This window comes from Siniperca chuatsi, linkage group LG21 (assembly GCF_020085105.1).
Source record: "Siniperca chuatsi isolate FFG_IHB_CAS linkage group LG21, ASM2008510v1, whole genome shotgun sequence".
Taxonomy (NCBI): domain Eukaryota; kingdom Metazoa; phylum Chordata; class Actinopteri; order Centrarchiformes; family Sinipercidae; genus Siniperca; species Siniperca chuatsi.
This window is the reverse complement of record NC_058062.1, coordinates 9,006,881-9,140,109: the sequence shown is the minus strand read 5'-3', so window position 1 is coordinate 9,140,109 and position 133,229 is coordinate 9,006,881. Positions and strand designations below refer to the sequence as shown.

Sequence of the window (133,229 nt, the reverse complement as noted above, 5' to 3'; positions counted from 1 at the left end):
TGACTAAAATCAGAAATACTTTATTAAACACACCCAGAGAATATAACTGCACCTCATCTAGAGAATATAATATGTTCGTGTTACAGCATCAGATGGATACATTTATTTCATTATTTGTGGCATTCTACTGAGGCATCCTATAAAATCTACTTGTAGTTGATTTCTCATCTGTATGTTTATTCTTTTACATTCACATAGACTAAAGTGATTAAAACTCATGGATTTTATCTCCTAACTTTACTTATAAAGTCACCATATCCTTGACCGAGTACAACAAAGCTGCATTAATACCAATATATTACAAAGAACTAATATTAATGTAGCATTATCACAACACATAATGAAAAATAATCTTTGTGAAGCAATAAGATTTCCTCAATTGTACTGCTTTTTCAAACTTCTCAAATCAATAAATATGGAGGAAAAATATTCCGACAAATATGTGACTACAGGGGACAAAGTCAATCAGAATCAGAAATACTTTATTGATCCCCAAGGGGAAACTCTTTTGTTACAGCTGCTCACTGTCATGTCAATGCACACAGGAATAGAAGTACTAAGCAAATCAAAATATAATACACTATAATACAGGTAAGATAAATTAAGTACAAAGTGGATATAAGTATAAAAGCTAAAATAAGTGGAAGTACAAAAGTGGATTTAGAGGTTGATAGGTTGATAAGTATGTACAGTATAATAATACAATGTAATAATATATGAATAAGTAATAGTGCAATAATGAGTACAGTCAAGTGTAGCTTATTAAGATGATTATGAGACAGTGGATATCAGCTAATAATAACAAAAAAAATATATGATTGAATATAAAATTACAGTTATTTTTACAATAATCAGAACCAGAATCAGAAATACTTTATTGATCCCCGAGGGGAAACTCTTTTGCTACAGCAGCTCACTGTCACTGTCAGTGCACACAGGAACAGAAGTACTAAGCAAAAAATATAATACACTATAATACAGGTCAGAAAATAAATTAAGTACCATGAGGGTATAAGTATAAAATAAAATAAGTGTGAAGTACAAAGTGGGTTTACCGGTTGATGATAATAATATGGTATACGGTAATAGTGCATGAAAAGTTAAGTGTAGCTTATTAAGATTATAATGAGATGAAGGATATTGCACAGCAGTAATACAGGTATGAATAAATATCAATATCAATAAATAGGGAATTTAAAAGAGTGTATTGCACAGGAGTAACAATAACAGTAGATATCCACTAATCTTCTAAAATGAATAAGTATATTGTGGACACAGGTAACCAGATTCAGCTATCAAAAGTTCATGTGGTTTCAGGTTGGAACATTAGAACAATAGCACAAGATAACAGTTGTTTGAAAATGGGTTGATGAGGGTCCACTAAATTGAAAGGCATAATAAGAAAACATTGTGTTGAGAGAGGGATGTGTACACAGCTACTGTATAAAGAATAGAATAGGGAAATGTTTTAAAAAGAAGGTACAAAAACCTTGCCATGAAAAAACACGTACCACTTTTACCAGTGATTAACTCAGCGCTGTAAAGCAGGCGCAGGCTATGCTGCTAAACATAGCTGATTGTATAGCCAGAACAAGCTGCTGGATGAGGGGGAAAAAAAGATCTTTTCCATTTCTGCGTGGGTCTGAGGTACAACGGTGTCCCCACAATCTGGACATCATGTAAGAAAACAAAATGTTACAACTACCGGCAACTCGTTCACACTTGCCCTCTAACATTCCCTGATTTCAACAACCATAACTTTCCCAAAAATCTAATTAACCCTCAAGTGGCTGTTACTCAGAGCAGTTGCACACAACATGAGCCCTCCCCTCTCTCCTCCTAGTTGGACCCAGCTAGCAGTGAACTTGGTTAGGGGTCGACCACAGACAGAAATAACCTCTTGTTTGCTCACTGGCATGCTGCAACTCGTGGTGTTGTTCTGAGAGCCACACAGGGATTCATTGAGTTTCGAGATTCACTACGATACTAGACAAAACACAGGAACTGTTTATACCTGGCATTAACATACGTCTTCACACCTGACATTAGAATGTGTCTCCACATGTCTCGAGTGACCACTTGTGATCGGTTCTCACTTCCCAGCTCTATATGCAAATAAACACATCATTCCCATTTGTAAAGACCAAATGCATTGTTGTTTTTAACCTGAATTTGATTAATTTACTGTTTATCAGACCACAAATGAGAAAAGAATTAGGTTGGAAAAACAACAGATGCCACCACAGCTGAGTGTTTCAAGGGGCTTGGTCTCACTGATTACAAAAAATACATCTTCATAACTTTATTCACTGATTTTGGTGAAACTGGATCATATTTTATGGAGAAAAGATTTTCTGGTTTTCCCTCTGATGCCCTCCGGCTTCTCTGCCTCAACTCTCTGATTTACGGAGTTTCCTGATAGACAGATAGCTTTACTTGTTGCTAAAGTAGGCTATCTGCTGCTAAGTGTAGCTGCCTTCAGCTAGTTAGCCGTGCAGCTAGCGGTCCTATTAGCTTTAAAGCTTAAAAAAGCTTTATTAGCTCAGTCTGGGCAGAGTCAGCAAGCATTAATAGGACTGCTAGCTAACTGAGCTAACTAGCTAAGCGCGGGTAGAGTTAGAAGCAGTTTACCATTTACCAGAAGCAGCGATTACCAGTCTATGGCGGTAATTCTTTCCTTTAGCAACAAATAAAGTTGTTGCTAAAGGAAACTACCGTAAATCGCACTTTAATATGACACAGTTGGTGCGCGAATGAATACGTGCTTCTGCTTGAGTGGCGGTCCTTCAGTGTGGCCCAGGACACATTCGCATACACACTGATAAAAGAATGTGGTAATATGCGGTCCAGAACACCTCTGAATGTGGTCTGAGCGACTGGATCTCAATACATCCTCAATGCGTCTTTGGTGCATTCACACCTGTACTTAGAGCTGGCCACTTGTGATCGGATCACCCAGGACGCATGTTAATATGTTAATGTCAGGTGTAAACGGCCATCAACGCACACTCTCTCTGAATTATGTTTTATACTGCACAAACTAAGTTGTCTATGTTGTTGTTATTTGCTGAGTGCAGAGGGAAAAAAGATGGTCAAGATTAGTATATCTATTCTAGTAAATCTTTTTTTCATTTTTTATGAGACAAAAAAATCATTTTTAAAAAGCAGTTCTTAATAGTTATTTTAAGTAGTGTAAGTATATTTTGCATTACAGTGGCAGAACTGCTTAGTGGACTGCTAAGCTATATTATACTTCATGTAATGCAATCACAGGCCTGCAGCCCTGCTGACTCAAGGGGAAAGCTTCTTACTTTATGTCAGCTATAGTCTTCACATTGCATTAGATGTATGTGCTTTTAATACAAATGACATTAGCAGAAACCTGGTTTTAGGCATAGCCATAGGCTGATGTGATGATGTCATCAGAAAAGTTTTGGAGTTCCAGAAGTGTGAAAAGTCATTAATGCAAATTACTGTTAATGCACCAAACTTACACAGAAGCGAGGTGCCAACATTTGGCACCGCATAACTTTTCCATGCCTAAGTGGAAAGTGAAAACCATCTTCCCTTATTCAGTTGGGATATTAGGACTCAATTTTCTTGTGCAACAAAAAAAATGGAGACATGGGTACATTTTTATTTCAGAAGCTATAATCTAGTATGTAGATGCCTTCTACTGTTTCCTAAATCTTAATTTTGAACATTTTCTTCCCAGACTCTCCAACAACATACTCTCCATCAACACAACACAGTGGTATGCATACCATTTTTGTGTCCCCAGAAAAAGATCAGGAATAGCATTTGCTCATTGGAATAACAGGTAACAATAACACTGTAACCATGGCCTCAGCCTCAGGAGAGATGCACAGTCAGAACAGTGGGCTGCGAGAACACAGTCCAGACCACAAGGGAAGCATTAACTGCTCTATAAATGCCAGTAATATATAGTGTGCAGTGTTTTTAAATGGGCACTGTATAATGCAGTATATACACTAAAGGCAGCACAAGATAAAATAGTTCGCATTGATCATCACACAAATGTACTTCGTCCCAGCAGAAATGTGGCACAAAAACGTGAAATAATGTCCAATAGCATATCAGATTCAATAATACATTACACTGCGTTTTAATGCCAAACTGGAAACTAAAAGCTTATCTAAGACCTCTCCCTTTTTCTGTCTGTCAGATATGCTTCCTCTATTCATCTACTGTCATCACCCTGCAACTGATTTAATTCCTGACTCAGCTCTGGGAAACAGTGAAGTTACCCTGATTACAGACATTTCCTTCCTCCACCATTCACAGAAATGCCTGGAATGGCTGCAGTATTTACTCAGGCCTGAAGCGTTAAACTTCAGATCCCACACCCACATGGCATATGGATCATGGGCTACAAAGGCCAAGGGTTCCTGGGAGAGTAGTTCTTCTTAACCCAGATAGAAAAAAATGCTATTCTTTAGCAAGAGACATTATGCAATTGGATAATCTGATCAAGTTGGTATTTCAAAAGCCTGAATCCATGGGTGCTGCTGTGGGACTCCTGACAAGATCCAAGACTGGATTTACTGTACAGAACTGTACAGCAGCATAGTACCTCTCTGAGCTTCCCCCTCTGGCTTTTGGCCCCCTGAAACTCTCCAAATTTCCCCTAATGACAACTATGTTTAGATCCTGAATGGTTTTCATGCCGATTTCTTGTGGTTTCCAACTTGTAAAGCAAGCTGCAAGTTATAACACCATTCCACCACTTTTGATGTTGAACTAACCCCTCACCCTAGATTATAACATCAACAAAATATAATTAGTCAGTAATATGCTCCTTAAATTTAGACTGCACTTAACAGGTAAAATAAAACAAATGGCAGGACATATTTTTCATGTTTGTACATTTTGAATGGTCAGAAACAATCAAGCAAATTCACTTGCTGCAGGAATATGGAACAGGTTGTATTGCTGGACATAATAAGATAAAAAAGCTTTTCCACATTCCTTGTGAGAGTCTCACCAGAGGGGGGCACTAATAGCTCATGTTTGTTATTTGTGAAGCAATCTAACATGACCTGTAACATTTCCTGTAAGTGACTAATGCATTTTGTCCACCCTCTTCTGGTGAGTGGTTCCTATAGGCTGGGCAGAACTTACAACCATTATCTGAGAACATATTTATTATAAAGATGAATTTACTCTAAACACAGTAGAGAAATTTTACTTTTTAACTAAAACTCCTTGAGCCCTGGCCCCCACTTTTGGCACAGCTTTTCTACTCCATCACATTCACAACAAATATTCCAGCCTCTATTGTACCTTGCTGAGAAAACCATAACTTAGATAAAAGCATGTTGCAAAATGCAAAACAATGGTTGACTTTTTTTCTGTAATCTTAGTTTTATGGTGAAGAAATTAAGATACAATAGGATTATCATATTCCAGATTTATTTTCAGCCTTGCAAATAAAGTTAAAGCTATCCCTTAAATCTTATTTTATTGAATTTATGTGAAGTGAACAAAACAATCTATGATGCCACAATAACAACTCTAGAGATGTAGGCAGGTTCGAATATTGGTGCCAAGTGAGGACTCTACAGATAATCTACTGTTGTCTGGCAAAGTTAACTATTTTAGTGTTTGGAATACACTGGGCGGCACAGTGGTACAGTGGTTAACACTGTCGCAAGAGGGTTCGAACCTACCACCCAGCTGGGGCCTTTCTGTGTGGAGTGTGGAGTTTGCATGTTACCGGGTGTTCCGGTTTCAAAAGACTAAGATTAGGTTGAATGGTGACTCTTATGGTGACTTGAATGGTTGTCTGTCAGCCCTGTGATAAGCAGATGTATAAGCGGGTATAGCTAATGGATGGATGATGGATTACACTGCCATCTAGTGTAATAAAAGAGGACCATTATAGGTGCCTTCATTCATTTTCCAGTATAATGTAAACCCATAGGTACTGTATATTTCTATTCCAAACAGTGACTGGCAAAGGAATTAGGAGGTAGCCATCATCTGTACCCTGTTTTAACTCAAGATACATTATCGTCCTTCTCAGAGACACATAATGACAGAGGCTCCAGCAAACGGTAACATTGTTTATGCAGAGTTTTGTGAGGACTGAAACCAAAAGCAGCTGCAGCCTATTAGCTCCTCTACCCATCAGAGAAACTATAACCACAAGCGCCAGCAAGTGGCCAAACACATTTTTCATTTTTCTATTTAAATTAGCATGATAAGCAATCATGTATTATCACCTGCTGTGTGGAGGAAAATATCAGATAAACTCTGAGATGGAGGCATCAGTTACCAGCTGTGGTGTTCCTGTCTACTTAGCAACTTGGCCAAATTGCACTCCAAACTTCTGCCCAAGTATCATCCAATGTTCAAACTGGCATGTCTAGCCAAGATGTGCACACCAAATAATTAGTTTGATCTAGTAGTAGTGGACCTAGAAGATTTTTTTTACATCTAGGAAACAACCAATTAAGATTCAGGCAATGGACTAGGGGTAAACAACACCAAATAATTATGCGTTTCTTTATGTATAAGAGTGCCACCATAAACAAACACCTTGCTGTTTCACAGATAATTTCTCTAAAGAATATTCACAGATGAAATCAGCAGACTGAGAGGCTGAGTATATACCTGGAGGATTGATAGTGTGAAAATGAAACTGATCTTCCTCAAGTAAACCTCAAGTAATTACTCACAAAAACAAACTGTATACCTCTAAACTAAAAGCTGCTTTGCATAGACAAATGAGCATATACAGATTAAAATAATGATAAAACATTTATTCCTCCTTATCCTTTCAAAATAGGATACTAGCTTGAATTTAATCATAGACACAGGAGGGCAGTGATGTCTTTATGAGATGCAGCTTTTCAGTGGGCTCCCTTGAATCTGGGAGGTTAAAATTATATCTGAAGTGTTGCTTCAGTACCACACACACAGTGATAATTCTAAAATCGTTTCAGTCCATATGCCCTCCATCAGCTCTGTCGAAATATAGAGCTAAGTATGAAGCTACAAGAGTGTGATAATATTACTCAGTGATTCTCTCTCTTAGAGGCAAATCATTGGAGTGAATCCATCCTGATTCTGCAGGATGTTATCTGTTCTGAAATGTCCAACTATATTAAAATACGGTTGCTGAGGTACCCATGATCAGGATAACTGCATTTAAATTTCCATTCTCATTTATATCACTCACTTCAATATATTATCTTTATGAAGTGGAAGGGGAAGGATAAAAAGTACTTACTGTATTTAAGTCAGTGTAACTCCTATTTTTTAGAGGGGATTTTCTAAACTGGGGGATGGACGTTGGTTCCTCTCAGCACACCATGCTACTTCACTACATCAAACACAAAGCCAAAGCTCATGAATCTGTGCTACACAAATCAGTTGTTTCTACGTCCTCTCGAGTAGCGACCTAAAGCAATCTAAGCTTTACATTATCAAATTAAGTGGCCACTAGGTGTACCATGACCTGAAGGCCCAACAGAGTTTAAAAATGAAAGTGAGGGTATATTAGGTCTTTGTTCAAGGATGAACTGTGCAAATTTTCAGCTGAGTTACTGCTATCTAAATTCATCATGTTGCTGTGATGCAACCTGCAGGCAACATGTCTTCATATTTGCAATAATGCTTAGAGTTGATACGTCTTGGTCATTACCATTTTGTTGCACAACTTTGTTGGCGGTTAGGTAGCAACCACCGCACACTCTTTCTATTCTTCAGTGGAATGACTCTTTAATAGAGATTTTATCTATGGAACTCTCTGTTGCTAGGATGAACCGGGCAGGCCAGGTTATGCTTGAGGCTAGGAAGGAGGCACTCAGTGCAGCTAGAACCATGATATAAATTTTTATTTTTTATTTGTTTTCTTATTTTTATTTGATATCCTGCCAGTATAGTGAAAGAGAAAGATCCATGGGGAAGGGGTAGGTCAGGATTAAAGCAGCAGTACTGGGATCTAGCAGTGAAATTGCAGTTTCAACCATTTGAATACTGCTTGCCTCACCCTCCCCTTCCAAGCGTGTAGGAGAAACTATGGTGGCCGCAAAACTCTCTAAAAATGCAAGTGACAGTGTTTGGGTTTGACCGTTCTGGGCTACTGTAGAAACATGGTGGTTCAACATGGCGGCCTCCATGAAAGAGGACCAGCTCCCTCTGTATATATAAGTATACCTATGTATATTCTAAGGTACACAATTCTTATTTTCAGGTGATTTCACACTAATGAAAACATACTTATGAATATTATATTCCATTTCTGCCAATAGATCCTCCTGAATGTTACACGCTGGTCCTTTAAGGAGCGAATACCTTTAAGGTGTATGCTTTCTGTTGCTTTTTCTGTATCTTTTACTGTCTTAGTGATAATAGTATGACTGTATGTTATGTTATTGATAGTGGTTACTTGTTGATGTACACCTGCAATACTTGTAGATAATAGAAGAACTGAAAAAATAGGTCACAAAAAATTTGTTGCACAAGACTTATGACATTTAGGTTAAAGAGGCCACTTCTACAATAATTTGGCAACCAAGTGGAAAGTGATAAAGCAAAATTAAAAACACAAATGACTTTTCAGACTGCTGAAAATATTGAATGGAATTTGTAAAATTGGTGGAAAAAATGTTTGAAATGTTGAAACAATTTGAAAAATCTGGAAATGGGCATGGTATTTTATAATTGGACACATGGTGACACACTCGGGTCTAGATCCACATAAAAGACTAAACTTGTTCCTTGGTCAGTGGCCATAACTTTCATGAAATTTCATTGAAATCCGTCAAGTTGTTTTTGAGACGTTGTGCTAACAAAGAAGCAAATAAACAGAACTGAAAACATTAAGTCATTGGCAGAGGGATTCTGGAGTTCTGAGAAGAAACACGTACAATGCTCATTTGAAATCAACTATTCACTTGCAGCAAATTGGCAAGAACAAACTTTAACATCAAACTGTTACTTGTAAACCTTTCAACTAATTGCAGCCTCATTTCTCCTGCTGCTTTGTTCAAAGATATACCCTCGCCCTTTTCTCTTAACAGCCAAATTATCTTATAAACCCAAGTGCTCCATTTCCTTTGTCTTGTTCATCAACAAATTTGTGAAAAAATGTCACTACATTCTAAAGAAATGCAGAAAAACACAAGAACATGTTGAATTTTCAGCCTTTTTTCAAGCACCTACAGTAAATAAAAGTGATTTTATGACAAAAAGTATGACTGCAGTGCGACTGACGTTGCAATATTCCTTTCTATTGCTAAACCCATTTACTATTACATCTCAGTTAGAACAGGAGGCATATTGTGTATTTAGTTTTAAAAGTCACCAACCAACAGGCAGATATTGGTCATGTGGTTTTCTAAAAGCAATGAACTCTTAACTGAATGAGTAACGATTACATTCATTTCATTTTCAAACAGTATGTTGCTTTGGCTGCAACTAAGTCCTCAGAGTCTGCAGCAGTGATTAAGGCCTATACAAATAAACCAGCCTTCACTTGACTCTCACTGAATGTAAATGTCAGAACAATTTGAGAGGTGGGACACTGTCATTTGGCAAAAACTTCACTGGAGCCACAGAGGTTTCTGAGCGCTATCATCTGGAGAAGCATGACATTTGTTTTAAATAGATAAGAGTTGAAGGGTTGATAAGAAATCCCCCTGGGTAAAATAACTAAAAAGCTTATTGGCCTTTTACTTTTTTCCATCTATATCATTTAGTTTATAGTTGTTCATTAGAGTTTCCACAATAACATAACTTTGACACAAAAGAGCACACTCACATTGTAATCAACCAGCTATTTGTTTAAGGGGTATTTGGCAGATTGCATTTGCTTTTGCACACTGGTAACGTATACTTAATTTAATTCAGTTGACTAAGCAGTACAATCAGTCTCAATACTGCTTTCCGAGGAGCCCTGGGTACAAACAATTGCTAAATAGTTAGCTTTTCTGTCGATTAACTAATCGATTAATTGACTAATTGTTTAAGCTCTAATGAAAAACATATCAAGTAACAGTATGCTGCACAGTTTTGTCCATTAAATGGACTGCACTAACCCTAACCACAGATTTGAGTTTGCTTTTGAAAGCTTGCTAAATATTCTGCAAATTCTGAAATGAAGTTTCAGTTTGTTTCCTTTTAGACTTGTCTAGCTGTTTCCAAATGATTGCACTGAATACTAAAAGCAGCGTTTTTGGAATTTGGCATTATTTTGAAAGCAGCAATATCAATACATCGTAGAAAAGGTTTCAGTCGTAGCCTAGATGCCCACACAAAAACAGAGCAATGTAGTTTACTCAATTCAATGCAGTGAGGAAAACTGCAAAGAACTGTACATAGGTGAGACTAAACAGCCACTACACAAAAGACTTTATCAGCACAGACGACACACTAACTCAGGATTGCAGAGCGCCGTGCATTTGCATCTAAAAGCTACAAACCACACATTTGAAGACAGTGAGGTGAAGATTCTAAGTAGAGAGAAGAGTTAGTTAGAAAGGGGTGTCAAGGAAGCCATTTTTGTGAAAAAAGATAACCCCTCTTTGAACAGAAATGGTGGTCTGAGATTCAATCTGCCCAAAGTTTACCACCGTATATTAGCACCTTGGTCACGCCAATCATATGCTAATCAGGTACTTAACAGTGATGAGGGAGGTGCAGCCAGAAAACAATAGGCCTGATTACTGATTACTGGGGCATCATGGAAACAATTAGGTCAGTTTCAGGTGAAACTAGCTAGAGTAATCAACAGATACTCAGGTAGACTCCTTCCTGAGGACAGGGCTTATGTAACACAGAGTAGCTTAAATTTGTGAGTTCCCAGTCCATTTTTTCACAATTGAGAATGACTTCCGGATGGGAGCCGAAACGTCTTGATTCTGAAAACAGTGTCCAGATGACTACGACTGAAACCTTTTCTACGATAGAACACTCCTGGACCAATGAGGGACTTCACCGTCTCACTATCAATACAGTTTAGTCCACAATGGTGTCAAGTCAACCATTTTCAGAAGTTTATATATGGATTTTATCAAAAAATAGACGTCTTTTACTAAAGACGTCTATCACTTTAGGTCACTTATAGAATAGATTAAAAAAGGATTGTGAATTTGTAATTTATGTGTTTATATTTCAATGACTGAGGAGTCATGTCCTCCCCGTGTTACCGTGGGTTCTCTCCGGGTTCTCCGGCTTCCTCCCACCGTCCAAAGACATGCATGTGTAGGTTAATTGATAACTCTAAATTGCCCGTATTGAATGAATGTGAGAGTGAATGGTTGTCTGTCCTTGTCTGTGTCTGTGTTAGCCCTGCGACGAGTTGGCCACTGTCCAGGGTGTACCCTGCCTAAGGCCCAAAGTCACTGGGATAGGCTCCAGTCACCCGCGACCCCTAACGGGACCAAGCGGTAGAAAATGGATGGATGGATGGATGGATGACTGAGGAGTCAGTGGAATCAGTGTTGCTTGAGTGTAATGGCAAATAAACATGTGAGGCTGTCAGAAAACAAGTTCCATAAAAACAAAATTTATAGCTGTGATGCCTACAGTCAGTTTAAATTCAACTCCACCAAACGACTTAAGCAATAAGGCTGTGAAAATATTGGGCAGAAGGAACAGCATGGATGGAGAGATATACGACTTAGGGAAAGTAAATTTGCAGAGAGAAAGAAAACAGCAGCAATAAATGTCCATCTTAGCTGCGGTGAAATACAGCTTTGACAGAAGCATGTGCAAATAAAAGGACAATTTGTTGTAAATGTAAAAGTCTTCTGACCCTGACATGAATTGGGCAGCTTGATTATGTTGTCAAAATAGCGTCACAAACTGTGCTTTGACACACCATCACCAGCTCATTAAAACAAGCTAATGTAACTCAACATAACATAGTACATTCATGATTTATGAAAGACAAATCTGCAAAATTAGTGACAATTTTTATCTGATGATTGTGCTCAAACTGTTACTGAATATGCAAACAAAGGAAACCGATTAATACACAGAGCTAAAAACACTACTGAGTAGTCAGAGTATTTAAGTGCATTGTAAATTCAGTTAAAACACATATCTGCCCATTGTGTGTGAATGTGACTAAATGTTTTCACATACAGTACTGTTTGCAGATGAAGATGGGCTGGGCAGACCTGAGACTTTCCCTCAAAGGTCAAATTTAGCCCCAATTTGATTTGAGTAACCCAGCCAAGTGTCTGCTCTGTGTGTATGTCCTGCCAAATTCTCCCAGAGTGCATGTTAGGGAGATCAGCTTTGCTCCAGTAAAATGTGTGGGCTGAAAATAGGCCTGATCGAAGAATAGCGTTTCATATTACATTGCATAGGAGACCAATGCTGCTAAAGCTCTTACTGATGTCCCCTTCACTTTTCTAGACTGAGGTTTCCACTTCTCCCGAACAGCACACAGTAGACTCTTACAGGACACCAGTCAAGGTCACATTATCACCACAGTAAACGAGTATAAGCCAAGTACAGTGAAATGTGCAAATATTAAATGTTCTGTTAAAGGGAACCTCAATTTATAGATTATTTAAATGTTGTTAGTGTTACTGTTGTTGTTTTTCTCCTGGCCTTAAATAGTAATTAAATTTAATGCTTTAATACTTAAATAATTTTAACATTTTGCTGATAAGATTTAGTTCTTAAAGCCTTTCATTTTTGGACTATAAATGTTCATATAAAAGTTATATATGAGTTTACTCAGCTCAAAATTGAGTCATAAACATGTTGGTCCCTTGAGCAACACAGCGCCTGTTTTTTGTGGCAACATTGTTTTCTATTCGTATTAAAATGTTTGACTTTGCCTAATAATAATCAAAGAAGCCACAAACACTGTAAACATAGTAATAGGCATTTTGTGGGCTGGCTTACCTGGAAGTGGACTGGATGGACATTCAAACATTATTGCTACAGTTGAGTCACAATTCTCTGGGATATGTGCCAAGGCTGGCAGCATCCAATTCTGGATATCTCTGCTGTGGCAGGTCCACAGTTTTTTCCCTCCAAGCAGTTAATGTTCCCAGCACCAAAAGCATTACGTCCCCTCCAGTAGACCCACATATCTCAGTCTCTCAAACATAATGCATCGCCTGCAGCAAGAATGTTTTTGAAAGGCAAGGTGAATCGTCAATGACATCTGAAAATAACCACCTGCAGCTATGATTCTTGAAACGGAAGAAAAATTCTCTACAGTAAAGCTATGAGTGTACGTCTTTTTGTTCAACTGAACTTTCAAATAAGTGGCATTGGGGCCTCCTGGGTCAGTGGTGTGTAATGTGTAACTTTTATGTCATGGGTTTGAAGCCAGTCATCCTCCGCTTCCCTGTAATGTCCTGTCTAATACAATAGCAAAATACCAAAAATAGTCTTCACAACAAGTAGATGTCCAATCCTTAAAAAAACAGATGCTCATACTTTGACTGTACATTTCAAAGTATTATAGTTTGACAATACAATATGATTATTTACTTTATGGTGAAGAGTTAGATGAGAAGATTAATACCACTCTCATATCTGTACATTAAGTATGATACTACAGCAGCAGCAGTCGGTTAGCTTAGCTTAGCATAAAAACTGGAAACAGGGGAAATTGCTAGCCTGGCTCTCTCAAAATCTGTAAACAAGCACCTCTAAAGTTCACTACTTAAGACGTCATATCTTGGTTATTTAATCTGTGCAAAAACCTGTCTGAAAACAACAATTTGCTGTTTTACAGGTGTTTATGTGCCACACTATTTCTTGGCCATGACCAGTAACTTCCTGGAGTCTCTGCTGGTTGGCAACTACAAGAGCCAAGAAATACACACGCACATAACCCCCCGTAAAATGGCGAATCGTAGTTTGGTTTTTGTACCGATCAAACAAACAAGATATAATGTGTTAATTAGTGAGCTGTAGAGGTGTTGGTAGGCCAATTTTGTTATTTTTGGACAGAGCCAGGCTAGCTGTTACCCCCTTGTTTCTAGTCTTTATGCTAAGCTAAGATAACCGGATGCTGGCTATAGCCTCATATGTATCAAACAGATTTGAGAGTGGTATCAATCTTTTTTATTTAACTCCCAACCAGAAAACAAATAAGCGTATTTCCAAAATGTTAAACTTTTAATTTAAGACATCATGGTATTACATATCATATAACTTGTATTGTATCTTATCTATTTATCACAAAGTATGATGATGTAATTCAGGCGAGCATGAGAAAAACAACGAGGGGTGAAATCTCCACTGCTAGACAGAGTGAAGCAGCCAGACAAGCATTTACTCCCAGTGGTCAGGAGGCTTATTATCCCCTGTGAAGCTCACATAGTTAGAGGATAAGTGAACTCTCATCCCCCTATAATAAGCCTGGCATTCTACTGGAGACATGAAGCTGTCCAACTTGGAGCGAGGCAGCCACCCTATTGCTCCGCAGCTGACTGAGGGAAATGAACGGAACCTCTGATGGCGTCCTGAATGGGTTGTTAGTTATCTACTGCCAAGCATCACTGCTTCCACTGTTCTCTGTGGAGCAGGATGACCTGACTTTCAACAGACATGCACTTTTCTTTTAGGGTTTTCTCTGACTTAGTCAAATGCTGGGTAGCTGTTCAATCTTGCAGTTTGTAAGAAGAAAAGGAGGAAACTAATAGAATTATCTCTGTTACATGCCTCCTAAATTCTTCTTTTTGTTTATAATCCATCTTACTCCCAAGGTATTCATAATTTGTACAGTGCCAGCCCTTTAAAAGGATCTTTAGACCAGAACAGGTCAGATTTCCCACAATCATAGCATCAGGCTTATTATATTTTTGTACAATATATTAATATTTTCATTCCTCGTTTTCTACAGGGAGGGAAATAGAAATACAGTGACTTACAGACAAGACAACAAATAAATTCATTTAATTACAGAAAGAATGAAGAGAAGAGACATGTTTCTAAAATAGCCATTTTTACAAAAATAACAAAAATGTCCAAAAGTTTCTCCTCACATTCTTTTTAACAACAGCTTTAAACTCAGAAAGAGTTTGAAGTCTTTCCGGTGGCTATTTCCAGCTACAGAAGAGTCAGATATTATGAAGTCTTTCTTACTCGTTGTTGTCAGAATAATAAGCAGACATTCCCCACAGGTATGTCAGTGACCGAACACTTCAGCAAAGTTAAAATTGTTTCTGGATTGAATACTTTTTCTTGTTAGAAAGAGCAGCCTCTCTGTGGGACTGTGACCACTGAGAGTGACCAAGAGATTTTGGTTTGTGTGACAATTAAATTTCAAAAGAGCTGAAGAGAAAAATATGCAAACCAATTACAGCATCTAAAACATCATGAGAGGTTGAACACTAATCTGCTTATGACAACATGCGTTAAATGCATCAAAATGAAGTTCTGTGCTACTCCTGTGATATGAGTACGTTTTCAAAAGTTCCTCTTTCTCATGACAAGAATGTGTATCATCTAAACACAAAAGGTCATTTCATCTCAAACCCTCTCAGCTGGGTGCTTAACTAATCAGATTTCGTTCAGCTTCTTTCTGCTTTGAGAAGACTTTTCTAAAAGACACTCAATTTACACACTCAGTTTGTCTCGACCACAGAAAGCTATCAGTGATAAATCTGAAAAATGCTTTGGACCATTGCAAGCTGCCAGTCCATCTAGTGATTGGTTTGGACTACACAAAAACCAAATTATGCATTTTTCTCAGCCACATAGTTTGAACTCAATTTCCGGAAGACACATTGGAAACACAAAAAGAAAAAAGCGATTTGGGAAATAGGCCACTTTGACAGCAGTGACTTCATTGAAGACCACAAATTTGCTGCTTTGACAAATGCACCATTAACAGCTTGAACAAAATTTAAATTTATTAACAACACATCTCAAGGCAATGATAATCTTCAAAAAGCCAGTTTCCCATTGAGTATTGACCTTGAATCTCATACTACTGTCTCACTTCAGCATCTGTTTCATCTGTAGGAAATCTCAGAGTAATATCCTGCAGCTGTAATATCAGGTCATGAAATACTTTGCAGGGTACAGTGTGCTATCAGGTCTCTCTCACTCATGGTCATCCTGGCTATTTTATCTGTTACCATGACAACATTTCTCTGCACTCCTCTGCCTCTGGAAAATGAACTAGAAGACAAAGGGAAAAATGTCAGAGGCTGAGAAGCAGTGATTGAACACAGACGAACAGTCACCACTGACTGTCCTACATTGACTACAAATGACTTAAAGGCTCAGCTTGATGTGTTTGAGATGTAGCATATCTCACCAGTTTTAGTCTCAGTGTTCTCAGCTATCTATAGTCATGGAAAAGTGTGTCGCTCCATCTTACAGGCCAAACCTTCACTGCCATCCTACATTAATAAACATTCACACATGGTGTGAAACTCACGTCTGGTTTTAAAAGGTGATTTGGAGGTACCACAAGCCCTTGATATCTCATACAGTGTCGCAATGTCAGCTGAACTTTGTGGCGCAGCCCTCATAGTTTAGACAGAAAACTTGGGTGTCATTTTTTCCACTATTCCTTAGTACCTACTGTAACTAGGACAAAAGTAAAATAAACACACGTACACTGGCCATTCACAATGGCTCACTCTGACTCCAAAAGCACAAAGGGAGGGCTTATAGCTTCTTGATCAATAGTCAGAACCTGCTGGGTTGTGGAGGAAGATGGAGAAGTTGAATATGAAGGCCTGGGCCTGTATTTATCAAGTCTCTCAGAGTCTTTCTATGAATTACACTGAAAGTTAAACTAGGATTAAAAACACAATTCAATTCAGACACACAATGTGCATACATATCTTATGAGTTGTCAAAAGCACTTGATAATATTCCCCACAAAACACTGAAGAAGCTTTTCAGATTAACAGCTAAATATCTAACAGTTTAGTCCAGTGATTTTTCTCCAGACATGATAGCCCCTCGAGCTTTAGTGGCTTCCTTTTGGCTTTGGTGCACTGGGGATACATAAGTCATTGTGTGTTTTATAGCAGTAAATTAACGCTGAAGCCTGTATCTGTTTTAATCAAATTACAGTTTATTTTGTTCAGTTCAGTATGGAGCACCACACTGTTAAGATTGAAATAGTTTGACATTTCTCTTGCTTCGAGTTAGATGAGAAGACTGATTCTATTCTCTGTATGGTAAATATGAAGCTACTGCCAGTGGTCGGTTACCTTAGCTTAGCACAAAGAATAGAAACAAGGAAACAGCTAGCCTGGCTATACCCATACGTAACAAAAGCCACTTCTAAAGCTCACTAATTAACACGTTATATCTTGTTTGTTTAATCTGTACAACACATTGGCATTATGCAACGCAGTTTGGAGTCTCTGCTGGCAACCCCACTTTGATGACTTCAGTGATTGACTGTGCCCAGCCAAGAAATAGTTCACCACATAACTCCCTGTAAAACCGCGAACTGTCGTTTTTACACTTTTTTCAGATGGTGGGTGGATTTTGTTACTTCAGTCAAATTAGCTGTTTCCCGGTGTTTACTTTAAAGCAAATGTGATCAATTTGATAAAATCTACCCTGCTAGTTTCAATCAGTCCTATGCAAGATGATTGTACCCTTTTCTCTGGCTCGAAAATAAAGTGTTCTGCCTCTTTATTCATAATAGTATCTATCTCCCACTAAGACTGCACATGTTGTCATATTAGAACAATGAGCAGTTCACAGAGTATCAAGAGAATCTGGAGATGAAAAGAAACCACAGAGTTGAGAAAGTCAAATCAGAAGGTCATGTACATTTGTTTGTGTGTCTCACTTTGAAGCGGAGAGCTTCAAGCTACGCTGGCATGAATAACTCATACAGCTGTGAACAGAGGCCATAACACTGGGGTCACATGACAGAAGACTGTCTGCATGACACTTCTGCTTTATACTGATTTCACAACCTTTTTCAAAGAAACTCTGTTGAAACATTTTACTGTTGTGACTTAAATCTTGCAAAACATCAAATATGGGTCACTTTCACCAGAAAATTACTGAAATGTTGAATTTGTTACAGATTTAAGAAATGGCAATATTTCATCTGATGATCAAAATAATGCCAAATGAAGGCAAAGTAGCTTATATAACTCAACAGCACTTTGTCATGAAGTATCCTCCTAAAAACCTTTCCAAACACTGAGATAATAGAGCATGATGCAGTAATAAACACTTTTCAGAATGGGAAAGGGCAGCATGAAGTGTACATAGTAGTCACGCACATTCAAATGCCGTTTAAGACAGGTGCTGGACCAATAGAAGACAGCATTGAAAACATGAAAAAGGGTCCGCACACTGTAGTGCCCTTAAAGGGACAGTTCACCCAAAAATCAAAAATACAGGTAGTGCTATTTATCCATCTAGATTGTTTTGGTGTGAGTTGCCGAGTTTTGGAGATATCGGCCGTAGGAACTATCGGTAGAAAGAAAATTGTTCCTACATGAAACTGCTCATACCATCAGTGGATCATCTTGAGTAACCGGGTCATGATTTCTGGAAAGAGACATTGCTGTCGAGTTGTTCAAATGTATTTTTGGCGCTTTGAGCACCACATGCCGAGTGCCATATAGTCCCATTATATTCAAAAAATATAGACATCTCTACGGCCGATATCTCCAAAACTTGGCAACTCACATCAAAACAATCTAGATGGATAAATAGCACTACAGGTAAGAGGAAAATATGTATTTTTTATTTTGGGGTGAACTGTCCCCTTCAATTTATTGGCACTTCCACTAGTGACATTTCAAGCTAATGCTCTTCTTCAGACTTGAAGGTCAGCATGCTAACAGCAATACTTCCCCAGAGAAACATTAGCTGCTATTAGATAAAACCGTCATATTTTTGTTCATTTTACTTGAATTAAAGGATTACTGTAGGTGGTTATCTATAGATTTATAATATAGTTTAATACTTATTGTGTTGTACACAGAATACATTAAGAAGTTGTAAATTCAAAAGCTGTAATGCGGATTTACTTGTCCAGTAAAAATGTTGTATTAATCTTACTCTGGAAAGCACACTTTTATCTAATATCTGATTCCCTTCAACCTGTTCAAAACACTGATGTTAAAATGACAAGCTATTGCTTAAAAAGAATAGATAAATATAGAGCCCTAATGAGCAGGATTAGACTAGACTGGACTTAAAAAAAGAACACAAGCAGACGCAGAACAGATGTAAAAGGAGCAATTCAAGTAGATCAAAACCTTTGTCACAGAAAAGTTAAAGTGAATAAGCAGGTTTTTCCACTTTTAACATAACTGAAGCAATATCAAAAGCACTTTAGTATATTGTCACATTGCTGTTGACACTGGGTATAAATGCTAATGTGATTTACCGCACATTTCATTTACAGTTTTGATTCTACCATATTCGAATTGACCTGATCCTTGACTCCATATTAAGCTGAAAGTATAATCAAGGAGCTTGGGACTACCTGCTTAAAGAATACAATAGAAAGAAAATGCCTTGCCTTTAGCCATCTTAGAAGATGTATATGTCTAGCCTTTTAGAAAATTGTAAATGTACATAAATATATTATATGTACAATAATATTTGGGAGTTCTTATTTTAATACTTTTGGTAAAAAGTCCATAAAATATTTATGTTTTTAAATTTTTTCAAGGTTAAAAGAAAAGTTCTAATTCTAAGACAGTGATGTCACAGTATACATACAGGTGTTTTTCTTTTCCTGGCAGACCCCCCTCCAACACACTGGAACAGCAGACTAGCCTTTATGTTTTGTCTCAGACCGGAGCCGATCCACGTGACAGCTGCATTACTCAAATGTAACAGAAGTGGATTACATTAAAATTCCCCACTGTGTGAGCATTTAATCAGGCTCTCTCCCTGTCTGAGCAGAATTACAACACTCTCGTCAGCCCACCTGCTCCCACCCAAAGCATGGGATAGAATGACTTGCGCCACTACATTTTTGGCAGAGATGTACCTGCAAGGGTCATGCAGTTGTCATGTGACAGCCCTCTAGCACAAACTGTTGAATTTATTACTGTAGTCTCAGAGTAGTCCTGCAGAAATGTGTCACCTGTTCCTGTTTCAAAAACATAACCCCAGCAGATACAGCCCTTTCATTACAGTGCTGGTCAGATTTTTTTTTTGGTGCACCATGTAATTTTGTACTGATTCATTATTTACTCAGATATAATGAAAAATTTGAAATGTCAAACCCGGTGCCTCATGAAAAAAAACAACAACCCAGTAATATCATAATACTGTAGATACAAAATAATTGTATTATTCATACAGAGTCAGAACAAACTAATCCACACCAAAGCTTCGGAAACTACTAGAAACATTCAAAATAAAACCAATTAAGACTCTACCAGCATTGCTAATATTAGATTTTATTCATATAGTACATTTCTAGATTTCATTTACTGTATGGGGTGGAGTCGAAAACAAGGAAAACGACAATTGGGACTACTGTAAACTACTGTAAAGAACAAACATTGTGTTAACTTCACTGTATGATGCATAATAACATACAAATAGTGACTCATCAACAGTGTCTCAGAGGGTGTCAATAACACTGACCAGCCCCACAGCGAGATTACCAACTGGTGGAGGGTATAAACAGCAACAAAACTACAATGTGTTTGTTTCACTTGGCAGTCATTCGCTATTTTACACTTTTCAATCGAACATTTAAATGAAATGCCACCGTTTGGAGTTTATCTGGTCTTAATAAAGCTGTAGTGTTTTCACTTTAAAGGAACTCTAAAGTTTCATCCTTGCGGACTGTGCAAACTATTTATAGGGAACTTTAAAGATGCACAAAGACGAGACAAGCAAAAACTCCCATGACAGCCAATTGTAAATAAAAGTAGCCTCCCATGGCTAAGACGATTCAACATCAAAGAAAAAAGAGTGAGATTTTCTCAAGTGGCAGATGGTGAGCCTCCTTTCACTAATCATAATTTTAGATAAAAAGGTTTCTCTAAAAATAAATTGCCAACTAGTTTTGCAGATCCGTGCTTGTCAAGGCCCCTTCATCATCTGTTACTGTTTGTAAACGATCAGTAATTAATAGCTGAGGGTGTATGTTGACACATGGTCTGTTGCATGAAATGAACATTGGAATAAAGTACTCTGCATATGATTACAGTAAATTTGAGAAGATAATTGTAAGGTTAATTAAACTCTAATTCAGATCATAATTGTTTATATACAAAACTCTTACTAGCAGTAATAGTATTCAGGCTGTATTTTAATTTCAAAAATGAAGGAAACAAACAAGATTCAAAGCTGTGACTAGTTGCACCAGTTGGTGTAGTATGTGTCATTTATACAAACCAGGCTGATAACCAAGCTGAGAGGACATTTAAATTAAGCTTGACCAACACAGGTTTTTGAACACCATGCAGTGGCTATAATAAATTGCCATACTGTGTGTCCACACAGCATGATTATATAATCCTGTATTTTGTTTGTTCTGGATATTTGATTTGAAAAATTGCAAAGATCAATTCTCTATACAGAACTGTATCCCTGTTGGAGTGGATAAAACGAGTTTTCTTAGATATCACTTGTTATAACTGTGTGGGAGAGATGATAATAACAGAGGCCAGAAGGGTTACAGCTCTAATTAAAACTGTTATACTTTAACATATTCTCACTGTGTTGACTTCTACGAAGTGAAAACCTGTTAAGTTTATCTGTTCCTCATTTTTGCTGGAAACAGAATTTGTTTGATATGATGCTGTTACAATATATTCCTTCCTAATTTCTCACACATTGTTTTTTTGAGATACCTTTGCCACTGATCAAAGTGTTGGTCAATGAGACATTTTAATTGCGGTTGGTGCAACATGAAAGGTCAGCGGGTGACAAAAATCATCAGAAAAGATGTTCATCTTGCACCCATGAATACCTATACCAACGTGGCAGAGTTTTTGAGATATTTTTAAGAACAGTTCAATGCCTTGTTACCCATTTGTGCACAAAGTGAAATTCACAGCTGAAATCTATGTGTGTAACTCAATCAGTAACACTTTAGCATATAAATTACAGAGATATTCACACCAGTTGAGTTTTACTTATAAATGTATAACTTATAAAATGTATTACTTATAAAAGTGTATAATCACCTTAAAATAAGAATCGTTGTGTTTTCATTACCTTAGAATAAGCCGTTTATATCTACAGAGGGAGCGGGTCCCCTTCCACGGAGGCCGCCATGTTGCACCGCCATATTTCTATAGTAACCCTGAACAGACAAACCAAACACTGGCTCTAGATTGGGCCTTTTGCGTTTTCCGCGGCCACTATAGTTTCTCCTACAGGCTTGGAAGGGGAGGGTGAGGTGAGCAGTATTCAAATGGTTGCAAACTGCAATTTCACCACTAGATGCCACTAAGTCCTACACACTGCTCCTTCAAAAATCAGCATTTTCTTTGTTTCTTTACAAATCATAATGAGAAAATAAAGTCATGTTTATTGTTTCTATTGTTTGTGCCTGTATTAAAGCCCTGCCCATCTGGGAGTGACTGCTGGTTCCAATCCTGTGGTTTGAATGTTGGTGATGGGGTCATTTGTATCACGGATTGTACCTTTACAGACAATTTTAAGACTTAACACAATAATCAATGGCTCTAAGGGTTGCAATTAGTAATGTAATGTATCTATTGCACACAGCTCTCTCTGTCCTCCTGATTCACTCACTCATCGGGGTCTCTTCTACTTTGCTCTCTCTCTCTCTCTCTCTCTCTCTCTCTCTCTCTCTCTCTGTATATGTGTGACGGGCTCTGTAGAGGGAAGAAGCCTCAGAGGTGTCTGACACCCTCCAGCACAGCCAGGTGCACCACTTCAGTGATGCGTCCCCTTACCAACTACTTACTACAGTAGTCTGCCCTTTGGAAAGAGCCTGAACTGCCTTTGCACAATATCCTTTTTCCCAAGGAAAGAAAAGTACAGGGGCGCACTGTGCTTTTTCGCATGGAAGTTTGAATCAACCTAATTTAATTTACGCATGGCTGTGTCTCGTCTCTTCGGAAGATGCGTCCGGGCTTATGAGAGCTTGTCAGGGCGTCAAGAGCGGGGCAAAAAGTAAGCAACGATGCGGGGCATTGAGCTGCTGCTCGGTTACTTTCTGGTGAAAGTTATGGTGTGCGACGCGGAGGGCGAGCCGGGTAAGACCGTCGACGAATTCATAGTGACCGGGTTTAACGACTCAAAGGAAGGGGAGAGCGGAGTCACGGAGAGCCCGCACATGGAGGACAAGTGCCGCGGCTACTACGACGTGATGGGCCAGTGGGATCCGCCGTTCGTGTGCAGGACGGGCAGCTACCTGTACTGCTGCGGCACCTGTGGCTTCAGGTTCTGCTGCGCGTTTAAAAGCTCCCGGCTGGACCAGACCACCTGTAAGAACTACGACACCCCGCCGTGGATGATGACAGGAAGACCCCCGCCGAAAGTGGACGTTGCGCTGGACAACGCGAAGGATAAAACCAACCTTATTGTGTATGTCATATGCGGGGTCGTGGCCATAATGGCACTGATAGGAATTTTCACCAAGCTCGGTTTGGAAAAGACTCACCGTCCGCACCGAGAAAATATGTCAAGGTAGGTTACAATTTTACCAATTTTCGTTTTTATTCATTGACAATTATTTTAGAGTTATGAGTTACGCTGATTTGATTGGTCAAAACATCCAAAAGCTAATCTGTTATGTGTGTCTGTATGTTAGTTGCACTCAAAGTACATTTTAAAAGTTCAGTTTAACATTCCTCCAGTTAGAAACTAGTTTGATGACACTCAGCCTATTCATTCTCAGGTGCATAACCTATCTGCACAACAGTAAGTCACATGCACATTTTTGTTAGTGTTAGACCATAGTGTGATGTTTGATGTTCATCGCATTGTCCTACGACTTTCATCTGAAACGGACTTTAATTGTCAGACTATTGCCAGTGATGTTGTGACATGTGTTACACATTTCTGTCTGCACAAGTTAAAACAGATTTTTTTTGTCCAAATACAAGTCAGAAAGTGAAGATGGTTAACAGAAAAATTGGTTAAATTTTAGTTTGGCTTGGCAAGAAATATGTCTATTTATTTTCAGCATGTTTTAATTGAAACACACAGGGTCAGCTTTAATGTTGCACCGTTTTGGTAAAAACATATTTTTTCCTTCACATCAAATTCTGTAATGCATCCGTCAGTATCTGCAAGATGTACAAGTACAATTTGTTAAAAAGGCCCTTAGTGCTTTTCTATCTTTCTCAAACACACTTAACATATACAAACCAAGAGGCTTATTACTCTCTTGCAGCCTACTCAGGAGACTGATTTTGGGCTGAACAATGTCTGTACTGAGGAGACACTGTTGTCATTGTCATTCTGTGAAAGAGTATTAGCCTGTAGCAGTCCAGGCTAGTTTCCATCCTTTAAAACAAATAGGCTAAAGACACAGATGTATGAGAAAAATGTGTCATTAAAAGGTCTATATTAAGAATAAAGGTTCTATTGATTTAGGTAAATAATGGCAATGATATGCTTTGTAGACTAATTCAGCTAAGACATTTCTTCACATGTTGAAGTAAACTGCACCATAATGAGAGAACTTGCACACTGTAATTTTGATGAGGTGGATTCTGAAGGAACGTAGAGTTTTTAATATAAACGATGTTACTCGAATCTGACCTGACACCTGTGACAAAAGTTAATTACAAGATATCTGGCTGGTGCTTACTTTATGTCACAAAGCTACAGAATATAATACTCTATGTAGTCTAAAAATGAAAACAAAACTGTGGACAGTTCAATCACTGCTTGACAACAGTGAACATTTTTTACCTGCAGATAGCTTTCCATATATTTTGGAAGGTGACATAAGATAATTTAACTATATATCTCACCCTAGTGCCATGTTGTACCAAGACACAGTTAAGTGTCAGCACTTAAAGTGTGAGAATGTAATTTCAGAAAAACATGATTTGCCACAGCTGTTTCTCTGTGACTTCAAATAAAAAACAGTTGAAAGTCTTGTTTTTGCTGACCTCCAGTGGTTAAAGTTCTCACCTTTCTGCAGTGCACTAGAAGTGTACTCAAGCGGTCGATACACTCTGACATCGCTTTTGCCATTTGCCATGGCCACCTCAGTCGTCCAACCACCATCTCTGTATATCTGGTTACAGTCTTACCAATATCCACTAGTTAGCAACCCCTCTGGTATGAAAAGCTTATCATGAATTATGTCCCTTGACATGTCTTACCAAAGAAAAGAACATGGTTTTAATATGAATTTGTGTTTGAGTGTATACGAATGCAGAGTAGTCTACAGGATCATCAGGTAGACTGAGTGTAGTCAGAGGTGTCAGACTTGAAACTTTAAAAGGGACATTCACGAGGAGTGCCACTCTGTATATACAGTATATACTGTTGTATAATACTGTATGTGGCTTTGGGGGGAGCTTTGTCAAGTCTGAGAAAATAACCCTGATAACATCATGGTGATGTCATTGGGGTTATGATGAATTGGGGATGAGGCTGTTGATACAGAAAGCCTGCGTTATGAACTTGAAATGTGGAGTATGAAAGATGTGGGCATTTTGGAAGCAAAGAGGGTCTGAAGAAAAATGCTATTGAGTTACGTTATGGGATCTAGTGTTTTTTGAGTTTGACTAAAAGTCAGAATATCTCAGCCTGTGCTGCTTCATTTTGACCAGCTATACTAAACCGCTGGAGTACCTTTTAAACCATGGACTGCCATACAAAGCATGAGACTTCAACGCCGGAGACCACAGCTTGTGTCCTGTCTCCTACCAACAGTCAAAGTTGTTTTCTGTTTACCATGAAGGTTATCTTTCTCCAACTATAACCAAGTAAATAACTTCTGTAAGCTTTGAGGAGGCAGATAAAAAAAATGCTCCTATCATTTGTTTTGGAACGGTCAAATAGGTTATTTCAGAAGGCACACACAATGCTTTACTTTGTCATTTTGGAGGACTTGTTAGCGAAAGCCAGATTGCACTGCTGGCCAGCACAGAATCTGTACTTGTTGTTATTTACTGCAAGATGTCTTCTCTGAGATTGTTATTCATCTTTCCAGAGCTCTTGCACATGTTATCCGCCATCCTGCCTCAGAACATACGGACGACATTGGACTTGGACAGCACTATGAGAACATACAAACCAGAGTCACAGTTAACAGTCTCCGTAAGTACTGTGACATCGCAGCACACAGCACCTAGCTACACACCTATATACACATTCACAGAGCAGTTTGTTGGCTGCCTTATATTTATTCATTAATGCCGCTGCCATCTGCTTTTGATGTTACCAACTGCTTTCACTGACCAGAATCGCACAACCAAGTTCAATAGATAAAAAACAAACAAATATAAACCTAAAATTGTGATCCTTGCACATTTGCCTACCTATCCTGAATTAGCTGTGCAACTGGAAGAGGTGGAAGGAAAAAAGGTGTATCCACAATCCTGTGGGCTGGTGAAGCAATTAGTCATGCCCTCAGCAATCACTTAACATACACACTAATTACCACAGACAACCTAGAGCTCTGTTTCTTACCCAATACTTATTGTATGCAATTACCTCACACATTATATCGCACTCTCATTCTCTCATTCATCAACACCAATGCCTAGACACATCCACACTCATAGAAAAGAGTTCTTATTAATGCTAACCTGCTTACTGCCTTGACAGCTCCAGTCCATAAAGGTCTCTCTGTCTCCCTACCTCTGGAAGCTGGATAATAATGGGAAATGGCATCTCATATTTAAAAAAAGGATTTAAGAGACACAATCAAGCAGCATTTTTATGATTGTATTCTTCATTTACAAATACATGCTCCAGCTGAATAACTGGTTTTAAAAAAATGCTAAATTCTTTGGCTCAACTGAGGATAAACTCTCCTGATACGGTTTAGGTCCAATGTCATGCAGTACATAGTGAAAGAACCTCACATCCTGTAGAGAAGAGGTTTTAAGTAAAGGAATCAGTCAATCAATAATTCAGCAAGCCAGGTTGTGACTTAGTGCTTCAGTTACAGTATAAAAAGAATTACAGAATGAAGCAAAACAAAGTGAATAAATGACAATAAGTGATGTACTGATGTTCCTTAATCTAGATGCTTCTCAAGATGTTTCATTTGAGGCAAATAAATATCAGTGATTATCATGTGTTACGGAATGCCAGAAGTTTACATGTTCTCATTACAACTGAAGAGTACAGCAGGTGATTTCACTGATTAGTTTGGAAGGTTTGGTAATTAGTGAAAACACCTGGTGTAATCTGTGGTTGGAAGAAAAACCTGCCTGTTCTTGGCACACATGGCTGCCTATCTCAAATTACCTCATCATACATAACCGGGATTTAGTTGTGCAAATATTTAAAACATTTTCAATGAGCAGACTATTTATGTAATTAATCAAAATTCATCAACTCGAATGCATAAGTTTATAACAAATCAGGAAAATAAACCCAAGAAAATTTACAGATGAGTAACAAATTCTGCTTCAACCCAAGCTGCTGAGTCAAACATTCTCCATGATGTTTAGAAACAAAAATAGAGGAAATTCTGACAGATTTTGCAAAAGTACAAGCAAAAATGTTCTAAAACCCTACATTGCCCTCAAACAATAATTCTTGGATATAGTAATGTGCATTACTTGGTTGCAGCAATGTTATGTAATCAAACAACTGAGTTAATGACAGGACACAGACACTGACATTTTCTCCATGTGCTGTTTAACTTAAACCTAAAGGTGGTCTTTTAACATGGCTGCCATAAGGCCAGTGTGCTTTATGTCACCTTGCAACTTTGTATTTGCCTTTTACTATCCCATCAAATTTACTATAAATATTACTGAAGTGAAAAATGCAATTTAACTTCCAAAACTAATGTAACAAAATTGAAAGGCGTTCTATATTAAGAGCTAGATGTCTTTTTTTATTTTAGCTGAGTTTTTTTGCTCCCTAAAATCAGCTGATGAGGTGTCAGCACCGACATGATAATAATTAATCATTCTAAAATCAGAGCGCTTTCTGCCCTACCTTGCCTCCTCACAGAATAATTATGAGTTCATTAAAAAACAGCCGACACAACGACAGGACTGATCTTCAGAGAGATACTGTATGTTTTCTTTAGTTATTATGTACAGTATTATACTCAGCTATTGTAGTTTAACATATAGTGCAGCATAATTCAATAAAACATACTCAGTACTTTGGTATGTCAACTAAAAAACAAAAATTCAATTCACAACAAAGGGGGGCGTGTTTGTACACAACCTTTTGAAAACAATATCTGTTCTAACATGCTGAGGTGAACACACTTACATTACACAAACTGCAGCTGAACGCATTAGGGAACTTAATGTGTCCTGATTTAAAATCCCATTTTCCTGCCAGTCCCTGGAGTAAATGAAAGAAAATTATCAATGTGAGATAACACGACATGAATGTACTGTAAAACAAGTGCAGTCACTACACCTATTTAAAGGTTTAAACGGTTATGTCACTTTTGTAAAAAAGTGAAAATTGAATTGCTTTGAAAATGTGTAGTTGTCTCACCCCCCCGACTCCTTCTTTAAGTCAGAATATAACTTTATACCTGACAATCATTATATATTTATATATTTAGCTTAAGTCTGTAATAATTTGGAAAAAATACGACAGGTGACAGAATGCTTCTTGTCCATAGTGTAAAGGTAATCGTTTAATTCTAATTATACTGTGTACACACCATACTAGTTTATGTACTTGCAAAGAGATTTCTAATTTACTAGTTTGAGCAAATTTACACAATTTACTTTGTCATTACACTTGCATTCACCTTATCCACAAAGTGTAGATTCTCGGGTGTATAACTGAGGTATCAAAATAAGAGAAGTCACAAGCCAGAAGATTACTTTTGTATGATGAATATCTCCCACTTGATGGGCTGCACTAGTGTCTGTGGAACACCTTAGACAAGGACTTTTGCAGTATAAATGTTAAAACGATTTATATTTTATTCAAACAAATGAATATTTGCTATTTAATTCATACTACACTAAAGAAAAGAATGATGTAGCTTTCCTTTTTTGCTTGGAGATGGAGATTTGCGGCACATTGTGCTGCCTGCTGTATCTTACAGGGATGTATGGGAGGGATTCTGTTTAACAGAGTTGGCAACAGCACAGGGATGATTATTGTTTTCTTCACAGCAATCCTTGCAAGGTTACAAGTGGTATTTTTTTGCCACATGGATCAGTCTTGTACTTCAGCTTCACCTCTCCAGCTGTGCTTTCTAGTGGCAGATGTGACTATACCCCAGCTATAATAGTCACTGTATATTACGGATAGTGGTGCAAAGCAGTGCTTGAAATGCTCCAGAGGGAGCCCCTTTTCCTCCTCTTTTGCCTGTCAAAGATAACAAAATTCTGTTAGACTGGTCTATGAGCTCTCATTCTCCTCAAGACAACAGTAATACAGATTTTGTTAGCTGTTTTTTTTTTTTGGCTACCAGTACTATCATGTTCATGTCCTGCTGGCCATGGGCGTACATGGGGCAATTGTGAAGTGTGGCCTCTTTTTACTCCAGGCAGTCAGCCAGAGAGAACAAAGTCTCCACTCACTGCCAACACTCCACTGCTGCATGACAGTCCATTTCCTCACTGGCAGATAGAAATGTATTTCAGCAGCATTACCTCTGACAGCAGCTGAGAAATTGCTACCAAATGTAGAGTCTATCTATGGTTCTATTTTCCAACTGCCATATACTGTACTTAAATCTTTAAGGAGATACTTACAAACTGACAACACAGAGAGCTTTAAAATATCTGGTTGGAGACACAAGTTGTTTTTGTTTTTATTTTAATAGTTTGTGAAATGAGAAATTGACTATGGACAGATTGTTAGCTTAAATTGTCACCATACTGACCACTGACATCACAGATACAGTGGGTCCATTAGTCAATGAAAGTATTTTTTTTAATAGTTGCCAGTAATTTGTCACCTCACTTTAGTGCCAGACCTGTGAGAAGAAAATTAAATATGTGTATGTCATTATTGTTCTGTGGTTAATTAAGAAAATCACTACCATCTAGAATGAATGTAAAAAATGTTAGGTGAAATTTCTCTACATTTTGAGTAGTGCATGTCCAGCCTTTACGCTAAAATTCAACTGATGCAAGGGAAGTCTCACCTATATTTTAATAGTGTTAAAAATAGCTTTTACACCATCCTGACTGTCATATCCTGAAGCTCCAGCTGTATCATGCATAAATAACAAAATTAAACAGTAATTTATATAGTGCTGTTCTACAGCAACTTAGGCTATTTCACAAACGTTCTGCACCGACTATAATTTGAGGTATTATTATTTGAATATTGTTAAATATTTCTCTTTTTAGGAGCTCAGGAATGGAAGTCAGGGTTGTATCAGTCAAGCTGATCTAATCTGAAATGCTTTGAAGGGAAGGCCCAAGTGATGGCTCAAGGACACAGTAGTGAGGAATTGTGATGTATTGTATTATTGTAAGACTTGCAATTCAAAAATGGTTCAGAATATCGTGAATTTTGTAGCTGTGATTCAAAATAACAGAGGTGCAACAGTTGTGTGATAAATGAAGAGGTGCACAATATCAGATTTTCTTATCTGTATCAGATTGTATCAGGCTACTGGGATTAATACAGCTGAATTTGTCTCTTTTAGATAATTAAGATACTGTGACTGATACTTGTTTACTTGATAATAAATATCTGCCAGGAAATGTGTCTGTCGTCTGTACAATTAGTTAAGAAGAACAAGATGCTTTCCAAACTTGTTATGTTACAATTAGTCAAGCTGGGAAACAGGGAATACCAGGGAACAGGACCCAAATGCAGGCTAGCACAGAACTGGTGCAGATCATTATTTATTAACAAAAAAGCTTATACTACAGAAAGCAGGCAACAATAGCTTACAACAGATAAGCAGTCTCAAACAGAAGAAACACATCCAAAGGTGGACAGGCAAAATCCAAAAATCTACAAACAGGTAAAGTACAATAAACCGAAGACTCCACAGGGACACCAAACCAGTGCACTTGACAGAGGTGGTACAACAATCTAACATTGAACAAGAGAAGGACACAGACTTAAATATACTCAGTGAGGGGCTACAACGAGACACAGGTGAAACTAATTGAAAACAATCAAAGCAATCAACGACAGGAAGCAAAACTACCAGACACATGACGGAAGGAGAGTATTTCAAAATAAAATAGGAAATCAACTAGACACAAACCCAAAACCATGACGTTAATTCTACAGAAAACAAACCATTAGTTTTCCTCAACATTTAAAAGTACTTTTAAGTGGCAGCTCTATTGTTCTCTATCAGATCTAATTACTTCAGGTTGTTGAGGTAATGCTTTTTGCCCCATTGTTTCCTTTCATGTAACATCATTTAAAACAGCATGAATTACTCAGACAGAGATGCACTTCCTCCTACAATGTACAACATACAATGAAATAAGAAACAATTACAATTACAATTAAAACAAGTTCAACTCTGTAATCTCAGATTTCAAAGAGCTAAATGACCTCTCAAAATTAAAAATACTCCTAGGAGAAGGAGATAGGGCACATCTTGCTGCCCAATATATCTCAACATGCCACAACCTGAGGGACAATGAATGACCTACACACACACACACACACACACACACACACACACACACACACACACACACACACACACACACACACACACTCATTAAAAAAAAAAATGTTGGAGTGTTTATGTAGTTTTCACTTACATGTATTTGTATTTTTGACTACAATTCAATATTTATTATTATTACTACTACTACTATATTACTTATCTGTATATATTCTAATAGCACATTTTTTCTGTTTATGTTTTTATTTCTCACGTGCTTTGGCAATGGTAACATCTGTTTTCCATGCCAATAAAGTCCAACTGAATTGAATTACTCTTTTAAACTAGCAATCAACTTAACAAAGAACTCTGTACTCTGATTGCTTTCTAATAATGGCATCATCCCAAAATAAAGCATTTTATGTATTTTGTTTTCACACAAACCAATATTACACACTTTGTAATATGTTTTATACATCTTGATTTTTTTAAGACATAGTTAAACATTAGCTTGTCCACAAATAGATTATCCTTACCTAATTAATAACTAGGTTAATGTATGCGTCTAACAAGATGTTTTATCAAACAATTTACACATAAGTTGAAGTATAACTTAGATAAACTAATATTATATATAGTGTTTGATGTTAAGAGTTTCGGGTGTCTGACAGAAATGGCAAGATATTGACTCAGAGAGAATAGAATATTTTCATCACTAACTTGAAAGTAGGCTGCCTGTCAATAAGCGCGCCCTTCTCCTTGTACCATTTATTTCGGGGCATACAGCTCCCAAAATACTCTCTTAAATCTTTTATGAGTTCCAGGGAGGTGTCTGTGTCTGGAGTGTTAACTTGCTTATTTCCCACAACAACCATGGAGTCTTTAACCTTACAAGTCTCCAGAAGTGGCCTACTTTCTTCCAACAGCTGACATAAAAGCAGTGACTCTGACAACAGTACAAGCACAAATGACACTCAGTTAACACAAAGCCAGATAAACTATAAAGAGAGAGCTAAACAAGTACACACATCAGCACCTCAGTTTAAATTGAGTTTGGCATCCTGAAAATAGCAAAGTTGCACCAGATGTTAACAAAAGCCCTGTCCTCATTTATTAACTGCAGTAAAATCTATTCCTATCTTAGACTATATATAGAGAAAATAGGAGATACTAGAGACATCCAGTATCAAAAATGTATGTTTTTGACAATAATGGGATAAAAATTAGCTTGGCCAAAGCATTCAGTGTACATCGATAATTATTTAAATTTATTATTTTATTAAATTTCGGTGCTTCTACCTTTAATGGTATACCTTGACCTTGACCTTGACTGGATTATCAGATAAGCACAATAGTCAGGTGAGACCACTCAACTAATGAGAATATAAAAATAGTTTTCCATGGTTCAATGAGCCTATCTGAAAGAAAACGGCATGGGACTAAATTTGATCTATATGTTTCATTGTGTGTATTGTTTTAACATACATATATACCCAGGATTTCCCAAAAAGCAGTATTATTCATATATTATCCTGGTTAAATACATTACAAGTGAAGTCAATTCAATGTATTCTATGTAAGCAGATAATCCAATTTGACTTTTATCTTAAAGAAGATCACACTGAATGAGAGCCTGTGTGCATGGCCCACTTATGATAAATTGTATGAAACTGAAACAGGTCAACAAGCCCAGAAAGGAACCTGACAAGGTAACACAGATAGATTTGATGCAGAGATTTCCTGTTACATTTTTTGTGAATTTGGTTATTTTTCTTACTTAAGCAGCCACAGGCTGTAGCATGGCATTTAAAAAACATTAATATTAGATGGTCAGCTACTATTCACACACATGACTGTGTTCAAAACTTCAGGAGCTAGTTTTTTTTAACACATTTAAAATGATTTAATGAGGGTTTATGAAGACAAATCCATCACTGAGTTTAATAAGTTTAATAAGGCTGTCAAAAAAACTGGATAGTACAGGAGCTTGTTATAAAGAAATCCTTATCATAAAGAGAACGTAGTGGCACCATCAATCTTTTGCTACCTTAAATGACCTCGAAATCTGATCTTACTCATTACATCACCCCCTTGTTGAGGTGTGGTGAAGTGAAATAATTGTCAAAGCTGTCCTCTGCATCATTTCATGAGACAGCATTGATAATTTGAGACTTTCCAAATTAATTAGCACAGTAATAAAGTTTCTTGCTGACCAGTGGGGAATAAGAGCCTAATTAACCTATTTTCTGTATTAATGATCTGTTTTTATCAGACACATTCTAGACCAAGGACTAGTGGACTCCCCACATTTTGAAGTTTGTAAATTTAACCATTAACAATGGCCGAGAAGAGTTCATTGTCATTTTTTTATCTTCATATCCAAGTTATTGGTGCTGGACTCACAGTGGATTAATACTGGCAACTCCTTTGAGTCAGGCTATCTTTAAAGGAAACCATCTGTGTCATGACGAATAATAGAATGAGTGTTGATTCCTCATGATATTTAAAATAAGTCACTGTGATTCTGTGACAGGTCAAGCTTAAAAGATGTAAGTAATTAATGAATGTATTGGTACTGGTCCATAAACATGTTAATATCTCTACTCAGATATATAGAACACACAGCACATGCATCAGTCTTCAAACTGGTGCCTGTGAATTGGTATGTTCCACTAATCTCCTCCAATCTAAACGAGGAGAAGACACTCTGAACATCTGTTTGTTCTGTTATGCCAGTAGGCAGGGGGCCAATCTATTTGCTGTGCACCCTTTAATTTACCAGATGTCTACTGTAGGATTAGTACAGTTTTACAAAAAGCAGTCTTGACTCTCCAGCTGGCTCCCCAGAAAAGCCTACTTAAGGGAAAGTGATACTACCAAGTTAGAGAAACAATTTTTCTATATTCACATCCATCCATCAAGCTGATTTATATCCTGGGAATTCGACATCATGCAACAGTCCCATAGAGGAAACCAAGCCAGTTTAAATGAAATAAATAAATAAAAATGTAAATAATTAAACATACAATAAGAACAATATAGTAAGAAAGAGATCATTTCTCAGTACTTGTCATTTCTATCTCATATTTATATACAGCGGGTAAAATAAGTATTGAACACGTCACCATTTTTCTCAGTAGATATATTTCTAAAGGTGCTATTGAAATGAAATTTTCACTAGATGTTGGTAACAACTCATGAAATTCACACATGCAAAGAAATCAAACCATAGATGTCCATAAATTAAGTTATGTGTTATAATGTTAAATGACACAGGGAAAAAGTATTGAACACATGAAGAAAGGGAGGTGCAAAAAGGCATGGAAAGCCAAGACAATCAGTAATTAGAAAGCAATCCTGCCCCTTGTCAGTGCAAATTAATATTGGTTCAGTCCCAACTGGTGGCCTATAAAAAGGTGTCTCATTACCAAGGTGTCACAGAAGAAACATCTCATGATGGGTAAAAGCAAAGAGCGCTGTCAAGACTTTCGCAACCTTATTGTTGCAAAACATACTGATGGCATTGGTTACAGAAGGATTTCAAAACTTCTGAATGTTCCAGGGAGCACTGTTGGGGCCATAATCCGGAAGTGGAAAGAACATCATTTCACGATAAACTGGCCATGACCAGGTGCTCCTCGCAAGATTTCTGACAGAGGAGTGAAAAGAATTATCAGAAGAGTTGTTCAAGAGCCAAGGACCACTTGTGGACAGCTTCAGAAGGACCTGGAATTAGCAGGTACAATTGTTTCAAAGAAAACGCTAAGTAATGCACTCAACCGCCATGGCCCTAATGCACACTCACCATGCAAGACTCCATTACTGAAGAAAAAGCATGTTGAAGCTCGTTTAAAGCTTGCTGCACAACATTTGGACAAGCCTGTGCCATACTGAGAGGATATAGTCTGGTCAGATGAGACCAAAATTGAACTCTTTGGATGCCATAATTCACACCATGTTTGGAGGAGAAATGGCACTGCACATCACGCCCAAAACACCACACCAACAGTGAAGTTTGGAGGTGGAAACATCATGGTGTGCGGCTGTTTTTCAGCATACAGTACTGGCAAACTTCATATAATTGAAGGAAGGATGAATGGAAAAATTTACAGAGACATTCTTGATAAAAATCTGCTGCCATCTACCAGGATGATGAAGATGAAACGAGGGTGGACATTTCAGCAAGACAATGATCCCAAACACACAGCCAAGGAAACTCTCAATTGGTTTCAGAGAAAGACAATAAAGCTGCAAGAATGGCCCAGCCAATCACCTGACTTGAATCCAATTGAAAATCTATGGAAAGAACTAAAGATCAGAGTTCATAGAAGAGGCCCACGGAACCGTCAAGATTTGAAGACTGTTTGTGTGGAAGAATGGGCCAAAATCACACTTCAGCAATGCATGCATACAGGAGGCGTCTTGAAGCAGTCATTACCAACAAAGGCTTTTGTACGAAGTATTAAATAAATTTCAGTAAGCGTGTTCAATACTTTTTCCCTGTGTTATTTAACATTATTATACATAACTTAATTTATAGACATCTATGGTTAGATTTTGCATGTGTTGATTACATGGGTTGTTACCAACATCTGGTGAAAATTTCATTTCAATAGCACTTTTAGAAATATATTTACTGAGAAAAATGGTGACATGTTCAATACCGATTTTACCCGCTGTATTTATTTTATCAGATCTTTTATTAGCTAATGCAAATGCACATTTGAACATATTGTCTCAGTCATTAAAGGGAATTGGTAGCTGCAAACAGAAAGTGTCTAAATTTCTGCGTTAATGACTTGTGTTTTCCCTCTTTTAGATAGCAACCAGATGAACAACATGGTTCAAGCATCAACTTTGATAACACAGCCTTACCCGGCTGTGGGACAGATCACCAGTCCCTATGAACAACAGAAGCCTGTCAAGGATCTCAACAAGTACGCCACGCTCAAGGCTGTGGGTAAGGAGTTGTTTGCAATAAGCCATAATGATGAAAAAGCAGTTGCCGTTTATCATTTGATCTGATTAGGTAGCACATTACATCATCTATAAATAAAACTAGCATAATTAATTAAGGTTTCCCTGCATCATTTAAGGAGGAGTGTCGAGGTTTAATCAAGTAAACCGGAAACAACAGAATCTGTAATCTGAGTAATCATGAGGACAGATTTATAAGGTTATGAGGCAGAAAATAAATCTGATATACTTCATGAAATGTTTTATGGGATCCCAGTCAAATTAAATGTTGTTAATTTTGTGTTAAACATTGTCTCAACAGACGAAAAACATTTTGTTAAAATGTTCTGCTAGCTGCAGATATTAGTGAGCTTCACTGCCATCTCTCTCTTTAGTTTAGCATTTAAATGACAAAAGTCAATGTGGCTTTGACAGTTTTTCAGTCTTTTATTTCTTTATTGCAAGAATCCTGTTTACACAATACATGTTGTTAGATATGTACTTCAAAACTGTCTATAAATAGGAAGCTAGTTGGTTTGAATCTTCATCAAATCTCTGGCTGTGTCAGTTCCATAATCATTTAATGCCAACAGAGAGGGGAACTGAAAGTTTATTTATAGAAGCAAGTTGTTCTTCTCATGTGCTAATTTTGGAAAGTCTGCAGCCAGTGCCTGGACAAACAGCATTTGAAATTAGAAATAATAGCAAATACAAAATAGTACTCAGCAAGATGGTGCCAAATTATTTTTCATAAATCTTGAAAAAGAAACATGTTTGTAGTCTCAAAGTATGTAAATAAAGATATTCCTGCAGTCATAAAATAAAACAAGATGGATACTGTAGTGCAAAATAAAAATGTTACCTCGTTTTATGTACATTAGGGAAATAATATCTGTTTTGTGAGTATAACAGGTGATGCTGACAGTGTATGTGTTACAGTGGAGTGGAGCACATATAGTCAGGCACACTTCATAACCAAATAAAACCATCACTGGTCCCTACTAGTGATTGGGTCATGCATACCCAATAATTTTACCACTAAATGTCAAACTTAAAACCAGAATTCCAAAATTTAGAGGTCCCTTTGTAATAATAAATCCTAAAGAATTTATTATGAGTGTTTACATTTTGACTTGTCCAATAAAGTGAAAAACATGAACATTCAGCCGTATTTGAATTGATATTCCGTTTTTCATATTGATTTCTGTTGCAAAAATAATCATTACAGAAGCATTTCAAAGAACAAATATTCTTAAATTTCCTTTATAAACTTTATATTTGCCTGTGCTCTTAACTCTAAAAAGAGAAAAAATATATCTGAGAAATATGCAGAATCAAAGTGTGGACTGAAGGTATTTGTGGATCTGTATTTGATGCTATATAGCACAGTCAAATGCAAGTCTTCTTATAGATTCTACCTGAATCAATTAGCTGTGTTTGACTGACCTGGCCATGGAAGGGATGACAGCTATCAGCATGCATGTGGTAGGTCCAATCACATAACACAGCTCTCTCTCTCTTTGTGATTCACACAAGCAGCTGAAGCTTCTCCACTGCTAATCCACTGAAGTGCCATCAAACAAACTGATCATTAGGGAATAAAAATAGAGCAAATCTTAGCTAATGACAATGGGGACAGGAGACAATCAGGAGCAATCAAAACACAAATGAGTTGGGGCTTGTTGATGAGATGCAACTATACTGTACATGGTGAGCCATGTGAGCCTCTGTGGTCCTAATATATAAGATGTTCATCTACCAGCACTGATGTGGGTTTTAGTGAAGTAGCTGCTGTAAAGGATATGCTGCTCATCACTACATCTCTTTCCTGTACCATGAAGTGTGATCTGGAGCACAGACACAGCCTGCTGTTGATGAAGAGACAACATTAAAGACTAGAGATGTTTCATTAAAAAAGTCGGAAATGTTCACAGAAAATCACAAAGGCTAATGCTGGAGCTTGGTGTGCTCAGGCTCAATTAGTGCTCAAGTGAAAACTGTTTTCATACATTGTCTGCACCTGATGGGAGACATAAAATTACATCACAGTGGTTGTTGTGAGCAAATTAGAGAAGATGATTACTGCAAGTGATCAAGTGAATGCCAAAAGACTGGTTTACTGATAAACATCTAAGCCTTACTGAGTTCACTGACCACTCACACAATATATCTGCAATCTTTTAATTGGCACAAATGTAATTTTACATAATGGCTGACAGGAAGGCATAATGTGAAAATATATATTCAAGCATGTTCCTTAGTTCCTGTAATAGGTTGTGTGAAGCTACCACAATTTAGTACACTATTAGCATTTTACACTACTGTGCACCAAGGGCGTAATTTCCACTGGGGATGGGGAGAACATGTCATGTCATCACATGTTAATTAGTGGTGCAGCCAGGGCTTTACAGACTTTTTTGCCCTGGTTTTTGCCTCTCAGGCTACATACAGGCTGCCCTAACGTGTTGGTGGAGGTTGTTAGGGCTGAATGCAGCCTGAAATTAATACCTGTGGACATTACCCAGGGCCGATTAAGTACTCCACTTCCTCTGTATGTTTTTGAGATAAGAAAATATATATTCTCCTAAAAAGATGTTTAAATAAAATATCAATCAAAGACAAAGCAGTAAAGGACAGAGTTCCTTGTTGAAAAGATGCAATTACAACATTATGTATTATTTCTGTCAAGGAAACTAAACATGATTTTAAGTAGGGTTACTGCATTAACAATACAGCAGAGGTTAACATAGAATTTCTATTTTTGTTATACTACCATTGATGGTGGCTAAATATTTTCAGTAGCAGACTTCAAATTTGACTATGTTTTGGTTTTAAAGTAATCAAGGGAATTATGGAAATATACACATTTATCTGGATGATAAAGCCAACATTGGCTTAAACCACAAATCGCAAATGTTTTTTGTGTGACTTCATGGACATTTACAGCATTTGTATAGGCTGATCAATGTAAGTTTAGCATACATTAAACTCCTATTTTACTGTGATGCCTGAAGATGTGAAGTTGGACTACTTGACTCTCTTCTCTCTCTATGTTTTTTTTTTTTGGATGCTTTAGTAATAAAATTTAACTTAAAGTCTATTTTTAGCGGCCTGTCTAGTTCTGCAGTCAGGACACAATGCAATGGCTAATGAAGGGAAAAATGACTAGGAACTATCATGTTATTTATCTGTATTTGTTAGCAGAGAAAGCTAATGACAGCTTCTACAGCAACCGGCGGCAAGTGATCGAGATGACAACCAAGGGCAGCCTTCCCATGGAAGCTGTAGATATGGAGCCAGAGCCGAGTAATCCTTATAGCCCACCCAGACAGCTGTCTGCAAAGCAGAATGGACACAAGTACAGAAGCCCCAAGAGCCACAGCTCCCAGTCGCTGTCCTACGGTTCCAACACTGCTGCCAGCCCAGGGGTGTTAAGATCCTGGGAAAGCAAAGACACGCTGGGACACCGACAGAGCTATGGCCCAAAGAAACTCTGCATTATAGAGAAGGAGCTGCACACCACTCGCTACATGCCTCCACAACCATACTTTGTCACCAACAGCAAGACAGAAGTGACCGTATGAGAGACTGCTTAAACACCAGGCTTAAAAGGAGTCTGCATTTAGTAGTAGCTGCTGACTGTGGGTGGTGTTGTAAGAAATCAGCATGGACTGTAGAATGTGCACTTGTGCATGTAATGGGCAGCATTTAAGACGCCACCTAAAGGTGAACTGTACTGTAACAGGAATCAGCCTCAGGAGGGCACAGTGATGAATATATTGTCATCGATATTCATATAATCCAACTGCTAAAACAAAACACAAAAGTTACTTAACTCATATATAACAGTGATGAGACATGTAACACATACAGTTCTGTTGTCAGTATTTAACCTTAATTATCTAATCAAGGTTGAGAAGCCTGTGGTTAATTGGGTATTGATAAAATATTTTACTGGACAATTTATAGATACTGTTTGAAAATGTTTGGCACTACACTGCTAGGTGTTGGATCAAGTGCAGTGTCCAGGGATGATAAATTGGAGAAACTAACCTAAATAATTTTAACCAGCCCAAATTCTAGCTATTTTGTTTATTTATTATTTATCTGAAATGAAAGATCTAGTACACAAGTTAATCAGGAAGAACACAGTTACAGTTTGAGGATAACTGACGTTTTTAGAGCTCACAGCACATTTTTAGACTTAAAATTGATTATCACCTACAAATAAATTAGACCCTAAGCTCTCAACAATCATCTAAATCTAAAACATTACTTACATTTGTATTGTCATTCAAAATAGCTATAAAGTCCAACTTAAAAACATGAGATTAGTTGATTTTAGTTGGTCATTTCAATGACCATGACTATCACTGACTTAAGTAAGAACTGTATTAATTTAAGAAATGAGACATAAATGTTGTAAGTTTTTCAGGTTTGTTTCCAAAATGCTGTACATCCATTTTGGAGAGATTCATAAGCTATGTTTATCATTCAGTATTTCTAAAATGAAGAGGAATCAGTCTGTGAAAGTATTACTGTTGACCTAAATGATCTGAAGTCCATTAAAAAGTCCATTTACATTTTGTGAATGTAGTGTCACTTTTCAAAGTGGTAGATGTCTCATTTTGAAGGAAACCTTCCAAATGCATTTAAACCAAATCACTGCCAACAGACATCCTACTGATACATATTTCTATGATTACTAGGAGATGTAGCTGCAGATTGTTGAACCAGTGTTGTATTGGTGTAATAGTGCCTCTCATCAGTACCAGCATGTGTGTGATTATCCTAGAATATACTGTAGTTGAAGCCCCAGTATTAGAATGGGTATTGGTTTTATTCTTAGTAATCCATTATGCCCCCAACAAAAGTCATTTTCAGTGTAAAGATGGTGGCTCAGAGTTTGCATCATAGTTAAAACTCTCAGCTTTTATTAAAAGTCTATATGATTTAATTCCGAATCTCAGATTTATTGAATGTATCTGGTCTGGAGAGTCTGAAAACAGTGGTACAGTAGCAGTTGACATTTCCAGTGTTGGAGGTTAAGAGTTAATTAAGTTCTGTCAAGATGAATGTAAAAATGTTTTGTAAAGGTTTTTTTTTTGTCTGTTACTACTCAAATAAATGGGTCAACTAAAGACATATAAACAGTTTTTGTTTGACCGACCCTCGCAACATACTACATGACAATATTTACCTGCTGTTGTGGTATTTTAGTTAACTATTAAAAAGATATGTTTGAATATTGGTTACCACTTCTTATCTCAGCTGAAGTACCATACCAAGAACTCATTGAAAAAGGACATTAGGATGCTGGAATTCATGCCACACTTGGCAAAATGTTTTTAATAAACAAGTTTTTTTTTTTGCAATTGTTCATTTGTTGATTAGCTGATTTTCCAGCCAAGCAATATAAAAAGATGCTCACACCTGCCTGCAAGTCTTACTCATGCAGTTGACTATTTTAAGCAGCTGAGGACAAGCCTGCACTCATATTGGATATACAAGTGGGAAGTGGGAACTGCTAGTATAAAAAGGTGTATTTACGTATTCTCAAGTCCAAATCGTAGATGTTAATATTCTTACAGACTTCCAACCAAACTGTATGCACAATTTTCCGAAATATGTACAGTATATCTAGTGCACCGAACTGTCCTTTCACATAATGAATCAACTGTTTGAGTATTTCACCGTTATATGAAATCTGTTATTCACACTTTTCAAACTCAACTATTAATTCAGCTGAGATTTTATATATTTACACAAACAATATTGTATAGTGACTACCATTGAATGTTCTTGTTTTGTCAGTGCAAACTGTTTTATTTTTTCCTCAAAGATACTGAAATCACTGTTATTAATAAGCTACAGTACACCATATTTACACATGAAGATCTACTGTAATTCTGCCAATTAAAATCACTGTTAGCTAATTTTTAGAATATGCATCTGATTACCTAATTGCTCTAATGGATGTTGTTATATGTCTTTATGTACAATACAAAGTATCTTTGGTTCAAGATGCCCTGATAAATATATTTACAACCTCTGTTTTTGACAGTTCACATCCTCCAGTTACCCTGGATAATTATTGAGCATTTAAATGTTTTCCATACATTGTTTGTGCAGTAAAATATAATCAACATTTTGCCAGTGTCCTTGAATCTAAAATGGCCATTTTGTTGTATCGAATTATATGAAATTACAGTTAAACCAGTGATTTAGTTTCATTGTGGTATTTTGAAATAGTTTCAGTGCAGTCTGGAGTCCAAGGTTCATGAAACATTTTGTAAATGTGGAAAACCTCTATGGCTTCCTTTTACATGATACAAGGTTTATGCAAGATAGTGCACACCAACGATGTCAACTTATTTTCAACTATTAGATATATATAGGAGTGTAGCCTACCTTGTACAAAGGAAATAGTCATTGGCAATGAGCAAATGTAGCACAATGTTAGTGGACTTTGTTTACCTGTCAGTTGGAATATTAAATAATGTCAGTAAAGCTACTACAGCTTTTAGAGTTTTGTAATTGGTTTGTTCAACTGACTTACCTCTTTCTTTTTGACTAAAAAGAAAACAAACATTTGGCTGATGTTAGGGTCTAGTGTGCCAGCAGCAACAAAAAGAAAGAAGATGCATATAATCACAAAAACAAAGAAACAAATTTCTACAGAGGTAAGTTGTCTGTAGCATTTTTGGTGCTTAATAAAACTCTTTTGTTGTTGTCTATTTTTTCCTTTTTTAATTCCGATTCTAGCAGGTTCTATTAGCTGACCCCCCAACACCACACCAGATTGTGTCATAACAACATGGACTTGAGTGCAGCCAAAGGACCTGTTCCGTATAATATACTACAGTTTATGGGACTTTCTGTTTAAGAGTCCTCCAGCTGTAAAAAGTCAAGTGTCATTATACTGTCTACATTAAAATTATTTTAATAACTCTGTTCTCCAGACCTCCTTAAAGCCCTGTCTTTATTTGTCCTTAATAGTTATAATAATATAACTTGACCTCGTTGATTTGCTGCATTTAATTCCTGTGAATCCATCGCTCAGGGGTAATTTATTAACATGAAACTAGGCTGAAAATGTAGTTGTTCTTCATGTTTGTGTTAAGCTGCACATTTAGAGAAGTAATCTTGGCCTTGATGTTCAGTGTTACTAACACTACTGATTTAGAAAAAAATGCTCAAATTGCAGGTCTAAGACAAATTTTCTTATGGTGCATTCAAAAGCTTTTGCAGGTTGTAGATGCATATTTTTGCAGGATGATTATTCTGTACACTGTCATTATGAAAATGATGTCTATTTGACTTTCATGTATCTATCTATATTTCATAGTGTTTAAATAATAAATAAGTGCTTCTGAGCTGAAATTACTTAGTCCAAAGCTCTGGATCAGTAAGCTACAACATTTCATACAACAACTCATGTTGTACAGCTTGTTCAAGTGTATTAACACTATAACAATAGCATGCTACAACCTCACATTCACACTCATTCAGTCCCAAAACTCGGAGCTATGCACATTGATGCTCTTTATTGTAGCCTTATTACAGACCACTGAGAGGCATTTCTTGAAGTCGCTGTCACTCTTGTGTGAAACGTTCAATGGATGTTCATATGTCAAGGCCTGGATAAATAAACGAGCTAAATCAATTCAGCTAAGTGTTAATGCCTCATGGAAAGTCAAACTACTCTGAGGTTTGTCTCTTGGATAAGTGAAGTGTATGATTAAATAAAAGTATAATATCAGTAGAAGAGCACATTAATGAAAGAGAACAAAGCAGAAAATGAAAGGAGGAGGATTTTATAGGTTTTTGCTTTCAGAAACAAAAGCTTTGCTCTATAGCCTTAGCCCCCTAACACACACACACACACACACACACACACACACACACACACACACACACAAAAATTTCACAACCAATTCAATTTTTCTTTTGTAGTTATATAGTCAATAACCATAAACTCCACACAGGAATGTACCACCTGCAAAAAAGCTCCAGAACTATGGAGGGCAGGCAGCTCTGTTGTTTACAACGATACAGCAATTGACTGAGGGCACATTTGGATCATTTTGCTTTTCACTCTACTTTTGCACTTGTTGGACAATTCAATCCATTTTGGACCTGTTACTGCAGATTACTCCTGTTTACAGTCGTGCTTTCTATCAGAACTTCAGTTTTAACAAGCCTCTGGGAGCACTGTCATTTTCTTGAAAACGCCAGGAGACATTCTTGTTAATTAGCTAATGATGTTTCCTACCACCACTGTGGTTCCCTCTGGAAATTAAATCAGCACAATAACCTAATTCAGTCAGACAGAGGAGCACAGCCATATCCTGGTGTGTGAAAAATATTGATCCTACAGCAATGACATAAAAAAGCCATGACATGAAATAATGTAGGATTGTACTCACAAACTAACAAACAGCCAATCCACAGGGGAAAAACAAATGCACTGGGGTAAAAAAGTGTGTCACAAGTTTTAGTTCAGAGAGTCCTTTGTGAGTGGACAACTTCATGGCTCATGTTAATTGCCACTACATGCATTTATCGTTTTCCTTACATAAAAGCTTCTACAGAGTGTTGGAATAGATTTCTGCTTTTCAAAAAGCAATTATTTACACTGACAAGAAGCGCAGCAGTGTAACTTTCCATGAGAAATTTGTCAATAGCCCGAGGATCCATGGGAAATCTCTTCTGTTCCACAATACAGTTGTACACTCTAAAATCAGAGCGAAATGACTGATGGACAGCAACAGACCTGCACACAAACAAGCAGAGAAAAAGGCGAGCAGAGATCAGTGCGAAAAGGATAGTTGGCTTTGTGTGGTTCCCCAGTGGCTTTTGCGCCCTCGCCCCAACATGGTTTATCTTCATCATGGTGTACAGATGAAAGATGGACGTTCTGCCTTATTTACTGAAGAACCACTATGTATACATCTGGCATTTTGAAAGGAGAGAAGACATCAATGGTCATAATTTCCACTGTACTGCAGTCAAGCTAGATGGTTAATAAGGGAGCAATTCCATTCACATAAATACATACCAGCAGGGACAGAATAGGCTGTCAATGCTCCAAATTAATCCATTCTCCAAGCCAGTGCAGAGTGAAATACAAAAGCAAGCGAAGCAGCTTGGAGAAAAATCTGAGAGTTTCTGAAAGGAGGCACGCAGAGATTAGGAATGTAGAGCTCCTCAGAGAAATGCCTCCACAGCAGACAAAGACAATGAGAAGTCTTTTCTCCTGCCTGAGGCAGGAAGAAAGGTCATGTTATTTTGGGATAGGGACTGTTTTTACCATCATGGTATCATCACTGCAAAACTCTCACTTTTATAGAGTTTGTAACAACTTGGGCTGAAATATTTTTTCCATATTAATACGATTTGCATTATTCAATTCCCCCACCAATCTTTGGTCATTATATTCCTTTAAATTGAAGTTTTGGTTTAACCTACACTTCACTCTATCCTGCTCCATGTGTGAGGAGATCACACTGATGCCTCTCTAACAGAGATCACATAAACAGAAAGAAATATCAGAGATCCACAGGGATTTCTCAGCTCCAAGTTAAAGGGTGGTTTGAAGAAAGTGATCCCAATGCTGCCTGGGAGGAAGGAATCCTTAACCGAGAGTGTCTCTATTTGTGTTTGTTTGTATCTGTGCATGTTTTTGTTAAAGAAAGACAAGACTCGCTTCAGTGTCGAGGTGCAAACATCATTTTCAAATTTAAATTTTTAGTCTAAAGAAATTATGTATCACTCTAAAACGCATTATGCACCTACCTCCAGCCCATCCCATCTCAAAAGCATTTCCTTGCTTTATTAAAGAAATTAATACATTTAATTTCTTTAAGTGAAGAAATATATACAAATTAATACATTGCTTTCTTTAAGCCTTTCACTTGTTCCCATTTGCCCTTCTGCATTAGCTCTCTTTATACTGTAAGAGCAGAATGTTTTTTCTCTTCTATCCTGTCTTTGTGCTGCAATTCAATCTAGATTGCTTGAAAAAAACACTCCTGTTGCACACAATGTAAAATGCAGAGGTCAACAGTCTCAGTAGTGCCCTTATGTGATCAAGTTTATTTATGTTAAAAAGGTCACATGTAGCACTATACAAGAGAAACTATTTTTACAACCATGCGTCTTCAAAATTTGGTCTCTTCAGATAAATGATATGGCCAGCCATTACATCAAGTATCTGTCATCAATAGCACAATCACAAGTCTTGAGTGACTTGTCAATTTGTATGAAGCTTGAATATATTTTCCAGTGCCACAAAACAATGTTGATTTTCTTTAGAGTAGAGTTTTGTTTTAAAAGATATCCTACAGTGTGTGAGAATTATTTTTGATGAAACAGGAGTAATGTCAGTCAGTCCCAAAAGCAAAATGCAAGCTTTCACTCGCTTTGGCTGTTTGAGATGGTAAGGTCACAGTCTTTCTCAGTAGTGACATTGCTTAAGTGTCTCAAATCCTTATTAAATAGCTCAGTGAGGAAGCGATTTTGCCAGGTGGGTCAATTAGTCTACAGTGACCATTTTATTTCCCAAATCTCTTCTCCAGTGTGGCTTTGGGTCCCACCATCAGACATCAGCATACGTGATTCACTTATCTATGAAACCTTCTGTACATCTTAGTGGCTACGTGCCAGAAATTGCACACACAGCAAGAAGAAATCTTGTAAATATGGAAAATGACAGTAAATGTATGTAAATGTGAAATGATTTCATAAAATGCTGCATGGGGAGCATCACTTAAGGATACTCAACAACTGTAGCTTGAAACTGACAAATAACTCAGATGAGTCAGATACTGGTGACAGACACTGTGAAGAGCAGAGCTCTTAGTTTGACCACAGTTAATCAATAAAATGTCATGAAAAGGGTGAGTGATGGGGAGCTGATGAAATGTAAAATCAGGTTTGGTTTAATAAAGCACAATGATTTTCAAATATGTGTTTGGGAATCTTTTGGGTCATGAGAAAATTAAAGTGGATCCCAAATTATTCTGGAAATCTCAGTGACTTCAAAAACGATAAGGACTACAGTGGCCTGTTTTATTGTTTAGTTAATATGGTTTATTTTTACTTGTGTCTTACTACTTCTTACTGCTCAGCACTTTTGGTTTTATCATCAGTACAAACAAGTACACTGAATGAGACAGATTCCTCAGTGGACTAAAAAATTGTCATATAATGTATTAATTTAATTCCCCCTTCATTCTCTTCTTTCTATTCAATGAATGATGACAGTCATTCAAGTCACAGACATGGCTTATAATTCTTCTGTCTCTTTGTCCTTTCAGACTGGCTGCACCTCTTTATCTAATTTCTTTCTTTCACATCCATTCCATAAGTTGCCTCTCACCTTTGCTTTGCCAGCCTCTCAAAAGCCCTCTGAAGACCAGGTTTAGTCACAAAGTCACATCAGACACTAATCAGTATAAAGACTTGGCCGGCGAGTTATTTTAAAATTAAATATTATATTTAGCCCACTGACTATATTAAAATGCACTTCCTATTATGAATGCTGGCTGTCACTATTACCATATGGACACACTGATCGCGTTTTTGCCAAAGAGGCTTTGCCAGTCACAAACACTAGACATGGCGGCAGTACCAAGAAAGTGAAAAACGGACAGTAATGGCAGGAGATTCCAGACAGAGTGGCAAAATTACTACTTTTTTACAGAGTTCAAGGCGAAGTGTGTTTGTTTAATTTGCCAAGAGTCAATCGGCGGGATGAGAAGGCATTTTGAAACAAAACATCCTCCAGTCCTACGCAGGAGGAGTGAGAAGAGAAGCTGGACTGCTCAGCAAAGCCAGTTTTTTTTTTCAGGTCAACCACACTCAGGAAAATGCTACAAGGGCTAGCTACGGGGTTGCTCAACTTGTAGCACAGCATGAAGAACTTCATAAAAGGAGCGTCTCACTAAAGTAGTCGTAATCTGCCCAGAAAAGCAGCAAGAATTTAACAATTTCAATCTGGCAAGAAACACGGTTGCCTGGCGAATCACAGACCTTAAGGATCAAAGCATGTGCAACTGACTTACAGTATTTTCTTTTTAATTGTGTGTGAGTGAGTTAAATTCAATGGTGACAAAATCTGTCATGGTTTGAGGGTTTATGTATGTTATTTCCTGTTTTATTTTGTAATATTCTCCTTCCCTCATGTGTCTTGTGGTTTTGCTTCCTGCTTCTGATTGTTTTCCCTGCCCTGATCAGTTTCACCCGTGTCTTGTTGTCTCGTCTACCTGAGTGTATTTAAGTCTGTGTGTTTCCTTTGTTCAGTGTCGGATCGTCGTCGTACCATGTGCCCTGTGTTTGAGCCCCAGTCCTGTGTACGCCTGCCCGTGTTCCTCGTGCCTACCAGTTTGTCCTTAGTTTAGTTTTGTGTGTCTTCTTGGTTTTTTTTTGATTGTGCCTCAGCCTGTTCTCTCTGTTCTGTTGCCTGCCTATTTTTTGGGACTTGTATTAGCTTTAATTATTAAAGCTTGTTTTGTTTCTTCAACTTGCCTGCCTGGAGTCTTACATTTGGGTCCCATTTGCACAACCTTAACAAAAATCATCTTCTTCTTTTCCTTTCGGCTGTTCGCTTTCAGGGGTCGCCACAGCGAATCATGTGCCTCCATCTAACCCTGTCCTCTGCATCCTCTTCACTCACACCAATTAACTTCATGTCCTCTCTCACTACATCCATAAATCTCCTCTTTGGTCTTCCTCTAGACCTCCTGCCTGGCAGCTCCAACCTCAGCATCCTTCTACCAATATATTCAGTCTCTCCTCTGAACATGTCCAAACCACCTCAATCTGGCCTCTCTGACTTTATCTCCGAAACATCTAACATGAGCTGTCCCTCTGATGTACTCATTCCTGATCCTGTCCGTCCTCGTCACTCCCAAAGAGAACCTCAACATCTTAAGCTCTGCTACCTCCAGCTCTGCCTCTTGTCTTTTCTTCAGTGCCACTGTCTGTAAGCTGTACAACATCGCTGGTCTCACCACCTTCTTGAACACCTTTCCTTTCATTCTTGCTGATACTCTTTTATCACACAACACACTTGACACTTTTCTCCACCCGTTCCAACCTGCTTGCACTCGCCTCTTCACCTCTTTTCCACAGTCTCCATTGCTCTGAACCATTGACCCTAAGTACTTAAAGTCCTGCACCTTTTTCACCTCTGCTCCCTGTAACCTCACCGTTCCACCTGGGTCCCTCTCATTGACACACATGTATTCTGTCTTACTGCGGCTAAGCTTCATTCCTCTGTTTTCCAGAGCAGACCTCAATCTCTCTAGATTTTCCTCCACCTGCTCCCTGCTCTCACTACAAATCACAATGTCATCCGCAAATATCATAGTCCATGGAGATTCCTGTCTAACCTCATCTGCCAGCCTGTCCATCACCAGAGCAAACAAGAAGGGGCTCAGAGCTGATCCTTGATGCAGACCCACCTCCACCTTAAACTCCTCTGTCACACCTACAGCACACCTCACCATGGTCTTACAGCTCTCATACATGTCCTGCACCACTCTAACATACTTCTCTGCCACTCCAGACTTCCTCATACAATACCACAGCTCCTCTCTCGGCACCCTGTCATACGCTTTCTCGAAATCTACGAAGACACAATGCAACTCCCTATGACCTTCTCTGTACTTCTCCATCAGCATCCTCAAAGCAAATACTGCATCTGTTGTACTCTTTCTAGGCATGAAACCATATTGCTGCTCACAAATGCTCACCTCTGCCCTTAGCCTAGCTTCCACTACTCTTTCCCACAACTTCATTGTATGGCTCATCAGCTTTATTCCTCTGTAGTTGCCACAGCTCTGCACATCTCCCTTGTTCTTAAAAATTGGCACCAGTACACTTCTCCTCCATTCCTCGGGCATCCTCTCGCTTTCCAAGATCTTTTTAAACAAACTAGTCAGAAACTCTACTGCCACCTCTCCTAGACACTTCCATACCTCCACAGGTATGTCATCAGGACCAACTCCATTTCCACTCTTCATCCTCTTCAACGTCCTCCTCACTTCACTTTTGCTAATCTTTGCTACTTCCTGCTCCACACCAGTCACTTCTTCTACTCTTCATTCCCTTTTATTTTCCTCATTCATCAACTCTTCAAAGTACTCCTTCCATCTTCCCATCACACTCCTGGCACCTGTCAATATATTTCCATCCTTATCTTTAATCAACCTAACCTGCTGCACATCCTTCCCATCTCTATCTCTTTGTCTGGCCAACCTGTACAAATCCACCTCTCCCTCTTTAGTGTCCAACCTAGCATACAAGTCCTCATATGCTCTTTGTTTGGCCTTTGCCACCTCTACCTTCACTTTACGCTGCATCTCCCTGTACTCCTGTCTACTCTCTTCAGTCCTCTCAGTGTCCCACTTCTTCTTAGCTAACCCCTTTTCCTGCACTTCCTCGTTCCACCATCAAGTCTCCATGTCGGCTTTCATCTTTCCAGATGACACACCGAGTACCCTCCTACCTGTCTCCCTGATCACATTAGCTGTAGTGGTCCAGTCATCTGGGAGCACTTCCTGACCACACAGAGTCTGTCTCAGCTCCTCCCTGAAAACTACACGACATTCTTCCTTTTTCAACTTCCACCACTTCGTCCTCTGCTCTGCCTTTGTCCTCTTCATCTTCCTCACCGCCAGAGTCATTTTACACACTACCATCCTGTGTTGTCTGGCTACACTCTCCCCTACCACTACTTTACAGTCACTGGTCTCTTTCAGATTACAACATCTACACAAGATGTAATCCACCTGAGTGCTTCTACCTCTGCTCTTATATGTCACCCTATGTTCATGCCTCTTCTGGAAGAAAGTGTTCACTACAGCCATTTCCATCCTCTTTGCAAAGTCTACCACCATCTGTCCTTCTGTGTTCCTGTCCTGAAGACCAAGCCTGCCCATCACATTCTCATCACCTCTGTTCCCTTCACCTACATGCCCATTGAAATCTGCACCAATCACCACTCTCTCACCTCTGGGGATGCTCTGCATCACTTCATCTAACTCACTCCAGAATTTCTCCTTCTCTTCTAACTCACATCCTACCTGTGGGGCATAACCACTCACAACATTGAACATCACCCCTTCAATTTCCAGCTTCAGACTTACCAACCTGTCTGATACTCTTTTCATCTCTAGAACATTCCTCACAAACTCCTCTTTCAGGATAACTCCTACTCCATTTCTCTTCCTATCTGACCCATGGCAGAACAACTTGAACCCTGCTCCTAAGCTTCTAGCCTTGCTACCTTTCCACCTGGTCTCCTGGACACACAGTATGTCCACCTTCCTTCTCTGCATCATGTCAATCAACTCTCTAGCCTTCCCTGTCATAGTCCCAACATTCAAAGTCCCTACTGTCAGTCCTACATTCTTAGCTTTCCTCTTCTCTCTCTGCCTACGAACACACCTTCCTCCTCTCCCTCTTCGTCTTTGACCAACAGTAGTCCAATTTCCACCGGTACCCTGGAGGTCAACAGCACCGGTGGCGGTTGTTGTTAACCGGGGCAACGACCGATCCGGTATGGGAGTCATTTTCACAATTCGCATTTTTTAATTTGGCATGTGTTTTACGTCGGATGCCCTTCCTGACACAACCCTCTGCATTTATCCAAACTTGGGACTGACACAAGAAGACACTGGCTTGTGCCCCCTTGCGGTTGCATTCTTAACAAAAATCATCTACTATTTACTAAAGATTCCAGCTTTCAGCACAAAGTGCTCATTAAGATGTATCTTAAACTAAAAGACTCATGGCCCAGAACTATATATATATTTTTTTCTCCCTGTGGCTCCTGGCATGATAAGTTTGGAAACCACTGATTTACAAATTTAGAAACACCTATAACACACCAAGGGAAAATGTATTCTAAAATACTGTACAACTTAATAATTTCCATGCTGGTAAATCTGCTCAGTAAATGCATACAGAAAAGGTCAGCATCATTAGCTTAATATTGTGTAATATATATTCTAGTTGAAAGAGGAACTGTAATTATTTTTACTGTTATAACATTTCTGGCCCACCATCATCACAAATGTTAAATCTTTCTACCCAAATGTTAAAATATGACAAAAGCATGTGACTGAAATATGTACAAGAGAAAACAATGTCCCCACAACATTAACTCACAGAAGTCAAGTATAGTAAACCATTCTCAGTCAAGAGGGCAACAAAACTGAAGATTATATCCTAAATAAAATCTGTCCAGAGGATTAACATCACAGTTACCAGTATTCAAACGGCAGAAATAGGACCCATGTTGTCAGCCAAAATGAGCTCTTTTGCAGTGAAACTACTGTTGCACAAGTTAATAATTCCTTTATCCATTGTCTATAGCCGATCTGATCTGAAGAAAAGTACATATGACAAAAAAAAGTGTGTTGTTGGTAAACTTATGAGGCCCTTCTAACAATGTGAACATCCTCCTTGAGCTTTCAGAAGCTTTTAAAACTTTTGCTCACTCGGAATCCTAAAACTCTTTGTTTGGGGAGCTGTAGTAGATATCGTGTCATATAGATCCATGGGGAAAAATCGGTTGTTTTGTTCAGCTGCTGAGGCTCAGTTATAAAAGTTTCAAATAATGCTGAAGGGAGGGCAATTTGTGTATACAATGGCCTGTGGTGTGGTTTGTGAAGTCTCTTCATGAACCATAAGATAAGTTCGTCACCAAACAAGGACTCTAGAACTCTATAACAAAGTGATGTGTGCTACAATCCCTGTCTAAGAAAAGAAACTATCAAAATATTCCCTCATCCCACAGGCACAGCGTTATTTTTTATTATTGACCTACACTTCTATCCGCATTTATTCACTCTACTACCCTAAATGTGGAGCAGGAGCTCTGGGTTACAGATTGATAACACACAACCATTTTCATCACCTTGCAATGACACAATTTTTACCTGCTTATCTATAATGAACTTGAAACAAATGGGTCAGTTTTGAGGAAGTGGGTAGGTTTTAATATGTAACATGAACTACAACAAGAACGAAATAATTTGCATAACTTGCATTTACCATTTACCTTAATGTGATTTACATGTTGCCCTAATTGGTTTTCACAGCAAAATCATTCGTCCAAAGACATGAAAGATGAATAATAACTTTCACTGAGCTACAGAGAAAAACAAGAGTTTCCTGAAAATGCTGCTCAAATGTATGACAATTTGACTGAAGGTGCTTTGTGGTGGCTGTTGCCCTCAATAGTCAGTGTCATTCTCTATCACAAAAACAGTTCACTGTTCAGTGTGGATGAAATGGATAGTTAGGCAGGAAACTGACAGAGTTAAATACTTTGCTGTATGTCCTGGATTCCTCAAATTCCTAATTTTTTGGGAATGTGTAATGTGTGGTGACTGCACTTCATTCTTCAGCCATTTTACTATTTGCATATAGACCTCATGATCAAAACTTTTGCAAGTGGAAATCCAAAGCTAGTCACCCCTGAGGTAACTTGAAGTATACAGAAGAAGCTGTCACCAGTACGACATGACAAATGCACATTGCAAGGAGAATGCGTTGGCAAACATGCCTATAGCCCAGCCTAGTTTAGCATTTGCTGCTTTTTTGGTGGATAATAAAACAAACATGAGCAGTGAAACAGAAACTAATCAACAGAAAACCATGAGGAATGGGAAAAATGTTATTATATAAAAATATTATATATAATTATATAATTTCTTTGTCATATCAATGTCTTTGCAATGGCTAGTATCGCAAAACTAGGCAATTTGATACAGATTTTCAAAACCATAGTTACTCCCAGCCCAGAGTAAACTATGAAAACAAAATTACAAGACCTAAAATCTCATCTAGTTGCAGAACAGTCCATGTTTGTAGCAGATGAATAAAAAGACTATTATGTATGGAGGTTTTTTTATCAAGGCTGCTTACTCACTGTTTGAGGATTGCAAGAAATAGACTCATGGCCCATTGTTGAGGATTCTCAGTTATGCAGAAAACGTGACACAGAAATGCAAGTAATATCAGAAAATCTTGAGGATCAACTGAAGGATATTGACAAGTGTGTGTTTCTTACTCCAGTGTGATGAGTCCACTGATATGGTAGACATGGTTTAGTTTTCAAACTTTTCATCACTTTTTCATTAGTTATATGTTTCCATCAGAATGGCATATGAGGACAATAGTACGAAAGAGACATAGCTAAAAATGTTCCATTGAAAAGCCACACAAGTGACAAAGATTTAAATCAAGGATTTCTTGAAGGGTGTCACAAAGAAGATTACATTCAATCCTGACAAGAAGTCTTGAAAGGCGGCTATTTCACTGACATTTGGAGAAGTGATGTGGACCACACCAACATGCTGATCCTCACTCATGTGCAGTAGCCGAGTAAATGTAGTTTTGGTGTTATTTAGGGAGCTATTTCCTGATATCAAACTCAAACTCTCAAGATTTCTAAACATACAGAACATACACAGCTAGAAGACAAGCAGTGGATCCTGGATTTAGTGTTCATTATAGACTAACTGATATGCAGAATTAACTGAGCGTATAACTAAAATAGACACAATCAGGTCAGTGGCTACTTTTCAAGTGCAACTCGAGCTGCACCTGCTGTCAACTAAGCTGCAACACCAGGATTTGTTCTACTTACAAACCATGCATTCAAAACGTCAGCATCATGGCAAAGAAACAGAGGAGCTTGACACCTCACATTACACAATACAAATCCATAATATGTCATCAGACTTTGACAGAAGCTTTACAGACTTTGCCTCAGCTGAGTTTGTTGCTATCTATATGTGTTTTCTGTTTGGCCCAGATATATGAAGATGTGGATGACACTGCCGTTAAAATTGGATCACTCTTTTACCTGGATACAACTGCACAGGAAAATTACATTCAGATGAAGTGCAAGGCATCTGAAAGGAAGGGTGAGTTCTATACACAGTACTATTAAAATAGCATCTCAACATAAGAATGTAGCCTTGTACTTGTCAACCCTTTTTTGGATCAATCTACATATGTGGGTCTGCATGGATAAAAAAAACAGATTCTAAAAGTAAAGGTGAAGTGCAGAATAAATAAACAACTAATTGTGTCTTTCAATTGAAATGTTTGCTTGTCATGGTATGGTCATGTGACATATAAATGAGTGAATAAATGAATGAGAGACTTAAAAGAGACTATGGATTTTCTGAGTTTCTCCTGGGACTGATCAGCTGCTTTTCTTTCTTCCTCTGAATGGGATCCAGGTCTCCTCCATGATTCAAAGCCTCGCAGCTAATTCGGACAGACTTTGGTGTGTGTTTGAGTGCATGAAGTGTCTTTCACCTGCAGTCTTCCAAACCTATATATATGCTACAAAATGGCTGAATCTTTGCCAATGAGAACTAGGCACATAAAAAGGTCAGCCTCTAAAGGATGCAACACTGCAAACATACACATTTCAGAATAAAAGTGCACAACAAAATGTTACCTAAATAAAAAGAAATACCACACAGTGACAAAATACAATCTTACAAATAAGGATAAAAACTGCTAATGTCCTTATTCAAGTCTCTTTCCCTTCTTGTAATGTTAGGAAACAGACAAAATTGATTGTATTGTTTAATTCTTAAAGCCATAATCCCCTGATGTAAATGTAAACAAATGTAAATACAAAGCATTATCATCACATACTCTGAGCCTTTTGAACCTCATGATGTTTAAAGGTTAGCATCATGTTTAAACACAATACTGAATATTAAATTTAAAATTGTAAACCATATACTGTTTTGTAACAGGATTTGGCAGCAGAGTGGCTCACACATCCAACTGGCAAAATCAAATGGCTTAATTGGGTAATCAGCTGCAATGATTTGCTCTGGTCACAATGATCACAATCAATTAAGAAACAGTGGCTGAGTTCTGGCACCTTCCAAATGTCAAGCCGATGGATTCTCTCTCTTTCTAGAAAGCAGCGAGTTGACTGTGAGCTCAGAGTGTTATTAATAGCCACTGCAGGGGTGTCAAGGGTCTTTGGCTGTCAAAGGGTTGAGGCAGCACCAGGGTTCAGAGCAGCACTGAACCACCATCTCCTCAATGGGTGAAAAGCCACCAAACAACCCTGTTTTAAAGTTGTCTTTATCAAACAAGACATGTTTCTCTTTGTTCAGTTTTAAATTACTGTGAAGGGATAACAGTCCAACTATCAGCCAGTGGATGGCAGTGTTGACTGAGCCTGTTGTTCAATATAAAAGTTGGTGTATGTGTGACAATAAAATATTCAAATCTAACCGGTTTAACTTACCTTACCTCACTTGGGGAAGCTGAATTTTTCTCAGTTTAAGTCTGTATAGAGAGAACGAAAACAATTTAGTTCAATTAAAGCTCTCCACTTAGTTAATAGCAGATAATAAGAAAAAAGCTCCATCCTTTACCCTTTCTTAGTGAGATGTGTGGGCCCTATTAAAGCAACAGAGCAGGGAAAAGAAAGTAATTCCTTTGGCTGTCTCCCATGGCTGTATGCACCACTATGCACGATGTTATGTGCAACAGATGAAACCAACAGGAGGGTCCAACATTATGCATATCTAGTGACCCACTACACCAGCACAGGAGGAGTAATCTGTTGCTTTATGATTTTGTCAATTATAGAGCTTCCTGAGGTTCAGTTTACTACATTCAGCTGCTGGTTTTTATTGGTTTATGAGGTTCACTTGGGATTATACTGTGGTGTTTGGCAGTCTTTGCAGTAGGTAATACCTCAGTAGTTTTAGTACTGGTTTATCTCTCAGTGTTTTTTGTCTGACAAGGTAACTGGAAAAGTCGTACGTTTTCAAAGTAAACTTAGAATCAGCTCTGACCGTAAATTGTGTACAAATACTTGGATGGCAGCCTAAACAAAAACTCAAACAAACAAACAAAAAAAAAGAGATAAGTCCTAATCATAGATCCTACCTTTAATAGGTCAACAGACAAATTTTAACCTCCACCTGTTTGTTTGTTAGCATATCTCAAAAACTTGTTGCAAATTTCAATCAAACTTTACCCAAGGGCTTAAGGAACACCTTGATAATTGACCCAATCTGTGGAGCATGACATATTTACAATGAAAAAAGTAAGTACACTTAATAAACTACACATAAAAACCCAGAAGAATACCAAACTTCCTTGATTTCTGAGTGTGAGGCTGACATAGAGATGTGACTTAAACAGACCTAACAAAGCAGCAACTGAATTAATCTGGGGACCCATTGTGTACAGTTTATGTTTTAATGGATCCTAAAAGTTTGAACTGGGCTTCCCTGAGTTCTGACATTTATTTGTAGAGCGAAGGAGATGTTATGACGAGTTTCAACACTGATTTGCATGCACCCATCCAATTTAGATTGACATCATGCCTTTCAGGCCTGTTCTCCACTGCTGAGGAAGCACAAAATGTATCCAGAATTATTTGAGAAAATTATCCTTCCAGAAACATGGCACAGCCCAGTCAAAAATTTACAGCCACAGCAGCAGGCTCTGCCACTCACTATGAAGACTCTTCTCGTCCACTCAGGAAGCCCTGACAAACCTGGAAACCTTTGTGTCTGATTGAGTGCCGGGGAATGAGCCAATTAGAGGTGTTTGTCAGGGTAGCAACAATCATGAAACAACTCGCTATGGCCGCAATTCAGTATGTCAATTTTTTGGCAAACTGCAGTGTTTTATTTTCCTGTTTGTAAAATGACTTGATAAGGTTAACAGTCAAACTCCTTTTCCATTGTTGATATATTGCAGCCTATATGCCTTGCCCAAAGACATCAATAAGTTCAGTGTTAACTGATAACACTGAACTCATTATATGATCTATGTTTAAAATGATCTGCTTATCAATTCTGGTCATACTCTATTTAGCATTAAACAAATAGTTTCATTTAGAAGGTTAAGAAAGCCTTTTACAGACAAAGGACATACCAAGCTGTTGGGCCTAGATGTGACAACAGACCAGCAGTGCTCTCTACTGGCAAGAGTAATAAAAAAAAATATTAATATATTAGACTCCTCAACTTATTCAGTATAGATCACAACTTTCTTCAGGATCAGTGAAATGGAGATTGGTTGGTTGGTAGGACATACACATATTAACCAAGGTTTTCAGTGAGGACACATTGGTCTTTTCACATGACACATTTCACATGCCATTAAAAATAAATATCCTATTTATTTCTTTTTGTTATGTGACATAAATATATTTTATCACACACAAAAAAACAGAAAGATACTTGAGAATCACTCTGTGTACTGTCCAAATTTGTGCCACATTTATTATTCAATATAAATCTGTTTAATTAAACATGATTTACACATTTAAAAATATTGATTTTAGATTTATACTTAAACAGCAATGGAATTCAGGCATACATCTCAATTAATCTGTGTGACTATTAGATAAAAATAACTATTATCACTCTAATATAAAATTAAAATAATTGGAAAGCTAATGCATTTACCAGTTTATCCATAACCTTAGGCAGCTGAAGGTAAGGCTGTGCTGTGCATCACGATGTACACTGCCTACCTTATAACATTTTGCCTACTTATTCACTGCAGAAGAGGAACATTAGAAACTTAAAGGATATATTCAAGTGATGTTTTTCTACATTGTTGTGAATCCAATGTTGGCAAGTCAATCAATAAAATTCATGTGCAAGCACACAGTGTTATCTGGATTTGGTTGTCCTTTAGAACATGACCATGGTTCATGGTTGTCGAAAAGAACCCAGATACAGAGAAAAAGAGTAAACAGAAAGTTAGTCATTACAATCATAGATGTGATTAGGAAATGGACCTCTGGAACTGACCTCATCCTGCACTGTCAAATAAGTGAATGAAACTGAAATGGCACTGGCATTACAGTTTATATGAAATTTCTTACATACAGCTGTTGTCATTGTGCTGACAAGTACAATACTTTATTTTATTCAAATATAACAAGGAAGTGTGGCAGTGGGGATAGTTAAATTGATATTTAATATGGAAGTATACACTTGCCCTCAATAGTCAGTGTCATTCTCTATCACAAGAACAGTTCACTGTTCAGTGTGGATGAAATGGATAGGGGGAAGAACTGACCTAGATGAAGTTAGGCAGGAAACTGACATAGAGTTAAATACTTTACTGTATGTCCTGGATTCCTCAAATTCCTAATTTTTTGGGAATGTGTAATGTGTGGTGAATGCACATCATTCTTCACCAAAGAAATTTGGTAATAACAACATACTGTTTAGGACACAATGCACAAAATGCAAAATTTTGCATATAGACCTCACGATCAAAACTTTTGCAAGTGGAAATCCAAAGCCAGTCACCCCTGAGGTAACTTGAAGTATACAGAAGAAGCTGTCACCAGTATGACATGACAAATGCACATTGCAAGGAGAATGTATTGACAAACATGCCTATAGCCCAGCCTAGTTTAGCATTTGCTGCTTTTTTGGTGGATCACTATCATTCCTATTATTATTATTTTATTAATATTACCACTACCTATACATTACTATTATTTTAAAATTCTATGTGGAATTTGCATTGTGCTTCCCTCTCCCCATCTGCCAAAGGTTTCTGACACTTAAAGAAAGTTTTTCCTTGCCACTGTCACCAAAGTACTTGCTCATGGTGGGATTTGTCGGGTCTCTGTAAATAATATTATAAAGAGTACGGTCTAGACCTGCTCTGTAGGAAAAGTGCAATGAGATAACTTCTGTTATGAATTGGTGCTATATAAATAAAACTGAATTGAATTGAAAGTTTTAGGTAAGAAGTGAAATACAATTTTGGCTCATATTACTCCTTGTCAAATGCTCCTTTCTTAAAAGGAAAAGTATAAGCAAAAAAGAAAAAATCATAAATTCAGCCATGGGACTAGTGCACTGGGTTTATCTTATCTCTTTACCACTGTAGGCTATATCTGTTAAAATCTACAGCAAATGCACTCAGTGACAGGACCCTGACTTTAGTAAACACCAAAGGCCACTTACACTGAATCCCTTATTACGTTGACAATAGCGTATGTGTGAGATATGTTAAGAGTAATTAAGGTGCATATAATTCTTTTTAATTTTAATTAAGTACAGTTAACACCTTACTGTGGCAATGGAAAGTATATTCTCATTTTACAGACTTTATAGCAGTATAATCATTAAGGACATCCGATTATTGCGTTGAAATTATCAAAGTTGATGTTGGTAGAAAACAAAATAGATAACTCTGAGAAAAAAAGTCAGGTCAGTAGATGAAAAAGTACTAGCAGCATTCAGCATGTCTAATGGACATGAATGGGTTAATTATACATATTCAGCACACCTGACTTAAAAAAAAAGGTTTTGGGGGCTTGGCAGACTTTCTAGTCAGCATACAAACAATTGCACAAAGTTCAGTCATTCATTCCGCAGCCTGCCCATCTTAAATCAAGACCTCTCAGATTTAAGGTAAGCAATAGAATTTAGGCCTTAAAGCATCAAAACATTTAAAATTCAAAATTTCTGAAAAGAACTGCACTTACACTAATAGGAAGGCATCACATTTTAACAGCATTCTGTGAATTTACTTGTATTTATAATTTGATATTAATATTCTATCCACAGCTGGTATGCAAACCATTGTGCTGTTGGTGTTGTGGGTACTGGGAACATCACTGGTGTTGCCAGACCCCGACACAGCTGGAGAGAAAGTTGCCGAAGAGCCTATTCCATGTTCTAAGGGATGCACCTGTCTGCCTGATGACTACAGCTTGGAGCTCAACATGTACTGCAGTGCTCGTAACTTCACACAAGTCCCATCTGACATGCCCACATCCACTCATTCTCTCTGGCTGGATGGCAACTTGTTCACCTCACTCCCAGCAGCATCTTTTAAGGATCTTACTAACCTGGACTTTTTGAATTTGCAGAGTGGCCAGCTGGTGACACTTGATTCTCAGGCTTTCAAGGGACTTAGGTTGCTAGCACACATTCACCTTGAGCGAAATCGCCTCCGGGTGTTACCAGGTACAATCTTCCAGAATACACCTAACCTTGCTTCACTTAGTCTGCATAACAACCAGCTCACTCGTATAGAGGAAAGACTGTTTGCAGGACTCTCACACATGTGGCTTCTCAACCTAGGCTGGAACTCAATTGCAGTTTTACCTGAGGCAGCTTTCCATGACCTGCAAGGTCTACGGGAACTTGTTCTTGCAGGAAACAGACTCGCTTACTTGCAGGCACAGCTTTTCCAAAATCTTGCTGAGCTTAAAGAGTTGGATCTGACTGGAAATTACCTGAAGGTCATCAAAGCAAATGTGTTTGTTAAACTCACTAAACTGCAAAAGCTTTACCTGGCCCAGAATCAAATTGTGACAGTGGCACCCAGAGCCTTTGTAGGCATGAAGTCGCTAAGATGGCTGGATCTCACAAACAACAGACTGACTTCTCTCCATGACGACACTTTCTTGGGCCTGCACAGTCTTCATGTACTGCGTCTTTCCAACAACTCTATCACTGGAATTAGGCCCAGGACTTTCCGTGATCTGCAGTACTTAGAAGAGCTACGACTCAGCTACAACAGGATCCGTGCCCTGGGGGAAAGGATCTTTGAAGGGCTTGGTCATCTGGAGGTCTTAGAGCTTGAGCACAACAAAGTGCAGGAGGCACAAGTGGGTAGTTTCACAGGGCTCTCTCATGTGGCTGTCATCAACCTGTCTGGAAGTAGCTTCCACAGTTTGCCAGACCAAGTGTTCAAAGGTCTGTCAAAGCTTCACAGCCTTCATCTGGACAGAGGTTGCCTAACAAGGATCACAACTCAAGCTTTCACTGGACTCTCTGGTCTACGAAGGCTTTTCTTGCAGCACAATAACATCTCTGTGGTGGAACGCCAGAGCTTTGTGGACCTGGTGGGCCTATTGGGACTGGACTTGAGTTTCAATAAGCTGGAGGTTCTCACAACCCATACATTCTCTGGCCTCAAAAATTTGGAGTACTTGCTGCTGTCCAACAATGAATGCCGCCAATTTTTGCAGAATGGCACAAAGCAGCTACTCCCAAGACTGCGCTATCTAGACCTGAGAGCGAATGCCTTGACAAACATGGTTCCTGATTTCCCAGAGAGTATGGAAAAACTTTTGCTGTCTGGGAACCGGTGGAAATGTAATTGCAGTGCCCTCCCCCTCAGAAACTACAGCTTGAGGAATCCATTGGTGATACCTCGGCAAGTGGAGACCCACGCAGAGGGTGAAGAGCCTGACACAACTATCACCATATACAACAACATTACATGCACCAGCCCACCACGTCTAGCTGGCCAGGACCTGCGGGATATTGATAGTGAACTCTTCCAAAGCTGCTAGACAAACACACACAGATGTGTTTGGGGAATTGGTTGATACGAAGAGAAAGTGTTACCCGTAATATTTTCAACAATGTAAATTCATTCAGTTTCTGATTTCAAAATTTTAACTGTAATATTAATGCATGATTCAAGATCTTGTTTCTGGATCTATACAATGTTTCAAAAGATATTTGAGGGATGCTATGATTTTTTTCCAGTGAAAAGGCCGAACCAATACTTCTTTTGCTTCAACTTTATGGAGTTATATGTTAATAGTCAATGTCTAATTATGGGAAAATGCAAGTACATTTGGTAAATTGTCCCCCATCTGCAGAAAAGGGAGAATCTGATGGATTTTCCTTCAATCCACTACTTTGAGATAATTAAGTTAATATTGACGTTCGGAGAGTTAGATGAACTATATAGACCTGAGTTTTATCACTTTGGGATAGGGTTACATGTTTGTAGGAGATATAAAATGGATGGCTTTAAATGTGATGCATTTAGACATATTTTTAAAATATTTAAATATATTTTGAAGTTGACTATTTTTCTATTAACCACCTGGACCTCCCTTCATGCCCTTGAACATAGAAAGTATCACATTTGTGATAGCATTTTCATTGCTGTCATCATGAGCATTTTGGGACAATAAAAAAAAGTGTTTTTTCAGAAACCATGGCATAGGCCTGTATTTTGAAATGGATACATAGGTGGATTTCTGGGAGCCCTGTAAACCTTATGCAAACCTTAGAGCAACAAAACTGCAAATGCATTTGATAAATTTTAAGTTTAAGCCATTAGGCTATAAGTCACAATTGAATTGATCATTTATGTGACTGGGCTGGTTAAAATATCTGTACAACTCATAAACTAAACTGTCTTCAAGTATGTTGCAGATGTGTGTTTGTTGTAGTAAAAATCCATGTTTGTCACTTTAAAAAATACACTGTTGGGAGAATGCCTTAAAAGCGAAATAAATGTTTTAAAACCTGTGTGCCTTTACTTACTTAAAAAAATGTTCCACATCCAGATACAGATAAAGCCACAATACCCACCTACACCACAGCACCACTGACTTGTACACAATTTTAGCTAACTCGGCAAGCTAGCTAGCCAAGTGCACTATTCCATTTAGCACTTGAGAATTCAAGTTGCATATCAACAAGCCAGAATACTAGCATGTTCATACAGTGATTTACTGATGTCTATGCACTCTATTTGTGCAGATAACTGATCTTAACCTACCTTGAACATGTTTCTTTCTCTCTCTCTCTCTCTCTCTCTCTCTCTCATATGAACAGTCACAGCAGATGGTCTGTAAGCTAATCACCTGTTCAGGTGTAAAACACTTTTTTGTGTGTTTTTTTATGCGGCTAGTTAGTTAGTTAGTTAGTTAGTTAGTTACGCTGTTTCTGACAGCACCTGAAGGCAACATTGTTAACGAAGCACACGTGCTACACAGAGAAGCTTTCCGTTGCCAATGGTAACTAGGATCCTCAAATAATGAATTGCGACACATAAACGGTAACGTTAACGGTAACATAAAAACTCCTTTATTTTACTTGAAAGCGCATATACCGACCGTCGACTTCGATTCATCAGTATGTTTTATTCTTCCTAAAATGTGCTAACGGCTGCTAACTGACAACATATAGCTACAAAACATATACATAACTTGATTTACAAATGCAAATAACACCAATGTTCCTCTTAACATTACAGTCCGAGAATGAAGAGATTATCACCATATATCAAAGACCAGCTGGTCTTTCCCTGAAGGTCCCTGAAGACTTTGACAGTTTTTCAATTGATGATGATGAACTAGAGGTTAGTTAATTATAGTCTCATGAGTGTTAATGGTAGTAATGTCATTAAAGATTGATATTTGTGTGTGATTTTGTGTGTTTTCTCAATCAGGAGCTGTTGAAACCTGTAACACAGACATGCTGGTCAAAAGAGACTTGCAGCCAGAGTGTGAAGTTGGACGATGATGAAATTGTAGAAGGCACCTCTGGAACTCAGTGGGGTACACAACACCCTGATGCTGATGTTGAGGTAGGTTATATTAATCTACAGCCACTGTTGTGGGGAGAGGAAAGCACACTAGTGTATCATGGCATACACTAAATATACACCCTTTTCTTTTCCTTCCTTGCCGTTCTTTTCCTTTCCTGTTTCACCATTAAAGGCAGGTGTTTGTGAGAGAGGTATTGTGGAGTTGAATGGAGCCCAGCTGGATGCCTCCGTAAAACTGAATGTGGACAACACAAAATCTGATGAGGTTTTTCCCATTCTCTCATTTGCGGTGAGTTTGAGAAAGTAAAAAAGAGGACAGGGTTCATCTTAACAAGTTATGGTTAATGCAGGTAAATATTCTCTAGGTGCTATACCTTCTTATCAAAAAATACTGTTTTTTCGCACAACATTCAGAGGCTTGACCAGTGGGATCTGGATGACGTCCTCCGAAATCTGAGAGAGGATGGGCTGTCTCTGCAACAATGTGTGTCAGTTGAACCTGCGAAAACACAAGCAGGTAATTAATTATAACACACACCCCTGTAGTGTAGCTATAGTGAGCGAGTAAGGGTTTGTAGATCATTAATTTACTATCTAGTGTTATAGTTTCAACCCAATTTTTGTTCATAGATGGTGATCAGGACAGTTCCCAGGGGAATATAATGGAGAGACTAGTTGCTTTCTGTAACAGCCAGTCATCTAAGTCTGTGTCAGAGCCTGTGAAAAGTCCAAACCGCCTCAGGTAAGTCATATCACTGCTAAGGTCTTGTGATCAAATTTGTAAGATAATAATAATAATCATCACCTTTTCCATGCAGACAGAATAATGTGTGGAACAAATCATCAGAAAGGATGGCAGCAGAGTTGCAGCTGAGCCACCAGGAATGTCCCACTGTATATATTGATCTCCGTTGCCCTGATCCTTCAATACAACCACCAAGAACATCCCCAAATCTTTCATCAGGGTCCAAGTCACTGGTCAAACACAACACTCACCAGGAAACACCGCCTGCAAAGAAACCCAATCTTAAAGTGCATACCGGATCATGGATGGGGGACAGGTAAATATATCCTGCATTAGAAACATTTGTCAAGCCTCAGTCCAGCACATTTTGTTTCAGTTCATATGGTAATTTCTCTGCTTCCAGGGAGGTGACTGGCAAGAGTATGTTGCTTCAGAAAATAAGGGAGATGAATAGAAGTGGGACTAAATATCCCAATAAATATACAGCAGAGGAACTGAAAGAGAAGCTACCCCAGCCTGTACAGTCTACATATAGCCATGAGTCACACCATCTGTGGAAAGATAAACAACCTTTACGTGTACATGTACAGTTTGAGTACAGAAACCCTAAAATGGAAAGCCCAACAACAGCTCAGCAAAGTTTGATCAAAGAACGAAAGCAGCAGAGGTATGTATTTTTTCTTTATTCATTCAGCACATCATGACAATAAATCAATATTTTAACCATGACAATGCTTTTGATAGTGACCAACAGAGACAACAAGTTAAGCAGACATTACAACATAAACAACACCAGCAAATTCTTAAGCAACTGGAAGTACATCGTCCAACAAAATCTGTCAATCAGAAGCAGCCAGCTGCTGAAAGAACTGATGTTCTTTATGATTTTGTAAGTGCCACAAAACTTACAATTTACAGTACTTAAAAAATGGCCTACACTTATTATGGCTTGTTTTTCAGGAAGCATCTCATCTACAGTCAATCACTACACTACCAGCAGATATTGAAAGTAAGGGGTGTATGCTGCTGATCGTCAACCTCTCCGGTCCTGGTATGGTTGGAGACAGAGCTCACGGGAGGAGAAAACATCTGTATACAGCTGAAACTAAATCACACATCTACAACACTTTAGTGGCTTGGTTTCTATCTTTGGTTAGTGAGCAATGGCTTCTCTCTCCTGATGTGTGACAGCGTTTGTTATTTGTAAAGCTGAGTTCATACTTCTCCATGTAAAGGTCACTTGTTTATGTGTATTAGGTTGGCCCAGACCCACATCATGATGAAGATGAGGTTCGTGCAATGGTCCCATTCTGGGTTGCAGGACTTCAGCAGCTGTGGACAGAGGATGGACTGGCTTTGCATGTTTTAGCTGTGGCTCGTCACAGTTATACACCAAGGGTGAATAGCGAAAAAAACAGAAAACACTATCTCTTTGGGCTTTACAATGTTTGATAATCTGAGCACTGATGCTGTTCTTTTTTTTGTTTGTTTTGTAGAAAAGGGATATAGACACCCATGCACCTTTCTACAACCATGTCTGCAGGTTCCTCTCTGAGACCTCACTCACTCTAATTTCCCGCTGGCTACCTTACCTGAAGAACTTGCTGGACCAACAAGCCTATGCCTCTCCCATTCATCTGCCCTCTTCAAGTTTAAATTGTTTCATCTCTGCTACCTCCAACAAAAAGGTGGTTTGCTTCAGAGAGTGTGATTTAATATATTTTCACTCAGATGATTTTGCATTCTGTTGACTGTGTTCTGTTCCCTCGGCTTTGTGTTTCAGGTTATAGATAGGACATTTAGTCTCAGTCCAGGGTTTTACTGGCAGACTGTGGAAACTCAGGAGTGTGTTTGTAAAGGCAGAGAGACCACACAAGAGCTGCACACAGAGGTGAGCATGTTGTCCTTCAAAGGTGTACTTTGTAGTAGTAGTTGTTCTTTTTTAACAGCTTTATTTTGATCCTACAAAGCACTGAATCAGAGGCATAACAGTAAAGGTGGAGTAACTGAATATATGTTAACTTTGCTCTATTTTTTGTTGAAGGTGTCAGTTGCTCTGGGGTGCAAAGCTTTCTTTGTACATCCCTTCATAACACACTACACCCTCCAGCTTGTTCTCGACTCAGGACTCGACATGTGTGGTCTGCGGCTCCTTTATCCACCTCAGGGCTTCCTGAGTGACAGTGCTGGTAGGACATAACGAAAGCTATCATAAAATACTCAGTAACTCTCCTTCCGGCTCATTGGTCTGGTGTGCGTCCTGGATCCAACTGTGGCCTAAGGCCTTTGTCAGTGTCTTCATTGAATAAATAATCTTTAAAAACTCTTCCTCTGATTCATAGGTGTTGTACCAGTTATCCAGAGAACTGATGAGACCTGCCAGCCTGTTCTTGCCCTAGCTGTCCGAGGCCCTCATGCCCACTCAGTGTTGAAAGATTTAACAAGTTCCTTGGATCCTCTGCTGCCCAGAAAGACAGCTCCAACATCTCTCAACCCTCTCCACTACAGAAGTCAAGAACCTCCACTCTTCTACTCCCCTCCACTGGCCAGTCAAGTCCACAGGGAGCTGTGCTTGTGGTTTTCAGGAAGACTTAGAGGAGGAAGTGCACAGAAATACAACCAGCCTCTGAATAGGTTTGTTGTCAAAATTTTAGCAGTGTGATATTTCTTACATTGGGAATACATTTTTTTTTATTATTTCTCAATTAATCATTAGACTTTTTTTTTTTTTTTTTTTTTTTTTTTTACCAAATGTGAGATGTTTTTGAAATAATAAAGGAGGAATTCCCCAATCAGGGTTAGGTATTTCATATTAACTGTGGATAAACTGAAATTGCTTTTATTTATGATTTTTTTTTTTTGGTGCAACTGTAAATCTAAATCAAAGTTAAACGACACTTTTCACGAAGCAAAATTTCACTAATATACCTACAAGTATGGTAGTATTGTAGATATATTAGCACCTTTATTATGGTGTAATAAAGCACCCTTTATTACAGTGACACTGTTTTTTATTCTAATAGTGTTAGTGTTAGTGTAATAGTGTCACCCTCACTTTTGTTTGTAGAGTTGTACCCTTGGATGACAGAGTGGGAGGCAGCCTATTCAATTTAAGCAGATCACCTTCCTTTCTGTGTGCTACAACAAAAGGTACTGTAACAAGGAGCCAAAACTGTCACCAGGGGGGAAACTGGCTTGTGTCCATATTTCATTTTCAACTTTCATCTTTACTGTCCTGAGGGAAATTTTGTTTGCAGCAAGGATCAAAGATCCACTTGAGTGGAGCTGCTAATCCTTCTCTCCCCCTGCATAGCTGACTTACTCCTCGTGGTGTCGCCTGGCGTGCCTCCGTGTTGCTATGGCCAAGTGCTGGCTGTCTGTGAACGCAGAGGCTTCAGTCTGAGGGGGCTGCAGAGACTGCAGCTTCAGAGCAATGGAGCTGCAGTCCTTGGACTCACCAATCAGCAGGTAGAACTACAAGATAGTCAGAGTTCAGACTTTCAGAAGAACAGTGTGTAGAAGGATAAGATTTTATTGAACATCATGACAAAAGTCAGTAATTGATTGTTTAATGATAACACATTTATATTGTATACTATTTGTTTTGTAGGGAATTTCACAATTTACTAGAGACACATGTAGAGGTGGAAAGGAGTATGGATTTTGGTTCTTAGACCTTGGAGTTGGTAATAAAATTAAGACATTTATATCATAATGGAACATTTAGCTGTAATTCAAACAAGAGAAGCACAGATTTCTCCTTGTACTTCTGTATTTTCCTTCACAGTTTTGAAGCCTGTGTATGTTTTCTCTAGGCACTTGTGTTCTGCAGTCCACATACTGTGACGCTGGATCAGGAGGAGCTGGAGCTGCCCTCTCACTGTCTGGTGTTGTTACTGAGGAAAGAAAATGCGATGCACCACAGTGTTAGTCTGCCAGCAGGTCTATATTCCATTTCAAATTATATAAAAATAATAATAATAACAATCTTTATATGATAAGTAAAAATGTGCACATAATAATGTGAAAAATCTACATTATCTACAATTTTTTTTGTCAATAAAATAACCTTGCATATTCCATATTGTTTCAGCCCTAATGACAGGGCTTAAGGCGCAAAAGCTTCTGGGTTGCATCCACACCAGACTTGTTCACACAGTAGAGCCAAGTTTCTGTTTCCACACTGTGCCTTACAGCAGTTACCTGTTCCATATCTTTGGTAAGCACTGTGTGTCGCACCGTGTCAGTAAAGATTCTAGTAGATGCTCCTCTGCTGCTGCCCTTTTATGTTTCTTATGTATATTTTCTTTTTAGTAAGATGTATGTGGCCAGTGCCAGATCCTTCCAGTGTGATCCTGTCCCATCAGAAGTGTTTATCCAACTCTGACATGGAGCAGGTGGTGATTTTGACCTTGTGTGGGAAGGACATGAGCCAAGGCCTGAGCCTCCTACACAGAGTGCTGACAGAAGGGCCAGAAGGTGGGTGAAGTTCAGCTGTATTTCTGAGAGAACAGCCTGTCCTGGGCTTTGGAACGGGAGGTGGCAGCAAACAAAATACGCTGTCAAATACACGCAGCAGCATACAAAGTACAATAAACAAATATGTGTGTATGTGACTGAATTATTTCATCAGCATTCCTCTACCCCTCTTATTTTTCAATAGTTGCAATGTTTTTTTAATTTATATTCAAGGTGATGTACAACATGGAGGATTCAAGCTGCTTGGCCTGAAGTGTCTGCCTGCGTTGACTCGACTTCAGGCTCAGGAACTGATTCCATACGAGGTGGGAGAGCAGCTGTGTCACGACAGCCTTGACAATCTGATGTCCTCTCCTGCCTTAGTGTGTTCTCTTAGACGGTTGAATGCTCTTGCTTCACTGAGGAAGCTCCTACCACACGATTACCCTGGTAGCCTCAGTGTCCTGGTGTCACCCACACCTGAAGTGGCTTTCAGACAAGCCTCCCTCTTCTTCTTTGAGCATGAGATGATTCCTGGTAAGTTTGTTGAGTGCTGTATAAAACATGCAATCAGATACCAAGACTAAAATCAAATCTCTTGAAGCATGCTCCAGTTTGAAGAATTTGAGCCTATCACAACATTTAAGGAGAAATAAGCAGACAGTCTTGTGTGTATAAGCTGGGAATAGCCTCATCACCCCACTTCTTTCCCCTACAGACCACAGTGTACACCCACCTCGGAAGTTTCTTTCTCAGAACAGCAGTACAAAAGGTTTGTGCAAAACAGGAAAACAAGCCCATCTTAAATTAGATTTACAACAACCATGCTGAGCTTGTTTGATATTGTTTCTGGCATTAGTTGATGTAGTTATATCTAAAAGTAGATTTCTAATAACTGCACATTATTTTTATATTGTAATTTGCCAGAGGAGCATTTTTTTTCTGATAAACTCTCTTTGACTCAACATGCAGATAGTTTTCTGGCTCATAGGCTCAGTAACAAGCTAACTTTCTGTTCAGATCCACAGATGCTACTCACTGTGTGCCTGCTCAAGCCAAGAATCTGGAATCATGCTCTGGCTAAAATAGTCCGCAAACTCCAGCTGAGGGGCCTCACGTTGGTGGGCCTGCGTGTAGTGACCCTAGACAAAAGCAATGCTAACTCACTACTGCCTGCAGAAAGTGTAACTGCAAATCATTGTCTGACTGAAAAAAATTAGCTTTCCTTTTATGCAAAACATAAACCTTGATAATTCATACAGTGTTAGTTGATGTTTGCAGGACCCCTCACACTTGGAGGCCCATGTGGAGTACTTGTGCTCTGGCTCCTCACTGGCTCTCTGCCTTGAGGGGGAGAATGCAGTGAGGAGGCTGCTGGATGTGTTGGGCCAAGAGGACTCATCCCTGCGGACGACCTGTTATGGCATGGCTCATTCATGCAATGGCATCTATGGTCAGTGCCCTGTACTGCACACTAGTACACATTGAAGAACAGGATTGCTATGTATGCTAAAGTACTAGTGTGCCATTTAAAGCACTTTGAATTGCCTATGTGTATGAAATGTGCTATACAAATAAACTTGCCTTGCCTTACTGTATGTTCAAAATGTTGGTAACCAATGTTATAGGATCTGGATCATATCAGAAAGCAATTCAGGATGTGAAGAGGCTTTTTCCACAAGGGGTCTGCTGTACTGAGACCAGCACAATGAGACAAGAGCAGGTACACGTGTCACACACAAGACTTAGTACTTGGGTTGTACTTCTGACCGATAAACATTCTGTGTTTGTGCTTGGTTTCTTGGTTCAGATATTCAGCATGTGCTTAGACCCTTTAACCTCCGTGGAGCGTGAACAGAGCTGCACACTGGCCCCTGTGGCCCAGGAAAGTCTGTCACCCTCGATGGCATCAGGCCCAAATGGAGGTTTGGACTACTTGTTGGGTTTTATTTTCATAAACAGACAATTATATGTATTGATAACTTTTGTTAAGTGCAATGCTGTAAATGATTTGATCATTTATTGTGACTTTGGCAGGGACTCCTCTGGAATGGATGTTGAAATATGACTCTGTTCCAGATGACCTTTGTAAGCCATGTAAAAAACAAATGTCCTGTTTTGCTTGTTTATTGGTACCAGGGTCCCTGATACACAGTGCTCTCTGGCAGACAACCTGTCTGCTGATACCCTTAAATGCTCCACCGCTCAGCCAAGTGCCATCCCAGCTGGACATGCTGGAGCAGCTGCTGAGGTCAGGCTGCCATCTGGTGGCAGGGAGGATGAGCATACTGGATAATGAGCAGTGGAAACATATCGCTGAGACACTTAAAGTGTCATCACGAAGAAATGAGAGGGTGAGAAGTTTGGCTTTGAAATAAGTTTCTTTAGTGCTTACTTACAGAGAGCAATCAGCAGATGATTTTCTTGGTCTCTTGTGTCCTTAAAAGATGGCTCATCTTTACACGGCACCCTGTGCCTTTCTCATCATGGCTCTGCAAGGGGAAACGATTGTGACCTGCTTTAACTTGATCCTGGAAAGGTATGGAAAAAGACAACTCAAAGCTTTTGTGCGGACATGCAGAATATTTACATATAAAAACCTTTTTCCATTTCCCTGTGCTTCTCATTGTTACACTAGCATTTACAAGGAGAGGTCAGACCTAGAAAAAGTAGGGGAAATGATTATCTACCCCGAGAGTGAGGAAGAGGTAAATCATGACTATATTTCAGCTTTTTCTTCAAGGCCTTTATTTATTCATAATAAACATTGTTTATTTTAGATGCTTTATGAAAACCAACCAGGTGTAATGCTGTTAAAATTTGTTGTACTGACATGAAATCTTGTTTTGTTGTTTAAATAGTCACATTTGAACTTATTTTTGTTGCGTTCTCTCCTCCAGGCCGAGCAGCTGATATGCTGCCTATTTGATGCCTTGTCTCCTGACAGCTGTCATACCATTGTGCCAATGGGTGCACGTGTACAAGCACAATAAGGTTAAGCTACATCAGTTGACACTTTCATGTCTGCTCTGAAAAATGTAATTTCTAATTCCAATTGTTCAGTAAAGACGTGTTTTAGATAATACTTTTCAAGTCAATGCAATGTAATAAATGGTTTTCCCCCTGAAAATAAATAAATAAATCACCTTTCCCTTCTGGTCTCCACTCGACTTTTGGAGGCACAAACATTATTTTAAGAACTTTATTCTGCATGTTTGAGACAAAGAGTATTCACACATTTCAGATGAAAAATTATTTTAATTCTCAAGATGATAAAAATAATTTTGTGAACTCTGTAAACCATTGCATAACTGTAGTGTAACAATTTAACAAGTGTTAACAAACTAGTAGTACACTACAGAAAATATGCGGTACACAATCCTCAATGTAGAAAAGAAAAATCTAGTATTCTAAGACTTATCTATAAATAATGTCTAAACCCACTGACATTAAGTAAATAAATCCATGAAATGCAGTTTCCTCAGATTTAACACATTAAATCACTGTATTACCCTGAGAAAAACACATTTCCTTTCCTTATATTTCCGCACTATGCTGACAAATAGAAACTTGAAAACTTGCATTTGTTTTAGTTCTAATAAATTTTATTGAATAGCAGTTCACAACTAGATGCTACATCATAATGAATTAACTGTGCTCCATAATATCCAGTGACCTATTCATTGAATATCTAATTTAGAACAATACATTCAATATTTCAGGGCTTCAATGTTAAAATAACATTTCTACTGAAATTTTTCTAAAGTATATGGAACAACTGGTTCCACATTCAGATTATTTACTTTTGACAACACTTGTACTAGTATTTTACTTAATTTGAACAGCTCCATACATCATACTCATATACATGTACAAGATTGCATAAATCTTCAGGATCCATTTTCATAATATTAAAAACAAAAAGACAACACAACAACTAACAATAATGTAAAATAGATTAAACTATTCCAATGCAGAACATAATGATACATCTATTACAGTTAATTTACAAGATACTTCCTATTTGGTGCTTTTCCTTACAGACAATTGAGTTTTTGGTGCCAAATGACTAATTGAGATCAAAATTGTGTATTCAATGGTTAAGTATTGCTGTTTGTTGTTTTTTTGTTTGTTAGTTGTTTTTTTTTTAAAAATGGTATGGCAAATACAGAAATAGACGATTATCAGTCAATTATAACCATTGCTTCCTCCTGTGGAACTAGTGAAGCAAATCTCATTAGATTATCCTTTTTCCTTTCAGCTCAAGTGGCCTGAATGCAGAAGATCATTTAGAAATCACATTGTGGTCCACAAAAATATTGTAAGGCACTGGAATTTTGATTCTAATTAAACATGTTATATTTTGTCATCTGACTCACACCAAACACTGTCTCAGAGATGTATTCTCTTGATACCAATTAACATTATGTAATTATTAAAAGGCACAGATGTACTTGAAAGTGTAATTGGTCCATTAGAGATAAATTTAACAAATATAAAGAAATGTAAGCTGTGCTTACCAAGTGAATATCTGTTTCATTTCTTTTAGAAAACTTGAATTGGGCCAAGTAGACCACTAGAGAGATTGAGGGCCAACAACAAATTGCCATAACAACTCAGTTTTAATTATGTCTGTATCTGCCATTAATGCTTGTGACAATCATCATCTGTCCCCTGTAATTTTACAAATAACAAAAATTAATTTGGACCACGGCTTTAAGAAATAGAAAACAAAGTCAGATAGAAAGAAAGCACCTTACAGTCACTGTAGGCCTATCATAACAGCATATAATGCATAACCATCAATTTCCAAAGTGATTGAGATTATGTAGTAAGCAAAATCAACAAAAAAAACCCTTCAAAACAGTAGTTGTAGTGAAGTTTATATGGCCACTTCAGAAGCACAAATGTCATTCACCTTGACATTCCTTCACTGTAGACAACAATTAAATGGACACCAAATCCTTGCTTAAGGTCAGCATGTGCTAGTCAGTATTGCACAAACCTGCCATAAACGTCAATGTATACCTAACACAAAATGAAATATACAAATACACATTTTGTAAGGATCTGACGCATGCATTTTTGATCATTTGTGTATCAACTCACTATAGCTAACTTTAGATAGAAAAAGATGCCATTAATTACGATTATTGAACATCTATTTAAGGTACTAGGTGAATCCTTTTTAAAATCAATTTAGGTTTCTTACTGAAATCAAACCAATGATGAAATGTTTTACAAAAGAAATAACAACAGTACAGGTCTTTGGTAAAACTGCAAAAAATGAGCTCAAGTCCATTAATGTTGTAAGCAAAAGCCATTAGCATAGTCCTGTTGTTTACTCACTACGAGGATATACAGTATGTCCTACTGAATCAAATATCAGATAAAAACCCATCCAAAAACAGAATTCCTGCCACTCACAATTCTGGACTTTGCCTCAGTTTCATCTGGATGGCCTTGGTGCTCTGACCTGCCATTTATAACTCTGGGCAAGACCCGCCCTGTTCACAACTATAGGCTGATTTGTCAGATACCTCAGCAATTATTTGAATTCTGTTCAAGGGTAAATCTTCCCTTTAGAATACATATTTAGACAGCTACTAGAACACCACTTTGGTTCATTTTTAGATTATCACACTAGACATTATTAATTTAGTTGGCTTCACAGGCTAAACAAAATAAACTAGAGGACCCTGTGAAATTAGCTGCACCGTACACTGCTATCCAGTGTAGGGGGGAAATTTTTTTTAAAAAAAGGGACAATCTACAGCAGTACAGGTGTGTGACATCATTCTAAGTGATTTACAAAAGTACTGAAACTTTGACTCAAATGCATTTACAAATGAATAATTCAATCAAATTAAGATTTAGTCAAGCAGAAAACAGATTATTTCATAGTTTCTGAAATCTGAGCTGTGGATGCATTCAAATATCGAAAAATGTATAACAAGAAACTACATTAATACCTTTTCCAGTAGCAGCGAAGCTTGCAGAAATTATTAAGCCTTTACTACACTAAAAATAAGTCAATACAAATATTCTGGCAGTGTGACACAGTGCGAACTTTTTTTTAAATTTTTTTGTAGCTGGTTAATATATCGCATAACATGCAATACCAGAACTTTAGGCTGCTTCTTATGCTGTAATATAATCATGAAAACGCTGAAATACCATAACCTTTCTTGATATTTTTTTCCTCTGAGTTGCTTAATTGTCATTTATGAGAATGTAAACAATGCATTTTCCCATATTTATAAGTAGCAAAAGGTGTACCTGGAGATACATGATTTTCTATTGAATTTAAAGCAAGAATAAAAACACAGTAGAAGGTCATTTCAATTAGAGGAACCTAAGCACAAATCCTACGCAAAATCCAACTTACAAGTTAACTACGGAATTCCTTCATTCACTGCAGAATTATTACAATAAAACAAATCAAAAGTTACTGAACTGTTTTAAAAGCATTTTTATATGTTGCTATACAAATTCATGTGTCCTGTTCTGTTTGCATACTCCCAAACGTTAATTGAAAAACCTAATTTCAAAGACTGAAGCTGCACCAAAAGAGCACCACGACCAAGGAATGAGTGGGTGGGTAGTTGAAGTCAGGACACAGGCACTGACAATGTTTGTTTTCAGTTATCTTCTGCATAAATACTTAATGGGATTGGGCCAAATACACCGCCATATATTTATATGTACACATATAGTCATACACATGTCAATGCAAGACAAGACACATTATGCAGAAACCAGTGCACAAGCTTCAACTACTTCTGTTTGCTCTGACAATTCAACACATAACCTTTTCAACTAAGGCAAGGCACTTTCGAGTTAGAGGCCGATATGTTCTAGACAAGGTCAAGAGGCTAGATTCCTACAAAAATCACCATCTCAGGCTTTTAGCAAATACAATACATGCTTTTCTAATGGCTAATCTATATAAATCTCTACAAAACAAAACTAACTGATTGAATAACAGCCTTAACATGTAGCATGTGCCTTACTGATATTACAACTGCTGGTTATGCCTAAAATGCATTTTAAATTTGCACTTATTTGATTGAAATTTTATAAATCTAACTATGAAAGTAGAAACTATTAGGAACTTTTCTACGAAACCTTAATAATATGTAGAACCATGCCATGAATTAACAATAGGAAACATGAAATATTCAAATTATGTTTCACAGTACACACAAAAGCTTCAGACATTAGCTTATATAGGAAAAAAAATTAAATAAAAAAAAAAGACAAAAAGACAAAAGAACACCTACAAAGCAGCTTAAAGCAAATTTCTATATACCCTTTAATAATAAAGTCCCAGGTCAACAAAGTGCTTTAGTAAGAAATCAAACTTCTTCAGAAAGTTGGTCAAAATAATGATGCTTGACTGGTTGCATTTATAAAAATAAAAATAAAAATTGTTAATGAAAATTTGGGTATTTAAGAAAATGTGGCTTTACTTAAAGAGGAACACTGCAAAATTTCAGCATTCGTGTTTTGTTGTTTCCTTGGTTGGTCTGATTTACAGATACAGGCGTGGTTCAGCACTAATACCTCATTGGATGTGAATAATTTTACACATCTGCATATTTAGTTTCTATTGTTGGACAATACTTTGGCCAAAGATTACTATTTTTTCATCAATTACTCCCTATAGTGTTGAATGCAACTGTGCATTCATTCCTCAGAGCATGGAGCTTCTAAACATTCAAGTGCTTTCTGGTACAATGAAGTTGATCAGCGACCCATTTCTCACATCCGTTTTGGAAGCTCCATGCTCTGTAAATGGCACACAAATGTTTTTTTTCTGGAATTTCAGACTAATTAGGCTAAAACAAAAATATGATTTCTGCATCAAGTATCAGTCACATTCAGGCTCTTGGATGTCTGGTTTCTTGAATTGTTCCCAGAAGCTCCCAAGTGAATTCTTTGATTTAGATTTAGTATTCCTCTTTGATTAAAGAAAAATCAGCTTTGAGTTTTGCCCATTTTATGTTTAACATCACTGGACTAGCTGAGTGTGAGTGAATTCAACATTACCTGGCAGTATATTTACATGGTGATTTCCTTGCATTTGAGATACCAACCTGGAATGCCTATGGGACTAGCTATTGTGGTGAAATATCATCAATGGCTTTGTCTATATGTCTGTGTTATTATGTGGGACTGCTTTGATCCACAATGAGGAAATGTTCATTTTCAAAATCCCCTACGGAGCTCAGTAGGCTACAGGTTAACTCTCCTTGATATTATTACAAAGGATACTTTGTTTATCAAACTTTTTCCACCCTCAGAATGAGTGAAAAATGACCTAAAGACTTAGAGTATTATCTATTTCAGTTAAGATATAATATTAAAGTTACAGTGAGTATGTTTTCTTTCTTCAAACACAAGAATCTGTGATGTAACAGATTTACTAAAACCTTTTCTTGCCTTTACACACATTTCCACAGTATTTTCTGAAAAGCTGGGGTTGAAATGCCTTCAAACTTTAAGTGCATTAAGTAAAGAAGAAGCAACCTCAGGAGATCAGAGATTTACCCACACTAATTCCAAAGTGCAGTGAAGTAAGAATCCATAAACAGCAAAACTTGAGAGCAGAAATACAAACTCACACTCATTAATGTCTGTGTATACAGCTTTTAACCATGTTTATTGGTCCGGTTTGTTTTTTTTGAATCTGTAATTTTGTATTTTATTGTAAGAGCAATATGTCAGGTTGGCAATGCATATTTGCATTTTAATTGGGGAAAGCATAGCTGCATTGTTTGTTTAGCCAAAATGTATTTATAACAAAGTGTAAACAAAATGTAGATACCTGCACACAAGATTTATGTCCTTTAGAGTGCCCGAATCATGATTGAAGACTTGAGAAAAGGCATCTCAAGGTAATTTAATATTCTAACTTGCATACAGAAAGCTATCTGGTTGCCAAGGTAATGTGCACATAAAATGAGCAAATATTATTATGACTGAATCCCATGTACACAATCTGATTCATAATACTATTTGTTTTGTCAGTCAAACATCATTTTATTCTAAATTAATTCAATCACTGTATGAAACAGACATTGCTATTTAGAAAATGTAATATCTATTAGTAGTTTTTCAAAGGGCTAATTCTTTAAATAGTACCTTGAGTAATTTTACATCACCACTTCAATATTTTTGTTCTACAGTAGGGGCATTCTGTTTTACTAGGTGCACAGTTCTCACATAGTACATAATGTTGGCAAGGCTGCAGAACAATGCAACGATCATGCTTTTGGCAAACTATACATTTCTTTGACTGAAGCTGATATATTACCTGTTGGAGAAGAAAAGAATGAATATCAGCTGCAACTTAGGAAAATACAGTTCATGCAGACTTTTCAAATAAGCATGCTTGATGACAAAACGTAGATCTGAATGATAGCCTGATAAACCGTCTTAAAACTATGCAGATGCTACAAATGAAATGCTGTGTGTGATCTAGTCTTTCTTACCCCATCTATAAGGTCTAGGTCATTACGCAGCTGACTCTGGATGGAATGAAGCTTTGACAAGGGGAGCTTGTCCAGCTCTCCATAGCTACGTAGAAGAGGTGTTCCAGGGGTGCGACAAAGCACATCAAAGTCCCCTTGGAGCTCTTTCAGCTTACGCTCTGTTTCCTCCCATTTCTGTTCTGCCAGCTGCCGCTCTGCCTCGGACGTTTTTGCGTGTTCCTTTGCTTCATGAGCGTCTTTCTGGCAAGCTTCACAGGCCTGGAACAAAGTTGAGTCTTGTGATTAAAAACAAAAACAAACTCGTTATCTATGAAAAGGCTCTAAGACATGTATTACAGTGACAGTTAATTTATAACACTGACTTGCTTGACCTGATGCCAGGCCTCCTCCCATTGTTTGATCTTCCTCTTGGCCTCGTCCAGCTCTCTAAAAAGGCGGGCTAGATCAGCAGTGCTGGTTGTGGAGGTTAGGCTGCTGAAAACTGGAGATGGACTCGGTGAAAAGCTGCCACTTACAAAGTCCCAAATGTTGCTAGGACCTCCATTCAAGCCTAGGTGAGTGATGTGTTAAAATCACAAGACCAAGCATAAAGTGAATAGTTGTTCCATTGGGAAAAATATTGTCCCTTACACAATCAAACTCATACTTCTTAATTAATCTTAATTTATGCATATGGAACGGGATTAAACATGTAAGTAAAGTTAAAGGAAGTGCTCAATACTGAAGTGCTCACTTGGAGCAAAATGTCTGACGCTATCAGCTTACCCAAAGAGTTCTGGGAAGAGGAGGTGGGTGTTCCCAGGAGGCCATGTTCATGCTTGGCTAACATGTTTGAAGGTTGATTTTGCTGTGATACCGTCCCAGACAGCAGGGACTGCGACAGAGACTGGGAGAGGGAGCTTAGTGGGGAGGTGGAGAGTGATGAGGAGGAATTAAAAGAGGACGATCGTGCCAGGGAGCCAGGAATGTTAACTGGAGCAGATCCACCTAGCACCCTTTGACCTGTGGGGACAAATTAAATACTGTTGTTGCTTTGAAAAAAAAATTAAACAAATTATGATGAGACCATTTGTGATCAACTGGTCAAACAACTGAAAGTACTTTAGCAAACTATGTGTCCTTACTTGCCAGTCCTACACTGTTGTCTTGCTCCTCGAACTCCTTATCAAGAGATGCAACATTAATGTCACTGAAGTTGAGGTCAAGAGCAGATCCTGACGGAAAACAAAACACATCTGGCTGACATTTGACAACAAAATAAAGAGTGGCAGTAGTCAGCTCGAATGGTTTACAGTTGACATTACATATACATACCTATGACAGACTCCACTGTGTTGCTTCCTGGATAGAAAGGAGTGGCTTTTGCATTCATTGTTGATAAAGTGGTGGGTGAAGAACTATCTGAGCCAATACTAGAGGCCAAGCTGGATGTTATACTGGAGGTAAAGCTTGATGCCAAAGGGTTCACCGCAGAGAATACAGTATTTTGTGTCTAAAAGGAAAGCACAGAAGGCGTTTGTTTAATTCCCAATGTCATTAATTACATTACATATTATGTAATATCATCAAGCTATTACCACAAAGTAACCCATTTGAACACAAACCTGTTTTTCTTGGTCCATCAATTTCTGATCCTGCCCCTTGTTCTTAATCTAAAAATGATCAAATAACACAGAAACGGCACATTTTAGTGACAAAACTCTAATTTATATCCAGACAGCTTACATCAATTAAAAAAGCTTTTTTTTTTTTTACACTGCAATTAGCCATAGGCTGACAAAAATAAAAGAGCCTATTTATACAAAGACTTTTTGTATTAAGCATTATTCACTTTCCCCAATGGAACTGTTACTTGGTAACATGCTCTGGAGCAGCGTTAAATACTGCTGATTTCCAGTAGTTCTTGTTATTGTCATAATTTATGTGGTAACTGTCTACTGAAGTACATCCGATCAGAATCCAAGGTGTGTAAACTGATCATGTAACTTGACTCTGCCTGCCACTCACATTAAGAATGATTCAAACATATTGCCTTTGATTACAGAATGTCCAGAATGATAGAGACAGGCACATTTTACTGAGCGGGCAGCATTCTTCTGTAATTACAACATTAGAAAGCAGTGAAATCAACCTGAAGAGAATTCTTAGTGTGGGGTTACAAATACTCCTGGCCGTGAACGCAGTGTGAAAATATTTTTTAGGCAGTCTGATTGTTTGTAGTCAAATCACCCAGGCATGAACTACTTGATACTTAATAGCTTCTTCATACTTCAAGAACTCTCATCAAGTGATAAGATACTAATGATTTTTTAAGAACCAAAGAACACCCAACACATGAAATTGTCTCAAAACTAAGACCTAAAAACAATGCAATTCATGGGGAAATGGCTCAAAGTGATGAAATGAAACTGACATGGCAAATAATGAGTGAGAAATAAATAAAAGTGATACAAAATGAATGACAGAGATACACTAAGTGTAAAGCCCTAAGTTGTCTATTAGTTGTGTTATATTCTTTCTAAAGCTGAAGAGAGCAGTCTGTGTACCTGATCCTCACGTTCAAAGCCCGGAGCTTTAGGATAGTTAGACGTCAGAGAGGAGACACTGGATGTGGTGGACTCTGAACATAAACTACTATTAGTTAAGGATTTGGGCCTGCTGATGGATCCCACTGGGGATAACAAACTGTCGCTTCCTGAGCTTGGAGTTAGAGTTGAGCTATTAGAACATGAAACCTGAGAAAGAGAAGTGCACATGATCTTAATAAAATGATAAAAATAAATAAATAAAACCATTATTCTGAATGGACTATGAAGGTGATGACTGAATTATCGTCATTCATTATCGCTTTTAAATGAGAAATTGACTGTTTCAAAACAATGTAGTAATGAAATGTAAAACAGTAAAAGAAAACAGTAATAATGACAAATCAATGTGTAAAAAACATTCCAACAGAAAAATGAGAGCAGAGTAAACAACATATCGATAAGTAAATGGCAGATTTGCATCAGCTGTATTGTGATTTATGTAGCTACAAAAGCAGGCATCCATAAAATTTTAAGAAATGTATCCACTCTTGAAATCCAATACCCTGGTCGAGTTGATTCTGATAAATTTCCTATTGAAGGACTGACATAGCAACAGAGAAAACATACACTTCCTACTTGTCCGTTGCTACTGGTTGCACTGGTGGTGGAGTTGCCTCCACTGTTCCACTCACTGACTGGACATTCTGAATACTGCTGAGAGCCCAGCTGGGACTGTGAACTTGACTGTATCACTGTTAGCAATGAGCTCATGGTTTCTTCTGTAGAGGGAATTCCTGAAAGGATTAAAATAAATATTAAATCATCATATAGTGTGTTTACAACCAGGTTGCCAACGTCCAATAACATTAACATTCCTTGTGGCTGTGTTTAAAACAACAGGAAGGTTAACGGTGTATATTTTAAAATTTGGGAAAACCAAGAAAATGTCCTCACAAGTGTGTATATAAAACCCTTAACTCAAAAAAGAACAAAAAATTTCATAGATTTGTAATTCTCTACCCGAGTACTGAGACAGTATTTACAAATTTTGACTTACTTTCTACATGTGCAAATGCACAAAACGGTCCTCTGGGACAGTATCCAGTTTGTCGCATATCATTGCATTTGGTAGATTTGTAGATCTTAGAAAAGGAAAAACAAATCATAAGCCAATGAGATACAAAGTTACAATGTCTGCCATTGGAAAAACTGATAAGCCACAGTGTTACATCAAAGAAACTACAATGTCATTAACAAAACAATAAAACCTCATAAATACATTATCTTGAACTTGCGGCAAGATTACACAGTCAAAACCAAATTTCTCACATTACATATAATATTTATTATGGTTGTTTTGGCAGCTAGTAGTTTTAAGGCTTGGGTAAAAGAGCCTACACTGTCATAACATTTTTTATAGGTACTCATTATTATTATCATCAGTATTATTAATTATTATTATTAATACTACTACTACTTATATTATTTTACTTTCTATAGACTTGGCATAAAATGCTTTTGAATGGTCAATTTGGGGATTTAATGAATGTCTGCTGTCATCTTCTGTATGCTGTCATGCTGCATGTATACAAGTCCAGCCCACAATAATACAGCTCATTTAACAAATACAAATAAATAATTATTTTTTCTTTTAAGTTACGACCTATCCTCCACCTGTTAATTTTCAGAAAAACTCAATTCACTCACCTCTGGGTGAAACTGCTGTTCAGTGCGAGAGTGACAATACTGGCAACTGTCTCCACTGTCACACTTTGAGGGCTCGCCCCATTCATCCCCATGTTTCACATTAGGGCAAGGAGTTGACCTGCATTCATAGTGTCAGAACCTTTAACCCATTACAATTACACAACTTAACACCATTTGTTGTTTTAACTTAAACTAAGTCATATCTTACCTATATTTGAACTTTCTAGGATTTCGTCTCCGATCTCTACTGTTGTGGTAGTGGGGGCAAGCATAGCCCTGTCTGCATAGTCTTGGGGGCTTAGTACACTGATCTGTTTTATAATTGGCTAAAACAAAGTTGGTATCTGCAAAAAAGGCACAAAGAACTAATGTCATTTTTCCTTATATTTTGCAGGACATTAAAAAGTGATTTGGCACTGCATGAGCCCATTATCATCAGAGTGGGGGTTACTCACCTTGCCACCGGGGGTCTTCTGACAGAGTTTTCTCAATCATAGCTTGGCTGGCTAATACACCAGGCTGCAGATCAGGAATACCTTCCCCAGATCCCAACTGTCCATTTTGAAGAGCCTCTTGTGCTTGGATCTCTCTGTGCACATAAAATTTATGTTAATTTCATCCCCAATTCCTCAAAAAAGTAAAAAAAAATATCTTGGTTGAACATCCTTAAACTTATTCTGTTGTTAAACTTGCTTGCTATCTAAAAAAACTGTTAAATATAGCATAACGCTGAATTACTAAATCACTGGCCTCTCTCACATAACCAATCACCATCCAATTTTATCTTTAAACTGCACATGTTTATCAAATGATATCTGCTGAATCTAAATGTCAAAATACTATACAGACAAATACAAAGACAAGTGACACATTATACTGGACATGAGAATCCGGAAGTCATTCTCAATTGAGAATGACTTCCGGATGGGAGCCGAAACGTCTTGATTCTGAAAACAGTGTCCAGATGACTACGACTGAAACCTTTTCTACGATAGAACACTCCTGGACGAATGAGGGACTACACCGTCTTATACTGGACTATCTGACATATAAAGTGTCTTAACATTAGCTATAGGCAGGTGTAACAGCAAAATACCAAGAAAACCAGGAAAGATAATGGAATAATTATGCAGAGGGTTTATCAGTTTAATTCCTGAATTTTCACTACAGTAAACATTTTACTCAGGAAGCTTTTTGTTTAAAGTCTTGTGGGAGCTATCCTCTCACTGACTCTTTCAGCAGCACAGAGCTCAATAAAACATGTTTATCTAGTTTCAGGTGTTTGTATTTTTTTTTTTTTATTAGAAATGAACTGAGGTGAGCCCTAAAAATATAGTTACAAATCAAACCATGTGTCTAGCGATCCATTAAACCCCTACAATACAGGTATTCTGTTTACATTATGCCTAAATTGGCTGATTTGTCCATTCCATTGCGTGGCGTATGAGTGAAAAATTTGGCAGGGAAAAGAGAGGCCACTATTTGCTTTATATGTCACCTGATATCATAGACTGGAGGTCGGAGATCATGTGGCCCATGAGCAAAAGCACAGTGGAGGCCATTCTTCACACAATGCCCTCGAGCATCTGTCTCATGGATACAAGTGCCAGTCTTGTAATAGCGTAGATGGTACTTGCGCTCTGTGTCACCAGTGGTCCGGTGTAAATAAGGACAGCTAAGGAAGCAAGGATACAACATTGAAATATTTTATCAGTTGATCTAAATAAAACATTTGAATAAAAATGATTTGGCATGACATTAAAATAATGCACAAAAAGTGCAGGCCAAACCTCAAATCTGTCCAAAATAAACACAACATATAGCACAAATATGTTTTAAATTGTATGTTCCTCCTTCAAATCCAAGATGTGATTGTAGAGTACAATTTTAAAACATCTGTGCAAGCAGCGTGTTTCATAGGACATGATTATGAAAAGCATGAAACAGGCAAGCACTGCACTGACATTTAAGACATGGTCCAAACAATTCATTAGAAAACCACAAGGATTATAAATTGCAATAAAATGAGGGAATGCAGGGCTGTAATGCCAGCAATGCCTCAAGATATATATGGCCAATAAGCCTCTTGAATAAACCAATTTTTCCTTTCTTGAGTAGCAACAGTTGCTATAGCAACACATAAGGTCATACAAAAATAGCTGCCATTGGCATGAGGTGGAATTGTAAGGATTGCAGTCATTTATTTTATATTAGTTCAATAATCTTATTTCTTTTTTTATTTCTATGTGGGACTCAATTAAATGCTGTGCCATTTTTAATTCCCAGTCAAATAGAGAGGCTGCAGTCTTTCTATACTACCTGCTGAAAATTAAAGGGGAAAGCCACTGCCACCCCTTTTGAGAATTCACATATCTAGTTTCTGTGCGAGCAGACAGTTTAGCAATTACTTGACTCCTCTAAAGCCACAAGCCTGTCACAAAATGTTTAGAAAGTGTTTTTTCCCATGTGATGACATAGGACAAATGATGCTATGTGCAAAACAAACAAAATTGGTATCTTATTGTAGGAACACTGTGGGGAACAGACACTTGAAAATATAAGGCTAGGGCCGAAAATATTTATGCATCAAATCACAAGTTGGCATTAGCTGAAATTAATAGTAGTAGCAGTGAATATAATGATGGAGGGCATCTAGAGACAACCTGTCAAGCAGCCTTATCTCAAAGACAAAGAGGTGCAGTCATGCCACATAAAGGGTGAGTTCAATCAGAAATGGTGGTTGGTTGGTTAGTTGGTAAATGCTGCTCACCAAGCAATTACCAATCAAATCCTATTTCTTGTGTAAATAAATAAATTGCAAAATAACAGAATTCTTATTTTTGCACTCCTCACTTGTGTTGACAATTTACAATTTTCCATCATCTCTTTAGAGCACTATTTTCAGTGCTGGGAAATGTTTGATTACAAAAGCACAAAATCCTTTCTTAGTGTATCAAATTGGCTTTTTATAACAAGACTGGCAGTGTATAACCTCAGTTCAGGTCCTGCTGTGCTGATATGCACATATGTCATTAATCAGAGAACTTGCTTATCCTACACTGTGTGCTACTGTAGCCACAGCAAACTGGTGAAATAAAAAAAAAGTTTTAATCTATAAGAATGACCCTCAAAATGCACAAACATAATAAAAACACAGGCTTTCAGTCCCCTGCAAATATCACTACAGAACAGTTAGCTACATAGCAGTTCCTCCTTGGTCTGTAAAATACATAACGCAATGAAAAAGTGCTACAGTTTGTTTTGGTCTCTGTAAAACTCACTATGTGAAGCAATGAAGTACTACTTAGAAGAAAGACACCAGAGGTATATCCACATAATGCCTCCCAATGAAGACCAGCCCAAAGCCATTTAAGGGAAGCCGAGGGATGACAGAAACACTTATCTACCACTGATGCAATGTCCTGATGAACTGCATTCAATATTTTTGTTGTATATTGATTTGATTCAAGTTCTGATTGGTTTCATTATTAAGCTGCAACAGTCCTCATCCCAAACATGTCAGCAAAACATCAGCCATTTGTCAGTAGCTGTATCATGACACTCTGACACAACAGGCACTTACTCATCTCCATCTGGGCAAATGCCTGTGGTCTCGTCGTATTTCGTGCAGTACACGTCGGGGCTGTAGTTAAAAGTTCCGTCTCTTCTTCTTATGGGTCGTCTTCGCCGCTGGTTGAGAAAATGCCAGTTAAAGCACGTAAAGGGTCTGTGCTGTGTACACTTGTGCTGGAGGAACAACGGGCACTGCTCTGTCCTGAACTCCTTCAAGTATCTGAAACAAGGGAAAACAAAAAATGTATCAGGAACCGGGTTTTTAAATGACTATTAACTAAGAAATAAGTTGAAGGCAAGGAATTAGTTCAGAGCCAGTGATGTGTCGTGTTATCTGCTAGTGGTGTAGTCTACAATATATTTTGGGTCACTAACGTCAGCTCGCTATTCAGAGAGCAAACTACGTACGTATTTCGACGTAACACTTGTTGAAAGTCCCTGAGCGTACGTCTATAAATGTGCGTAGCAAGAAGGAACTCAAAATAAGGCCGAGCTATTTACAAGCAGACTGGTTAGCGAGTTCCTGGCTAATCAATTAGCAGACCGAGTTGACGGTATAACATTCAAAGGATTATCTAAATCAATTAATCAACTGTGTAAAACAACTGTAAACGACTCCGTTAACGATTGGCTTGTCAATTAAGTGTTTTAAGATGTCCGTGTTTCCTACATTAGGGCTGATGTCGTTAGCGTGCAGTCGCTGTTTGCTATGTTACGTTAGGTAGTCACAAAGCCAGGAAAAGCACCATGTTTTTAACACATAGACAAGAGTTGAGGAATGCAAGAAATGCAAACGCGCATAGGTACACGTGCAAATAACACTTTTAGCAACGAGCGATTTAGTTGTTTCTTTGCAGCAGCTTTACTCACGTATAGTGGGTAGGTTTCTCGGTTTGAGGGGACGCATTGGCCGCCGTTTTCGAAACCGACGGCATTTTCAGTCAAAACAATGAATTGCGCATGCGCTCGGATCTGTTGCTCGCGTGCATGCACGTCCGCCTGCAAGCCAGCGCACTGCAAACGTTGATGCAGGGGGCGCTGCACAGACGAGACAGTGACATACTTCTGAGACTGTTTATGTTTTTTGGTTTCATATAGCCGATTTCCTTATCTCTACTCTATCTCTACACCCCCGTCAACGTACTGTTTTTTTATTGTTAGTGAATATACTGTACATTTAAAATAAAATTATGGAATATTTCCCCCACATTCACAACAATGAGTAAATTCCGCCTTTATTTCAAAGATCCTCGAAGCTATAGACTGTATCTTCTAGGCTAAATGTGAAATGTAAAAAGCCTCATGTTTTCTCACAGGCAGTCATGTTGCCTTCAGTCGCGCTTGTAACTCAAAATATTGTGATATCCTGTTGGCTACTCCTCTTGTTTGATTTGAAATAGACAAGGGTTAATTGCCTACATTTTTACAATTTACTACTGTTTGCCCCACACAATTTTGTTTTATTTGTTTTTATCTCAGTGGTCTACATCCTTTAGGCCAATACACTAGTGCTAACATGTTTTTAACTTTTTAAATAAAGTTCTATATTTATTTCACCTTATTTTATAATAGATGTGTTAATCATAACAGTCTTTGTAGAAACACATAAAGTAAGTGTGATCTATTTTAGGAAATTATAAAGCACCTATTCTGGTTTCTCTGCCGTTTAATATGATAAAATTTAAAGTATTTGGATGTAGTAGGAGTCATTGTGTTTTTTTTATGGTTCACCAGAGGACACATCATAGACACTACAATAAATTCACTTCGCAATTCTGTTCATTGCGATCTCTCCATTATCTACCTCAAATGTGAATTTTAAAATGTGTGTTTTAAGTTTTGGCACTAACAATCAAATTTTTGTTTTTGATTGCCTTAATATACAATATATTGGCAATAAGCAATTTGATGGGGTGTGCCTCAACATCACTGCAGCATGTCAAACTCCAATCCTGTTACTTTCCTTCTGTATTGGGAAGCTAATCTGTTCTATTTAGCTCCTTTTTCCTGTCAGGGATTTTAATTTACAAATGCAATTATACGTCTAATCCATTATTCAGCTGCTGAGGTCCACTGAGTGCACTGCCATGTAATTATGCATAAACCCTGGACTATCCAGTTGTAATTACTTTGATATGCCCCACCCCCACTCAGCTTACAGCTGGACAATGTCCAGTACCTTTCTTACATAAGAATATTTTTAAGGGTGCTTACCTTTCCGATTTTTAAGCAGCTAAAGTACAGTGCAGATTGATGAAAATTTCAGAATGAATGTTTTTGTAGACTTAGACAACCTCAACTCATCTGTGATGTCATCAAAAGTCAAAACCTGAGGCAATCAATAGAGGACTGGAAGCTAAATTTAAGGAATGTGCATTTAGGTACAATTTCATCAGGTACATATAATCCAATACAACAGCTCTGCAATGAACGAGTAAATGTGTGGCGTTTATGTGGTGTCACAAAGGTTTTGATTCAACTTGGGCTTGATGTACTTGACATAATGAAACACGTTTCTAATGTTTTGTCCATCTTCAATAACATGCATGGAGGGGACAAAATCTTAGAAACATCTTTCAACATATGCAAGCCAATACAACGCCAGCAGCTTTTAAAATGATCGGCGTTGGATCAACACCTCTCTGAACATAAACTGAACATTAAGACTTATTTATTGCAGGACATTTGTGCAATATCACAATATCACATGTTTTGCACCTAATAAAGTGGTCACTCTGTGTGTATGCACTTTGATGTCTCTGAGCAACAGCAGCAGGGATAAGGGGTACAATGAGGAAAATGTGCCCATATGCATGCAAAACTACTTTGTAATGATTTTGCCAACAACTTTTTCCATCCAATTTAGTGAGTAAAAAGCTCCAGGATTTGTCTCTAGATTACATTCTCATCATCATTTGGTTGCATGAACATGTTCATCTGCCCAATATTATGCATGAATAACCTAAAGGTATTGTATTATGTTCTTTAACCGGATTGATTTTTTGCTCACAAACTCATTGTTTAATCTAGCATCATCCAGAGGAAGTATTGAATGTAAACAAGGGGAAAAGGCACACTCTTTTTCCTTTCTGTGACGTCAGTCACCACAAACCTTTAACCTTACTCAGTAGTCTCAGCTGTACACACAGTCCACTGTCAACCTCTTCTCACAGCATCTCAAATGTGTGTGTTTGTATGTGTGTGGATGTGTGTATGCGTGATGTAAAGACGACCCTTTGCCTCTCCCACAGTGTTGAACTTGGCGGGTCTTGGCTCTGGTGTCTAGGTGTTGCTTGTTTATATCAATGGAGTTGACAGCTTTCATTGCATTATTACTTGCTTGTCTTCCTGTCTTTGTGCCCTCTATGGCTCTGATAGATGTGCTGTTTACATTCGATTCTAGCCTTCACACGTGTAAATCCACATGCAAAATACAAATATATAAGCTATACTTAAACCTGTCTTTGTCAAGGTCAACAGTTTTAAAAACAAAACTGTGAAAAGTAGAACATGCTGAATGCTTACTTGCATGGTAAGGATATGGGACGTAACATTGTGTAATGGAAACCTCATGCAAAAAGTATCATTTACCACAACAAGTTTAGCATTTTTGCAGACCTCTAATAAACAATCACTCAAACAATCCTCAGCGCTGCTTTCCCAGGCTGCTGGGACTGTTACAGCTGGAATAACAGTTTGTGGTTTGGACTCCTGTTTTTCCCAGTCAGACCATTATCTCTGGCTGCCTCATGCATAAACAGCTCAGGGCCCACCACAGGCTGGCAATACACGTTTTATATATTGATGTACACTCCTCAACCTAGGCGTGATATAATTTCCTGTACTCTTTTTGTTGTTGCTACATAATACATCCACCTCTTTATTCTTAATGCACAGAGCCTGTTGTACATGCAGTGTTTGTTTTTTTTTCAAAAATGTAAATAAGAAAAGGAATATTCTGTAAACCCTGTTATATTTCATATAAAACACTATTGAAAACAATATTGCAATATTACAGAGAAAGAATTTATAATGTTTGCTCTGACAGATCAACAAATGATTAGAGGCTGTAAATCTTTATGGCAGGTTTCATTAAAAATCTGCTATCGAGCCTCTGGTGGGATACAATTAAAAAAAAATAAACTGCACCTATGTATCCTGGTAATCTGCATTTCATTAACCTGTGATCAATGTGTTAATGAGCATCTTTGTTCTGTCAAAAGCATTTTATCAAATTGAAAATGATGATATACTTGAAGAGAATCCACATGTCCAGTGATGCCCAGTGATGGGATCACAATCAGTATCAAAACATGTCTGATGTCATGTGTTTGATTTTAGTATTTGTATTAACTGAATAAAAAAACAAGCTACAAATGTGTTGATGAAGTATGTTTTACATAGAAAATTGTTTGACACTGGCCCATTACTTATGTCTAGGGTTGGCCATTGCTGTTTATCAGTGTAATATATGTTAAAGAGGGGTAAGAACAAAAGATTGAAGCAGCTTCATGTTGTCAATTGAATGTCATTGAATGATATGTTTACGCAGGCTCATCCCCTCCTGGCAAAACAACACCTGCCTCTTTGCTCCACCATCATGCTAACAGCAACTGACAAGTGGGGTAATAACTCAGCCATCTTTGAAATGAGCACTCACTGATTCCTACATTAACCACAGTACACATGAGCTCAGACATCAGATTTTGGAGATTAATCCCACAAAAATCTTATATGGTGTTAATTTACCTCATAGCGTAACTGTGACCAAAACGTTCACTATAACAAGTAAGAAATAAAGGGCATAGCTACGTAACCCTTTATTTATTCCATGTAATACTTGAAGACATGTACAAAACTAGCTAGATTTATTTTAAATGTTATTTGGTCTTTTTGAAATCTAAGACACAAAATTCTTGTTGTTACAATTTTTCAACAACTTCTTTTATATTCCTGGAAAAGTGGGACATTTTCTTTATTTCGAAAAATAAAACAAAATTTGAGAAGATTTGTTTGCATTGTCAGATAAATGTTTAGCTATACATGAGGCCATTTTCTTTCAACAGAAGAAAAAAGTTAGTTGAAATGCAAAAAGCAAGGGGTACAGTAATATCTTAGATGGGGACAGTGAAAAGCAAGTTACTAGCCTACTACTTGTTGTGTATTCAATTTTGTTCCCTTTATGTGATGTCCTGGAATGTTTATGTTGCATTACTACTTGACAGATGACAGTAGTCATTTTTTCATGGGTTGCCATGGTGGTATTGATGTGGATGGTGGGTATGAGGTAATTTCTTGATAAATACATTTCTTTTTACAGAACACAGATGAAAGTACATGTGGGTTTCAACTGAAATGACTGAATTACTGAATTTTCTTGCAGTTGAAACGGATAGCCTAATTAGATTTGATGTGACGCAGTATTTCCTCTGTGCATGCTGCTTTAGCTTTGACGCAGCCGTCGCTATCCTACAGGTTATCCCACATACCCAGAAAATGCTCTGAAAGATTTGTATTATAGATCACACAATGTAAAATGTTTCATTATTGTCTCTTACACAAAAGCTGGTCTCTTCTGACAGTTGTCTATCTATTAGTTATCTTTGCCCACTGGTTGTACTTCAAGGGTAGATGCTGACATTTTGCTGACATCACTAGCATTGCATTTACTGTTGCCTGCCTTGTCATCCAGCTACCTTTTTGAAAAAATAACAGACCAAATACACTTCCACATCCAATGTGCAGATAAACAGAAAAGTACTGTACGTGCATTATCTACTTAAAGAGATGCATACATCAAGTCATTTTCATCCTTCTTTGAGTGTACATTCTTGGTGCTTTTGTGTTTTGTTCAGAAAGTGAGCAGGTTAACTTAGACACTGGTACAACCAGTAGGGATGGGTATCGTTAGGATTTTATCAACACCACTACTCTTATTCAAACTCCTTATCGGTTCCGTTCTTTATCGATACTCTTATCGTTTTTTTTCATTACTAAAGAATAAAAAATAATTAATTCAGAACTGGATTAGAATTGAATATTTTAAATATAATTAAACGTTCTTTCTAGAGCAGCAACAGTAATATTTACAACAGCAAAGTCACTAAATAAACACAATAATATCTCACTGGAAACAAATCTAAAACGGCTTGTTACTCGTGAAGGTTTTATTGCACGTACTTACAGTCACGAGTGTAGTTGTCGTCAACTCAAGTAATCTTCGTGTTATCTTCACTTCACCTGGTTCACTTCACTGTCTCCACCGCGGCCTCTCTGCTCTGCTGTTCGCTGACTTCGTTGTGTGTGTGTATGTATGTGGACATACACACACACACACACAGAGCAGGTGAGAGGCTGCAGCGTGATAATAAATTACACCAAAACGTTAAAAAGTACTGATAAAAGAACCGGTAATGTTGGAGCTTATGATACTACAGTCTTTAATAATTTGGCCCCGGGGCCCCTTTAATACCGGGTCTCGGTACCCATCCCTAACTATGAGGCAAAGCTAAATAACAGATGAAGAAATCTGAGGTAATATTTCACACTGGGTGATATATCACTTTGATATGAAGAATTTTTAGCATATTTTGTGCACTCAGTTTCATAACAATTGTCCCTCTTCTTAACAGTCACACTTCTGACACTTCGTTCCTGACAGGGAGGTGTAAATCGAGGCCATGGTGGCAGAAGCGGATCACTACTGACCAGCTGGCCTTCTGCTTAATGAAGAGACGTAGCTTGTCCCTGAAGGTTTCTCCTAGAAAGCTGTAGATAATGGGGTTGAGGCAGCTGTTGGAGAAAGCTGCCAGGTTAACAATGTGGCCTGTGAGTGGGTAGTCATGCCACAGGGTGGTAGCAGTCCTCTGCGATGGGTCAGCTGTGCCCTGCAGCAGCTGGATGCTGATGAAAACATTCTCTGGCAGCCAGCAGATGAAGAACACCATAACCACCACCACGATCATACGCAGGGCCTTCTGCCGCCGTGGCCACAATCCACGGTGCTTCTGGGCCCTCATGAGGATTCGCCCAATCAGAGAGTAGCATAGACCAATGATGGAGAAGGGCACCAAAAAGCCAATGGTTACCTCCAGCCACTGAATCTCAAAGACGTTGGCAAAGCAGAAGTGCACCTCACCCCTATGCTGGGTCTGCACAATGGTGAAGGGGAGAAGGGTGGCCAGGATGGAGGCCATCCAGATGAGGCCACAGCTGAGCTTGGCGTGCTGCATAGTCCTCAGCGGGCTGCTGCTCATGGAGTTAGCCAAGGCAATGTATCGGTCAAAGCTCATCCATGTGAGAAAGAAGATGCTGCTGTACATGTTAACCTGCAGGAAAAGGGACATGAAGGTGCAGAGGACAGCGTAGTCATAATACTTCTCATTCAGATTGAAGACCTCGATGAGGGAATCTGCCACCAGGATGAGGTCAGCTACAGCCAGGTTAACAAAGTAAAGGTCGGGAATGGTCATCTTCTCTCTGTGGTTCAGGTTCACCACCAGGATTAAGATGTTACCAATAAATCCAATAGGAAAGAGGAGAATGGTGTACAGGCAGGACAAGAAGAGACCAATAATGTAAGATAGGTATTTGTCTGAGTTTTCAATCAAATACGTTGTGTTGTGCTCATATGAAATGTTCAGTTGTTCTGTACTGTTAACATATATCCAGACCAGAGAGGTTGTCTGCACTTCCATACTGACTGTGGTTGAACTGTCTGGAATCATGGGCCACATGTAAGTCACCTGTAGCTGCTACATCATTAGACCTTGTTAGTTCCCAGTTATGTCTCTTTAAAGGGTGAATCATCTATGCTGTGTTGGCATGCTGACAGAAGTCAGGTGAGTGGAACAAAATGGTTACGGTTTGTCTGACCCCATGTTAACATCAAGGTTCATCTACCAATAGATTCCACACACAAAACAGAAGCACCTCCATGTCTTAAAATCGTCTTTGGCCTTTGCAACCTGATGACTCACATCATCCAGACTGTCCAAACTGTGGTCCTGAGATTAGAGGGCAGACTTCTTTCTCCTCTTTTGTGTCATCTGATTTGAGTGCTGCTTTAGTCCATGTGCATCTTTATTCAGCGAGCCTTGGCCAGAGACGCTATTGCTGTGACACCTGAGCTGTGGAGAGAAGAAAAAAAATCAGAACATGAAAGAGAATTAGGTGCACAGCAGCAATCTTGCGTGCAGTTAAATGAGAATAACTAACAGTTATAGCATTTGTTTTACTACAAAATATTTCAAAATTTTAAGATCAAGTATGAAAATGACACAAGCCCACTTTCGTGAGAGACGATTAAAGGGGTCAAAGAGGCTGGCAGACAACTAAGTAAACACATTAACATTTAAGCTTCCGACTTAAACAGATGCATTGAAATTCTCCTTAGAAATCCTCAGCCAATCCGAGCCCATTCGAAACGGTTTGTCCTGACTTGATTTGTCATTAACATCTAACAGACCTCTGTGTGAACCTCTGTGACTTGATGGCTCCAGATGACACACATCACACTCAGTTTTTAATGCATATAACACAAAATCTATGTTTTATATTCACTGCTAGCTTTTACATGACTAACTAACCTCTTCCTTAGTTGATGATTTTCAGGCCCAAAATCTCAGACTCTCCCTGGTGATAGAAAGACTATATGCTGTTTGGCAAACATGACCTTTAGCAAACATTCACAGCCCTTTGGATTTTACTTCCACCAGAGGAAACCTTCTGCAATATTATTGCCTTCTTATTAACAGCATTAATTCAGCACATATACAGCATGAATTTTAAAAACTATGGCAGAAAGTTTATCTGTCATATACATACATATATATACATGAATTTATCCCATTTTGCTTTCATTTGCATTCATGCTGTATCTTCTTTTCCTTGTGGTGACCCCTGAAAGGGAACAGCCAAAAGGAAAAGAAGATAATTGAAAATTGAAAAAAGAATATCCAGAGAAAAGATCTTGTCACCAAAAATTGTTTACTGTATTTGATATCTGATGTTTATCCTGAACTTTTGAAAAAGTTCTTCTGTTCTGAGCATATTGTGATTGGCATATTTTCTACCAAAATCAGTGAGACCTGAGATTATGCAAGTGCTCACTAAGAAACTACAATCAGAACATAGTCTTGTCATAGTCATAATAAACAACTCATTATGAAACTCGATTCACGAGACACGAAGGCATACCCCATCCACAATGAAATTGAACAGACACCATATTAACTGTAAATTAATAAATACAAACAGTATAGTTAGTGTACCACCTATAATCTTATAGACAAATAAAGCACCATTCCATAAATAGTAGCAAAAATGTGGGAATCAAAAACAGCGCTTACTTTTTAAAATTAGGGATTTGATGCTCCTCCATGCTTGTCCAGTGCAGAAGTCAGAGAGCCAGAGATTTGTTAATCTCATGTCAGGGCTTCTCTTCTGCACCACCTGCTGTTTGGCCCAACCCTGTCTGGAGAGGAGAGGAGGGCGGGAGAGACAGAAAGGCAAGAGATGATCTGTCACACATGGTTTGTCACCATGCTTCATCCCTTTTCTCTGCCTCTTTTCTTTTTTGCTCAGTTTGTGATTCCAGGTGTCCGCTCAGCATCTAAAAAGATCCAGGAAGTGGACTGGTTGAGAGCTGATTTTAACACAAAAGAAAGTTTGGACAGCAAATAAGTACAGTGTGGAGTCTGCCTTGAACCAGGTTGTGTTGTTATGGAAACCACTTATATTTTGTGCGGTATTTGTTCACCTGGGTTGTCTAGCTCTTAGTGTTAGGGGCCATGTACAAACACTCTGCACATGACCTTTCTTAGCTTTTCCATCAGTATGTTTATAAAATTGTTTACCTACTGATTTGTATTGATTATTGATTCACGCACACAACAAAAGACATTGACCCTTGCTTATTTTATGTTCATTCTCAATACACAAAACAACAATTACATTAAGATAAGGCTTAAAAAAGCCTTGTGAACCTTCACTCTCAATAAAGGGGAAACAGAGCAGAGTCTTTGCTCCTGGGCAAGGAGAAACATTAATATAATTTGAACTAATCTGTGTCCAAGCTGTGACTATGGAGACCTATTTCATGTGGTGTTGGCTAGTGTAGTGTCTCTTTGATAGCGGGATGCATTAATTGCAGATGCCTGCAAAAACTGCAGACATACAATAACCATCTGCTACAACAGAGCTATATAGTGTATATTGTATATTGATATTGAACAGACTGTATCATATTAAAGCATAGTTGTAAAACTAAATAATCTTAGATAATGCTATTGATTTAATTGGCCCCTTCATAATCTATTGATATCGTAGGCCTACTATGATTAAGGCCAAGTACATTTATTCCCAAAAGATCTGTGTGTAGCTGCAAAATTAGCAGTGAGTAGGGGAAATCACTTTGGAATCCGAGTTTAAAATTGGATGAAATCCCTAAGAATAAGCCATCTAACGAGGCTTAAAGGATAGCAGAGGAGGAAAGGGTCTGTGTTCCATGACAACAAGAATTTTCAGTTTGCCTCCAAAAGACAGAATGTGACTCTGAGGTCTTCAGAAGGTGGGAAGGTCACTTCATCCATAATCAGCCAGAGGGAAAAGAGAAGTCAAGGCTATTCAGATCATTACCTGGAGGTATGGGGTTGCAGCTCCTTTGGCAGCGCTGTGCACCAGCTCTAGGGCTTTGAATGTGATACAAACTACAACAGAGAGCCAGTGGAGTGGGTGCATTTCGGGAGTTTAAAGACAGGGCAGGTCACAGCATTCTCAATGTCCACACCTCAAGCTTGGAAATGGTGTACAGAGGTCTTGGTATGGTGGGGTACAATTTAGGATTTACAGAAACAGCTTTTGAAAAGTTACGAAGTCAAATCCCTATATTGGCTGTAATACTGTGCTAAAATGTTCATGAGCAAGATGCTGCTGTTCAGAGGTTAAAAGAAAAAGACGAACTATACTGAGCTGGTGTGTGCATCACCTAAAAAAAACATTTTGTTGATGAATGGAGTGATGCCTGTTAGCTAGTAGCTTGCAGTAAGTCGGCCAATTGCTTTAAGACGTTTTCATGGAGGAAAAATCATGTTTTTATAGTCTCCTGCCCTGCAGTAGATAAACTGGGACTGGTTTGATCTTGGAGAAGTGAAGTACCTCTGACTTGAGTGCAGATGGCACACAGCCTCCTGTCTTGGAAAAGTTGATTTTGGTAGGGAATGCCGCAGCAGAGCAGCAGTGATGGTCTGAAGGAGTGGAGAGAGTCATTACGGCAGCTGGTAGCCCTTCTGGAACAAACAAGTTTGGGCAGAGACAGCAGAGAACAGTTTCTGTGGGTTAGAAGAAGATGATTTTAGTTGTGGTAGAAAGTCGATTCAACAGCTGAGATGAAGAAAGAAGAGAGCAGAAAGTCTGAGAGGTCATACAGCAAGCCAGATCTGTGCGATTTTCTCTGAGCTACCTGAAATTTCAGTTATTCAGTCTGCATGACTTCACACAGATAAGGGGAAAGTGGGGATGTAGAGGTCAGTCTAGTGGAAAGGTGCTAGAGACTGAGGAGGGAAGAGGAGAGGATGAAAGGAAGGAGAGTGTGCATATTTGCCTGAATAGTGATGACTTGAAAAGAGACCAAGTTAATAAAGTGAGTATTACTCAAACACATCACTCAAGCAGAGCAGGTAAAATGGGTTATATTTGTTCTAACTTTGGTGAAAATAGATCTTAGACATACATATTACAGTCAAACAAACTATATGTGATGCCACTGTTTGAAGCCCAGTAGAGAGCAGACTTGGTGCATGAGTCATAACCCTACCTAAATACACAAAAAAGGCTAAAAAGAATTGTGACATTGACTGATTCCAGGATTTCTCTAGAGCACTTCCAAATGACTGATTAAGTAAGGTAATGTGAGGTTAAGCAAACAGTGAACCTCATCTGGAAAATGTAATTCCAAGACCAACTTCCAGAAAAAGGATCTTGCATGTGCTAACAATGACTGAAATGATGTGTGATGGGAAAGGGTTATATAAACCACTTGGAGGAATACTGAGGTGTGTTTCAACAAAATGATTTATAGTAACTGGTTGTTCTGTTTTCTGTCAGTTACATGGCTGAAAAAAGCAAGCATGTCATCTTATATACCTTCTAGACTGGCCTCTGGTTTTGCCTCTTTGTGATCGCTGAGTCTGACTTTAAATATTGTGCTTCCTTTGTGAGAACTTTCCAACTGAATTAATTTGCTGAGGGTTGTGAAAGAGGATGCACTCCCTGTTTATGTCCACTGGGTGGCCCACTGGCATAAACAGTGAAAAATGTTTGGCAAGAAGAAAATATGAACATCACTGCACAATTTTTAGCTGAATAAGAGAAATGACTGGTTATGAGGATGGTTTATGAAGGGGATTTTCTACACCAAAATACATTAACAGGTGAAAGCATCATGTGGAATTTTGTATTCTAAAACTTTCACAGAGCCTGAAGGCTAAATGACAGAATTATACAGTAAATGACAAGGAGACATTTGTTTTGGTCTCGGTTTTTTATTATGATAACCATTAAATCATACCATAACTGTGAAAACATATTATTATGATAACTTTAATTTTCTTGTACATGTATGAATATGAGCCTCACCACGACAGAAAGAAAAACAATACTTCCCAACCAGTGACATCCAATGAACAAGACAACATTACCAGTGCTGTTAATGGGAAGTTGTGGGGTTTAACTGCTTCTGGTTGGGGGAGTGAATGTGGGAGGTCTAGAGCAGGGAGGGTAAACACCCTCATCTGCGTCCACTTACCAGTCTGATGTGCTTCTGGCTCCATCCAACATCTACCAGAGCCACAACCACAACCTCTGAATGGAACATCCACAGTCAAGCTCCTCTGCACTGCTTCCAGGGCCATGTTTAATATTTAGCTGATGCTGGGATTTCATTGTTAGTGTATTATTTTTTTTAATTCTCTGCTGCCATTTCTGAGGAGGAAAAGCAGGATTGGCAGGGAGGAAGGGTGGGTTGTTTTTAAAGCATCTGCCCTGGTCCACTTGTCTCCCCAGAGCTGAAGTGATATGATGGGTCAGAGATGAAGGCTCTTTCCTGAAATATCTCTGCTCTGTGCTTTAGGATTCATTTGGTGGGAGCTTTTAAAGATGTCAAGGAAAGCATTGTCCACATCTGAAAATAACTATAGCTGTGTTATTCTGTTCACCAATCACAGGAGTATGTTCTCGATACAGGACAACAATAAGTTAAAATGTTTTGTACCTGTTTTATTGCTCTTGATTAAATCCGACTTGGGAACAAAACTAGTTTGGCTTTACAGCATGTGGTCTTTTCTATTTGATCTCATTATGTCTTGTTTGCATTGAATCACTTCCCCTGTTCTCTTTGCAGTGTGCACTCTCAAAATTCCCTAACCTATTCCATTTGATTTTGTTTACATTAACTTTTTTGTTACATGACTATTATTTAGTCTCTAGGGGTCTGATACTTTTTCTCTCTTCCTGTTGGTTGGTTCAAGGCTTCAGGATTGTATTTCACTGCTGCCCTCTCCTTGCCACTCTGGATCACAGTGTGAGATAGATTTATAAAATACTAACTGTAACCTGTCTCGTCTTGTTCTCGTCTTTACATTCTGAAGCCCAATTTGACCCGCATTAAGAAAAACAACTGTGGTCTAGGGGTGTGTGTGAAATCTGGTTGACAGCCAGATAAAACATTTAAAGCCACAAGCCAAATGTTCTGGCTACATAGGTGGTCTGATGTGCAATGCTGTATGTTCAACTGAAGTTGAGCCTTATACTTTTGGTCTGGCTAAACCTCTAAAGGAGAAAAACAACATTAAAACTAATGTAGCACATTAAAAACTGTGCTTGGTCAGCGTTACACCAGTCCCAGACAGATGCTTGTATAGTTAAGAGCTTTTCCTGGTCTACTTTCACTCAGTGCAACCTGCGGAAAACAATGCAAAACCTGTACTTTTTCAAAATAAGACGGTGTAGTCCCTCATTCGTCCAGTCATCTGGACACTGTTTTCAGAATCAAGACGTTTCCCATCCCATCCCACAATTGAGAACGACTTCCGGATGGGAGCCGAAATGTGTCCAGATGACTACGACTGAAACCTTACACACAGTTGATTTAGACTGCTTTCAGCTTAATTTTTGTTAATTTTAAACAAATTATTGAAACCAGATATCCTCTTGTATATTGTTGAGTTAAAAAATAGCTGGACATTATGGAAAAAAAAAAATATTTAACTATTATAGGATGAGAAGATTGATACCACTCATATCTGTTTGTTAAATATAACAAAAGCTTAGCACAAAAACTGGAAATGGTGAAACAGCTAGCCTGGAGTCTCCGCTGGTTGCCTGGCAACTGGTCCCAGCCAAGAAACAGCCTGGCACATAGCTAACCCTCCCTTTTAAAATGGCAAATTGTCATTCTTACTATTTGGTTTTTGTACGGATTAAAAATATGAAATATAAAGTTTTACTTAGTGAGCTTTACAGGTGGGTAGGTGAATTTTTATATTGTTGGACAGAGCCAGGCAAGCTATTTCCCCATCACTACTTACCTTGTGCTAAGCTTAGCTAACGATCTGCTGACTGTAACGTTAGCTTCGAATTCCAAAGACTGTCCCTGTGAAACTTGTCATGTCTGGTTAACTTGCAAGAACAAAGAGGTTTGGCAGCCTTTCAACAACAGACTGCAGAGCAGATGTTTCACTATAATTTCACATTATTGTAAGTATTGTCAGACTTCATTGAGATAAGAAGGAGTGGTAACATCCATGTTAGTTTATTGTTTAATCAGTCTTTGACTCAGTTGACAATAGAGTAGATTACTTACTAGAATCTAAATATATCTTTCAGAAAATAACTGTAGTTTTGAAAGAGCATGGTATCTTCCTGTAAATCTCTCACATACAATATATACACATTATTTTGTATTATACATATACACTTGCATACACATTCACAAAAACATCACATCTGAAATTGGATTCATCTGAACATTTGAGGTTTTGCCGTTCAAATAGCTAAAATGCATCTGCATACACTCGACACACGAGAACTTTAAGGGTGTTTTTACACTTAGTCCGTTTCAGCAATTTAACTGCTCAGTGAATTTTACTCAAATGTCTTTGCACTGATGTGAGATTATGGCCAAATAATAAACCAACTCAGACCTGAGCAGTAATCTGAGTTGGGTGTGACTTTGATCAAGCTTTATTGGCACAGTTGTGTGCATCATGCAGTCAGTCCATTTGAGGTGATTGCTAATTATTACCTATGCCAAGGAGATTGTTTTAGGTCCCATCTCTTACTTAGCAAGATATTTCAAAAACAACTTAATGGATTTCATTGAAATTTGGTGAAAGTTTAGGGCATGAGCTGAGGAATACTAATTAGATTTTGGTGTTAAATGTGAGGCATTCTTTGTGTAATTGCAACCAAACTTTGATGCCACATGTGCATATCAACTCCAAGCAATCTTGCAAAACTTTGCCTACAGGTGGTGCTGCAGCAACATGCTAAAGTTAAATGGTCATGACTCTTATTTAGCTATTCTCCAAAAATCAGCACAATTGTCATTCATTTTGTGTAGTTGGATGCAGATTCAGATCTAGACTGAAATTAAAATCTTATCAAAATAACACATTTTTAGTTTTGTTGAGTGCCTTCTAGTTGGATGTCTCTTCATGAAATTAATGTAAAATTGACATCAATTCTATCCATATTAACTGCATAAAAATACCAATGGGAACATGTTGAACTGTCACATAATGATCAGAAAACTGGGAAATATTCAATTCTATTCACTATAATTCGAGTGTCATTGTAGGACCTATTAATTAAATAATAGTTGGAGTTTTGGTAAAAATTAATGTGGACACAACTGCAATCTCTGTATATAGTGCACCAATTCATGGCCGAAAATGTTGCTTAAATTTCCTCCATCAGACCATCACAAGCTTTGATTCGAACCACTTATCATTTGACCATGTACTACTGTTTACCTTCCAATCCTCAATGAACAGTAAACATTAGGACTTTGAGCTGAGTTCAAATAATGATTAACTGTGTCACGATACATACAAGCTTTTTTTATGGGGCAGCACATATTGTAGCACATAATGTAAACACACAGCCTCAGTTGAAAATAAACAGTACTTCTCACTAATTGATTGTAGATACACATAACGAGGGTGGGGCTATGCAGCAAAAATTAAAATGTTGCACACTGTTTCATAGCTCAATCAAACAATATGTCTAGTCATGAGATGTTTAAAAAATACAGTATGTGTGATATAATGTTATAATCTTAATAATAACTTCATATATGAATGAAAAGCATCAAATCTGTGTTAGTACATCTGGCAATCCTTTACGTTTTACAGTGAAAGCCAGGCACACTTGAGGAAATAGCCAAAAGATTTTGGCAGGTCATTATTAACGTAAAATTGTTTATTTGAAGGTGTAAATTAAAACTGTCTACAAAGATAAGTGACTATTGTTGTCTGTGAGTGTAATATAACAGTGTGCCCACCTTCCATTTCTCTTCAAGTGAATGCCCCACCCTGCTGGTGTATCTGTTCACAGGATGATTAATAAACTGGCCCTCTCATTCAGAAAGCAAATAAAAAACTAAATTAATGTAGTGATACAACAGACCTCATGCAAAAACAAGTTTCTATTTTTCATTTTTATAACTAGGGTTCATCACTATTAGTCTGTTCACTTTTCACTAAGTGGCAGGCAAGAAAGCAAAGCAGCTTTACCAATAATGTGCAGATTACCTTAATGCATCTGAGGAGCATTTCAGTTCAAACTCTGCGTCAAGCACACTGTTTGCAGTTGCTTGGCAGGAGATTCTTTTATAATTTGTGAAGGTTTTTGATAGTGCCTCTAGAGTGACCCAGTCAGGTCTTCATATTTCCACTGAATATCCTCCCAGCCACTCATGGGTGCTCATACAATTTAGGGAATATACATGCCACCTTCTTAGGGCCCTCTCTGTGACCCTGTGTTGACTTCACTGACCCTATTAGAGGCTCTCCACGCATAATTCCTGCAGAAGCAAAACATAGCTTAACAAATCACATACTGAGCTGAGGCTCTCTGATCAAGAGATGATTTTTAATGAGTTGATTTGAACTGCTTATGGTTAACAGGTGATGTGATTTCAGCAGAGATCACAAGAGGTATACCGGTTATGTCTGAACCCTGAATAAAAGCTCTATATAAGCATTTCATGTAGTTCTGTGTGACTTCAAAGTAGTGTTGATGTATATTAATTTATGATATTTGTTATGGAGCTTCACATATGCAAGAATAATCTCTTTATGCCTGCAATTGGATCAAAACCTCAGAACTCAATCTATAAAAGTGAAATCAGAACATCTCTTCATACCAGTGCCTACCTCTTGCTACAGGGCGGTACCGGTATCGAGAAAGAAAATAGCTTTTGAAATTAAGCTAAAATTTCTGTAAGAGACAACTGTCTCCACCTTTAAAATGTGAAGATTATTTACTGTGATAATGAGGAATCACTCTAAGTACTTTTAAGTAAAAGGAAAATTCAGCTCTGGAAAGGTAGAACTGTCTTCTCATTTAAGAGATCAAAGCCTCTAGTTTGAGGGCAGTAAACACTGATGTTCACTGGCAGCGCAAAATGTTGGTTTGCAGTGTTGATACACAATGAAGTTCATTAGCTGGGGTGGGTTGTTGATATACCAGCCACCATCCATCAATGCAGGGTTGTGGAGTGTTCTATTAAGAAACAAAATAACTTGGCTTCACTTGATAATTAAGTTAAGTTTATAGCTTATTGATTCTGTGTGTATGTTAAGGGAAAGCATCATGCATAATTTGTAAATTGTTCTTGCTGGGACTTAAATTGTATCTAGTAGCATATTGTGACTACAGTGAAAACAAACAAACAAACTTGCACACAGTCAGCCGAATATTCATAACGCACCCCTATCAGGGAGGCTGCACCCACTGCAATGGTGTAGTGCTTGGGAGTCCCTTTCTAACAGGATATTTTGTTAGCGTTTGGATAAAACTCAGAGAAAACACTGCACTGGGTAGTCATCAGCTGATTGCACCAATTTACCGCTCTCAAACTAGAAGCCCAAGTGTCTTAGTGGAGAGCGTCACTCGGTGACAAAAAATAACTGCACTTAGTGGTTTTTGCTTGGTTTGTCCTCTCAATGCAGAAGTGGACTGGTCAGATCAAGTTCTCGAAGGTGACAGGAAATTCCACAGTTAGCTACGTCGCTCTTAACACAGTCCAGAGCAGCGAGGGAACCCAATCAGATACTGGCTCTGTAGGAGGAAGATAAGTGCCGGCTAGGTCAAGAGGGGGCGTTGGTAATATCTCAGGGTTGGTAATCTCACGTCACCACTTGTTGCACTGTTGAGCGTTCATGAGGGCAGGACTGGTCTCCACAGTGCAGCCTCCTGAGCAGCCGCTGAAGCTTGTTGGAGAAGTTTTTATTCATCTGCCTGTACATGAGAGGCATCGCAAAGCTGCTAGAGAAAGCCAGCAGTTTAGACACACATCTCAAGAAATAATAGGTAGGTAAGTAATGCACGTTGCTAATATACCCTGGTGCACCGGCTATGGTGTGTACCAACAGGGTCATATAGTATGGGGTCCACAGTACAAACTGCACACAGACTGAGGCTAGCAGCAGTCTGTGGATAGAAGGGTCCAAGCGAGCGGAGTCCTGATCCAGAGGTGTAGACTCCTTCCTAATGCGCAAAATGAGCACAAAGGCATAAAAAACAGCCACAGCTGGAACCACGTAACCAATGAACATCATGATAGCGTCGGCTGCCTCCTTGTTCTGCATTTTGGAACATTCAACCATCTTAGTGGAGATGTGGTTGCACACATAGAAGAGCAGTGAAGAGAAGCTAGTGAGCACCGCGCCGCCCCAGATGAACCCACACACATGTTTGGTGTTATACACACTGGACATATATGTGCGAGGCAGTGCCCGCTCTATATAGTAGTCCAGACTGAGCAGTGTGGTGGAATACATGATGACCAGAGACGAGATGTTGAAGAGGATGAGCAGGGTGATGTAGATCTCATTGTTGTACTCCCATGCATGCCAGCGGGTGAAGGTGGAGCTCAGCAGCTCCACGGGCGCCACCAGGTTGAGCACAAGGCCCGCAATGGCCATGTTGACGAAATAAACATCCGGCATGGTCATGGACACCTTGTTGGAGAGGTTGACCACGACCAGCAGTGCATTGTAGCACAGCCCCAATGGGAAGCACACCAGGAGGTAGATGAGGGAGAAGACTGACAGGATGAGGCCATAGTCCTGGCAGAGCCGGAAGTCCACGCTGGTGTCCGTCTCATTGTAAACCATGCAGATCCACATTGCTGGGCTCTGACACGGTTCAAGTCTCTCAACAGGTCGACTGCAGATAGAGAGTTAGGGAGAAAGAAGTTAGTTACAGCACTGATAATAAATGTCATAGTTGCTATGTAATGTTCCCCTTAGAGACAATAGAGTTTAAGCTGTAAGTTGAAAATCCCAGATGACATTAGTCCCTTATTAACGTGTTGACATATTACTGAAGTAGTGATCATGCATAACACTAGAGGGAACAAATTCTGTCTGTTGTTGCTGGAATTAAGTGTAAGTATTAAGTTTTGAGGAAGTCACAAAATACAAAACATGGAGTTGTTGAGTTTTTCCTCCATAAGCAGAATTCAACCCTCTCTGTTATTGGTTTCTGTGCTAGCTAGAGGAGCAAGCAAGGCCTTGACACAAAAACACTTCAGCCACAGCACAGCTATTATGCCCTGGTTAACACTGTTAATTTCACTTCACTGCATTTGACTGGCTCAATACGAACATTTCACAATATGTTTCATTTTCTAGCTCAGCCTCAAAACCCACTATTTCTTCTCTTTGAAAGCCACGCTGGCCAGAGCCTGTGTTTGATGCCTCTGCAAGCTTTTTCTGCCTTGCTCTGCCGCTCTCTTTCTCTGTCACAGTCACATGCAGGGGCATTGCTGTCTGTGCAGTGCTGCCCTTGTGCTTTTCACATGGTCAAACAGCCAGATAAAGAACAACACTTTTCTAGCCTGACACTTTACAGGCTGCTTTGGTGTTACTACTGTGAGTAAAGCACATGCACCTTCTGTTCAGATTACTGCAAAGTTGACTGGGGGTTGGGCACGTGGTAATAGGTAGATTTATAGAGTGAAATGTGAAGCAGGCACTGGGGAAGGGTCAGCGAGGACTGAGCTGAGGGGTTGGAGTTCAGGGCAAGGTCAAAGAAAATGACCACGCACATGTAAGGAGCATTTGTGATCAAGTCTGATGGGGCTGCAATTTTTCAAAAAGCTTATGTAATGCAGCCTTGCATAATTAACTCATGTCATTTTAAATAAATTATTCAAACAACTTTGGTCAAGGAAAAAGGAGATCATAAGGCTATCACAGGATTGCAGTGATAAGTCACCCTAGTTCACTGTATTTTATTTCCTCAGTGATAATTTCACTGTTATGTTTCCACATGTTTGGCTTCACTCCCAAAACTGCTTTTAAAATGAATGATTTTCTGAAGAGAAAATACATTTTACAATAAATGACGTGCTAATCTGTGCAGAATTTTTTGGAAACCTCCCCCATGTAAATACTGTGGAACAAAGCGCAGGAAGGCAGTTTTGTTTTCAGGAAGATGAGTAACAATTCCAATAGAGGGGAAACATTCTTCTGTTCACTTACGTAACACCACTATAGAGGCTGTTTTGGCCTTAAGCCTCAGACACAGACGCATATACACACACAAAGGCTCAGTCCCTCCTCTCTACTAATCCAATTGGCTGTAATGAGACTATAGTGGAGGCTGGAGCTCAGAGCTGGACTGGAACAGGATCAGGAGGAAGAAACTTTAGAGTTACTCTTTACAAAAAACCTGTCTTCACCAAGACAGGAGCACTGGTCAGGCCTTGTAAACATGGCTCTCTAACACAAGCAGCTAGGTGACTCATTTACTAAAAACAGGCCTTGCAAAAAATTACATAATTAGCTATGGCCCTCTCCCATAGATTATGTGCTATTTTCTCAATGTATTGTAGATTGGAAGAAGTTTGTTCACCCTTCACTCCTTCAACAACCTGTGATCACTTAAGGAGAAAATGACTTTAAGAGAGGCTGGTGATAATTAAAGGGAGAGAGCACACTGCACACTGTGGCGGGCTGTCCCCATTCATCAGCACCTGCTGTATACAGACATTTTAGCCACCCTTTCATTACCACATTGGCTCACTCTGCGGCTTCCAATAGCTGCAGGATACCTAAAATTCTGCAAAAAAAAAAAAAAAAAAAAGAAGTCTTGGGTTTGTGGTGCACCGGTGTTTAACTGTTGACTTTGTTTCCAAAGACTTTGTTTCCTGTTTCCTACACCTCTGTAGACAGTATTAGACTAGTACTCGACACAAGACCTTGACAAAGCAATTTTGAAGTGGAGATAAAAACTAACCTGATAAACAGGAAACTGAAACCTTGGGATTTCCTACATTTACCTACTGGAAGTGACAGAAATTTGATATTACGTACATGTATTTTGTTTCATGCTGAACCACCAGGCCCTTCTTCTTAAAATCACACTCCCAGTATATCAGTCTTTTAAAAATAGGCCAAAGCAATCACAGCATAGTTGCCACACTTATATATATATATATATATATATATATATATATATATATATATATACTTATATATATATATATATATACTTATATATCTTGTGATGCATGAATAGAGAAGAAAATGACAGTTACTTACTACAATATTAGGGAGCAATTTGACTGTCACTCTGGGCAACTTCTACTTTGGTGTTGTGAAAGTCATTGCGCTTTCGCTCTGCACATTTTGCCAACTGCCCATGATTATGAAATGAGTTTTCTACTCAACTGAGGGACAAACAGGAAAGATGAAAGAAAATATTTACTCCTGACTTGGAGGTACTGCAATCTCATATCGTATGAGCTATGTCTGTTTCAATTCAGAATAATGAGGACCATTTCATTTCAAGTCCAATTCAGATTCCGCTTGTTGGGGTTGAGTGAAGGTCAGAGATATGCAAAACAACAGGCACTATATTCAGTAGCATGTGTACTACCTGAGGCATATGAATGGACTTTTCATATGGGCTTTTTTAAGTCCATATTTATGCAGTGATCAAAGTATGCAAATTAGTTATTAAAGTATGCAAATTGTATTGTCTGTCAGTTCAGGTGTATGGTAATTTGTCAGGTATAATAATTATTTGCTGGTCACAGCTTCTCAAATGCAAAGATCTGAGTTTTTGACATTTGTTCAGACTAAGTAAATTAAGGACTTTACTTTGACTACATAATTAGTCAGTTACTCAAGAAATAATCTATAATTAAGCAATAATAAAAATCATCAGTTAGGAGACATCAAATGGCAATATTTTTCTCTTGAGGATTTTGCAGAAAAAGCTTGCAGGAGCTGTTCGATTATAAATAAAAGGTTTTGGTCATGTCGTCAGATACCCTTAATTACAAGAAAGATCACTATTTCCAGTATTGTGTCTTTAATACAGCATGTAAACAAATCTATTGCTATAAGTATGTATATGTGAGAATAAAACCAGGAGAAAGATGGCTTCTTGCTAGCTGCTTCCCGTAAAGGTGACATACGTAAACTTACATGGCTAAGTAAGAACAGCTTTAGCACTTGTCAAAAGAGTACAACATGAGGACATATCTCTGTTGAGTTCTTCTTGCATGACTTTGACTGCAGTCGCAGACTTGGTTAAGCCCCCATCTGAACTTTTTGCCCCACTCCATGTCAAAAATGGTATAGTTAAATATTCCCAGAGGGGGAGGCCCTGCTTCAGCATGCTTCATCCCCACCAAACATGATCTCATAAGAGTGACGCCCACATGCTTGACGTCTCAGCGTTTTGAAGCCAGATCACACGGTCTGATGGGAGTAGTGTGACATACTGGGCCCACACCCCTCATATATCCTCAGTGGAATTTACAGGCTCTTCTCAGAAAGTACTGAGTGATGTCACATGATTCACTACTCTTGTCTGCAGCAGCGTGCAGTGGAGCAGCAACAGAAATACTACAGAAAGAAAATAAGATTACATGAATCACATTTACACATGCTGTGACTGTGTAGCAATGTCAGAGGTGAAGTATAACGCAATGACATTTGATGCACAGTATTTTCTAGCAATTAATAGTGCATAATTTAAAGTAACTGCCCACAGAACTACCAAACTATTTTCAGCATGAGAGGCTATTGAGATGTAAATAGTTAATTTAAAAGGTTCAGTGTGTAACATTTAAGAGGAGTTATTGGCAGAAATGGAATACAATATTCATAAGTATGTTTTCATTAGTGTATAATCACCTGAAAATAAGAATCGCTGTGTTTTCATTGCCTTAGCCATTTTTATCTACATAGGGAGCTGGTCCCCTTCCACGGACGTCGCCATGTTGCACCGCCATGTTTCTACAGTAGCCGAGAATGGACAAACCAAACACCGGCTCTAGATAGGGCTGTTTGCGTTTTAAGCGGCCACCATAGTTTCTCCTACACGCTTGGAAGGGGAGGTTGGGACGAGCGGTATTCAAATGGTTGCAAACTGCAATTTCACTGCTAGATGCCACTAAATCCTACATACTGTACCTAAATCTTTTCTGGTTCTAGTGCGTTTCTAAGATGACAATTATTCTTGGAAAGCAGCCCATTAACTGAGAGTATTATTGAGGGATCTGACTTCAGGTGCATACTAATGCTGCATAACATTTTGTAAATTAAAATTACTAAACTCTCAGAGGTGTTAAAAATACTTGCCATCGACTCAATTTCTGTGGAGGGGTTTTATATAATTCAGAACATTTTCCCAAAATCATTATCAGTCCCCAAAGAAGTGAGTCACAGTGCTGGAATTTTCTTGTGGGCAAGAAAACCTGTTTTTGAATGGATTCCTTACAAACTGAGGATTTTGACATATCAGTCAACAGTTATCTAACAGCTTACCATCCTCATTGTTAATCTACACATCTTGACTGATTAACCACAGAAAATTGTAAAAGGTACAAAATGTTGATGATTTAATTGACTTACTGCTGCACAATGTCAGATTTGCTTTGGAAAAACAGTATTTACTCATATCAAGTTCTAGTATAAGAGACTCTGGTCAAGCACAGGTCACTGTCAGTCTCGACAGCTTCCTCAGCGTCTTTTCAGCAAAAGGTTGAACTGTCACAGGAATCAACAAAGTCAGAGTTCAATCGTCAGCACAAAGCAGGATTACGGCCATTAAGCCATGGCCCACATGCCTATGTCCCCTTTGGTCACATAGATGACGTTGACGATAACAAGTGCAAAGCCTAAATCTCAAGAAGAATTTAATTTGGTGAGCGGTAAGACTTATCTGAGCAGTAGGCCTACTTTGTCAGAAAGTACCATTCACTCAGCCTTCTAGATGATGTGAAATATGGTCAGGTGGATGTGCTGGCCATAATTAGTCCTACATAATTAGTAACTAAGGGAAACGTCTGTTAATATCTGTTATTAAATAGTGTCTTTAAAAGCTGATCAAAACTTTTGATATCATTTATCAAAACAAAGATGTCAAGTGTGTTGTAACCACTGGATAAAAAAACCCCTACAAATTAGGAGAATATATTCATGTGCCTGTGTGGAGTATAAGAATCTAATACTGGTATTGTGCTTTAAGCAGTTTATGCTATTGCATTTTATGAATGACTTAACATCACAAGACTAAACATATAGCCTATATTAAAAGCAAAAAGTAAAAGTAAGTAAGTAGGCTAGTAATTTGTCATCCATGGCCTGGGATTTAAGGACATTTATTAGTAGATTGACTCATCCAGTAAGCAAGGATGCCTTCATCTTGCAGTCTACAATTCAATAAATATTGCATATGGTTAAATTAACAGACACTATCACATGCCATTAGCTCTAGGTGCCAATGGCAGATATGGGCTATTATTCATGCAAAGAGCAGTCTACCACAACTTTACAATTACACACTTTTTACCGTCAATGGAGGAGCTTTTAACTTAAACTGAAACTATTTTTTCCCCAGCACCCAGAAAGCTGATCCCGTGAGAAACGTCTTCAGGTGTTGTTTTCCAAATTTAAACGCGTCGTTAAAACTGAGGAGCTACTACAGCTGAACAAGGGTAAGAAAACAAACCAGCCTGTCGTGGTGTGTATTTAGCCTATTATTGCGGACATGGTGTCTCTCCATCACACTTGACTGCACAGATCAAAGATTGGACTGCTGTCACGGCTTAACCATTATTCTACCATTTCTGCGGTTATTGTTGGCACAACTACAGCTACTCACTCTCGCATCTAGCCATCTTCAATGGGGCAACTTCACTTTTCTACTACTGTAAGGTGAAACTTCAAGGCAAACCCATCACATTAGTAGGTCGAAATAATAGAAAACAGAGGAAAACTCACCAGAAACGTATGGATTTGACTCGGTGACAAACCTACGGAGGCATAGGGTTTGGATGTAGCATTTCCACTGACATTTCTCAGGCGTTTCATTTGACAAACAGACGTCCTAAAATACGCGCTTCGGCTCTCCCTACGCTCTTAATGCCTAAAAACAGCAAAAAGAACCGTTTTACTGCTAACCGTAGTGACTGACTTCATCTATCAACTTTTCAGACGAGTGTTGTTCTGAAAAGGGGCCGTCCGTTACAGACTTTACTACTGCTGGAGTGCTGCTGAGCTCTACAGTGTGTACACACGTGACCCTCCCCCACTGTCTCCTCGCTCCGGTCTCTGCTGTGCTGCTATTCGGTCGCGAGGCCCGACTCTACTCTGATTGGACCGAGGGCATGGAGGTGGGGCGCGAGGGAGTCCGAGGAGAACACGCACACGCACACACACACACACACACACACACAAACAGTGACAGTTCATCAATATGTAGCAATTTATTTGAACAATGTATCGTAAGTAAACAAAAAAATGCATTCCAAAGTTAGTCTCAAGCTAATATGAGGTTTCAGCATCTGTATTAGACAAATCAAGTGGATATCTTCCAAAGTTTCAGACTTTGTAGTATAAAATTCCCTAATGACTTACATTGAAAGTGTATTAGGAAGGGATCTCCCATTGCAAATCCTGTTGCCATGTTATACCATACCTGACTATTACTTAAAAAATTGTGAATCTTTTAACCCTAACCTAACCCTAACCTTCTCCCTTACCTAACCTAACCAGTTACCTCTGTGACACCTAACCATAAACAGGAATTCTGATTGAAAACAGCCCTGCATTAAAACAATGCAGTGCGTTATACATGTGGGGTCCTGTTGTTTTGGTTTCCGGTGAGATATGAAATATGATCCAGGAAGTTGAATAAAATCCATGAGTTTGAAGGTTTATCAGTCAGAAAGTTTACAATTGAAAGGAAAACAAAGTTCATGTCTCAGAATCAGAATCAGAAATACTTTATTGATCCCCGTAGGGAAACTCTTTGTCTCTCAAAATGAAAGAAAATGAACATCATGTTTGAAAGCCCAGAGGCAAAATAATGGTGGCTTTCTATTCTGATGAACATTTGAGGAAAATTAGGAAATGTTTGTAATGAAGCAGAATAGATTATCACTTTGTTAGAATAATGAAATGCCATTGTGTGGTTCTGTTGAATGGAGTCTTTAATGAAGCAACTGAAGTTTGCTAAGAAGATTAAGGATTATGATGTAAATTCTTCACAGTTTATAGCATATATCATAATCCTTACATGGAGAATAATGTTCTACAGCAGATGATTTTAAGTATTACATGTGCCTTGTTTAAACAGCAGCTAATTTCACCATGGCCTACTCTGGTAGTCCATATACAGATAATGAGCCAAGTTAGTTAGTAACTCAACTGTTTTTATTACAATGCCTAAAGGCTCTTGTGGTGGTAGTGTATGACCAAATACTAATTTATAATGTTTTTGGTTTCTTGCTTTGCTAGTTACACATTCTTCATATTGCATTTTGCAAAGCCTGAGACCATATTGTATTTTAATAACCCAAATAAACTGCAATGATTTCAAGGTCCCATAGCAATATATAATCTCTACAGTACAGTATTACCACAACTTTTAGGTGCTGATGAATCATACAGATATAGCAAGTAAATGTCATCTTGAGTTTTATTGCAATTGTCATTGGAAACCTATAAAACCTTATTTGATCATTGCTAGACTACATTGGCCCGAGATAACATGGCACATGCTCCATGGTAACATCAGGTCTTAATCAGTGCTTCACTGTGTAGAGATCCATCACTTAATTTCCTGCTCAGCACCTGAGGGGAAGGAAGGATACAGCAACAAAGCCCGAAAGTGAAACCCTGAAGGTCCACAGTATTAAAAGAACCTGGAAGCAGATATTTCATTAAACTCTTAAGAAATGTCTCTGTGCCCCATCAGCTCTCCTTGCAAGTAATGGATTAGTTCTAGGCCAGCAATAAAAATGAACAACAGTAATGAAAGATTTTTGGAATGCACAGTTTCAAAACAAAATGCCTTGCCATGGCTCAGTGAGCGCACTCAAGCTTTATAGAGAGTGCGTAGGAGTGCTGAACATAAGTCTCTTGTGTCACTTTGACAGAACTGAAGTAGAAATCTTAGAATGGAATAATTCAAGAGCAGCATATTTCACTGATCTTATATTTAAGAGTTTGCATAACCAGAGTCCTGTTCAGTCTAATAGATTCAGTTGTTGTGTAACCACAAAACTGTGAAGTTTGAGTATATAGTGTCAATTTGATAACTGACACATCAGGAAACTGTAATTCAAAACCAGTTTCCTGGTTGTTGATCATTGAATCTAATCGGCCAAGTAAGAGCGGAGAACGCTGTGCTCTAAATGGGAAATTAGAAAACACATTCACAGTGGAAACATATAATCCTTCCTTTCGCATGTGCTAGAGTGATCACTTATGCAAGAAGGAGTACTGCATCTCAGGACTGAGTCTTAAAGCACTACACTTTCTACAGCTGCATTTATGATGGAGCCAAATAAGAAGCTAGCATTTAAAGAATAGTATTTCCAGTATAGGAGCGAGGAGATATTCACTGTTTCACTGAAGTATGTTGATGATGGTGAGGCACTGCAGGATCTCCCTTACAATGTATACTGCATGGATGATATGACAACTGTGATTACAATAACACCTTTTACCAACTAATAAGCTGAGACAAAAGTGTGAGTCTGGTCAGCAAACAATAACAGGCTTAGAGAGTGTATTTTGGTCAGTGCACCTTGGTAAGTTTAAACTGTAGCACTGTAGCATTTACTAGGCTTTTACTGTGCAGAAAGACAAGAACAGAATGGCATCTGCAAGACAAAAGCCAGAATGCAGTAGAGGCAAGTCAGACAAAACAGCAACAATAGCACTGCAGTTTGACAACCAAATGGAAAATCACCACCCAGAAAATGAAATATCATTTCACGTTCCCATAACAGGAAGACCATTCTTGTTCCCGGCCAGCTAGCCTTGATTTCTGTCTTTTATATCTGCTTTTCAACTAATTGAGGCTCAGCAGTGGCGCAGCACTCACTTCTGATTCCTGCAAAAGCATCACCCTGGAGACAGAGATTAGAGTTGTTCCAGCAGTTATACTGTTGACTGTGTTTACTTATCAGATAAGACATTTCAAGTCCATCGCCATTCAGAATTTGCCATATTGATTGTAGAATACAAAGTGGTCATTCATACACGTATCATTTCTGCAAGCTTTTGTAAAGTGATTTCCACAACATTAGTCATATTAATACTACTGTATGTGCGTATGCACAGCTTAAAGTTTTCTTTAGCTTGTATGTTGTTGGTCAGGTATTTCTCTCAAAGAACTATAATAAAATTCACAATTTCATGCTTTTTTCCAATGATTCTGTCCATGCAGATAGCGCCTGTTCACATATTATATGTATCAAACTAGATGATAATATTACCATGAATCAGGATATGTATTCAGGTAACCCTTATAGCAGACAACCATGAGAGAGAAAAATCACTGCTAAATTAATGCTTTTAGTGCTTTGGTATATTTTGTGAATCCTCTGTTTATAGTATTTTATTTTTAATTTATTGGATATTTGTGTGCCATTTAAATAACACAAGTTCTTGATTGCATGTTTAAATAGGGAACAAATGTTGATTAATACTGGTTTGCGTGGCAGTGCCTGTGCCTGGGGAGAAAGTGAGTGTTAATGTTAGGGGCAGAGTGGACCGTGGGTCTGAGGACTAAATCACAGTTTATCCCCAATCAAGCTCTGAAATCTGTTCCTATTCTTGGAAGCCTCAGCACCACCGTAAGGCTCATGGTCTGCATTTATTCCCCCTAAAGACTTTAGGCATGACGACATATGGCTTGTTTACAAATGAAAGTCTACAGTTGGCCTCAGTCAGCCCCTGATGCATGTCAGCTGTTTGCACAGTCACTTTTGCACCAGATGGTCACAGACACGTAATGTGAGTCTAATGATAATGATTAATCCACAGTGTCTGTGGGCACATTGAAATATTTCCCCAGATTATGACTTTAAGTCATGTCTTTTCTCACAGAGAACTGCCACACTACTAGAGCTGTTACTGTACTGAAAGAGGATGTTTTCAGATGTTGGTCAAGTTATGACCAATCACAGCAGCAGACACACCTCTATACTTGTGTGGTTGACTTAAATTTTTTTTTTATGTGGAGAATTATACACACACAAATAGAGGCAAATAGTGCAACACTGCAGTACAGTGCATGCTGTGCACATGCCTTTAAGCCCAGAGGCCTGGGAGTGCACATTAAGCTCATTAAGTCTGTGGTGGAGATTATGGTGTGTTGCAGACAAGGCACCAGCGTCCAGTGGCTGGGACGTCTCCTCATTTTCAGAGGGCAGGGAGGAAGTGGCTAGATGAGGGTGGAAGAGCTCCTCCTAGTCACTATCAAGTCAACATTTCCAATTTACACAGATGACTAACTCAGGATCCTGCATGCTTCATTAATGTATAAAATCAGACAGCATGAAGACTTCTGCCTTTTAATAGAAACAACTATTCTAATTTAGATCTAATTTAAAACACATTTTTTAATGATGGAAAATCCACCTAAAATACGATCCATAATGTCATTGCACACACCCACACTACTAAAAACATACAAGTGCAATGCTACGTAAAATGTTGATATGTACTGCAGGAGAGCAGAGCTTAGAAACAGCAAGCTCCCATGATAATCCAAAACAAGTTCATAATATAAATATCAGTATGAACCCTGCAGCTTGTTTTTATTTTGCCATCACGACTGACTTGGCACCACACTGAGGTCTGTCATCTTGTCAGACAGCTTCCTGGAAAAAGGCTTCCCATGTAGCAAAATGTGTTTGTGTCACCAGGCCTGCTCATGGGGGGAGTGTGTGTGTGTGCTGGTTATGTTTGTGTGTGCCATTCAGTGTTCTGCTAATGTAAATGTGAGCATAACTAAAATTTCTACAATGTTTGAATGGTGGACTAGGTGAATATGTACACATGATGGTATTACTGCAGAGAAAGAATGGAATAGCAGTGGAGCCTGGATTAATATAACACTATGTAAGCCTGTCTCGTAAGCTGATGTCTGTGTGCGTTTCCCTGCTGGGACAAATGATGCTTTGGAAAGATTTTTGATGATGAATTTTGATATTCACCTCCCATCTGTCTGTCTCCTACCATTTCCCCCCAAAGATTCATTAACCTTTGGGCTTTTCAAGCCGAATAATGTCATGAGCTGTAGTGATTTTTGCATTGTCCTGGCCCACAGCCCTCCTTTTTGTTTATGCCCAAGTGAGCAGTGTGCCTTGGCTGAAGATGGCAAATAGCACATCAGCTAATCTGGAGTTGCTTCTTCTATTTTAAAAAAAACAGCTAGTGCAATGAAGGATCATTTTGGGAAACTTCCAGTTCTGATGATGTGTATATACAATATATCTTTTATATGGATTTATATGACTTGTTAAATCAAGGGTAAAGATGAGTTTCTTGCATCTTATTGCAGGAAAACCTGAGCTTTTTGTGCCACATAGGCTGTTTCTGAAATTGGAACATGTATTGGGTCCAATTCTGATTTTCATATCTGTAATGTTATTTTATATTATTTTGAAGCAGTTTGTGATGTGTGCTCACAACGTGCTTTGTGAATAAACATACTTTTACTATGTTACTAACTCAGTGTGTTTTCTTTGGTGAGCTATCCCACAAACACAATGTGACCCAAGTCTTACTACTGCGTAAATCATGAACTGATCCTGATCCTCTAAAAATCAGCATGTAGATCTCCTGCAGTACACGCAAAGCTTTGTAACATTCCTGGAGTGAGTGAAGAGGTCGGTTATGTTTTGGTACTGGGCGTGTTTAAAAAGGGAATGCAGGTAAAAGCAGGGAGAAAAAACATGCAGACAGCTGTTTCTACCCACTGCTCTGCTGTTCCCCCAAAGATAGAATGAGCACTGACCTCAGGTCAACCTTGTAATGTATCCTTTTCAATAACATCCACCTCAGCCGAATGCTTAAACAGTAGTTTTATGGCACGTTCCTGGGATTTTCTTTGTCTCTCAAGGGAAATTTATTTGTTGCCTTTCGTTACAGAATATGAGTCCAAATCAGGTTGGCTCGCATGAAGCTTTTAGTGTAAATCCAATCCAGAAGATCGGGGTGACCTCTATTAGAAATGTGAGTGATTAAATAGCCTCCTGATCATATGCTCTGTCTCTCACTGGCAAATTGATCATCATTGTGATTTTTGACACTGCTAGATCATCTTGATGCACTCATCAGCATTGTCATCATCATCATTTGGAGTGTTGTGTACATCACAGCCGTGGTTCGGGTTTCATGTAAGTTACTGGTTAGTGGTAACAAAACATCTCTCTGTTGGTGCTTGTTGGTGTCATTGTGAAAGGCTCATTTATGGAATTGTATTGCTGAAACGTATTTGTTTAACTAGCAGAAAGGTCACACTGAGAAAACAAAACTCATGTTTGACAGACATCGCTCATATATTCTTAAAGCATATGTGATATGTCCACATGACATCTTTTCTTTTCATGGTTTCTTTCTCTCAGTGGGACAGAGAAGAGTGGTATGGCAGCAGGGGATCCGGTGAGGGGCCCCTGGACTCCCGCCTCATGGGCCCCCTACTCCATTCTACTGCAGCCGTAAACCACGATTATTCCGCTGTTTGGTTCCGCCAGATGCGGCAGCGCCACTGGATGGGCACTGTCTGGTCCTGATGAGCAGATCTAAGGGGGATTAGTGGGCTGTTGTGGTGGATCGGCAAGAACAGTGGGAGGCTGTCCACACACAGCTGTGTGTTTGTGTGTTTCATAATGCTCTGGCCTCTGGCCTGTCTCTGGCTTTGGCTCCAACCCTCAACCACCTTTCCCTCCCACTGACCTCACAGTTCAGGGAGCTCTCGGACTGCAGACAGCAGGAACTCCGAAATTTCTGGAACGGCATGAAAGCTTTCAAAGAAACATGATTCTCCCTCAAGGGTTGTGGGAGAGAAGTGCTCAGACAGACACACTGTATCATCTGAAAGTGTTGTCTTTTTTACAGCTTCACAAACATTTCAAGCATTCATCCACAAATTGTTTCAGAATGTAATTTCTTGGGGAAAGATGTAAGCCACTGTTGTATTAATAACTATTTTAAGGTATGCTTGCTGAACAATGAGTCAGTGTTAAGTCTTGGCTACAATTAAATAATCCTCTCATACAGAAAGAAATCCTTGTTTGGGCCTGAGAAACTGCTCCTTGATATGCTGGTACCCCTGCTGGCACAGACAATTGCTTCTGTGCAGGTGAAGCTGCCAAACTGTGTTTATGTCTGTTGAAGAAAAGATGTACTGAAGCAATGTCCTTTCAGTGACTGTGGTCATATTTCAAGTCCCCATAGCAGCCACTGTTAGCTGGTGACAGTTTCTATTTACAGAAAACAATTCCCATGGACAAAGAGTTGGTGGAAAATGTCAGATGATAAATGTCTCATGGAAAGAAATGTCTCAATATACCAGCATTTAAGAAAAAAAAAACACTCCTGGAGAAATATATAAAACACACTGCTGCATTTATCATAGGCTTTGCAAGTGTTGGAAACCAGTATAATCCAAATAAGTCATGTCATCACAGAAAGATATAAATGTTTTTTTCATTTTTGTAGATAAAAACACTGTTCTCACATTTGCGGTATGTGAAATGGAAATATTTTGGGATTTTATGGAGTTTTTGGAAGTCTCAACCTGACCTAACCAGGCCTATTCAACTTTTAAACATGACCAAACAAGGTTACTTACTAAAAAAATGTGAGTATTAATTAAGGTCAGAACCTCTGTGGCTCTAATCAGAGCACTACAAGAAGCTGATTACCTTGTGTTCTGATTATGTTTGATTTCACTTAACTACTTCTTTTCATGGGACTCACACTAAGATAGGAGCACAGATACAAAATCCAGCAGCAACATCGGTTCAAAGCTGTCTGCTCTCATTTCTTTGTTGACCCAGAGTTTTTGCGCAGGCTGCATTGTTTTCTCCACCCTTTTTCTCAAAACACTTTCCTCAGAGACTTTCCCAATAAATTGGAAAGTGGAGCGGTCAGGAGAAATTGTTGTGCTTCCAAACTTTTTTCTCGAAGGCCTTAGTCCGCACACAACATCGCTAACAACTGTTTAGATTCAGTGTCTCTTTCCTCTCACTCTCTGTGTGTGTCTGTGTGTTTGATGTCGTGGTTTGGCTGTCCTCTAAAGCGTTCATTTCAGAGTGGTTACTTTGGGTCTCATTTTGACTCACTGGCTGTCTGCCTACACCCTGTGGTCTACCATCCACTACGGCAATTGCCTGTATTTGTGTCCGTGTGTGTGTGTCCGTGTGTGTGTATGTACAATATTTCTTTTTGTGCACAAGTATTGCACATTCCACAATAAACTGTCTCTGCTATACACTGTATGTTGTTCTGCAAAATAGGCTTTATTAGTCTGGAAACGGAGGTGAACCATAAAGAAGAGCCCCTGGCTGTCAGCCAGTGCAACAACCGACCTCCAGTCAGCTGATGTTTTTCAACTCCACTCATCATGCAGAAGCATACAGTATATTGCAGTCAGCTCATACGCCTATTAATGAAAGGACAAGGAGCGTACATAGAACACATGTTTATTACTTTTTAATGAAATTAATCATTTTAATCACAGTCAGAGGCGTATTCTATTCTATTTAAATTCATTGTATCTGCAACAGGAAGATCTTGTTGTTTGAGTGATGATAACTGGAGTGACCGGCTTTATGTTCTGGACAGCCTGTTGACATTCATTTCTAAATCAGAACTTTGCAGCTGTGGAGACAATAGATGGATGCATACAAGCCGCCATTACTGCGGTGGCACCTTACTCGTAAAAACCCATCTGTAATGTAGGCTATGTAAAAGATTGGGTACTACGTTTTCTGGCTGGAAATACAGTGTCACAGTGTCATGTGATTCAGATTTTACTAAATGATGCATTTCTTCTGACTAAAAGGAACGGTATCATGGAGTTTGATGATTTAAGCTAAGATTTGATTTATTGATTGCTGTCAGGATGTTAAGAGAATTTCAACAAATATAGCAAAAAATGTTTCTGAAATACATTACGTACCCTAGCTTTAAGCTAGGAAGTAGGCTAATTCCTATGGGTTAGCTACTCCACACATCACTTTCACATCCAGACTGTGGAGGACGGACAATGTTGCTACTGATGCTGGCTTCATATTTACTGTACAGATATCGAATAAGTGTATTTCCCAAAATGTGAAAATATATGTCAATCCCAATGATCTAGCTTGTTGTTCTTTTCAACTTCTGCAACAAAAATGTTTCTGACACCTGCTGATAATCTTTTAATCACCCAGTGTGAATTTCTGAAAGGCAACAATTTAGTTTTGTTGTTCACATTGTATTGTAATCAAAATGCACTACCTTCTTGTTGTGGTTATGGTTCATGTTGTAACTTCACCACCAGATCATGCAAAAACCACAATTTCTAAGAGATTTATCTTAAAATCAATGTTATTTATTCCCCAAATTCTGCATCATAACCAATTTCAGACTAGTGTTTTGAGACTGAATGACATTTACGCTGATTATCTTTATATCTGCCAGTGTTCAGTTCCACTCTGTTACCACAGTAATGGTGGTGCCACTTGAGAACACAATGTGTAAATCAGCCGCTGGATTTGTTGTTATTTTATGTCATATCTCAAATGGTATTCATTACACGGAATGCTTCATCAACATGCTGACGTTACTGACGTTACTAATAATGAACATGCAACCATGAAAAATCTAGAACACAGTTTTGGTTATAAATGTGGTTTTTCCAGATGTATACTTTTCTTATTTTTCCAACTAGAATCCTCTTTGACTCTTTGAGACACATTTTTTGAAAAACAATAGTGTCTTTTTATTGTGCATGTGTGATGCCTGAAGGACGTTCAGGCCTATTGCCTCTGAAAACATTTTTAGAATATCTGAACCAGAGACTGACATGAACTGTGTGGGGACCGACTGGAAGAGAGAAAGGAAGTGAACAAGCATCAGGAACTCTTTGAATTGACAACAAAGAGACCATGGACCTTAGCATTTATGTCTCTTGATCTGTGCATGGAGTTTGTCTCTGCTGCATGGCTGTTTGAGCTACACACTGTAAATCAGGCCAGGCTGTCTGAGTGTGAAGAATTGAATTGGTGTGGCTGTTTGTACAAGGGAACGTGACAGCAGGGGAGGAAATGCTAATGATCTTTATGGGCAATAAACAGGACATATATCTTCAGGTTGAAAGATGCACATGACCTTTAGGGTGATTTAGTTACACTTAAGAATCTAAGTGAGTGTCTGGGGAAGCCTGACGTCAAAAGGTCTTTTGGAGTTTTAGTGAAGCAGAGATGAGAAAACACAGAAGTTGAGAGGCCCTCGCTCAGAATAAACTATATATCTAGTTTTGATCTATTCTTTTTCTTTTTCCAGGAACCAGAACATTTCTTCTTCACCTCACTCTAAAATCTATTGGCACAAAATAGAGTCCCAATTTCCACCTTCATTCAGACCCTCAGTAACTCACTAACATCTGATTCTGAACTGTTATTTGTTGTAATCATCGATCTTTTCGGTATCTCCCAGTCATTGACCTGTGTGTATTTGTGTTTGTTTAAACATTTAAAGTTTTCTGTGTTGTACTTTGTCATCAAACATGAGGAGTTTTAAAGGCAAGGGACGATTGACGGCACCCTTCACGGTGGCTATACTGTACATACCTCCTGCTGCAGCGCTTATTGGAGCAGAACACCCCCACCTTTCTTGTTTTTCTCTTTCACCTCCTATGCCTCTTCGGCCACTACCAAGCATGATGAGATGGCTTTGGGGCCCCGTCATCAGATAACACTGCAACTGATAAGGCTTGTCTGCTGCGTAGACTACTCTGAGAGGGGCCTTCTTTATGGTCATGACTAACAAATATTCATGTACAAAAAATACAAAAAAGCTAAAAGTGAAGGAAATATATTTTAAAAGATTTGACTTTGTAATAGTTCAGCATTTTGATATATGCGCTTATTGGCTTTCCTGCTAAGAGTTAGATAAGAAGATTAATACCACTTTCATATCTGTACAATAAATATGAAGCTACCTCCAGCAGCCAGTTAGCTTAGCTTAGCACAGAGACTGGAAACAGGGGGGAAAATATAGCCTCGCTCTGTACAAAGGTATCAAAGTCTGCCTATCAGCACCTCTAAAGCTCACTAATTAACTTCTTCTTTTCCTTTCGGCTGTTCCCTTTCAGGGGTCGCCACAGCGAATCATGTGCCTCCATCTAACCATGTCCTCTGCATCCTCTTCACTCACACCAATTAACTTCATGTCCTCTCCATGGAGTTTGATGATTTAAGCTAAGATTTGATTTATTGATTGCTGTCAGGATGTAAAGAGAATTTCAACAAATATAGCAAAAAATGTTTCTGAAATACATTACGTACCCTAGCTTTAAGCTAGGAAGTAGGCTAATTCCTATGGGTTAGCTACTCCACACATCACTTTCACATCCAGACTGTGGAGGACGGACAATGTTGCTACTGATGCTGGCTTCATATTTACTGTACAGATATCGAATAAGTGTATTTCCCAAAATGTGAAAATATATGTCAATCCCAATTAGCCAAGAAAGTGATCTAGCTTGTTGTTCTTTTCAACTTCTGCAACAAAAATGTTTCTGACACCTGCTGATAATCTTTTAATCACCCAGTGTGAATTTCTGAAAGGCAACAATTTAGTTTTGTTGTTCACATTGTATTGTAATCAAAATGCACTACCTTCTTGTTGTGGTTATGGTTCATGTTGTAACTTCACCACCAGATCATGCAAAAACCACAATTTCTAAGAGATTTATCTTTCTACACTCTTGTGGTGTAGCAAATGGAAGCCAGCGGGAGATCTAACTTCAACCAGCCATTTGTAGAAAATAAAGCCGCAGAATAGGACCACATGTTTCACAGTCACATAAGGTATATGTTGGCTTGACATTGTTTATACAGTTCAAGTCATGATTTCTAGAAGGGCAAAATATACTGTATAATATAAAATACATCAAAGAAACCTCAACTGTGTTAGCAAATGTATGCCAACGTGGACTGAAATTACATATTTATGTCACCTCTTTCCCTTTGTCAATCCCTGCCGGCCCTGGCAGGCATAGAACCTGTGAGATAAAAACACACTCATATGTACTATACTATACCAAGGCTATGGAAAACACTCGTTTCTAATTAGCTGGCAGGTGTCCTATAAGTACTTTTGCAATTGTCACAGGTAAAACAGGTTAAAATGACAAACAAAATTTAGATCATCACAAATGGATGACCTTTTAGACATAGATTCTTTTTTTTCTTGTGGTAAGTTGCCATGGTATAAAAGCCACAATATCTATCTCTCTGATGTGTGACAATGTAGAAAATAATGTTCTCAACAGTTTTCTTTGCCTCTACCCTCTACCTTGTCTGTTATTTTCCTACATCAGGACACCTCAGTGTATTATTGCTTACCCATACTTGTGTACTATCTTGTTTGTATAGAACACAGCCCATACAATAATCCTAGATAGTACATTACACCTGATAGCACAGAAAGTGTGTGAGGAGAGAGATGCTTTTCATCCTAAATGAATTTCCTTGGACTACCTTTCAAATAATATCAAGCTTTCTCAAGCCAGATAATTTACAGTGGGCTGCATTTTTATATAACCAGCTTAAAATGCTAATGATCCACATTCCTGCACTAATGGTCCTCTAAAGTTCAAAGAGTGCATTTTCTCCCTTTGGGGTTATGCTATGTAGTACTGCAGAGCTCAGAGAATATGAACCTACACACGCATGAAGTCCATTGATCTTGCTCTGATGCAAATTATGTGGTTGACTGGCCACATGAAATCTCTCAGTACAGTGGAAAGCTAAAAGGTTGTGTTAGTACAAAATTTTTTTTAAACATCTTTGGTGTGTGCTATATTATGGTAATACCACCTATTCCAACTTGTGACACAGAACAGTGAAAGACTAGGGTGCACTTTCATGCAGATTTCGGAGTGTTAAAAATGTATCTAATATTTTTTTCTGTGTTTTTCTCAACTTAGTTTCAAACAATCATAGTGTATTCATTAGAGACTAGGTGGGTTTCTGCCTAAATTGTTCCAAAAAGATTAATCATTAGCTTCCTTACAAAGTACACAATGCTTCTCTGACTCACATGAGGATAAAAAAGAAGGAAAAACAATGTTAGCCTCTCTGGCATAGTTAGCCAGCTGTTAAATCATCATCATGGCTGCAGGAATAATCTTTTGTCACCACGCCTCCAGCCACAATGATGGAAGTCTGCACAAAGTTGGTAGGAAAAGGGCACTGATGCTGTGGGCTATTGTCGTTTTTCAAACCTGTCACATTTCTCTATTGCAAAAACTTTGTTACGATGAAACAAAACGTTTGTCACTGTGCAAACAATGCTAGATAACAAATGGCTCAATCAACAGTAAAATGTTGTAGCAGCCATAACACTATGGGCATTTCATCTTGATGTTGTCCTGTCATTCTGTCTTTGATAATTCAGGACTGTGTGAGACTGGTTTCAATTTGTTCCTCCCTCCATATATTACATTTCCGATCCCACAGACAAACTTGTGAAAAAACTTGAGGGAACCATGCACCTCATCACTTTGTTGTGGCATCACTAAAGTTACACAGATTGGCCCAGGGGAATACTGTATTATTTGTTTGTTTGTTTTAATGGGTCACATGCAATATTAAAGATGTAAACTGTGTCCTAATTAAGGGACTGGATCATTCGAAGGACACAGTCAGTGAAGGTGGGTCCTCAAACTAACAGTCCATTAGGTCGGTCAACTTGTAAAGTACAACATTTCTACGTTTATCACTGAAAAGTTGTCCTTAAGAGGCTGACAAATTGTTGCAATGGGGTTAGCTTAGCTTATCTTAAAACCAGGGCATATGTGTTATGATGACACATGATGGACAAACATGGGTGTATAGACCTGTCTTCCATTATTTTGATTTTAAGATCTGATGAGGATCACTAGAACATTCTGTTGAACAACTGACCTGCACACAGTAGATAATAGGCAACTGTAAGTATCACAGGATTTGTCACTTTTATCCTCCAAATTTAGGCAAAATAAGGTAGAATCTACTGGATGTGGCTCAGTCAGAGGAGAGTGTGTGTGGAAGCCGGTATAGCCTCCGTCCAAATGCAGGCCCACCGGATAAAGGCTTAAAACTGTATTAATTCTTTCACTGAGGGTGGTGGAGTTTTGTGTCAGAACAAGCTGAATAATTTTGAAGCTGATTTCATCCATTGTTCTAGAAGCTTTACCCCCCCCCCCCAAAATAGCTGTTTCTATCTGATTTTCTTTTTTGATGGTTAAACTTCTAGATTTTGTTGTTACAATATGTCTGAATAATAAAATGGAGCAGCTGATTTGTAAACTGGTGAAAGATGATAGCAAAACACATTTGCTGTGCTGTTTTCAGAGTGGTGCTGTCAGCATGGTGCTGTGTGTTTCCCTCTCTCTCTGTCCCGCTACACTGTGGGCCTTTCAGCTGCCCCTCTCTGGGCCCCATCCCTTCCAAAGCCCTCCTACTCTCTATTGTTCTTGTGTTTGGTGTTTTGTTTGAGGCCTTCCCTTATCAGATGTGCAGGTTCCAACTTTCCTATATATAAACACTTCAAATATCTCCCTCTCTGACTTTCTCTGCCCTGCTCCCTAAAAAAATTCAATATCATATATAACATTAAACAGAGCTTGAGGAATCTATGTCTGCTGCTTCCATCACATATCACCATCCTCTCTCTACTCCCTGGACATTCCCCACTCTTTGCCAGCCAGCAGCGCTGTTTATTGGCCTTTTTAATGCATTGTGGGAGGTTTGTGTGGAGGTAGAGCTGAGGTGACCGCCCTTGTCTGGAAGCCTTTTTTTATGGGAGGTCTACATTCACCACACAGGATTTTCTAGAGACATGCAGACTTAAGCAGATGACAGAGTTTTGAACATACCCACCTCCCTTTCCCACACAAAGCTGGAATCAAGACATTGTTGGAGCATAATCCATTGTCCTTATGTTTCTCATGTGCACATTATTTATGTATTTAAGGTGGTAGAGGGATGAGTTGTGTGAGCATAGTGAGGTCATGTAGAGGTGGGACTCTATGTTTTAGCCAACACATGGAGGGCATTGGGTAGGATCAGTGAACCACAAGGGTGTCATTACACAGTTTTTCTTACATCAGCCACATTTCCTTCACACCCAAAAACACATGACGGTAGTGCAAACAAAGAACATGCCTCTGCTCAGTCCAGAAACACAAAGGACAGATTGACTGCTAGAAAACCGTCACCACAAAGTTCTCTTGGGTTTGCCCAGGTGACATCTTGAACTCGAGTCACTCTGCTGTAGCTGTGCAGGAGCTGGTATAAGAAAGCCTGAATAAATGCATGGGCCTCTTTGAGCTTTCAATCAGATAAGAGTAAGTCCAGGGAGCAGGCATGGACTTCCCTGCGCATTCCTCTGTTGCTACGCACAAGGCAGCTTTTGTCTGCCCACCATATCTGTGGCCTATATTCTGGTGGCAATGCAGGATGCATGCTGTTTATTAGATGTAGAAGCCTTTAGTCACTTGTTCCTAACTGGATCACACAGAAATATGATGTGATTAGAGCCTATATCTACTGTACATAATGGGCCACCCATTATTTTAGTGTTTAGTGTTTTAGTGTTTACCTTCCTACACCCACTGCTTGGTGTACAACTTAGAATCCATCAGACAGAATGTGTGATTTACATCACAATAAATCTTGAGGTGCTGATATATCACAATATATCATTCAGCTGAAGCTGTAAGAGGTTAATGGTGTCTACTGGGACGCACAGGGAGAAAAGATATTATATTTGGAACCCTCTGGGGCATTTCTGACTTAATACACCTGGATACATTAAATTCAAAGCAAGTATGCTACACAAGTAAAAACACTGGCAGAAAAAAGATGATTTACATTGTGGTGGTAGATATAAAATCCTCTCTACTGCCTCCAAACAGCTATGACTGTGGTAGACGATAGATTCTTTTAGCCCTTGATAGGCTATATGTGTCTCTCAAGCACAAACAAAAGGGAGAAATATCAGCTGGATCATATCACTGTAGTTAATGTGTCACATTCTGAATAATGATAATAATAGAAGATTATAAATATAATTGTAAAAATATAACGGAATAATACAAAAATGAAAGTGTCTTGTGCTTTGAACATTTGGACAGTGGGCAGTAACAATTTCTCCTCCTTCCATCTCTATAACTCTGGGAAATAAACATCTTCTTCCTTCTTCCTTTCGGTCAGAATTCAATACTCACCAACGAATTAACAATCTGTATATATGAGTTGAAAATAACTACAATAATCCATTGCTTTATTCTCAAGTGATGTCTGTATATAACTGCTTGCAGAAACAAAATGCTGTCAGCTTTTTAACTGGACTCTAAAGCCTGGTTTATGCTCGTTGCAGTGTCCCTGGAGTGAGGGTCCGCAGGCCAAAAATGACGTTCATTTTGAAATGAAAGTGCACCGTACGCCTGGAGCGCTTAGTTACAAAATTCAGAAGTGCACGACCAAGCGCTGCGACAGCTTGTGGCTCTACGAGAAAGGCGCAATGACGTCATTTTTGGCCCACGGACCCTTTCTTTTTACGTTGTTGCACTTGTGGAGGTTTAGTTGATGGATTAAATCATCATGAAAAGTGTTTCCATCCCATTAATATCTGATGTCATTATGTTGGCATTTTTTCCCCCCAGAATTAGACCTACCATAAATAATACTTAATTATGTCTAACAGCTTGTTTACTGGTTTTGGCTCAGTGGAGAGTTTGATGTTTAGCTCTTTAAATTGTGTACCCTAAACTGTAATTCAGCCACTACACCACATGGACACAGATTATTTTAGTTAATTATAATAGTTGGTGATGCAAATACAAACCCAAAAAGCTGGTGTACCTGTGCAAATGGTTGTCTTTCTATACCAAGTGTAAGTGATACTTGTGACATACACTGAAATTCGACTGTTTAGAGGTTTTTGGGCATCCATCAGTGAATAAATACAGGACATTTATGGAGAAGTTAAATCCTGAGCTAGACCAAAGTAACCCCAGACATTTGACATCTGCCTACAGACATCTGCTCCTGCTAAGAACACAAATATGAATGATGGAGGAGTGAGGTTTGGGATAGATAGAAATAGATAGATAGATGAACAGACAGGCAGCATGGTTTTACAGCAGGATTTCTTCCCGAGATGCCATGCCAGATGGTGCTCACCAAACAAGCAACACAACTCTGATTGATTAGAACCAGAGGGGTGGTGCTTGCACTTACATGCACTCATTTCATGCATGGTTGTCAAAAGGCCACTTTTAATAACATGTACCTCAGAGTGCTTCCACACGCTTCTGTGGTCAGGGCTGGGCAAGCTTAATTTACTGTAAAAGCAAGTGATTAACAGCGTTTCGTTTAGTTCTGTTAACTTCAAAGAGAAACTGCAAGTGCTTAGTCTGAATATGTAATTTAGGTTTTAATTAATTTCATTGTAGGTAGCATTTTTGCTCAGAACAGGCAACCATGTTGCATGTTAGCAAAAGGAATTTGGGACAGATGGTATTGTGTAAACAGTTCAATTGAACCAGCTTTGTAGTAAAACATCTTCATCAAGTGAGAACAAACAAGTACAAGGCGACATAAGAGTGAGATGTCACCTCGCTGCAAGCTGGCAGACAGACTCACAATTTTCCCTTCTTTTCATCCAGAGTGAGTGTACCCTCGAATTACTGAGCATTAGCTCCTGGACCCTTTGCAAAGAGAGGTGGGAGCGCAAAGATCTACTGTTCTGCTGGAATACAGGATGGCAGGTTCTTTTGAAAAGCTCACCACATGATGTCCACATGATACAAAAACGCACTGCAGCGCTAACCCACAATGGCCACAGAGTTTACTAGCTGTGTGGGAGCTGATGAGAGCAGACTGGGAGTGTTGGCAGCTACCATGGTGGTCCCAGAGATTCAACGACGACATCCATCAGGCTTTGAGTAGGCTAAAGAGGTTGAATGTGGGATTTTGGCTAAAGCCTAGCTAGGTGTAGAGGATTTTGGCATGTTGAGGGCCGGATGGTTTTCTTTGCAGTAAACTGTTACCTTCAGTTTGTTTGCCTCTCCCTGCAGTGGCATCTTTATTCTTTTGACACAGTGTTAAAGGCAAGATCCACCATAATAGAGAAATTCACAATACTGAAAAGGGAGTTTACTTTATTTTTAAGTTGCTACTGTTTTCAAGTGGCTACGTGGTCATATGTGTAGTCGAGGATGTATATTTAAGCACAGATAGCATAGCTGGACAGAATGTGCCAGAAACAACAGGACTATTTAAAGGACTACTTTTGATGGCCCTCAATTTGCCTTTGGCTCATGTGAAATCATTTGTATATTTCAAAACAAGTAAGTAAAGTTAAAGTTAGTGGCCATTACAATGCAGAAAAATGTGGGTTGGTAGATACTGTGCATACTAGAATATGTTCACATACAAGAGTCTATTAGAGTCTTTTTGTGTCCCAAGCTCAGCAACACCCTAATAGGTTATCAGGGCTGAGGAAAGATTGTATGCAGAGGCTCAGTTCTCACCTGCTTTGATAATGTGTCATGTTCATTTCTAAAAGGGTAAATTGGCTCTCAAAGTTAAATTCAAGATCACAGGCGACATGGAAACAAAACATGGGACAGCTGAGCCAGTTGTGAAACATTACATGCTTGGACAGAATGGCAGGATAACATTTTAACAGCTGCTCCTGCCCTGAAAAAACACAACTTGAAAGTGCCAACACCCCATCACTGACCCCCCCACTTCCAGTGTGCGCTGTGCACAGCACTGCTGATGTACTGCTGGAGGGGTGAGTGGTGGTGTTTGGCCAGACAGAGACCTTGTCAGAGAAAGCTAATGTGACTTATGTGAAGGTCTAGGGGCATGAGCGAGAGGCAGACATGTTCCTCGGACTCACATACTGTATCCAAAGGCCTCCGTGACCACAGTGGCTCTTCTACGGGACTTTCCCCACAGCCTCCATGTAAGGGTCAAGTTAGGAGAAAGAATGAGAGCGCTACATACAGCTGTACCTCCCACCCAGTGAACTTTGACTGTTGAGACTTTTAATGAAATGACACAAAAATGTTCTTCACTTGAGTGAAGAGTTTACTTATATTTACATCCTTTGTACAATGCCTCACGTCCAGTTAATGCATGGAATGAAAGATCATGTGAACTGATTAAAATTCTGAATAGTAAACTGAATAGTTGGCAATGAAAAACAAGAAGACTCTATACAGCACTCAGCATTTTATGAAATATTTGTAGCCAATACAAAATCATGGGAGGAGCTAGAGAGGAAGCACATTGTGTTGAAGTTTGTGTCAGAGGCCAAATTTTCTTGTATGAATTATAACAGTTTCCAAAGGTGCTGCAGCGGTCTGATACAGAATGTGTTTCTTGTCCAACAAAGTTTGGGAAGTGTGAAAAGTCTGCTGACCTTGAAATGAACTGGGAGATTTTATCAGCAGCAACTGGTAACATTCTCCCTCTTTCACCACTGGTGGCCATGGATACAGTTGTCTTTGTTAGTTAGGGGCCATCAAAGACTTCAAAGACAGAGCTATGAACACTTTAGCTTTGCGACTGACCACTTGACCCTCGGACGCCCCGCTTGTGAAGAGATGTAATAGGAAATGAACTAAAGATTACTCCGACCACAATCAGTCAGGGGATAAAAAAAAGGCTTCACACCAGAGGATATTAGCCTTTGCAGCACGAAGAGAAAAGAATACACAGGCCAGTCAGAGATAAATGCTAGGGTGGTGGTCCTTCAGATTCAATTAATTCTGACTTTGGGTGGTATGGCTGCTACTTTGAAGAATTCAGACTTTGGCTCTGTTATCTCTTGCCTTTGAAAAGGGCAGTAGTGACAAGGAATACATAAAAATAGGACTAAACAGCTCTGGTCAAAATGTCATCTTTAATGTCACCCTGGTCATTGACACAATGGTGAGCATGCTTTGATTAGCAGTGGACACAAGTCTTT

General features: G+C 38.5%; 6 protein-coding genes across 18 annotated transcripts; 3 read left to right on the top strand and 3 right to left on the bottom strand.

The window, feature by feature from the left end:
* Positions 1-22,775: 22,775 nt before the first annotated feature.
* Positions 22,776-43,514, top strand: shisa9b (shisa family member 9b). 2 transcript variants are annotated; one of them, XM_044180558.1, is made up of 4 exons: positions 22,776-23,580; positions 26,069-26,175; positions 36,429-36,569; positions 39,770-43,514. In XM_044180558.1, exons 1-4 carry the CDS (start codon positions 23,075-23,077, stop codon positions 40,147-40,149), a joined length of 1,134 nt encoding a protein of 377 aa, XP_044036493.1. In that variant the 5' UTR covers positions 22,776-23,074; the 3' UTR covers positions 40,150-43,514. The 2 variants fall into 2 exon arrangements, with proteins under 2 accessions (XP_044036493.1, XP_044036491.1); XM_044180556.1 differs by having other exon boundaries at positions 39,767-43,514.
* A 17,418-nt stretch (positions 43,515-60,932) lies between these two features.
* igfals (insulin-like growth factor binding protein, acid labile subunit) lies at positions 60,933-63,903 on the top strand. The gene is made up of 2 exons (XM_044180551.1): positions 60,933-61,032; positions 61,189-63,903. The coding sequence occupies exon 2, from the start codon at positions 61,194-61,196 to the stop codon at positions 62,925-62,927; it is 1,734 nt and encodes a 577-aa protein (XP_044036486.1). The 5' UTR covers positions 60,933-61,032; positions 61,189-61,193; the 3' UTR covers positions 62,928-63,903.
* A 464-nt stretch (positions 63,904-64,367) lies between these two features.
* Positions 64,368-77,548, top strand: LOC122868523 (dynein axonemal assembly factor 8). Of its 4 annotated transcripts, none has more exons than XM_044180534.1 (30): positions 64,369-64,512; positions 64,634-64,738; positions 64,829-64,966; positions 65,100-65,216; positions 65,342-65,444; positions 65,558-65,669; positions 65,746-65,988; positions 66,076-66,339; positions 66,417-66,561; positions 66,633-66,824; positions 66,930-67,070; positions 67,169-67,360; positions 67,456-67,563; positions 67,717-67,861; positions 68,015-68,306; positions 68,740-68,822; positions 68,986-69,140; positions 69,488-69,614; positions 69,766-69,891; positions 69,987-70,151; positions 70,365-70,667; positions 70,849-70,902; positions 71,151-71,314; positions 71,412-71,583; positions 71,759-72,055; positions 72,270-72,484; positions 72,578-72,669; positions 72,769-72,838; positions 73,031-73,124; positions 74,392-77,548. In XM_044180534.1, the coding sequence occupies exons 6-29, from the start codon at positions 65,590-65,592 to the stop codon at positions 73,121-73,123; spliced, it is 3,918 nt and encodes a 1,305-aa protein (XP_044036469.1). In that variant the 5' UTR covers positions 64,369-64,512; positions 64,634-64,738; positions 64,829-64,966; positions 65,100-65,216; positions 65,342-65,444; positions 65,558-65,589; the 3' UTR covers position 73,124; positions 74,392-77,548. The 4 variants fall into 4 exon arrangements, 3 of the variants coding, with proteins under 3 accessions (XP_044036471.1, XP_044036469.1, XP_044036470.1); XM_044180535.1 differs by lacking the exon at positions 74,392-77,548 and having other exon boundaries at positions 71,759-71,853; positions 71,941-72,055; positions 73,031-73,281; XR_006376141.1 differs by lacking the exon at positions 72,769-72,838 and having other exon boundaries at positions 64,368-64,512.
* unkl (unk like zinc finger) lies at positions 73,714-88,476 on the bottom strand. 6 transcript variants are annotated; one of them, XM_044180545.1, is made up of 16 exons: positions 88,306-88,476; positions 87,446-87,655; positions 85,361-85,537; positions 84,318-84,451; positions 84,071-84,206; positions 83,863-83,980; positions 83,213-83,297; positions 82,783-82,949; positions 82,174-82,362; positions 81,232-81,279; positions 80,942-81,119; positions 80,752-80,862; positions 80,393-80,629; positions 79,999-80,177; positions 79,628-79,885; positions 73,714-79,449 (listed from the first exon to the last, which is right to left on the bottom strand). In XM_044180545.1, the coding sequence occupies exons 1-16, from the start codon at positions 88,368-88,370 to the stop codon at positions 79,294-79,296; spliced, it is 2,448 nt and encodes an 815-aa protein (XP_044036480.1). In that variant the 5' UTR covers positions 88,371-88,476; the 3' UTR covers positions 73,714-79,293. The 6 variants fall into 6 exon arrangements, with proteins under 6 accessions (XP_044036480.1, XP_044036479.1, XP_044036481.1 ...); XM_044180544.1 differs by having other exon boundaries at positions 79,990-80,177; positions 88,306-88,475; XM_044180546.1 differs by having other exon boundaries at positions 79,990-80,177; positions 80,752-80,841; positions 88,306-88,474.
* A 1,724-nt stretch (positions 88,477-90,200) lies between these two features.
* Positions 90,201-99,294, bottom strand: gper1 (G protein-coupled estrogen receptor 1). Of its 4 annotated transcripts, none has more exons than XM_044182533.1 (3): positions 98,593-99,294; positions 96,786-97,081; positions 90,201-95,564 (listed from the first exon to the last, which is right to left on the bottom strand). In XM_044182533.1, the coding sequence occupies exon 3, from the start codon at positions 95,169-95,171 to the stop codon at positions 94,068-94,070; it is 1,104 nt and encodes a 367-aa protein (XP_044038468.1). In that variant the 5' UTR covers positions 95,172-95,564; positions 96,786-97,081; positions 98,593-99,294; the 3' UTR covers positions 90,201-94,067. The 4 variants fall into 4 exon arrangements, with proteins under 4 accessions (XP_044038468.1, XP_044038467.1, XP_044038466.1 ...); XM_044182532.1 differs by lacking the exon at positions 98,593-99,294 and adding an exon at positions 98,074-98,362 and having other exon boundaries at positions 96,786-97,048; XM_044182531.1 differs by lacking the exon at positions 98,593-99,294 and having other exon boundaries at positions 96,786-97,300.
* Positions 99,295-102,228: 2,934 nt separating this feature from the next.
* Positions 102,229-113,276, bottom strand: gpr146 (G protein-coupled receptor 146). The gene is made up of 2 exons (XM_044181811.1): positions 112,965-113,276; positions 102,229-106,887 (listed from the first exon to the last, which is right to left on the bottom strand). The coding sequence occupies exon 2, from the start codon at positions 106,845-106,847 to the stop codon at positions 105,846-105,848; it is 1,002 nt and encodes a 333-aa protein (XP_044037746.1). The 5' UTR covers positions 106,848-106,887; positions 112,965-113,276; the 3' UTR covers positions 102,229-105,845.
* Positions 113,277-133,229: the final 19,953 nt, after the last annotated feature.

Coding starts and splice junctions, on each gene's coding strand:
- shisa9b (XM_044180556.1), top strand. CDS start 23,075: ATGCGGGGCATTGAGCTGCTGCTCGGTTACTTTCTGGTGAAAGTTATG. Junction 26,176..36,428: donor AGTCACAGTTAACAGTCTCC/GTAAGTACTGTG, acceptor TCCCTCTTTTAG/ATAGCAACCAGATGAACAAC. Junction 36,570..39,766: donor CGCCACGCTCAAGGCTGTGG/GTAAGGAGTTGT, acceptor TGTATTTGTTAG/CAGAGAAAGCTAATGACAGC.
- igfals (XM_044180551.1), top strand. CDS start 61,194: ATGCAAACCATTGTGCTGTTGGTGTTGTGGGTACTGGGAACATCACTG.
- LOC122868523 (XM_044180534.1), top strand. CDS start 65,590: ATGGAGAGACTAGTTGCTTTCTGTAACAGCCAGTCATCTAAGTCTGTG. Junction 67,071..67,168: donor GTCACAGTTATACACCAAGG/GTGAATAGCGAA, acceptor TTTGTTTTGTAG/AAAAGGGATATAGACACCCA. Junction 68,307..68,739: donor TACAACCAGCCTCTGAATAG/GTTTGTTGTCAA, acceptor TTTTGTTTGTAG/AGTTGTACCCTTGGATGACA.
- unkl (XM_044180544.1), bottom strand. CDS start 88,370: ATGCCGTCGGTTTCGAAAACGGCGGCCAATGCGTCCCCTCAAACCGAG. Junction 84,452..85,360: donor CCTCCAGTCTATGATATCAG/GTGACATATAAA, acceptor TTATGTGCACAG/AGAGATCCAAGCACAAGAGG. Junction 84,207..84,317: donor AGAAGACCCCCGGTGGCAAG/GTGAGTAACCCC, acceptor CCTTTTTTGCAG/ATACCAACTTTGTTTTAGCC.
- gper1 (XM_044182533.1), bottom strand. CDS start 95,171: ATGTGGCCCATGATTCCAGACAGTTCAACCACAGTCAGTATGGAAGTG.
- gpr146 (XM_044181811.1), bottom strand. CDS start 106,847: ATGTGGATCTGCATGGTTTACAATGAGACGGACACCAGCGTGGACTTC.